Source organism: Podarcis pityusensis (genome assembly GCF_964106645.2).
Source record: "Podarcis pityusensis genome assembly, chromosome: 16".
NCBI classification, from domain to species: domain Eukaryota; kingdom Metazoa; phylum Chordata; class Lepidosauria; order Squamata; family Lacertidae; genus Podarcis; species Podarcis pityusensis.
In genome coordinates this window covers 9442253-9569306 of record NC_138041.1, presented here as the reverse complement: position 1 = coordinate 9569306, position 127054 = coordinate 9442253, and the positions used below count along the sequence as shown (strand labels likewise).

Genomic DNA, 127054 nt, shown 5'->3' with positions numbered 1-127054 from the left:
TCATCCGCAGACCTGAGCAAGCAGTAATGTTCAGGTTGCAGTCCTTGTTCATTTTCTGCACATCCGGCTGTTGTTGAAAGCCACCAGAGCAGCCCAGTCTGGTTTCCCCTCTGCCATTTGGCAACCCATCGGACAATGCAGGCATGCAGGAGGATCAGCTCCCCAGTCACCTGCAACCCAAAGCCAGTGAGCCAGTGTGGTGTAGTGGTTCAGAGCGGTGGACTCGTAATCTGGTGAACCGGGTTCGATTCCCCATTCTTCCACATGCAGCTGCTGGGTGACCTTGGGCCAGTCACACTTCTCTGAAGTCTCTCAGCCCCACTCACCTCACAGAGTGTTTGTTGTGGGGGAGGAAGGGAAAGGAGAATGTTAGCAGCTTTGAGACTCCTTAGGGTAGTGATAAAGCGGGATATTCTTAAAAAGTAGAGACATCACCTTGCCAACAAAGGTCCGTATAGTAAAAGCTATGGTTTTCCCAGTAGTGATGTATGGAAGTGAGAGCTGGACCATAAAGAAGGCTGATCGCCAAAGAATTGATGCTTTTGAATTCTGGTGCTGGAGGAGACTCTTGAGAGTCCCATGGACTGCAAGAAGATCAGACCTCTCCATTGTTAAGGAAATCAGCCCTGAGTGCTCACTGGAAGGACAGATCCTGAAGCTGAGGCTCCAATACTTCGGCCACCTCATGAGAAGAGAAGACTCCCTGGAAAAGACCCTGATGTTGGGAAAGATTGAGGGCACAAGGAGAAGGGGACGACAGAGGACGAGATGGTTGGATAGTGTTCTCGAAGCTACCAGCATGAGTTTGACCAAACTGTGGGAGGCAGTGGAAGACAGAAGTGCCTGGCATGCTTTGGTCCATGGGGTCACGAAGAGTCGGACATGACTAAACAACTAAACGACAACAACAACAATGCGGGATATCAAATCCAAACTCTTCTTCTTCTTCAAAGGGCACCACAGGTACGTCTCCTGACATTCAGCCCCCAAGATCCTAACTTCTCCCTCTGTTACCTCTCTCCCTCCCCAGTGAATTTAAACCGAGGGTGGGGAATCTCAGGTGTCCAGGGACCACATGTGGCCCTCTGGGTCTTTCCATCTGGCCCTCGGCCCTCTCCCCCAGGCCACGCCCCTTGCTGGTCTTGCTTTGCACCTCCACACCACTAGGAGCTCATGCATGCAGAGCAGACACCTGATCGCTCAGCTTCGCCCCTTCCCCAAACAGAAAGCTGTCTTGGATGCAGTCAGGCCACTTGCCCATCTAGCGGTGTGTTGTCTGCACTGACTGGCAGCCGCTCTCCAGGACTGAAACTGGGGTCTTCCACATGCCGCAGGGCAAGCGCCAGCCAGGCAGAGGGTCACTCACCCAATTGGGCCACCTGCTCCTGCGTGGCCATGGCCCTCCAAAAACATGGCCACCTTGGCCAGCTCCTTCACCTTGCCTCCTTCTCCTCCTCCCTGCTCTCTTTCAGCTCATTCCATCTAGCAATTTCGGCGGCCATGGGGAGAGCAGGCAAGGCAGGCAGGGGGGGGTGGCTGGTTCGTTCCCTCAGCAGCCGGCGGCGCCAAGGAGAAAATGAGGCAATAAATAATCGGGGGATGGGAACGGATGAGCCCTGGCGCTGCGCTACGGTAATGCTGAAATATGGCTCCGCTGGGTTCAGGGGCGGCGCTTGCAAAGACTCTGTCGCAGAAAACCGAGGCGGGAGCCCGATGCTTCGTGCTGGCAAACTGGAATTCTGGGATGGTACATAGGGTGGGGGGGATGCAACGACATCAAATCTGGCCCCAAGAGAGAGAGAGAAAGAGAGAAAGAAATTTAGGGGCCTTGACATCACCCTACAACCCCAGTTTCCTGGGTCAACCAGCAGCCGACGGCCATCGCAGCTAAAACAGAACCTCCAGGTCAGGGGCAGTCTACCACCGAACAGCCATTGCTGGGTGGGGCAAGGGCAAAGAGGCAGAGGAGGGCTGCTATGTTCGTGCTCCACTTGCCAGCTTTCCAAGTGGAATACGGTTGGCTGCTGCAGCGGACAGGGCTGCTGGGCTAGCTGGGTCACAGAGTTGGAGGGGACTCAGTGGGTCATCTAGTCCAACCCCCGCAATGCAGGAATCACAGCTTAAAAATCCCTGGCAGAGGGCCTCCCAACATCTCTTTCAAAATCTCCAATGAAGGAGAGTCCACGGCCTTCTAAGGGAGTCTGTTCCACTGGGTCTTTGGGGCTGACAAGGTCTCTGTGCTTCAACCTCTTCCTTCTCCTCCGTGGAACAAATTTCCCCTGCTGAAGAAAGGTGTCTGTAACTGTTGGGACACTAGAAAAGCCCTTTTCTGGATCAGGCCCATGACCCATCTAGTCCAGCATTTTGTTTTCACGCAGTGGCCAACCAGATGTCCCCTTAGTCACTCACAAGAGCATAAGAAGATTCCTGTAACACTTCGACCAATCCAGACATCCTGTTTCACTGTAAAATTTGCTAAAGAGAAGGAAGGAAGGAAGGAAGGAAGGAAGGAAGGAAGGAAGGAAGGAAGGGTGCACTTATGAGGACTTGTGTTCATGATGCTATCAAGGTGCTTAGACATGATCTCACATTCAATACTGTTTGCACCTGAAAAAGTTCCAGGGCAGGCAGACTGCTACCTTTCTAATCTGTGCATGCCCCATAGGTAAAGGGACCTCTGACCATTAGGTCCAGTCGTGGACGACTCTGGGGCTGTGGCGCTCATCTCGCTTTATTGGCATACCGCTTCCGGGTCATGTGGCCAGCATGACTAAGACGCTTCTGGCGAACCAGAGCAGAGCATGGAAATTTACCGTTTACCTTCCCGCTGGAGCGGTACCTATTTATCTACTTGCACTTTGTGCTTTCGAAATGCTAGGTTGGCAGGAGCTGGGATCGAGCAACGGGAGCTTACCCTGTCATGGGGATTCAAACCGCCGACCTTCTGATCAGCAAGCCCTAGGCTCTGTGGTTTAATCCACAGCGCCACCCGAAAGCCCCTAACTTCCTGCTAAAACCCTGAATCTTTCTATGCCACAAACATTACGATTTATTTTTTTTACCTTGTCGTTGTGGTGCTGGGTTAGGTACCCTTCTAGAAGGTAATAATGTCAACCAATAAAGCCAACTGATGTCTGGATGGTCTATTATCCGTCCACCGCTAATGTGGTATGATTGCATCAATGACACAGTGCAGGATTCACCCGCAGAAAAACAGAAAGCCCACCAGTCTGGAGCGGGGACCCTAAAGAACAGCAGAAGAGGCCAGGTCCTGGATCAGGCCAAAGGCCTACCTAGTCCTGCATCCTGTTCCCATAGCGACCAATCAGGTGCCTTTTGGGAATCAGGACCTGAGTAGAAAAGTACCCTCAAACTCCACAACTGCCCCATTTTAAGCGGGACATCCCAGATCATCCTGGCTTCTGTTTGGATCCTGGAATGTCCTGTTTAAGACAGGCACCTGGGCATAAGTCAGCAGGGTCATGTCCAACCGTGCTGATGAGTGCCAGATCGCTGGGACCAGAAGGCGCTCTGCTGTGACCCAGCTGACAATTCTAGGGTGGCACTTTGGGGAACGCCAAAGGGTCATGCCAAAGCACATCTGGGAGGTTGCACCTGCCAACACAGAAGGAGGAGGAGGAGATGGGTAAAGGAGGGGGGCAGTGAATGGTGAAGGGTATGTGTATCCCAATTTGCTCTCCCAAAATGTCGGTGGGTACGCACTTATGTACTCTCCCTTCCTTTGTTTTTGCAGCAACTGGTATTCAGAAACAACATCACTGCCTTCAACCAGGGAGGCGAAACATAGCCATTGTGGCTAGCAGCCACTGGTCACCTTATAACTCTCCACAATTTGGTCCAGTCCTCTTTTAAAGCCATCCATGTGAGCCACTGCCGAGTCCTGCATCTTCCCTCGAAATTATTAGCTGTGAGGATATGAGACTGTCCTTAAAACTTTTTATGTTTATTTATTTTTTAACTGTATTGGTTCCCCTCCCCCCCCCCGCTTTCTGGTTTGCATGTTGGGGGGAGGGAACGGCAGGACAGACATTTTTAGTAAATAAAGAAAAGACAGCTGGTTACTTTGGAGTAAACACAGGGAGGATGGGGCCAGTAGAGTTTCTGGAAGTCAGCATTTTAATGTCAGCATATTGCGGAATGGATGGGTGGGGGATCTGCTCCATAAATGCGTTGCTGACCCGGCCCCTTTGGGGCCTGTGAATCTGTCACTGGGATGTGTCCATCTGCCCCCCCCCCAACTCCCCAACAGCCCCCTCTAAATTATTCACACCATCGATCCCATTTCTTGCTGCTCAAGCGTCTGGCCTTGAGCTTGCCGGACCTGGCTGAGAAACGGTGTGTGTGTGTGTGCTGTTGAAAATCACAAACCTGCCAGAACTTTGCATTGCACCCCAGCCTAGCTACACTCTCAAGAGGAGGCCCACTGATATTAACAGATAACTTCAGGCAGGGCTTGGGGAGCCTTTGGTCCTCCAGACATGGCTGAACTACAGCCCCCATCATCCCTGGCTGTTGACCACACTTGCTAGGCCTGATGGGAGTTGTAGTTCTGAAACGTCTGGAGGGCTACAGCTTCCTCCAGATCTCATTTCATAGTAGCTCAGGGAAGGAACACCTGTTTAGCATGTAGAATGTCCCAGATTTAATCCTCAGCATCTCCAGGTAGGGCTGGGGGTATCCCCTGCCCTGCCTAAAACCCTGGGGAGCCACTGCTGGCCAGTGAAGACAATATTGAACTAGATGGATCAATGGCTTGATCCAGTTTGAGACAGCTTCCTATATTCCTATTTATTAAAGTAAAATTCCAGTCCTCATGAGACTAAGTAAATAGGGTAGCTTCCTAAGTTCCTATATAGTCATGTCCATGAATTTCAATGGACAAACCAATGCAGAAAGGTCTAGTGATATCTGGAGGGTCATGGGCTCTTCCACCCACTTCTGTAAGTGCATTTAATGTGTGATCCCTGATTGGCTGGGACATGTGCCTGGTAGAGGGGTGCGGGAACTGGTGGCCATCCAAATGTAGCTGGACTACAACTCCCATCATCACCCCTGACCATTCTGGCTCTTCGGCAGGTTGAAGAAGGCTGCAGCTATGGGACAAAACGCCACCCTAGCAGGCTGTTGTTCCCTGGTTGTGCTGCAGCTAAAGCAGCACCTGTTGGATTTCCGCCTCCTTAAAGGCACACAGGTGCTAGGGGAGGAGGCCCACTGCCCAAGTCAGAGACGACTTGAGGAGGCAGGCAGAAGTTGCGCCAGGGAAGGGGTTAACCCCCTGCTATCATTTGATCCAAGTAATTATTTTCCCTAATCCCCTGTGAGGCAGGCTCTGCTTTGAGGGGCTTATTCACAGATTGTCCCGGTGCCAGTGGGTAATTACCCTGCGATTACTCACCCGGTGACATGGCTGTGATTAAAGCCAATTAAACCCAGGGAAGGAGGGGTGGGGAGGAGGGGTGGGCAGGAGAGTGGGTCTCGAGAGACCCCCCTTCTTTCCTTCCTTCCTTCTTACAAGGCTTGTGAGGGGTGGGGTGGGGGTCTGTAGAAATAAAAACATTACACCAAAAAATATATGTCTGCTCTTCTTCTTCTTTCTCATTCCTTTTTACAGAAGCAGATATTTCTTTTTTATCCTTCCTGAATCATCCTAACATTTTTCTAACCTAATTATCCAACCTTGGTCCCCTGAAAGAAAAAGCCAATGCGTCTCTTAAGTGATGGGGTAGTGCATGATTGCGCAAGCACCATGCATTCAAAGCACATTTAAATCACACCAATAAAAACCCTGGGAAATGTAGTGTGTTAAGGGCGCTGGGAACTCTAGCACTCCAATTGTTCCTAGAGTTCTTTGGGGGAAGCAATGGACATAGATGTATGGTGTGTATGTGGCCTATGTTGACTAAGTAGCTGAGCTTCAAATTGGGAAGTTCTGGGTTTGAATCTCAGTCTTGGATAAACCACATTCTCCCCCCACCCCTGTCTTTCAGATTCAACTCTACAAAAGAGGAAAGGGCTGCAGAGGGGTCAAGTATAGTGTTGGCTCCAAATATTGAGGGGGGGTAGGGGCCAAATTTAACCGCACACCTTCCTAATTTGCAATTTCCAAAATAATCCAAGAACCAGAACCTCAGCCACCCTTTGGATTTCATCCCTCCTAATTCTGCCATGCAGTTGTCTAGCTAGCCAGCCAAATAATGTGTACATAAATGGATGTACTAGGACAAAGCATGAGTAACATGCATGTATTAGTGAACATAGAAATATGTGTTACATTAGGAGATTGCTTTTCAAAAACATGTATACAGGCCAAATCTGCATACAGAACTGCGTATATCAGGAGAGATTTGCATGCATATTTTGATGCGTTTTTAGGAGTGTTATTTTTAAAAGGCAAACTAGTGTGAAAATGACGACAAACTGAGGCCACATTTACACTGTACAGTGGTACCTCGGGTTACATACGCTTCAGGTTACAGACTCCGCTAACCCAGAAATAGTGCTTCAGGTTAAGAACTTTGCTTCAGGATGAGAACAGAAATCGTGCTCCGGTGGCGCGGCGGCAGCAGGAGGCCCCATTAGCTAAAGTGGTGCTTCAGGTTAAGAACAGTTTCAGTTTAAGAACAGACCTCCGGAATGAATTAAGTACTTAACCTGAGGTACCGCAGTACATGAGACCACTTAAAGCAGAAATGGCTTCCTCCAAAGAATTCTGTTAGCTGCAGTTCGTTGAGGGTGCTGAATGTTGTTAGGAGATAACACCCCCCCCCAAAAAAAAATCCCTTTACAGAGCTATAATTCTCAGAGTTCTCTGAGAGGAGGGACTGATTCTTAAGCCACTCTGGAAACTACAGCTCTGTGAGAGGAAGCAACTCTTGGCACCCTGAACGGTCATGGTTTCCCCTGAGGAATTCTGGGAGTTGTGGTTGGTTAAGGGTGCTGAGCGTTGTGAGGAGGCCCCTATTCCCCACCCAGAGCGACAACTTCTTCCACAGTGGTTCAACAAATAAACCTTATTCACGGCGGACTCTGGGAACTGTAACTCCCTTGACGCACTTAATGAACTACAGCTCCCAGAATCCTTTGGCGGAAACCGCGACTGTTCAACGTGGCTTCGCTGTATATGGCATGAATGTGGCCTGATAGACTCTGCCACCCCCATCCCTAGGGCAAGGTGCCGCTCAAAGTGCTGAGGAGAAGGTCCTGGGTTCAGGCACAGCCCTGCCAGGCTTATCAGTAATTGCCGCAGAGAGGCCCGCAGCGAAACCTTCAGGATGTACATGCTGGGCACATTAACATGGCAGGGCCCCAACCTACAGGATAGCATCGCTTCATTTCGGCAAACAAAGCCTTTCTGAGCGTGCCGTCCTCAAAGCTCTGGAACTGCCGGCTTGGAAACAGCATGAGTTTTTATCAGAGCCACTGATGAAGCTGGAACGTTTTGCCATACAAATAGGAAGGGGGGACGGGACACCTCTGTTTTGTTAATCACGGCAACATTATTTTAGCGATTAGCCAAATCCTAAAAAGGAACCCGGAGAAAGTGGCGCTTGATGCTTTTGTAATGATACGGAATCACAGAATTGTGGAGTTGGAAGGGACCCAAAGGTCATCTAGGCCAACCCCCTGCAATGCAGGAGTCTTAGAGGGTGGGTGAGGTTTTTTTGGGGGGGGGGAATTGTGACAGAAGAAAATGATGGGTATGCTTCCCCCTGTTCCCCTGGGTACAGTGGCGGAGGAACCCTCTCCGGCACCCGGGGCGGCGCAGCCCGTATGGACTGTGCATGTGTTGCATCCCGTACGGACTGAGCATATGTGGCAACCATATGTGGCCCACCCCCTCCGCCCCCCTTCCTACGCCACTGCCTGGGTAGTTCCCACATAAGCACACTAGAGAGCCAGCGGTAGCCTAGCGGTTAGAGAGTCGGGCTGGGACGTGGGTTCAAATTTCGACGCTCAGAGGTTGTGAAGTTTGCTGGGTGGTGACCTTGAAATTCTCAGCCTTGCATACCTTGCAGGTTTGTTGTCTAGGAACACAGGAAGTAGCCTTATGCTGAGTCCATCTGGCTCAGCACTGTATACGCTGACAGACCCTCCAAGTATCCCTGTTTTCCATGGACATCCCTACTTTAGAGAAGCCGTCCCGGTTTATGATGTGATCCTGGAATGTCCTGTTTTTCCTTAGGATGGCCCTACTTTCACTGGTGAAACGTTGGATGGTATGACATTATCCAACCCTTGAGCTGGCTGAAGGCAATCCTGTATAGGGAAGTTTAAAAAAAAAAAAAAAAGTTTTATGTTTTTATATATGTTGGAAGCTGCCCAGAGTGGTTGGGGCAACCCAATAAGATATGTGGGGTATAAACAATAAAATTATCATTTATGGAATGGGACGTCCCTATTTTCATCAGAGAAATGTTGGAGGGTATGCACTGACGGACAGCAGCTGTCCAGGGTTTCAGGCAGTGATCTCTTCCAGAACCTACTTGGAGATGTCATCGGAGACTGAAACTGTAATGGCCTGGGATTCGTAACCTGAGGAATCCCAGCCTGCACAGGAGTTCCCGCCTCCAGAACCAGCTGAGCCAGGGCTGGGGCCTGAGCCTGAAGGGTCCTCATCTGTGCTGGATCCTCAGGTGCAGGCACCAGCTGAGTCCGCTCTGGCTCCTGAGGTGATGGAGGACCCATTGCCTGCAGGTGCTCCACTCTCAGCCCCGTCAGGGGAGGCTGAGGTTGCCTCTGGGTCCGGTAACCCTCCAGCCTCTCCTGAGTTGCAGAGGCTCAGGGCAGAGAGGCGGAGGGAACTAAGTTCCCGCAGGAGGAGTGCTCGCCTCCAGGCCAGGAGAGGCGAGTCACCTGTGGACTGCGGCCGCCCTATGCCTCGGGGCAGATAAAAGCCAGCCAGCCCCAGTCCCAGGTTGTGGGAGCAACACTGTTGGTAGCCTGTTCCCGCCTGCACCCTGTCCTGCTCTTCTGCCAGAGTTCCTGACCTCACCCGACTCCCTGCCTTGGACCCCGCCTTGCCTTTGACGGACAGCCTCCATATCGCACCCTCGACCTCGGACTGGACTCGGACCTCGCCGCACGGTTAACCCTCGGGACCAGCACAGAAACTCGGGCAGATGCCCTATCACTGAGCTATGGGTTTTCCCCATATAAAAACATAATAAAACTGCCTGCAAGGCAGCTCATGAAGTGGAATCTCATCTGAAACACCCTTAAAAAAAAATAAAAAATCGGAAACTATATATTTTATAGTAACACAACAGCAAAATCCGCCCCCCCCCCCCAATTCCTCCTCCGCTGCTTATTCTCACCCTCCAACAATAACCTAGGGCACTTCACTTGAAGAAGAGGGAGCTATTGACTCGATCCGGTCAATATCACTGCTGCAGGCATTGTGGTTGCCGGTATTTCTTAAGTGTTGGATAGGAGTGGGATTGCTTCAGAAGCCAGGGACAGAAGAAGCCTGTGCCCTGCCTTTTGATTCAGAGCTGGTCTCTTGCACACTCCCTCTCTGGCTGCTTGGACTCTTCTGGAGAGAGGCAGAGAGAAAGGAAGTTGCCTTCCTGCTTTCCATTCCCTTTACCCCCAGCTCTGGCCCGTGGTGGCTGCCCTGGGGCGAAGTCCTTTGAAGGCGGCTTGTGGCAGCTTTCTCCTCCAGGCCACATCTGCCCTTCGCTTCCACTCTGCATCCCATCCGCCGGTGGGCTGGTCAAGGTGCGAGCCTCCGTTCGGAAAGCGGAAGCGTTGAGGAGCTGGGGACCGAGCCTCCAGGAAGACAGCGCTTGCGAGATTGCGTTAAACCCAAATCACCCATTAAAAGAGTATCGTAGCAGCTCAAGGCATTGGTGGCGTCCGAGGTGGATAGCTGCAAGGCACTCTGTTCATGCTCACTCAACCGCTTTGGGCTGTGGAACAGGCACTGCTACAGGGGCCATAGGGATAGTTGTCCCACAGCGATTCGAAATCAATCACTTTGGAACTCCCTGCCTGTTGACACCAGGCAAGAGCCTTTGCTAAACTCTCTCCAGCTCCTGCTTAAAACATTTTTTGTTCAGACAAGCCTATCCAGGCAAGTAGCATGTTGCCAAGTTTCACAGAAGCATGGAATTGTAGAGTTGGAAGGGACCTCGAGGGTCTTCCAATAAATAATAATAATAATATAATATTTATACCCCACCCATCTGGCTGGGTTTCCCCAGCCACTCTGGGCGGCTCCCAATAGAATATTAAAAACATGATAAAAGATCAAACATAAAAAACATCCCTAAACAGGGCTGCTTTCAGATGTCTTCTAAAAGTCAGGTAGTTATTTATCTCCTTGACATCTGATGGGAGGGCGTTCCTTAAGGCGGGCGCCACTACTGAGAAGGCTCTCTGCCTGGTTCCCTGTAACCTCAATTGGGTTGAATGATGGGGGTAGAGACACTCCTTCGGGTACACTGGACCGAGGCCGTTAAGGGCTTTAAAGGTCAGCACCAACACTATGAATAGTCTTTTCTGATTGATAATTTTAATACTTCTCATAAGCCGCTTAGAGGTTTAACTACAATCAAGTGGCATATACAGTTAAGCAGTTTTGTTGACTCAATAAATAAAAATAAAAATAAAATCGTTTATAGCAGTGGTGGAGGAATCTCAGGGGTTGGGACCAGTTGCGGCCTGCGATGACCCTCCTTAGGCCACACTTTCTCACCAGCGTTAAGATTCCCCGTTAAAAAAGAGTTAAAAACAGGCATTTCAAAATATTGAAAAGATGGGTTGAAATCAACAGTAGCTAAGAATCATCATCATCATTATTATTATATCATTATTATCAACATCATCATCTTTCTTTTCATCCCAAGGTCTCAGGGCAGGTTACAACAATTAAAAACACAATGCTAAAAACAGTTTGGAACAGCTTGCAATCACAGAAATAAGGCCGGTCCTAAAAATACTCATCTCAGGTATCAAAAGCCAGGATACTGCAGCACAATCGCTGACGGGAGTGAGGCCTTGTCAGCACGGAACATCTGTGCTCAGAGATGTGCCGTGGATTGCCAATTTGCTATCAGGCCAGGTTCAAGGTGCTACTCTCCGTATACAAAACCCTTTAACAACCTGGACCAGTTTCCCTGCAAAACTGTCTCGGCCCATATATCCCCACCAGACTGCTTTGATCAACAGAACTGGCGCAGTTATAGATGCCACACAACACCCATTCTGCCTTTACAAGAGATTGAGCTTTTGGTGCCTATCAGTATCAAGCAGGTGCCTTCACTGTATTATTTTCGGCGCCACCTAAAAACATTTTTGTTTAGACAAGCCTACTCAGAAGCTCGGCCAATAAAGCGAGATGAGCGCCGCAACCCCAGAGTCGGTCACGACTAGACCTAATGGTCAGGGGTCCCTTCACCTTTACCTTTACCCAGAAGCTTAGAAAGCTGGTAAGTGTTTTAATAAGTTTTTGTTGTTTTGTTGTTGTTTAGTCGTTTAGTCGTGTCCGACTCTTCATGACCCCATGGACCAGAGCACGCCAGGCACTCCTGTCTTCCACTGCCTCCCGCAGTTTGGTCAGACTCATGTTTGTAGCTTCGAGAACACTATTCAACCATCTCTGTCCAACCATCTCGTCCTCTGTCGTCCCCTTCTCCTTGTGCCCTCCATCTTTCCCAACAATAGGGTCTTTTCCAGGGACTCTTCTCTTCTCATGAGGTGGCCAAAGTATTGGAACCTCAGCTTCAGGATCTGTCCTTCCAGTGAGCACTCAGGGCTGATTTCCTTAACAATGGATAGGTTTGATCTTCTTGCAGTCCGTGGCACTCTCAAGAGTCTCCTCCAGCACCATAATTCAAAAGCATCAATTCTTCGGTGTTCAGCCTTCTTTATGGTCCAGCTCTCACTTCCATACATCACTACTGGGAAAACCATGGCTTTAACTATACGGACCTTTGTTGGCAATAAGTTTTTAGCCCATTGTTATTTTAAATTTTCGGATGTCTTAAATTATTGTTGCTAATTCTTCTTATTGTTTTATCTTTTACTTTGTAAACCGCTTTGAGGGTTTCTTTTACAATCAAGCAGTGTATACATTTTCAGAAATAAATAAAAAGCCAACATAACTTCTGTCTGTTTGGTTAGGCTTCTCTGAACAAAAGATAATGTTCTAAGAAGGTGATGTTTCATATTGTAAGATCATCAGGGCAGGGACCCTTCTCCTCCTACCCACATCTTTGTGTTATTCTGTAAAAAAAAAACCATAGTGCGTATTTACTGCACTGCCACAATCGCAACAAAGGCAGGCGCATGCCTGAGGTTTTATAAAAATTACAAATCTTCCAGAGGGAGACGTGTTTGTCCTTTCTCCAAAATGCTAGATTAGAAGTTGGGGGCGGAGGAGATCCTGGAGGAAATCAATTGACAGTAAATCCCCAGCAGACGAGAGTTATAAGGACACTGTTCATACAGTATAAAGGCAAAGCCTCACCAGCTTCGCTAGCCCCCAGGATTGATCTGCCCAGCCACCATCAGAAATCTTTCAAGATGGATCTATGCTCACACCTGAGAGATGCAGAGTTGGTTCCATAGTCAATGTTGCTGTGTAATGTATGGCAATTAGCAAGGGCTGTATCTCGGTTCCGATTACACCTACTGAAATCGATCAGCATGACAAACTGAGGTCCATTAATCTCAATGGGTCTACTCTACGTAGAATTTAGCTGGATGCCGCCCATTGTACCCCAGGGAAGAGGAAACTTCTTTTGTTTCTTTTAGCCCAAGGGTCGCATCCTATTCAAGGTAACCTTCCAAGGCCCACATGCTAATGGTGGGCGGAGCCAGAGGTTAAGTGGGTGGAGCAACAAGCAGTGAATTTTACCATTGTTACAGCAGGCTAGTTTCTGTAGACATGCCCTCTCTGTCCTCCGTTCAAGGAAGCAAGAGCCCTGGCTCAGTTGGAAGAGCATGAAACTTTTAATCTCAAATTGGATGAGATTAAAAGCATGGCAGGGGCTTGGACTAGATCAGTGGTTCCCAAAGTGGGCGGTACTACCCCCTTGGGGCAGTGGGGGGTGCTGGAAATGTAAATCACTGCCAGTCTTAGAAAAGATGGTAGTTCATCAGTTTTCCTGAGTTAGGACTCAGCTAGATTGGCAAAAGGGACGCAGGTGGCGCTGTGGGTTAAACCACAGAGCCTAGGACTTGCCAATCAGAAGGTTGGCGGTTCGAATCCCCGCGATGGGGTGAGCTCCCGTTGCTCGGTCCCTGCTCCTGCCAACCTAGCAGTTTGAAAGCACCTCAAAGTGCAAGTAGATAAATAGGTACCACTCCAGTGGGAAGGTAAACGGCGTTTCCGTGCGCTGCTCTGGTTCGCCAGAAGCGGCTTAAGTCATGCTGGCCACATGACCCGGAAGCTGTACGCCGGCTCCCTCAGCCAATAAAGCGAGATGAGCGCAACAACCCCAGAGTCGGTCACGACTGGACCTAATGGTCAGGGGTCCCTTTACCCCTTTACCTTTAGATTGGTAAAGAAAAAGAGTTTTATATGTGTTGTATATGCATTATAGCACTGTGACACCAGATGGCGCTGCGGAGCTCCATTTTTGCCAAGGCGATTTCTCATGCAAAGTTTACAACGCCTTTTCCTGAAACGCTTATTTGATGTGTCTGGATCCAGCCCTAGTTAAGTCAAATAGTTTTAATTTGATTTTGAATACATGCACAATTAATTGTTTTCATCTTAGTGTTATTGTGTTATCATCTTAGTGAGTCGTGCAAAGTGCTAATTCTGAATAAGGGGCGTTGGAGGTGAATTTATGGAACAAAGGGGGCGCCCTCCCTCCAAAAAAGTTTGGGAACCCCTGGGCTAGATGACCCTTGTGGTCCCTTCCAACTCTACAATTCTATGACATCATGGACACATTTCAGCCATGCAAAAAACCCTCAAGGAGGGCATGAAGAAGAAACAGTGAAGCTTATGGTCTGCAGAGAAGGGGTGCAGCTGGGGTGCAGTGCAAGAGAGTCCCGAGCCCCAGACAGAGAGGCTTAAAGCAAGATACAGATTTGGGTCTGAGCTTCCCCAACCCTGCTCTGTAGATCTGTTACAGTCAATAGCTGTTGGGAGATTGTCAAATAATCTCTTTGTTAAGTTGTAGGTGAACATATCAGACGACACAGCGATTCTTCAAACAGCTCTTATTTATTCACAGGCCAGAACAGAACTGAACTGAAGGGTTCAGTCAGCCTGCTTATATAGAGCTCCAGTACGGCGTTACTGTAACAACTTTCTAAAACTATCCAATCACTGAACGTCACTTTCGATCCCTTATTTGCATAACTATCTACAGTATCCCCCTGCTGGCCCAGGGTGAGAACTTCAGTACATAACATTCTTTATCAGCAACCTTACTTCTTGTGACAGCGAGGTTCCCTAGTTAACCAAAAGTACAAATTAAGGGAGGGCCTGCAGCCTTTGCAAGCAGAAGGTCCCAGGTTCAATCCCTGGCAACTCCAGGGTAGAGCTGGGAGAAAATCCAGCCAGAAACCCTGGCCAGCCGCTGCTGCCAGTCAGTGTAGACAATATTGAGCTAGGCAGACCAATGGTCTATCTAGGCATAAGGCAGCTGCTTCCTGTATTCCTATATACAGTGGTACCTCGGGTTAAGTACTTAATTCATTCTGGAGGTCCATTCTTAATCTGAAGCACCACCTTAGCTAATGGGGCCTCCAGCTGCTGCCACGTCGCCGGAGCACGATTTCTGTTCTCATCCTGAAGCAAAGTTCTTAACCCAAGGTACTATTTCTGGGTTAGCAGAGTCTGTAACCTGAAGCGTATGTAACCCAAAGTACCACTGTATTGAGTACCATGAGGACTGGAATCTTACTTTAATTTTGGGGGGAAACCATAGCTCGGTGGCGCAACACCAGCTCCTTAATGTTCCTTGCCTACAATACGTGAATTAGTTTCATGACCATCTCTCTTCCCAGGCACCCAACGCTCTCATTGGCCCAGCTGCAGTGATTCAAGAAAGGGAGCATCCAAAATTTATTTCAGGAAGAGCTGGTAGCGGAGAGAAGAGGGGTTCAGCCCGCAATAAAAACCAGGTTGGTGTAAAGTTGAAAAGCTAATGCCGGGTTTTTTTTTCTGGGCGGAGGAGGTGCGGGGGGAAGAGAGAGAAATAATAGGCCAATTTCTGCTGAATCGCCTCCCTCGCACAGACCATTTCACGCCTCTAACAAAAACTGGGAGAGAGAAAAAACTTTTGCCTACGAAAGCAGGCGCACGGCAATAAACCAGACAGCCTCGAATGCGCCGCAGAGATTTTTGTCTCCCCCTCGGGGGCAATGAAAGGGGTTTAGCATGCGAGTGGCAGAAGAAGATGCGGCTGGATGCGGCCCTGCAGCCACACTGGACAGCCCGGCACGTCCAGCCTGGCACAGCAGCAGGATTACCGTCCATCAGGCTTAGAAAACGGAGACAGGAGACAGGGGGGCTTCGGTGGGGGGAGGCCAGACAGAAACGTGCTGAGGAATCAAGGGAGCCTGCTAGACATGGCTTCAAATGCCTCGTAGGCACCAACAGGTCACCCGTTCCGCATAATACATTTTTCCTGCCCTGTCTTCACGTTTGTTCCCCCGCTAGTGGAAGAAATTCAGTAAGAGGCGACATGATTGAAGTTCATAAAACTTTTTCCACGTAGAAAAAGAACTACACAACTTTCGGAATACATCCGAAGGCAGCCCTGTGTCGGGAAGTTCTTAACGTTTGACGTTTTATTGTGGTTTTATATGGGTTGGAAGCTGCCCAGAGTGGCTGGGGGAACCCAGCCAGATGGGTGGGGTATAAATCATAAAATTATTATTGTTATAGAGCAAAGTTCTTCTTTCTCTCTCAGGACACCAGAAAGAGTGGACATTCCGGGAGGCTGAATGTTAGAAGATTCAGGACAGAGAAAAGAAACTGCTTCACGCGGCTCATAGATTTTTGGGTTTTTTTTGTTTTTTTCAGAAGTTCAAAAAGAACTTTATTGAAACTCAGAGCAAATGAACCAAGTCTGCATTTAGAAGAACGTGTTTGGTCTCTTGGTGGTGAAGCGCGGCTTACGTTGACGACGCAGAACTCTATGTGGCAGAGGGAACTTGATTTTGGAATCATGGAACTGCTTGACAGCTGGTCTGCGGCACTTGTTAGCAGCGATCTCTTCAACTTTCATGATCTGAATTGAGTGAGCACGAGCTCCCATATCGCGATAGCACTGTGTAACAGCTCCAGCAGTTGTCAAATCCCTGGACTCCCTGTACATGTTATGCGTTCCACTACGAGAATCATAGCGCAGCCAGATACCGAAATTTTTCACCTTCAACGGAGACTTCTCAAAAACCTGTCCACAGTACACAATTTCCCCAGAAGATTTCTTCATCTTCTTCAGCTGAGAGACAAAGTACCAGAAACGGGACTTTGCAACAACATGATTAGGAGCAAAGATGCGCATACGATAGAGAGGTGGTGTTGGGCACTTAGGAATGGGGAGGCATCTCCCAACCACTTTGTTTTGTTTTTTTAAAAATGATATTTATTAAAATTTCAAAGGATACAAAAGTTACACAAAAACAAAAAGTACAAAAAGTAAAAATACAAGAAAATAGAAAATACAGAAAAAAGAATAAAAAAACAAAAACAAAACAAGTTCATTATTTTCAGACCCTTAACTGTCATTACCTTCTTTCGTAGACCTCCTCCTCCTCCCTTCCTTTGTATTCTAGTTATTAATTATCCCAGCAAATCCTTTCCTTTCCATGTTTCATAAAATTCTATCATTACATTACCCTCGACTAATTTAATCCTATCTTTCTATAATAAAGTAAACCTTAAAATTTAAAACTTAAGTCTTAACCTTACCAGCTTCTTATAATCATAATATTCTTTCATAATTCTTTATGCATCTTTGCTAAAGCCAGGTAATTTCTTCCAACATTTTTCTATCATTCATCAACTTTATAAAACATTCTGATAATAAAGAAAGAGAAAAGGCAAGATATAGACAAGTCCAATCTTTATCCAACGTCCCTTCCTCCTGGTTCCGGGATTTGTCAGTCCTTATTCCCATCAGTCTAACCCGGTAACCTTATGTCCGAGGCCCTCAGGTCACTTCCATGGCCCTTCCGCAGCTCTTCTTCATATTTATAACTGTAATTTCCCTTATCTCCTCGTGGTAACTCCAGCTTGACAATGTCTCTTGCTCGTGGTAACTCCAACTTAATAATGTTTTTAACCCTTCTCGTCAGATCAGACCCTTTTCCAACTTTGTACTCCCTCAGGGTGCCCGACGCCTTCATGGTGCTGCCTCTCTCGCGGCCACCCAGAAAAGGCCACGCGGCTCATAGTTAAACTATGGAACTCTCTCCCACTGGAGGCAGCAATGGCCTCCAATGTGGATGGCTTTAAAAGAGGATTAGACAGATTCGTGGAGGAGAGAGGGCTGTCAGTGGCTACTAGCCACAATGGGCTATGCTCTGCCTGAAGCAGCAGGGCCCTTCTTATTGGCTTACCAATGTATCTTTGAATTTTGTAATGCAGTTCTCCTGCTGAGTAATTGGGTGGGGGGATGCACAGACTGGGGTAAAGCATGCATCGAAAAGCATATAAAAATGCATCATGTTAGGGGGAATAGCTGTTGCAAAAATATGTAAGGGTATATGAAAATGTTCCGATTGGGAGAAATTTGCAGTTAGAAATATGGTGAATGTTCACAAGGGCTTTAAAACTAAATACAGTGGTACCTCGGGTTGAGTACTTAATTCGTTCCAGAGGTCCATTCTTAACCTGAAACTGTTCTTAACCTGAAGCACCACTTTGGCTAATGGGGCCTCCAGCTGCCGCTGTGCAGCCGGAGCACGATTTCTGTTCTCATCCTGAAGCAAAGTTCTTAACCCGAGGTACTATTTCTGGGTTAGCGGAGTCTGTAACCTGAAGCGTCTGCAACCTGAAGCGTATGTAACCCGAGGTACCACTGTATCAAGCTGAGGTTGAAATGGGAAGAACTGGATTTAAGCCTGGAAATGTGAAAAACAGAGAAAATGAAATCGACAGGTTCATCCAGCCTTTCCACCCCCAGCCTTGTGTGCTTTAAAAATCACGTTCCGAGTCTAACATCTTTCCAGTTTAATCCTCAGTGGTTCCGAGGATGCCCAACCTACAATCGTAAGCTTCCACGTCCTCCATCTGCCTGGAAGATCCTATTCACTTCCTAGTGAATAATGGGTGAGGAAGGGGCAACAGAAAACAATTTCTTTTAAGCTTAGCCTGCCTCCTTTCCAGTAAAAAACTAAAAACAAAAACAACCCACCACTGTTCTCCACCAACACACACACATATCAGGGTCTCTGTACAACTATCAACCTCTCTTTTGTGGGTGATATGCCCTACAGGGACTTGGGTGGCGCTGTGGGTTAAACCACAGAACCTAGGACTTGCCGATTGGAAGGTCAGCGATTTGAATCCCCGCGATGGGGTGAGCTCCCGTTGCTCGGTCCCTGCTCCTGCCAACCTAGCAGTTCGAAAGCACGAAGTGCAAGTAGATAAATATGTACTGCTCCGGCGGGAAGGTAAACGGCGTTTCTGTGCGCTGCTCTGGTTTGCCAGAAGCGGCTTAGTCATGCTGGCCACATGACCCGGAAGCTGTACGCCGGCCCCCTTGGCCAGTAAAGCGAGATGAGCGCCGCAACCCCAGAGTCAGCCACGACTGGATCCCTTTACCTTTACCTATGCCCTACTAAGCCCCGTTGGCATGGCAACACAGAAGGATCCAATTCCCCAAGGAGGCTGCCCCCTTTGCCACGTGCTCTTCCCTATTGGAACTGATGGGGCTAAAGTCCGAGGCCCTCATAAGACCATGAGAAGAGTCCTGCTGGATCAGGCCAGAGGGGCTCTTCTAAGTCCAGCGGCCTGTTCTTACAGCGGCCAGCCAGACACCCCAGTGGGCAGCCCAGGGCCTGAGGGCTCCAGCAACTCTCCCCACTTGTGATTCCCTGCAACTCTTATTCAGAGGCACATTGTTACTGCCTTTGACGGCCGAGGTGGAAGACAGCCATCATGGTATATACAGCAATGGGGGGGGGGGACCCCGTCTCAAAATGCAACCTCGCTGCGTTTTAAGCCACCAATGTGTACATAGCCCATGTTCTTTCTCACACACAAACTCCGATCTCGCAACCGCCAGGGGATGCTGGTGGAGGGGGAAGGAATGGAGGAAAGGAATTCCTCGTTCCTTAATAATCCCTAAGCTCAAGTCCTCCGTCCAATTAACCCACGTTTAGAGGATTCAGCAACACACAGACTTCCTTGCAGGGGAGCCGGCACGCTACGGCAAAGTACATCCACAGGCATGTCTGCATTCTCTGTGGAGGCCTAGAAACCTGCTGCATCAAGGCATGCTTGGGGATTTGGTTCTGTCTGTTCTTTTCCCTTTATTTTATTAAGCAAACTGACCTGGTTTGCACTTCCCAGCTTGGATGGCTTTGAAAGGGGAATCAGGCAAATCCATGGAGGAGAAGGCTCTCTACGGCCACAATGGCTACATCAAAGGCGTTTGTGGGAAAACTGTAGACTTGGGTACAAACCCATCCAGATATTCAGATTAATTTGCAAAGGGTAACACTTGAGACAGGGATGCGGGTGGCGCTGTGGGTTAAACCACAGAGCCTAGGACTTGCTGATCAGAAGGTCGGCAGTTTGAATCCCCGCGACGGGGTGAGCTCCCGTTGCTCGGTCCCTGCTCCTGCCAACCTAGCAGTTCGAAAGCACGTCAAACTGCAGGTAGATAAATAGGTACCACTCCAGCGGGAAGGTAAACGGCATTTCCGTGCACTGCTCTGGTTCGCCAGAAGCGGCTTAGTCATGCTGGCCACATGACCCGGAAGCTGTACGCCAGCTCCCTCAGCCAATAAAGCGAGATGAGCGCTGCAACCCCAGAGTTGTCCGCAACTGGACCTAATGGTCAGGGGTCCCTTTACCTTTTTAACACTTGAGACACTTAGCAATTCCCAAATATTTATTTTGGAGAAAATGACCAAATCAAAAAGCCTACCTTCCTCATCCCTTCTCTTCCCACATCCTCCAGGGAAAAGAACTTTGAAATGTTATTTTGAGCTTTGAAATACCTAGCCAGCAGTTTTGTGAATTCTGCCCAAGCTTAGTGCTAGTTTCACCAAAAAAACGGAAACCAGGAGAGGTCTCTGCTGGAACAGACAGGTGCAGCTTAGAATGGTCCCTTTCGAGTTTCATATAAAACAGCAAATGATAAAGCTGGGGTAGCTCAGTCGGTAGGGCACAAGACTGTTAATCTCAGTCGTGAGTTTGAGCAAAAGATTCCTGCATTGCAGGGGGCTGGACTAGAGGACCCTCGTGGTCCCTTCCAACTCTACAGTTCAATGATTCTACGAAGGCGGCACCCCTCTGAACCCCAGTTGCTGGGAACCGCAAGAGGGGAGTGCCACGGTTTGCGGCCTTCCCGCTGAGGCCTCTGGTGAGCCACTGTGAGAACAGAGCGCTTGGCCGGATCCAGCTGGGCTCCTCTGTTCTCTCCCCCCACCCCCTGACCTTCACCTATTGAAGGCCCAGCCTTTGAGGAAGGCTTCCCCACAAAGGGGCCGAGGGTCTGCTCCCGCCAAGACCCGCTGCAGGGCTTAAGCCCCGTGTCCGTCAAGGTCGCTCTGCCACTCCGCAGCGGCCGGCAGCCTCTTGTTCGCCTGCCAGCTCCCATCTCGCGGCGTGTCGGCCAGAGAGAGGCCCCCCCGACATGCGGCATTAAGCACTCGACTGTGAGGCCTGTTCCGAGCCCGCGGGCAAAGCGCCTCAGGGGGCTGGCGGAAAATGCGCCCCGACAACCATGCCCGGCCTTGTGCAAAACACTAAAGTGTAGGGAATCTCTCTCCGCCCGCCCCCCCACTTCCCGGCAGCCTGAGAAAGAGTTGAAAAGCTGTAGAAATACAGGGGGACTTTTGTGGGTTTGGGGAGGCGGGCAGGGGAAAACGCGATTGTGAAACGACAATAATCCGTGGGACAAAAGGCCGCTCGGAAAAGAAGCGCACTGTTTCGCGCGCTTGGGTATGCGCGCGGCTTAAGAGAAGGGACCCAAACCGATCAGCCCATTGTCCGGTGCGTTGTTGCGGGAGGGAAGAAAGGAAAGCAGGCTCTGGGACAGATGAGTGACAGGGAGGAAAGTCCCCCGCACAGCTCAAAGGCACCCTCTCCCGTGGTGGCAAATTCCGAAGGGCACGGTCCCTTCGTGATGGTCACTGCCACCCCACCTCCTCACAGCCACCTCATTTCCTGAGATTATACAACTTTCTGCGATTATACAATATTCGTACAATTATACAATGATAATAATTAGGGATGCAGTGCAATGATCAATGCAGATCTCCACATGTTGCCTCTCAGCTAGATCTACTACTTTCGGTGCATGCACAAAGCATTTTGAGAGCTCCGTTATCTTAAGTTGTCTTTTCAGTGATGTTCCATTGGACGTTACAAAACTTGCACCTCAATCTCTTGAAACTGATGCAACTTGTGCTTTCAGAGTTCCTAAATGCTTAACTTTGGAGCAAAAAGAGCAAGAAGAACTCGTGAGTGTTCTTCCCGCGCACACCTTCTCCCGAGTCACCCTGGGAGCCCACCCTCAGTGGACAACTCGCCTCCTTTCACTCTGATTGCCTCCAATCAACACAAAGGCTGAAAAGTGTCCTAAAAGCTCCCCTTTCGTGCTGATTTGGTGTCTGTAGGATGCTGGAGGCAAGGAGCCTGCTGCAGAAATAGTAAGGGGTCATTGGCCCACTCCTGTGACAACGACATCACTGCTCCCATGCCTATGTGGCAGCTTTGCTTGGGATTGGACCAAAAATATCCATCTATTCTGGCATTCTGATTTTGCCAGTGTTCAGCCAGATGCCTCTGGGAAGCCCATAATTAAGCATGGAAGCCACAAGCCTCTCCCCTTTGCTGTTGGTGACCAGCAGCTATCACTGCCTGTGAGGGGTTCCAAACAGCTATTGCAACTCACAACTGTTGCTGGCATGAATTTATCTGCAATCTTATTCTCCTTTTTTTTTTTTTTAAAGCACTAAGAAGGAAGCCTCCTACCAAGGTAGATGGCCCCTGAAAATGGGAGGGGTCCTCCCACCTAGCTTCCCATACAGCTCTCCTCCTCTGCAAATTGTCCCTATCCTCTTTTAAAGCCTGTGACTGCCGTCCCATCTTATAGCAGTGTTCAGAGGTAGACTGCACCTGTTATCAGCTGTTTTCAGTTACCTGCAATGGCTGGCAGCAGTCGCCGAACTTAACACTTCATGAACTTGCCCGTGATCTTTCCTGTCTTCAAGCACTAAGGAGGCAGCCTCTGGGTCCTCACCCCCTGCTTATTCAGAAGGTAAGGTAAAGGTAAAGGGGCCCCTGACTGTTAGGTCCAGTCGTGACCGATTCTGGGGTTGCGGCGCTCATCTCGCTTTATTGGCCAAGGGAGCCGGCGTACAGCTTCCGGGTCATGTGGCCAGCATGACTAAGCCACTTCTGGAGAACTAGAGCAGCGCACGGAAATGCCGTTTACCTTCCTGCCAGAGCAGTACCTATTTATCTACTTGCACTGGTGTGCTTTTGAACTGCTAGGTTGGCAGGAGCAGGGACCGAGCAACAGGAGCTCACCCCGTCACGGGGATTCAAACCGCCGACCTTCTGATCAGCAAGCCCTAGGCTCTGTGGTTTAACCCACAGCGCCACCCGAGTCCCTATTCAGAAGGTAGGCTCCCCCTTCTACGCACACACACATTCTGCACAGGGCTCCCTTCCTCTTCCGCAAATGCCTGCCATCCCCTTTTAAAGCCTGGGGCGGTCATCTCAGCAGCGGAACAAAACAAAACCTCTCTTTATTATATCCATGTACTTTGGTTCTTATGCATGCGCCAAACTTCAATGACACTGACTTTAATTCATCCCTCTCCCTCCCTCCGTGTGCCTCCCTCCCTCACACACACCACAGGGAGCAGCGAGCCAAACGGAAGAAGAGATCTGGCTGACTCAGCACCTAAACCTAGCAGCCCCCTCACGATGTGTCAAAGCGGCCTGCTCTTTCTAGGTCAAGGCGCTGCAGCAGGGAGGTGGGCCCGGGCACCATTTGCCGCCGCAAGGTGGGGCAGGGGGTGAAGGGTCAAGCAGCAGAGGCCCGGGCCCTTGCCTGGACAGGGCCGCAGAATATAAAGCACCATCTCGGCTGCGCTTGCATGCAAGCCGACGTGGTACATTAACTCCACGCAGAGCTGAGATTTTAAAAAATACCTATGCTCTAGCCCAGGGGTCAGCAAACATTTTCAGCAAGGGCCTGGTCCACTGTCCCTCAGACCTTGTGGGGGGCCGGATGATATATTTTGGGGTAGGAGTGGGAAATGAACGAATTCCTATGCCCCACAAATAACCCAGAGATGCATTTTAAATAAAAGGACACATTCTACTCATGTAAAAACACGCTGATTCCCGGACCGTCTGCAGGCCGGATTTAGAAGGCGATTGGGCCGGATCCGGCCCCCGGGCCTTAGGTTGCCTACCCATGCTCTAGCCTTTTGCTGGCGTGGAAATATGTAGGAACGTAATGAGTGCTTGCTGGATCAGGCCCATCGTGCAGCTTCATTCAGCATCCTGTTCTCACAGTGGCCCTGCGGGAATCTCAGCTAAAGCATCCATGACAGATGGCCATCCAACCCCTGCTTAAAATCCTCCAAGGAGAGCCCACAATCTCCCGAGGGAGACCAGCTCTGATGGTCAGAAAGTTCTTCCTGATATTTAGCCATAGATTAAAGGAGGATTGGACTAATCAATAGAGGAACGGGCTACCAAGGGCTACCAGCCAGGATGGCTATGCTATGTCTCCATGGTCAGAGGCAATCATGCTTCCAGTTGATGGAAACCTAAGGAGAGGAGAGTGGTCTTGTGTTCGAATCCTGACTGAGGGTTTCCAACAAGCATCTGGGTGGCCACAGTGAGAACAGGATGGCAGTATAGATGCGGTCACTGGCCTGATCCTGCACGGCTCCTCTTGTGCTAAGTTAAAATTCAATTAGGGGAAGATTTTTTTGGGGGAGGGGTGGAATTCCCATCTTTCACTGATCACTGGCCGTGCTCCAACCACACACAGAGACAAACAGTTATAAAAACAAGATGCTGTCATCCTCACACAGTGAAGGGTACGATAGGAAGCTGCTTTTTCATTTACTGCATTTGCACCCAAATTCGCTTCCAAGGAGCTCAAGTTGGCACACATGTTATTCTTTCTCTCTGTTTGATCCACAACGGCCCTGCGAGGTGGGTGAGGCTGAGAAATTGCGGTTAGGCCAAAGTCACACTCAGTGAGCTTCATGGCTGAGCGGGGATTTGAACCCTGGTCTCCCAGATCCAGGGACACGGGTGGCACAGAGCCTAGGACTTGCCGATCAGAAGGTCGGCGGTTCGAATCCCCATGACGGGGTGAGCTCCCGTTGCTCGCTCCCTGCTCCTGCCAACCTAGCAGTTCGAAAGCACGTCAAAGTGCAAGTAGATAAATAGATACCGCTCCGGCAGGAAGGTAAATGTTTCCGTGCGCTGCTCCGGTTTACCAGAAGCGGCTTAGTCATGCTGGCCACATGACCCGGAAGCTGGCTGCGGACAAACGCCGGCTCCCTTGGCCTGTAGAGCGAGATGAGCGCCGCAACCCCAGAGTCGGTCACAACTGGACCTAATGGTCAGGGGTCCCTTTACCTTCACCTCCCAGATCCTAGTCTGACACTCTAACCACTATGCCATGTCTGGAACAGACACCAGTGAGCGGATAAAACCTGTATTTGCTGTCGTCTTTGCTTTCGGCCTACAAATGATATGCAGCTAGATTACTTCCCTCCTCACCATTTGCACTGGATTGCCTTTGCGGAATAACGTAAAGAAATGGGATTTTGCCGCAGCGGACAGCAAGGCGAGTAACTGGGTTTTTGGCAGAAGGTGAACTGCGGCAGAATGGGGGCAATGAGCACAGGGAGGAAGGGAAAACAACGCCTTCTTATATACCTACTCCATAGTGCAATGTGCAGACCTCAGGCAGGCTCTCCCTAAATTTAAAACTGTCCCCAGTACGCTGGCTCTCAGGCCCGCCTGTGGCGCCTTCTGTTTCCTTTCCTGTGAGGAAAGGGACTAAGAACTTGGACTATGGTATTATTAGCTGCCAGAAGACCCCACAAATCAGCAGAAGAGATGTGACTGTGAATTGGCGTCCTTACCATCCGCCAGCCCTCATGCACACACACACCCTACCAAGATCCACCTGCAGCTCCTTCTGGTCCCTAACAGAAATCTCTAATATTGGATTTTAATTGTTATAAGTTGCTTTGGGAACCGATCTTGGCTGCAAGGCTGGAGCCTAAGTAAAAATAAAATCAAATATTGATGGCTGAAAATCAGGAGGCCTGAAAACCATTCAAATGCAGAGCTGAAAAGGATCCTATTTAAATTTGGGGGGGGGGGGACAGAGGTGAAGCGAGGGGGGGAGGGGGAGAAAGAGAAATATTGTAAAGATGAGTGTCAAAATCTGCCCTGGGGCTGGAGGGAGGGCAAACAGCTGCTTTAGAACAGCCTCAAAATGTGGATCTGGGATTCTGGGTTTGCCAAACGAGAAATTAAAGAGGCTTGTGCAGCATAGATCTGGTCAAAATACTTCTCATCTGGCTTCGAAGTCCTAGCCCTGATCCCAGGTGTGTGAGGTTTGGCAGTGGTGATCAGTGGGGGGACGGGACCACTCTGTACATGCTCAGAGAGTAGAGGTTGGTTCCCCTAACGTTTCAGAGCAAAACGCCAGCATTGAAAACCAGTTTCCAAGACTAAGCCTCTCTTCCCATTTCACCTTCACAACACCCCTGTGAGGTTGGTCGGTCTGAAGGTGGATGACTGGCCCAAAGTCACCCAGGGAGCTCCATGGCCGAGTAAGGATTTAAACCCTGGTCTCCTGCAGGTCCTGGTCCGATGCTCTAACCACTGCACCACACTGGCCTCAACTCTCCTATGCTTGCCTTTGTCTGCCTGGTACCCAAGCCTGAGCCTCACTCTGTATTCCTCCTTGCCTCAGCACAGAGGCACCCTCCTCTCCCACTAGGGCATGAAATAATGAGGCATGATTTCATGACAGATGTAAAGTCAGAGGCTTAGTCAGGGCAGGAGGTTAAGTGAGGAGGCGGAAGGAAAGGCTGGCACAGATGCTCACTGGCCCTTGCTCCTGGAGCCTAGCACAGCAAATCACGTCTGAATAGTTATGGAGTGAGAAGAAGTAAGAAGAAAAAAGAAAACCAAGGAGGTACAAGAAAAGCCTCTTTTTTGTTATCAAACAACTTTGGGCAGGAGCAGTCTATCTGAATGGATGAGAACATTGGGACTAGGATCAAGGAGGTAAAGGGTAAAGGGACCCCTGACCATTAGGTCCAGTCGTGGCTGACTCTGGGGTTGCGGCGCTCATCTCGCTTTATTGGCCAAGGGAGCCGGCGTACAGCTTCCGGGTCATGTGGGCAGCATGACTAAGCTGCTTCTGGCGAACCAGAGCAGCACGCCGAACCGCCGTTTACCTTCTCGCTGGAGCGGTACCTATTTATCTACTTGCACTTTGATGTGCTTTCGAACTGCTAGGTTGGCAGGAGCAGGGACCGAGCAATGGGAGCTCACCCCGTCGCGGGGATTCGAACCGTCAACCTTCTGATCAGCAAGTCGTAGGCTCTGTGGTTTAACCCACAGCGCCACCCGCGTCCCCAGGACCAAGGAGACCAGGGATCAAATACCTGCTCAGTTGCAAAACCCGTTGAGTGATCTCAGGCCAATGAAGGCTTCTCCTGTTAATCTACCCCACAGGGTCGTTTGTAAGGATAGGAGAGAGCTGTTTTCACCCCCTTGAGCTCCTTGGAGAACGGTGGGGTGTAATAAATGCGAAAAAATTAAATCTGAGCACTGTGAAAGCTTGTCACGACAGGATGGATGCCCTTCTAAAACCCCTAAGCTGGACTTGAACTCAACCCAGTGGTACGACGAGGCCAGAGTCAGGAGTCTCGTCAGAATCCCAAAACCTGCCCTCTGCCCGTTGGTGTGTTTCGAATCCGCTCCCTGTTCAGAGCCCAAACAGGAGCTCCCCGCGCCACTGATTTGAGCATGATGTAGCGATTAGCCCCGGTGCGCCTCTCTAATGAGGGAGCAAAGACGGGGCAGGTTACCACAGCGCAGCCGGTCCGGGGGAAAACTCACGGCCAGCCCTAATGCCTTACAAATGTCAGAGCCTCCCAGCGGCCAGAGAAAACGAGGGAGATTAACGGAGCTGTCAGGAGCAGGGTGGAATCGAGAGGAAGGGAAGACGAGGGGGAGATGAGGCGGGCGCGCTTGCTGACACAGATATGAAAAAGGGGCCCGGCGATACGCTTGACATAAATATGCACGCAGGGTATCCGTCTGCTGGGATCGATGCAGACCAGGAGGCAAAGGGCCCTGCTTCAAATGGCTTTTTTAAAAATGCGGCGATGATGAGAGGTCTGCCCTTGAGACAACTTGGAAACGTCAATGGGTCCAAAAGGCAGAGGCTAAATTACTGGCTGGGTTTGCCATTTCCAGGGCCAGTCCAAGGAATTATGGGTGTTCTCACAACTGGGGCCTCTGAAACGACATCTCCCAGGATTCCTTGGGGTGAGCCATGGTTGTCAGTTTGTTTCCAGAGCCAATTTAAGGTGCTCCTGCTAGTATTCAAAGCCCTAGAGGACTCAGGCCCCAACTATCCGAGAGGCCGCTGCCTGCCCTATAGGAGATCAGTAGAGGGTAGTTTCTTGGTAGTTTCACCTCCCTCAGAAGCTTGGTGGGTGGTGGCAGCTCAGGACAGGGCCTTCTCTGTGGCAGCCCCTCAGTTGTGGAATTCCCTCCCCAGAGAGGTCCGCCTGGCACCATCACCATACAGCTTTCGGCACACCTCTCTTCCCTGGCCTTTGAAGCCAGAGATGTGCATTTTCAGGAAGTGTGACTGTAATCTGTTTTAACCTGCTGGTGAAAGGCAGGTAATAAATTTATTATCAATAATAATATTAAACTTAGCTGCAGAGTCTCCCTGTTCAAACGAAGTCTATCTCTGCATATCAGCTCTTGGGGGGCAAAGGAGGGGAGGGTTTACTGGGCTCATTTCCTGCTTGTGGGCTTTGCGGAGGAATCTGGACAGCCCACTGTGGGAAGCAAGGACAGCTTAATTTTATTCCCCACCTCGTGCAAGACTTTGCAGCATTCTGATGATGCGACGGTGGGGGACCTTTGGGCCATTTCCCCATTCCACTGTGGGCCAAATGACAATATTGGGTGATTGGCAGGTGGGTGGACCTCACCTACTTGCCAAAGTTGACCCATGGTGATGGAAGGAGTGTTCCAAACTGCTGGTGCGTTCCCAGAAGGGAATGAGCAAATACCTTGGTTTTCAAACACCTTGGGAGTCAAACGTTTTGGCTCCCAAATGATCGAAAACCAGAAGGTATTGTTCCGGTCTGCAAATGTTCTTTAGAACCCGAACGTCCCGACGTGACTTCCGATTGGCTGCAGCAGCTTCCTGTAGCCAATCGGAAACCGCGCCTTGGTTCCTGAACTTTTTGGAAGTTGAATGGACTTCCGGAATGGATTCTATTTGACTTCCAAGGTACCACTGTATGTCCATTTCGGTTTCTCTTGCCTCCCGTTTTCCCAGTCTTTTTTTAACAGAGTTTTGCCTGATGCAGGCTTCCTGCCCCCAAAGCAATTCCCCTAATACGCTGGCACCCTCGTGCCCACCACTGCTCTAATAAACCATATTAGAATACAGTGCTAGCAGCGCCAAGGTTGCGGGTTCAAGGGACAGCTGCAGGGGGCTGGACTAGATGATCCGCAGAATCCTTTCCAACTCTCCGATTCTACGAGAACCCTCCGTCACTGTAAACCCATTGGAACATGAGAAAAGCCCTGCAGATGGATCATGCCAAAGCAAAGGACAGGAAGGGCATAAAGAAATGCGCTCCTCTCTCATTGTTATTCATAAGAACGTTAAGAAGAGCTTCCAGGATCAGGCCCATCCAGTCCAGCTTCCTGTTCTCCCAGTGGCTGACCAGTTGCCCTGATGGGAAGCCCACAAGCAGCACCCGAGCGCAGCAATAACTCTCCACACTTCTTACTCCCCGAAACTGGTACCCAGAGGCACATCCTGCCTTATTTCCACCCATGATCTTGTCCAGTCCTCTTGAAAAGCGCATGCAAGTTGCAGCAAATTCCTAACTATACGCTGTGTGCATATTACTTAGGAAGACGCTTTTAAAGACCACACTAAATTTTGCCGTTATTTTATTTCACCTTCCCACGTCTGTTGCAAGAGAAGGGCCATAGAAATGCTATATGTACGTATCGGATGTGAAGTTTAGTTTTACATAGGAGAATTGCTCTTATATATGGAAATTGTGTGTAACTGTTTTTATCGTTGGTGTTTTTTTGTAGGGAAGGGTACCGCAAAATGACCGAGAGACATTTTACAAGGAGCAGGTCTTAAAGGTGAAATCAAATAAATAAGCTGATGTCAAAGTACATAAATAAATGCACCAACAGCTGTAAAAGGCCCAATAGCTAAACCTCCATGTATAGGGGCAGTTTATCTCCGAACAGCAGGTGAAGGGATAAATAAGTGGGGAAGAGCTGTTGCTTTTGCTCCCTGCTTGTACAGTGGTACCTCGGGTTAAGTACTTAATTCATTCCGGAGGTCCGTACTTAACCTGAAACTGTTCTTAACCTGAAGCACCACTTTAGCTAATGGGGCCTCCTGCTGCTGCCGCGCCACCGGAGCACGATTTCTGTTCTCATCCTGAAGCAAAGTTCTTAACCTGAGGTAATATTTCTGGGTTAGCGGAGTCTGTAACCTGAAGCATATGTAACCTGAAGCCTATGTAACCCGAGGTACCACTGTAACCGTCTTTCTTTCTTTCTTTCTTTCTTTCTTTCTTTCTTTCTTTCTTATACTTACTTACACACACACACACACACACAGGCTTTTTAGTTGCTGTCCCTGAATAGAGCCTCCAGAGGAAGAAGCAGTCTACCCCAGAAGTACTAGCAGAAGGAGATAAGGATGAAAAACAAGGGTCTGCCTTCGTGCCCAGAGGCTTCTGGGTGGCTGCTTCACAGCACAGGGAGCCCTTTGTCTGTGAGAGTACTCCCACCACACACACACACATATGCCACAACCGCCTTCCCCTTCTTTTCCTCCCCAACCTGCCTTCCCTTTCTGTCTCATTTACAGATTCTGGGCCAGACGTCTCCCCAGGGTGGCATTAAGAGGAAGCCCCGAGGCAGAGAGAAAAAGGCGAGACGGAGGGGAGGAAGGAGTGGGGAGCAGGGAGGGAGCATCATGGCGTAATTTACCTTTAATAGATTCAATTTGGGCGGCCGCGGGCTGGTGGGGGCAAGCAGCCATCTTCCTGATTCGGGGGCCGAAGAATTCGATTTGCCAGGAGCCGCCGTCAATTAGCTTTTATTGAGGCCATTTCTCATCCGCAGCCGATGAGGGAAGGGGAGGGGAGGGGGGAAAGAAAGAGAAAGATTCCCTACCTTTTTAAAAAAATCTCCCTAGGAATATTCCTGGCCCTTTTTAACAGTTGGGTGCCAGACAGCAATTCAACTGGTGAAGCTCACCTATCAGGGAGAGCGGTTAACTGACCTGGGGCGAGGAAGCCTTTTTTTGTGGTCCATTCCTTCACAGACAACCTTCCAGGGGCCACATGCCGGGGTGGGCAAGGCAAATCAAAAAGTGGGCAGAGCGACAGCACCACCTCTTAATCTTTGCTATAGGAAGCCATGCAAAAATCAGAGGTTTTTACATATGCACACTCCTTCCAGGTAAGCAAGAGCCATTACAGTGGTACCTCAGGTTACATACACTTCAGGTTACAGACGCTTCAGGTTACAGACTCCGCTAACCCAGAAATAGTGCTTCAGGTTAAGTACTTTGCTTAAGGATGAGAACAGAAATCACGCCGCGGTGCAACAGCAGCAGGAGGCCCCATTAGCTAAAGTAGTGCTTCAGGTTAAGAACAGTTTCAGGTTAAGAATAGACCTCTGGAACGAATTAAGTACTTAACCCGAGGTACCACTGTACTGGCTGGGTTGCCAGACCTCCAGGTCTTTCCTGAAGTCTCTAAATTTGCTGGCTTCCTCCAGCACCAGTTGGCCTGGGACTTCTGGCTTTGGACCTTTCAAGCCAAAAGGTAGTTTGGGAGCCACATTTGTACTAGGAGAATCTTGCTTCTCCAGGATGGCAAGATCAGGGAGGCATGCCCAGCATCTGAAAAGGGCACAATCCATGGCTGGCACACTGCCTGTCCGTCTCCACGAGGCCAAGAGCTGTGTGCAACCCTGCTTTCAAATCTGCACATTAAGGCAGGAATGCCACCAGTGACTCTCACCACCCAATTGATAAGATGCGACAGGGAGGATTATTCCCAAATACACACTCTTAGGTAAAGGTAAAGGGACCCCTGACCATTAGGTCCAGTCGTGGCCGACTCTGGGGTTGCGGCCCTCATCTCGCTTTAGTGGCCGAGGGAGCCGGCGTACAGCTTCCGGCTCATGTGGCCAGCATGACTAAGCCGCTTCTGGCAAACCAGAGCAGCGCATGGAAATGCCATTTACCTTCCCACCAGAGTGGTACCTATTTATCTACTTGCACTTTGACGTGCTTTCGAACTGCTAGGTGGCAGGAGCAGGGACCGAGCAACGGGAGCTCACCCCGTCACAGGGATTCGAACCGCCGACCTTCTGATCGGCAAGCCCTAGGCTCTGTGGTTTAACCCACAGCGCCACCCGTGTCTTATTGGAGACAAAAACTCTTATTGGAGACAAAAAACATTACAACAGAGCTGGATGTTGGGCAGTCAAGGATGGCCAGAGCTGAGGCCCCGAACCTCTTCTTCAATGTCAAGGTTTCAGCGTCAGGTGGGGTATTTTAGTTTAGAGAGAAGGCGAGTAAGAGGTGACATGGTGGAGGTTTCTAAAATCATGCAAGGAATGGAGAGAAAGGCTTTTTTCTTCCCTCTTTCATAACAAAACTTGTGGGCAACCAACAAAGTTGAACGCAGGAAGGTTCAGGACAGATAAACTCCCTTCACACAGTGCATAGTTAAAATGGCGGCACTCAAGTTCATGGAAGAGACAGCTATTGAAGGCTGTGCTCTGCCTCCACGGTCAGAAGCAATAATTCTTCTGAATATCAGTTTCTGGAAACCACAGGAGGGGAGAGCGCTCTTGTCCTCAGGTTCTGTTTGTCAATTTCCCTCAGGCATCTGGTTGTCCACTGTGAGAACAGGAGATTGGACTAAGTTGGCCGTTGGTCTAATCTGGCTGGCTCTTACATTCTTGAGTTTGCCTCCCAAACCAGGTTTTAATTTATGCACCTCGGGATCTTGCTGAGGGTCTTCTGAACATGGGCAGAGTGCTCTTTGTTGGGCAACCCAGTCAGATGGGTGCATTTAAATAAAATTATTATTATTATTATTCAGCTTTGGGACACACGTACAATTGCTATACACTGGTACCTCGGGTTACAAACACCTCGCATTACAAACACTTCGGTTACAGACTCCACTAACCCAGAAATAGTACCTTGGGTTAAGAACTTTACCTCAGGAGGCCCCAATAGCTAAAGTGGTACCTCAGGTTAAGAATGGTTTCAGGTTAAGAACAGACCTCCGGAACGAATTAAGTTCGTAACCAGAGGTACCACTGTATATCCAGGGGTTACAACCAACCGGAAGAAATTCTTAGCTAAGCCTGAGCCCTTGGTTGCCATATTTTAGACATGATGCTCTCTGGCACAGGTGGGGAACCTCAAATGTGGCTCTCCGAGCCTTTCAACCTGGCCCCTGGGACTCTCCCCCAGGCCTTCCCCTTCACCAGCCCCGCTTCACAGCTTCTCTGAGTGTTTCTGCCTGGATGGACTGTGCCCTTGAACTATGATCATACTTCTTATTTGCCTGGATGGAGATCAGAGAGGGACGTGCATTTATAGAAACTAGCTCACTGAAGGTAAGATTTACACCCGTTGCCATGCCCACTTTCCCCTCTGCCCCTATGTGGCCCCCCTAGAAGAAAATGCAGCCCTCAGGCCGGAAAAGATTATCCACACCTGCTCCCCTGCTCCTGAAAAAATAAATAAATCTGGATTTACTATTTCCCTATCTTAAAACCCTGTGCCGGTTCCTGAAATTGAGTCTCTTTTGCCTTACAGTATACGGTGGCTGGCGAGTTTCACCTGGCAAAAAAGGAAAAAATCCGGCCAGGCAGCAACCTTGCATAGGAGGCTCGGGGGAAGAGCAAGGAGGAGGTGCTGCTGCTGCTGCTGCTGGGGCCTACGTCAGCCCGGCTGTGCAGCTTGCAGGCAAAACCATAAAAACTCTCCTCGGACGTGACTCTCGCTCGCTGCAGCGGAAGGCAGAAGTGGCAGGCAACAGTGCCAGCAGCGGTGGCTCAGAGCTCTGGGGAGAGGAAACCAGGCATCCAGGCACAAACATGCCAAGATGGGAACAACCTGGGAAGCCGCCTTCTGGTGAGTCAGTCCGCCCAGCTCAGTGTTGTCTGCATTGACTGGCAGCGTCTCTCCAGGGTTTCAAATGGGGGAGTCATTCCCACAGCCCTATCTAGAGGCCAAGGATTGAACCTGGCGCCGTCAGCACGCGAAGCAAATGCTCTAGCACTGAGCTATGGTCTTCCCCTTAAAACCAAGTAAGAGGCTAGTCCTCAAGGTTATGATTTAAATAGGAAGCTGCCTTGGTCCATCTTGTTCTGTACAGTGGTACCTCAGGTTACATACGCTTCAGGTTACAGACTCCGCTAACCCAGAAATATTACCTCAGGTTAAGAACTTTGCTTCAGGATGAGAACAGAAATTGCGTGGCGGCGGCGCGGTGGCAGCGGGAGGCCCCATTAGCTAAAGTGGTGCTTCAGGTTAAGAACTGTTTCAGGTTAAGAACGGACCTCCGGAACGAATTAAGTACTTAACCAGAGGTACCACTGTATTGTCTGTGCTGACGGGCAGCAGCTCTCCCAGGTTTCAGACGAGGAGTCTGAAGGACACAAAGGACTGAACCTGGGACTTTCTGCATGCAAAGCAGGTGTTCTGCCAGTGGGCGACAGGCCTACAGCTCTTTCCATAGAAATAGACATGGGGATGCAGGTGGCGCTAAACCCTGAGCCTCTTGGGCTTGCCGATCAGAAGGCTGGTGGTTCAAATCCCTGCGACAGTGGTGAGCTCCCGTTACTCTGTTCCAGCTCCTGCCAACCTAGCAGTTCGAAAGCACACCAGTGCAAGTAGATAAATGAGTACTGCTGTGGCGGGAAGACGAACGGCGTTTCCGTGCGCTCTGGTTTCCGTCACGGTGTTCCATTGCGCCTGAAGCGGTTTAATCATGTTGGCCACACGACCCAGAAAGCTGTCTGTGGACAAACGCCGGCTCCCTCGGCCTGAAGTGAGATGAGCACCGCAACCCCATAGTTGCCTTTGACTGGACTTAACCGTCCAAAGGTCCTTTACCTTTTTCACGGCCTAGGACCCTCGTACCTACGGGACCGCCTCTCCCGGTATGCCCCACAGAGAGCCTCAAGATCCATAAATAGCAAAACCCTAGAGGTCCCGGGCCCTAAGGAAGTTAGATTAGCCTCAACCAGAGACAGGGCCTTTTCAACACTGGCTCCGGCCTGGTGGAACGCTCTGTCTCAGGATCTGATTTCTTTCCACAGGGCCTGTAAGACAGAGTTGTTCCACCTGGCCTTTGGCTTGGAGCCAATTTGATTCCCTCCCTCTCTTTCTTTTTTCTTTTCCTTTCTCCTCCTGCGATGAGGTTTCAATATTTAAATGTTGTATTTTAATTTTGTTTTTAAGTTGTATTCATTCAATTTGTTTTTATTATTGCTTGTTAGCCGCCCTGAGCCCAGCCTTGGCTGGGGAGGGCGGGGTATAAATAAAAATTATTATTATTAATTGAAATATGAACCTAGAAAGCTGATTTAGTTAAACCAGTGTCCACAGTAACAGAGGAAGTTGCCTTATACAGTCAGACCATCCAGTCCAGAAATTCCCTAAATGTACTAAGGCTACTGCTGCCTTCCTCTACCCACCAGCTCTGGGACTGATGGTTTTATGAGGGGTGGTGGGTGAAGGGGGTCTTTAAAGCCGCACTCACACCATATATTTAAAGAACTAAATGTAGCACCACTGCTATTTTTCTAGAAAAAGAGGTGCCGGAACTCACCATGAACTCTTCTTGTTCTCTTAGACTGGCAATAGTGCCCACCTGAGGTGTGCCGGAACTGAGTTCCAGCTGAAAAAAAGGCCTGGCACCACATCTTAACCATCAAACGGTACGTAAATTTTATGAAATAAGCAAAGTAAATTTTTAAACAGTTATGGCTCCCCCCCAAATAAGGGAAATGTAGTTAGTTAAGAGTGCTGAAACTTGTTACGAGACGCAAACACACACACACAATTCCCCTTGTGGAGCCACAATTCCCACAGTTCCCTGGAAGAGGGATTGATTGTTAAACCCTTCTGGTTTCAGCGGGTTTACTCTGAGTGAGACATGATGCCACCCATAATGAATTTTGCAACATCCTTAAAAACAAAACAAAAAAGCACTTACCTAGAAATGTGGCGAACTGAAGACTGAGAAAGTGAGAGCCGCCCAAACTGACAAATTTATGCATCCCTGCTAGAATTGCCATATGTACTCTTTTTCCAGGACACGGCCTCTTTTCCATGGGTATGTAAAATGAGTCTCGTCGTAGTGACCCACAGTTAAAAGCAGAAGTCGGCAAAAGTGTCCTCTTTTTCTGCTCTTCAAAATATAGCAACCCAAGCTACCTGTTGCTTGCTTTGAAACAGTTCGCTAGGAGCTCCGCCCTCGGGTCTTTCAGGCTCCACCCCTTTCGCAACCAAGCTCCTCCCCTGCCACAGGCTCCGCCCTCCTGGACAGTCTCAGGTTTTGCCAGTTGCACTGGCAAGTGTCCCAGACTTGAGCAAAATCAGGTTCCAACCATTGGAGGAAAAGCAAAGAGCAGAGAGTAAGGCAATTCCAGTAAGGCTAAAAGGATATCGCAGGCCAGGGTAGGCCGAGAGGAAGTTTAACAGAGACCCACTCTGAGAGACCCTCATAACAACCTCCTCCAAACACCAAAGCACCCTGAACTGAGGTGAGCAACAAGCCCTGGAACTTTATAGCAGTCCGTGGCATGGGATTGGCCACCCTTGGTCACCTGACCCCTAGGAACCAGGGGATTCTGGGCTGTGATGCCGGCACTTCCTTCTCAAGCCACCTGCAGTTCCCTTTGCTGACCAGCGGCAGCACTAAGGAGCGGAAATCTGTGGCTGGATTGGGAGTGCTGCCTGTTCAAAGCCTCCCAGAACACCTTGATGGAAAGGTTGTACCATATCTGAGATGCTGGAATCCCTCTAGAACAGGGGTCAGCAAACTTTTTCAGCAGGGGGCCGGTCCACTGTCCCTCAGACCTTGTGGGGGGCCGGGCTATATGTTGGGGAAAGAAAAAAAGAACAAATTCCTATGCCCCACAAATAATCCAGAGGTGCATTTTAAATAAAAGGACACATTCTACTCATATAAAAAGATGCTGATTCCCGGAACATCCAAGGGCCGGATTTAGAAGGCAATTGGGCCAGATCCGGCCCCCGGGCCTTAGTGTGCCTACCCATGCTCTAGAATAAATCTGAGTGTTGTAAGCCAAGCTACTCTGGGTTTGGCACAGTTGGAAGAGATGCCTTAAAAAAACCCAAAAACCAGCCCGCCCCACCCCCGCTACTGCATATTTAAAGGTCACATGCACACCATACATTTAAAATGCTATGGCTTCCTCCCCCCAAAGAATTCTGGGAGATGTAGTTTGTTAAGGATGCTTAGAGATCCCTATCCCCCTCAGAGAGAGCTACAATTCAGAGTCCCCTGTGAAGAGGGACTGACTGTTAAACTGCCCCGGGAAGAGAATACAGTGGTACCTCGGGTTACATACGCTTCAGGTTACATATGCTTCAGGTTACATACTCCATTAACCCAGAAATATTGCTTCAGGTTAAGAACTTTGCTTCAGGATGAGAACAGAAATTGTGCTCCGGTGGTGCGGCAGCAGCAGGAGGCCCCATTAGCTAAAGTGGTGCTTCAGGTTAAGAACAGTTTCAGGTTAAGTACCGACCTCCGGAACGAATTAAGTACTTAACCCGAGGTACCACTGTAGGGGTCTCCCGGCAGCTCTCAACACCCTCAACAAACTACAATTCCCAGGATTCTTTGGGCCGAGGCCATGATTGTCTAAAGTGGTATCAATAATTCTGTGCATATATCGTGTGAATGTGGCCTAAGAACAATTTGATACACAGGAACTGGAAAATTATCCTGGTTAACAACTTCACCTGCTAATGATCACAGCATGTAAGCAGTCCTGATAAAAAGAGATACCGCCTGCCTCAGGGTATTATTTGGTCCTTGTATGGGGTGGCAATGGGCTGTTGAATTTCCAAAGTACTTGGAATATGTGTCACTCTTACCTTTCAGGGCAGGGATATTCAAATATGATCATCTTTTTTCCTTTTCTTTAAAGAGCACACCAAGTGAGAACAGAAATCTGGAAGCGTAGCATTGGCTGGGCCCTATAGGAAGAGCACAGGGCAGGGTGAGTTGCACCCAATAATTTATGCCCTCGGTCAGAGCCTTGCAGCATCCACAGATGGGCAACTTAGGACCCAAGGGCCTCAGCCTAATGTGAGATGCTGTACTAAGGATCTGACAAAGACCTGAGTTCAAATTCCTCCCTCCTCTTCAGATATGAAGCTTGCTGTGTGAACTTGGGCCAGTCACCTGGTCGCTCGGCCTAAACTACTTCACAAGGTTCTTGTGAGAGCAGGGAAAAAATGGCGAGAGAATCATATACTGTACAGTGGTACCTTGGTTCTCGAATGTCTCTGTTGACGAACATTTCAGAACCTGAACACCGAAAACCCGGAAGTAAATGCTTCCATTTTCAAATGCGCCTCGGAAGTCGAATGGTTTCCGCTGTGTGTTTTTTCAATTTTCTCAACAGAATTTGCAGACAGCCCTTTGCGTCTCAGTTTTCGAACGTTTCGGAACTCGAACGGTCTTCCGGAACGGATTACGTTCGAGAACTGAGGTACTACTGTATGTCGCATGGCGCTCGTCAGAGTAAAGGTGGGGGTATCAATGCAATAATTTAATAATTTCACGTCGACGGGAAGTGAGACACAAAACCAGTGGGGTGGTGGAAGGAAGAGGGGGCTCTTCTGCAAGTGATCAGCTCTAACCTTTTGGTGGAAGCCCAGGGGGGTGAGAGAGAAAAGGTGAATGTGTGTGAGAGAAAGGAAAGGGTGTCAGAAAGAAGGTGAATGGAAGGGGGGCAGAGAGACAGAGAGAGGAAGACCCCCAGGCACCACTCCCAGCTCCCCAACAATTACCCCCAAGGAAATGCAGCCCTTGGCAGGAAAAGTTCCCCCACCCTTGACTCCTGGCAAGTCTAGTTTATTACAGGCATGGGGGAACCTCTGGATGTTGCTGGCTTCTAGCTCCCTTCACCCTCAGCCAGCATGCCCAATGGTCACAGACGGCGAAAGCTGTAGCCCAACAACACTGTGGAGGGTGGGTTGTGCAGGGGGAATACGGTCTTCATCCCTGCCATATTGCACAGTGGGGAAATGAAATGGGGAGGAACTTTTGGGCCAGGAGGAAAACCCAGGGGGCCACATAAGCACCCCTAGGCTTTATATCCTCCTGGCCAAGTGCCCATCTCGTCCAGCATCCTGTTCCCACAGTGGCCAAGCAGACAGCTCCTCAGAGAATCCCACAAGATCCTGGCCAGGGCCAAATTTAGGTCTGATGAGGCCCTAAGTTACTGAAGGTAATGGGGCCCTTTATATGTCCAGCTGTCCTTTGTCAACAACAAATTGTCACTGTTTTTTGTGTTGAATATATGCTATATAGTAATTTATGGACCTAATAGGTATCTAAAGCCATTTGCACATAACAAAATATGTGTTTTATCAAAGTAATTGTTTTTTATCTTATATTTTAGAAACGTACATCCAGTTTTTTTTCCCCTTTAATTTTTTGGGGGGCCCCCAAGAGAGTGGGGCCCTGAGCTATAGCTTGTCTAGCTTATACGTAAATCTGGCACCGATCCCGGCCCAAGAGCCCTCTCGCAATTGCTCTCTTATCCTCCACGTGGCCCAGCTGTGGAGATGGGACTTTCCTTGTGCTTCTTTGATTGGCAGGTGTTTGCCGGAGACCTGACGGGCCAGATCCTGGCCTGGCGTCACCTGTTGCATCTTCGGCGGGGTGGGCAGCTGGGAACGGGGACGACTTGCGGCGGCAGCCAAGCTCCTCCAAAGCCGCTTGGAGCGGGATCAGAGGAAACGGAGCCGCATTTGTACATAAAGGTCCGTGAAATCAACATGCCGTGGCAGGCCTTGGCTGCTGCAGCCGCACAACACTCAACAACGCAACCCCCCTTCTCCTGCGCCCCCGGAGCACGCATCCGATGCTTAGGCTGCCACGCTCCACTGCAGGCAGAACCGATACGGGGGGGGGGGGGAGAGGGAAAGTGTGGCAGGGTCCAACACAACAGGAAGACAGGATTGAGTCAGATCATTGTCAATACTGTCTGCACTGGCTGCCAGCGTCTCTCCAAAGCTTCCAGGGAGCAGCCAGGAGATGCCATTGGGCATTGAACCCACAGGCTAGATAAGCTACGTCCAATCTTACCAAGAGAGCCGCCAGGAAACACCGAAATTCTCTTGCCCAGGGCTCCATTGGACTGAATGGGGCTGCCATCATTTACTGGGAGTCATTTTGGACTCACAGCTGTCCATGGAGGCGCAGGTCAATTCTGTGTCCAGGGCAGCTGTCTACCAGCTCCACCTGGTACGCAGGCTGAGACCCTACCTGCCCGCGGACTGTCTTACCAGAGTGGTGCATGCTCTGGTTATCTCTTGCTTGGACTACTGCAATGCGCTCTATGTGGGGCTACCTTTGAAGGTGACCCAGAAACTACAACTAATCCAGAACGTGGCAGCTAGACTGGTGACAGGGGCGGCCGCCGAGACCACATAACACCGGTCCTGAAAGACCTACATTGGCTCCCAGTACGTTTCCAAGCACAATTCAAAGTGTTGGTGCTGACCTTGAAAGCCCTAAACGGCCTCGGCCCAGTATACCTGAAGGAGCGTCTCCACCCCCATCGTTCTGCCCGGACACTGAGGTCCAGCACCAAGGGCCTTCTGGCGGTTCCCTCATTGCGAGAAGCAAAGCTACAGTGAACCAGGCAGAGGGCCTTCTCGGTAGTGGCGCCCGTCCTGTGGAACGCCCTCCCATCAGATGTCAAAGAGATAAACAACTACCTGACATTTAGAAGACATCTGAAGGCAGCCCTGTTCAGGGAAGTTTTTAATGTGTGACATCTGTGTATTTTTGGAATTTGTGGAAGCCACCCAGAGTGGTTGGGGAAACCCAGCCAGATGGGCGGGGTACAAATAAATTATTATTATTATTATTATTATTATTATTATTATTATTATTATTATTACCCCAGCGCCCCCTAGAGGACAAGGACGTTGCAGTCCTTATTCCTCTCCCGCTGACCTTTTTCCCTACGAAGCAGGTTTATGGGGGATCTGGTTTTCTAATCAGGGGGCAGTAAAAAAAGAAAAAGGAAGGAAAAGCCACACACACAAATCTGTCCCCGCGCCCACATTTGTGCGACGCAGGCCCCCTCGTTGATTTGCAGGCTTCTGCCGGCAATTGCCCGGGCTCCTAGCGATGCCACCTGCCGCCGTTTTACGGCCGACACTAATTCTGCAGCCTTGATTTGTGGCGGGGGTTCTAATTGCCTCGTTTAGGCGTGGCGTTGGTGCAGGGGCCGTTAACGTCAGCCAGAGTTATACCGCGCTGCGCCGAAGGCGCCGGGGGAGGGGGGGCGAGGAGGGATAAATCCTACAAGCGTGCGAGCCGGGGAGGGTGGGGGCACGGCTGTCTGCGGCGAGAAGGGGGAGGCGAATGCGGCTGGCGGCTGGCCGCTTTTGTGCCGTGCGTGGGCGCAAACGGCCTCTCCAGCCCCCTCCCCAATCCAATTGAGGATCAGCAGGCAAGAAGCGCTCGGGAAATCGATCCCCGTTAAAAAATCAGGGGAAGCTTCCTGGCGGGGAGAGCTGATCAGGAAATAGAATTAATGCGCTATTGGGGAAGCGGTAAAATCACCTGCGTTACAGGTTGGCGGGATGGATATCGGCTCCGAGATGCGTGTTCACAGGATTAAGTAAATTATTAACGTTTGACCGAGGGGTGGGAGGGGTTCGAATTCTGCGGAAAGAAAGGGAAAATGGATTATGCAACCTGCGTACAGGAACAGGAAGCTGCCTGTTCAGGAAGAAGTCAGGCCACCAGGACACATCTGGCTTAGTACTGTCAGCACTGACTGGCAGCAGTGCTCCAGGGCTTCAGGCAGGGGAGAGACCCCACACCTACCTGGAGATGCTGGGGATCAAAATTGGGGCCTTCAGCATGCAAGACATGTGCTCTACAGCTGACCTATGGCCCTTTTCTTAAATACAATGGTTAAGAGTCTAGTCCTCATGGTTTTGAATAAAAAGGGCTGATTTAAATAGAAAGTTGCCTCATAATCAGACCATTGCGAATGAAGCCTTCGGCAGAAGCTCCACCAGAGAGTTACGGCCCTTCCCCATGGGCTAAACACCACACCCCAGAGCAGACATAGGGCACACCATGCAGATGGGAACCTAATTTCCTACTAATTTCACTCACCATTCATGGAAGAGGGGGCTTCACAGGTCACAGAAGCCCCTGAAACTCAACAGGGCCCAGTGTTGCTGATAAATGGCATTTTTATGTTGTGAACCGCCCTGAGATCTACCGCGGTATTCAACTTTAATAAATAATAATAAAATAATGAACTTGAAAGCTTGCTCAGCTTTGGAGGGTTAAGCTAAGTTCTGTCCAAAAGCAATTCTTTGCAACAATATGGTAGTGCTCATAAAAGAAAAAGATGCAGAATACCAGCATATGCATAATGGCACATGTTCACGTCAACTGGGATTTGCGCAGGAGATCTTCCTGGTGGATGGGGCCCCATGGGTCAGATCTGCCTGGCTTCCACTCTTAGTTCACATTCGAAATCTGCCACCGCAGGTGGGCTGCCTCGTTGCGTCTGACCAGTGGGCAACCCAGAGTCCTTCGCCCCCCAAAAGTGGGCTTTCCATTGTCCCCCAGAAGCTGGGACCTCCCCACTGCCCCTGCGAGGCGGCACACGAAACCGATTGGCATGGGCTGGGTCACCCGTTGCCACGGTGCCGGCGCCGTTCCCCCACTGGGCCCGGCTCGCCGCGGCATCTACACTAATTGCTGGCAGGCGGTCCGTAATTAAAACTTCCATCGTGACATTTCCTGACATCTCAATATCAAACACTGCAATTAATCCCACCCGCCTGTAAGGTCGCGGTACCGAGCGGCTGGGGGAGAAGAGGCGGAAGAGAACAAAAGGGAGCCAACGAAGCAGAGAGACGTCAGAGACCTCTTTTTTCTGCCCTGCACAGAGTTCTGGGCCTGATTTCAGAAGTTGGCATCGTTGGTGCCTGCCTTAAAGGAGGGGGCGTCTTCTCGCAAGACCCCCTGCAATCGCTGCTGGGACAGAGGCATGCACCAGCCTTCGCACCACCGCCAACTGGTACTCCATAAACTGCTGAACTACAACTCCCGTAATCTCTGAAACACCAGCCGTGCTGGCTAGGGCTGATGGTAGTCGTAGAATTGCAGAATTGTAAACTTGGAAGGGATCCCCTAAGGCCATCCAGTTCAACCCCCTGCAATTCAAGAGTTGTAGTTCGGCACCTTCAGATGTGGCTGGACTCCAGCACCCACCACTCTTGGCCACTGGCTGATGGAAGCCGAAGTCCAGCAATGTTTCAGGGTCCCCATTCCAGCAGAGAACCACCTGCAATCGCCGCTGCCACTGATACCGAGCTAAACCATTGGGTCTAGCTCGATAAGCCTGCATCGACCAGCAGCGGCCTCCAGGGTTTCAGACAGTAGGGACCGGGGCCGGCTCAAGACATTTTGCTGCCTGGGGCGAAAAACAAAATGGCGCCCTCCCCCAAGGCACATACAGAAGCTAGTTTGATCGGGAGTTGAATCTTACTCCGACGCTGGTGAGAAGAAAGTGTCTTCCACTGCAATTGAGGGCAGTAGACCACATGGCATTTGCAGCTATGTCCCCTCCAAGCACCTCAGCACCTGCCGCCTGAGGCAGCTGCCTCAATCTGCCTCATCGTAGGGCCGGCCCTGGATTGGGGGACAATCCCAGCCTTACCTGAAGACGCTGGGGATTGAACCTGGGACCTTCTGCACACAAAGGAGATGTTCTGCGACTGAGCTATGGCCCATCCTCTTCAGGTTACAAAGAGTCCAATCCCTTCAGATGACCTCTGTTTGCTAATTCCATTTTTTTAAGGCTACTGGACAGGAGCGGGGAAGAGATCTGGCTACAACTGGAAGGAGAAAATGGTGGATTTCATGACAAAAGAGCCCTTAAGCTTCTCACTGCCACCATTCTGCGCACGCGCCAGCATCCAAGGGGGAGAAACACCCCCACCAATTTGCCCTTCCCCAGCCTAAAACCAAAGGGATGCAACTTCAGATCTCTTGCCTAATGCACCCCCTGACTTTCTGGAAGCAGCCCCTGTACAACAGGGGTGGGGAATATTTATCAGCCCTGGGGGCCGCCTTCCCTTCTAGGAAACTTGGGGGGGGGCGCATGGTGGGCGGGCCAGTGGCCAAAGAGGGTGGGGCAACAAATGCTAATTGTGCCTTTGTACGGTAGGCTGCAAGGGATGCGGGTGGTGCTGTGGGTTAGCTTCAGCTAGGCTAATAAGCGGGTGGTCTAAACCACAGAGCCTAGGACTTGCTGATCAGAAGGTCGGCAGTTTGAATCCCCACAACGGAGTGAGCCCCCATTGCTCGGTCCCTGCTCCTGCCAACCTAGCAGTTTGAAAGCACATCAAAGTGCAAGTAGATAAATAGGTACCACTCCGGCGGGATGGTAAATGGCATTTCCGTGCGCTGCTCTGGTTCGCCAGAAGTGGCTTAGTCATGCTGGCCACATGACCCAGAAGCTGTACGCCGGCTCCCTCGGTCGATAAAGGGAGATGAGCGCCGCGACCCCAGAGTCGGCCACGACTTGACCTAATGGTCAGGGGTCCCTTTACCTTCACCTTTACAGTAGGCTGCTTTTAGCACACACCGACACAAAACCTTCTCTATCCTGCAACCGAAGGGCGTGGTCAAAGTCCAAGGGACATTCAGTTCAGGCAAAAGCACCCAAAAGAGGGTGCGATGCCAGGGCACTGAGGGGCGTGGGCCGGGGAGTGTTCTGAGGGCCAGAGGGAGACGGCCCCCAAAGGGCCGCATCCAGCTCACCGGCCTGAGGTTCCCTGCCGCCCCCATACGAAATCTCAGCTGCTGCTCCTGCACCCCCAACCCAGCAGCCGAAGACTTCCACATTCCACCAGCCACACAGCTCTCTCAGCCCCGCCATCCCGATATCCTAGCCTTCCCCCAATGTTCCTTCTGACTCTTCGGTGGGGAAGGAGGAACAGAAAGAAAGGGGGCCGAGTTTCCGAAACAATTTTATCGTTTGGCTCAGTCACTGACAATTAATGGTGGGGGGGGGGGACGGACCCCAACATATTTAAAATGAAGAAGTCGTAAACCAGAAATGGGTGACGCCGAGGAAGCGTCTTCATAGAAGACAAAAGCGCAGGCGTCAACATCGTCGTTCTCGCCGAGAACACAAGGTGGGGGGGCGGGGGGGGCTGACACAGTCCAGTTTTTTGCTTCCGGGCAGGGGAGAGAGAGAAGCCGAGCTCGACAGAGACATAAAACAGGGGCAAGGTGTGGGGAGAAGTCGCTGCTCCCCTTCTTTTAAAGCAGCTTGGCTTTGAGTGTCACGGACTGCAAAGTGTCTCTCCCCATCTTTGGCATATCAACAGTCCTGGACACAAATATTGTGAGTCCTTTGCTGCGCTGCAGAAGAGATATTTCAGTCTCTCCCCCCCTCCCCCAATTCCATGCCACTTCCCCCAAAAAACCAAATCTGAGTCCTTTTGGCGAGCTGGAAAATCCCCGTTCCGACACCATCGCGGTCACCAGAAACGGTCAACCTGACCTCCGACAGGAATGTCACCACGGAGAATCAACTCCTGTACGGAAGAGAACAAGAGAGATCCTGTTAAGAGGCAGACCAGGGGGGCTCAACTACCAAGGCCTTTCCCCACAACCTGGCTTCAAACCGACCCCCCCTCCCAGAACACGTGACATGACCATTAATGCAAAGGCTGCCTTGAAGCATGTGCAGAGTTCCTTCCTCTCCCCACTGAGGAATGTACAGACATTAAGAAGGGTCTGGCTGGGTCAGACCATTCCTTCTGTTGCCTGGAAGATAGACTGCTTCTGAACATGGGTGCTCTGTTTAGCTCCCCACATTAGCACACAACCAGAGATTTGCCCCCTCAAATTCAATTTATCTGATTGTCACCAGCAGGTTGACAAAAATATGATTGCTTCCTTACACCAAGAGTCTATCTAGCTCGATACTGTCTACACTGACTGGCAGCGGCTCTCCAGGTTTCCGGGCAGGGGCCAATTCTCAGCCTCACCTGGGGACTGACCCGGGGACCTTCAGCATTCAAAGCAGCTGCTCTGTCCCTGAGCTGCGGCCGATACACAGACACTACCCATGTTTTTAGTGCCCTTTGCTGACACGAATGGTCACGCCTCCTCCCGGTCTTTCATATTGGCTTTTGACATTTTCATGGTTCTGTTATTTGATTTTGAACCGCCTCCGCAGATTATGTGATTTGTTCTGTAATTTTCTGCCTTGTCCCTTCCCTCCTAATGTCCTGTTGCCAGTAGCTCAGCAGTTCTGCGGCTGTTTGTTGTCCACTTGTTTTAATCTCGCTTTATCTCCCCCCACCCCACCCCACCTACCCACTGGCTATTTCCAAAGTTCAGAGGTTAGCGCTGGTCCCTACACACAGTCAAAACAGCACCATCGAACAAGAAGAGGGAGAGATTGCCAAGAGGCATGGGGTGGAACCTCAGTCCTTGCAGGTACAGTGGTACCTCAGGTTAAGTACTTAATTCCTTCCAGAGGTCCATACTTAACCTGAAACTGTTCTTAACCTGAAGCACCACTTTAGCTAATGGGGCCTCCTGCTGCTGCCGCGCCGCCAGAGCACGATTTCTGTTTTCATCCTGAAGCAAAGTACTTAACCTGAAGCATTATTTCTGGCTTAGCAGAGTCTGTAACCTGAAGCGTATGTAACCTGAGGTACCACTGTATACCAAAAAAATATTTAGGGAGGTTAAAGCCCCCAGGGCAGGGGAGGAGAATCGACCCGTGAAGCCATTCCCCCAAAATCCTTATATCCCTGCCCTGGTCTTTGAGGAGCCTCTGTTAGCAGGCCTCCATGGCTCATATGCACAGTTTGCATCCATCGGCAGTTGAGTGTTCTGTATCATGGACGCTAGTTCTATGGAACTCCCTCCCAGCCGAGATCAAACAGGCCTCCTTCCCCTGTTGACCTTCCTGGAGCCTCTTTAATTTCAAAAAACAAAACAAATCCCAGCAAGCATTTTAACCGAATTCTGATCTTACAGTTTTAAGCTGCCTTTTGGATAAATGTTTATCGTGTTGTTGAGTTACCTGTGCGCCACCCGAAGGCAGCTGCAATTAAGCTGTATCTAAACAGTCGAAATAAACAAGTTAAATGTCCTAACGTGTAAGAGATGTAGGACAGTCGAGGAGGCCAACTCCAGAGGCGGCGAGCTCGCTGTGATGGCCTGGGATTCGGACTCAGAGGCTGAACCTGAGGAATCCCAGCCTGCACAGGAGTCCCCCGCTCCAGAACCAGCTGAGCCAGGGCTGGGGCCTGAGCCTGAAGGGTCCTCACCTGTGATGGATCCTCAGGTGCAGGCACCAGCTGAGTCTGCTCTGGTGCTCCATTCTCAGCCCCGTCAGGGGAAGAGGAGGTTGCCTCTGGGTCTGGTAACCCTCCAGCCTCTCCTGAGCTGCAGAGGCTCAGGGCAGAGAGGCGGAGGGAACTACCGTATTTTTCGCCCTAAAGGACGCACTTTTTCCCCTCCAAAAATGAAGGGGAAATGTGTGTGCGTCCTATGGGGCGAATGCAGGCTTTCGCTGAAGCCTGGAGAGCGAGATGGGTCAGTGCGCACCGACCCCTCTCGCTCTCCAGGCTTCGGGCAGCTCTCCGCAAGCCTTTGGAGCTCGGCGCGACTTCCCGCCGGGCTCCCAAGGCTTGCGGATAGCAGCCTGTTCTGGGAGCTGGGGTCGGGGGAAGCTCGGGCTTCAACCGCCCCAGCCCTGCGCTTGGGGGGGGGGGGGAAATAAATTTTTTTTCTTTATTTCCCCCCAAAAAAGCTAGGTGCGCCCTATGGGCCGGTGCGCCCTATAGGGCGAAAAATACGGTAAGTTCCTGCAGGAGGAGTGCTCGCCTCCAGGCCAGGAGAGGCGAGTCACCTGTGGACTGGGGCCGCCCTATGCCTCGGGGCAGATAAAAGCCAGTCAGCCCCAGTCCCAGGTTGCGGGAGCAACATTGTTGGTAGCCTGTTCCTGCCTGCACCCTGTCCTGCTCTTCTGCCAGAGTTCCTGATCTCGCCCGACTCCCTGCCTTGGACCCTGCTTCAGCTTTGACGGACAGCCTCCATACCGGACCCTGACCTCGGACTGGACTTGGACCTTGCCTCTCGGTTAGCCCCCGAGACCAGCACACTCGCCTTCCCTGGATTTATTTAAGCAGAGGGTGGGTGGACGGCCGTCAAGGATGCTGAACATTGTGAGATCCCTGCGCCAAGCATGAGGTCAGGAGAGATGGCCTCTCCAGACCTCTCCAAACTCTAAAATCCAACTCTTTTCATTCACCTCTTAAGGCACTCTGTACAGTCATACCTCGGGTTATAGACGCTTCAGGTTGTGCGATTTTGGGTTGCGCACCGTGCCGAACCCAGAAGTACCAGAACAGGTTACTTCCAGCTTTCGGCACTTGCACATGTGCAGAAGCGCTAAATCGTGCTTTGCGCATAAGCGCCAATCGCAACCCATGCATGTGCATGCGCAGTGCTGCGGGTTGCGAACGTGCTTCCCGCAAAGATCATGTTCGCAACCCGAGAGTCCACTGTATATCAAGGACGGGCAACCTGTGGCCCTCCCAGAGATTGCTGGACTCCAACTCCCATCAGCCCTAGCCAGCATGGCCATTGGTCAAGGATGGTGGACTGCCCAGCTCAATACTGTCTGCTCTGACTGGCAGCAACCCTCCAGGGTTTCAGGCAGGCGTCTCTACCCAGAAACCCTGCAAAGCAAATGCACTGAGCTACCTCAATTCCTCCAGAAAAGAAGTAAGATTCCAGTCCTCATGGTTCCAACTCAAGTGTGGGGGAACCTTTGGTCTACCCTGAGGTTGCTGGGCTCCCAACATCCCTGCCGATTGGCTATGCTGGAACTGCTGGGAGCCAGAGTCCAACATCCTCTGGGAAGGCTGCAGGATCTCCCATCCTTGCTGTAGCTGTAGCCTGCATTGTAGATCCTGCATTAATGAGGGGGCCAGAGTCAATATCCTTCATGGTCCTACTGTTATGGCTTTATTTAAACTCTTATTTCTTTATATGATTTCTCTCCTACCCTTCCTCCCAAAGGAGCCCAGGGCGGTAAGCAGCAAGGGATAAAACAAAACAAAACAAAAATATTGTAAACAATCCCAATACAGATGCAGGCTAAGATCTTTATATTTGTAACAGGAAGGTCTTCAGAAGGTGCCGATAAGAAAACAGTGCCTGGCACCTGCCTAATATTCACTGGGAGAGAATTCCAGAGAGTTGGGAAAAGACCTGCTAATAAGATGATAACTACAGGTGGCCTTCACCTGGAAAGCACAGTGATCCATTGGTTATATAGGGGCAAGACGATCTTCCAGGCATCCTGGTCCCATGCTATAGAGGACTTTCTGAACCAGAACCAGCACATTGAATTTAGCCTCATCACCAATTGGTAGCCAGGGTAGTTCTTTCAACAGTGGGGTAATGTGTTGCCAATATCCTTCCCCAGCGAGCAGCTGAGCCGCCGCATATCGCACCAGTTGCAGCTTCTGGACCAACATCAAGGGCAGCCCCACACAGAGAGCATTGTAGTAGTCTAGCCAAAAGGTTTCCCCCTTGGCCCACCACCACCTTGCCTGCTCCAAGCCTTACCTCCAGGCCAAAGGTCTTCCTCTTGCCTCAGCGGATCCAAACGGAGAAGGGGGTGGGCCTACTGAGACTTATGGGGGTGTCCTGGCCCCTTTCGGCTGGGTTGACGCAGCATCTGGGAGTTCAGCTCGTCTCTGGGGAGCAAGGGGTCCGGCTGTGAAGGAGGCCCACCAGTACACCGCCTCTGAGTTCTAAAGTGCCAAGTGAGGAATCCAGCATCCTTGCGAGTGGGGGACGAGGATGACCAAGCGCCGCCCTCGCTCCTCACCCCGGCCTGGAGCCTCTTAAGAGTCCCCGGCCCTGGGGGTGGGGGTGGGGTCAGAGCCACAGGAAGGGTAAGAGAGCCAGCCCCAAGCAGGCCCCGCTGGACCAGGAAGGGGCAGAGCTATGTCCGGGGGCTACAGCGGCATCTGTGTGGGGAGAACAGAGAAAAAAATGGGGAGTTGTTGTTGTTGTTGTTGTTGTGTGTTATGACCATTTGACTGGGTTGCCTGAACCACTCTTGGCAGCTCCCAGCAAAATATTAAGAACAAAATAAAACATCAAACATTAAAAACTTCCCTATACAGAGTTGCCTTTAAACGTCTTCTAAAAGTCAGATACAGTCATACCTTGGGTTACAGCCGCTTCAGGTTGTGTTTTTTTGGGTTACGGACCACCAAAACCCTGAAGTACTGGAACAGGTTACTTCCGGGTTTCAGCGGTTGCGAATGCGCAGAAGCGCTAAATCGTGCTTTGCGCAGAAGCACCGAATCACAACCCACGCGTGCGCAGATGCGGGTTGCGAACGTGCAACCCGCACGGATCACGTTTGGAACCCGAGCATCCAGTGTACAGTGCAACCTCAGTTGTCAAACGTAATCCGTTCCGGAAGACCATTCGACTTCCAAAATGTTTGACAACCGAGGTGCAATTGCCGGTTGGCAAATTCCTTTTTAAAAAATGGAGAAACATGCCTCGGAAGCCATTTGACTTCCGAGGTGCGTACGAAAATGGAAGCATTCACTTCTGGGTTGTTGGCGTTTGGGTTCTGAATCGTTCGGCTTCCAAAGCGTTCGACAACCGAGGTTCCACTGCACAGTGGTACCTGTAGATACGAACGGGATCTGTTCCGGAGCCCTGTTCGCATCTAGAGGTAAACGTATCTAGCGATGGCACGTCTGCACGCACACACACGCGCGTCGCTTTTCGCTGCTTCTGCGCATGACGTCATTTTGAGCTTCTGCGCATGCGCAAGTGGCGAAACCCGGAAGTAACGCGCTCTGCTACTTCCGGGTTGCCACGGAGCGCAACTTGAAGCAAATTTAACCCAAGGTATGACTGTAGTTGTTTGTTTCCTTGACATCTGATGGGAGAGCATTCCACAGGGTGGGCGCCACCACCGAGAAGGCCCTCTGCCTGGTTTCCTGTGGCTTCACTTTTCACAGTGAGGGAACTGCCAGAAGGCCCTTGGCTGGATGATGGGAGGTACCAGTAGGTACCAAATAGGCAGAGATGTGGAGAACCTTCGGCCCATCCAACGGCCCAACCAATCAGGGACCATATTAAATGCACTTACAAAGGTATAAAGCGGGAACTCATGAACCCCCAGATGCCCATGAACCCCCAGATGTTTTCAGATGCCAACTCCCACCATCCCCAGCTGCAATTGACTGATGCTCAGGGATGATGAGAGTCCCTCGCTACCCCTTATCCCTGCAATTCCATCCTCAAAGTCCCGCCTAGTTCTAATTTCCTTTTCCTTTCTCCCCCCGTTTTCTTAAAATGAACTCTAATAACAAACAGGTTTCAAGAAATGAAGAAACATTAGTTGTTTAAAAAAAGGTACATTGTCACAATTGCCAATAAAAAAGCATAGCATACAGCAGTGTGATTTACTGCGTCAATAATAACACATGCCAAGAGGAAAAGGGTGTGCGGCCTATAATTGCAAAAGGCTCCGTGGTCTGAATCAAAACAGGTACATGTTTTTATTTCAAAAAGGGAGATAAAGAATAACTTCAGACAGCGGTAGATCGAGACAATCGCATAGACCTGAGGTTACCTGGAGCCTTGGTGATTGCATATAAAATAAAATTGGATCAAATGCCAAGGAGGCCACCTCAAGCCTTTTTGGCCCCTGAAAACCTCCAGCTTGTGCAATATTTTATTTCCCAAAAAGGTGATTTGCCAAATCTTGGAATACCAATAATTGGTGCTAATCTTCTCTCTCTCTCTCCGTCTTCCCCACCACCCTCCTTCCTCAAGACTGTCTTCCGCGTGTGTGAACTCTTTGGCAAAACACCTGAGTGGGTTGCCAACTTTCCTGTAAGTTTTAACAACACCTATTAACACCAGCTTGAGCCACGCTGCACACACTTTTAGCCTGAGGGGAGATAAGCTCCCGCTCTGTGTTCCCGGTGTGGTGTAAAAGTCAAGAGTGTTTGCCTAGGACCTCGGAGGCCAGGGTTCGAATCCCCAACCAACCATGCTTGCCTCTCAGCCTAACCTACCTCACAGGGCTGCTGTGAGGATAAAATGGGGAAGGGGAAGATTCATAAATATGCCACCTTGAGCTCCTTGGGGGGAAAGGTGAGATATAAATGAAACGAATAACAATAATAAATAAAAGCTTCGCTGGCCAGTTGGAGCTCCCCCCATTTTGCTCAAGGCACAAGAGCGGTTAGGCTGGTTTTTAAGGGTCAGTTGGCAACCTTTTCGCTGTCATCGCTGACTGGATTGAAGCCTAAGAACGCATCAGCTAGATCTACTCAGTCAGTGTACATTTCAGCTGCCTTCCCATCACCTCCTCAGTCTTTGTCATGGACAGAGAAATGTGTGATTGTAAGCTCTTTGGAGAAGAGAACTTTCCTCTGTTTGTCATATTCCTCAGTAAAGCACAAGGCACACTGAGGATGCCTTTTTAAAATCATGCGCTTTAAATGCAACAAACTGCCTTGCTGCTACCCCCTTGCGCGAGCCCCACTCACCCTCGGAGCTGCCTCTCCCACGTGGTTGAGATTTGGGACCCTCCGTCACAGGCTCTACGGCTAGAATAAAAACGAACGGGTCAGTTCAGAAGGCGCAGACAGGACCAAACGTCCTCTCCCGGTCCTTGACGAGTTTCCCCCTCAATATATACACATTTAAGGAAAGCAGATCTAGCTAAAGTGGAACACCCATTATCTAAATCAGGGGCAGGGAAACTTGCAGAGATGGAGGGCCACATTCCGTTCTGGACAAGCTTCCGGGGGCCGCACACCAGTAGTGGGCAGGGCCACAGGGAAAAGGAGGCGGGGGGCAATAAATGCAATTTTTACCTTGGTACGCTAGACTAGTTTCTACACACAGAGATCAAGGGCATATTCCAGCCAGGCAAAAACATTCAGGGAGGGTTGGGCCAGTGAAGGGGTGTGGCTTAGGGAGAGTCTTAGGGGCCAGAGAGTGAGGTCTCGAGGGCCACATTTGGCTTGAGGTTTTCCTATCCCTGATCTCCAGGTTGGCTTTTCAGAATTTTCTCCTGCTCCTTATCGGAGAAGCGATTGCTGAACAATTCAGGTGTACATAGGTCAGTTTATTTCTCTGAGTGGATTATTTACTTGGTTCTCTGTACCGGGGGGGGGGGGGGGGATCCCTGCAGATGCCTATTATTCCCCCCATCCCTGCCTGAACAAGACGGACAGACAATAGACGGACTCACTGGTTGTCTTGCAGCAAACTGAAACCCGCAGTTTCAAGCAGCGTCCGGGACTCTCTGCAGTGGGGATAGCTATGGGGAGGGAAAAGACCCAGAGATAAGAGAGAGGGCGGTTAGAATGCAAGAAAGTCAAACCTCCCAGCACCAAACTACAGCCCCCATAACCCTTTGGGGGAAGCACATGGTTAAACGACGGAAGCAGCCCCCACAGAAGGCAATGATGGCCACCAATTTGGATAGTTTTACAAGAGGACTGGACAAATTCACGGAGGAGAAAGCTGTCAATGGTTAATGGCTGCGATGGCTGAGCTCTGTCTCTGCAGTTGGAGGCTTCTGAATACCATTTGCTGGAAACCACAAGACGGGAGAGGGCTTCTGTGTGCGAATCCTGCTTGCAGGTTCCCCAGAGGCATCTGGTTGGACAGGATGCTGGCCTATAGATGGGCCATTGGCCTGATCCAGCTCTTGTTATGTTCTTCCAAGGAGCTCAAGGAAGGGAACAAGGTGTCGCTGCCCCCTCCTCCATTTAATCCTTGCAACGACCCAGTGGGGCAGAGAGAGAAATGGCCTCAGAGCCACTCAATGAGTTTGTGACCAAGTGAAGGTTTGAACCCAGGGTCTCCCAGGCCCCAGTCTGGCCCTCTAACCACTACACCACATAGGCGGTCAAGGGCAGGGTTAGGGCTCAGTCACAGATGCCATAACAATGAATGGGTGAGGTTAAGTTCACAGATTACCAGAAAGGGTTCAGAGGAGCACCCAAAACTTAGCCACTGTCCAAACAGGGCTATTATTTCTGAATACTGGTGCCACCTTGAGCTCCCTGGAGAAAAAGGTGGGATATAAATGCCACAGATAAACACACCATATCCTAAACCCTCTATGTGGCCTTTGGATCAACAGCGTGATATAAATTTATTAAATCAAGAAATACATTTGAATACAAATAAATACATTTTTAAACCCCCCCCCCCAAAAATTGACACACACACAGAAATGTAACAGAGAAAGTGCTGCTTAACCCCATCTCAAAACTTGTAAATTAAAACTTTGCCGAAATGGCAAAAGTAACTGGGAAGCTCAGGGACCAAGAAGACAAGATCTTTTTTAAACACAGTTGTAATGTAACAGTATGTATGGATCATTTAGAAAGATTTAAAAATGTGATATGCAGTTGAAAATAGGATCGATAGGGCCCATGGAAGGGATTTGGGTGGGAGCGGGGAGTCAGGAGATTCAGAGTAATTTTGACATTCGGATTTGGAATGGGTTTTTATATAGATTATTGAAAATCAAATAAAAAATTATTTTTTAAAAAAAAGTTTGGTGCAGAACTAAATCCCATTCATAACTCTCTCTCAGAGAAAACCTTGTACAATTTGGCCCTCAAGTCGACTCGGAACCATCCCATCCATGCCTGCCAAAGGCCCAACTCACAGATATAGTAGTAGTCATGGCCCAACTGAAACTCAAAGCCCAGCGAGAAAGGGGTGAACCTCTGGATTTTCTCTGAGAAGCGGACCGGCCCGTAAGGAGCGTAGGGCCGGTTGCATTCCCAGCGTTTGAAGGCTCCCGGCGTCTCGTAGCAGCCCCGGTAGCCCTCAATGTCCACCATGAGCAAAGTGAAGGATTCTGGGCTCCCCGCTGCCAGAGGCTGCTCGTAGTGCGGGCAGTAGATATCCAGGTAATCGTTGATGGAGACCTGGACGGCATAGTCTTCTTCGAGGAATCTGCGAATGGGGAGAAGCAAATCAGTCAGCTGCCAAAGCGATCAGGGGATAGGGAGGAGTTTTGAGCCAGAGGGCCACATTCCTTGCAGGGCAACTTTCTGGGGGCAGTGTGGCAGGGTTGGGCGGGACCATGCTCAAAAGCCGAAGGAGCAACGGCGGTAAACCTTTGGGCAATAGGCTGGTGAGTTGCTACGAACAGACTTGCCCATGCCCCTCTGTTTCCTACATCCTGGCAAGGAAGAGGCATGACCAGGGTTCGAGGACACATTCCAGCCAGGCAAAAGCTCTAAAGAGTGGCCAAAACAAAGTCAATGAGAGATGAGGCCTGGGTAGAGTCTTAAGGGCAAGATGGAGAGAATATGTATTTTTTCGGCATATCAGTTATGATTAAATGGGCACAAGATGTTGGACATAACATAAGGATGGCTGACTGGGAACAGTTATGGACCACAGGTATGAAATTTACGGCATGTAATGCCCTAAGAGAAAATTTAATGAAAATGATTTATAGGTGGTACATGACACCAGTCAAGCTTGCAAAAAATTATCATTTGCCCGACAATAAATGTTGGAAATGTAATGAGACTGAAGGTACATTCTTTCACCTTTGGTGGACATGCCCAAAGATTAAGACATTCTGGGAGATGATCTATAACGAAATGAAAAAGGTACTCAAATATACCTTTCTGAAGAAACCAGAGGCCTTTCTCCTGGGCATGGTTGGCCAATTGGTGTCAAAGAAGGATAGAATTTTTTTTTATGTATGCAACAACAGCAGCAAGAATACTCATCGCGAAGTATTGGAAGACACAAGATTTACCCACCCGGGAAGAATGGCAGATGAAGTTGATGGACTATATGGAATTGGCGGAAATGACTGGCAGAATCCGAGACCAGGGAGAAGAGTCGGTGGAAGAAGACTGGAAAAAGTTTAAAGACTATTTACAGAAATACTGTAAAATTAATGAATGTTAGGAAACTGTTGGAATGAAGTTATATGGCTTTAGTAGAAATGTTATAAGGAATTAAGTATAAATAGACTAATAGAGTATTAAAGGGAAAAATAAGGTTAGAATGTGTTAAGATAATTAAAGGATAGAAAGCAGAGGAAGATGGAAAGGAATTGCTGAAACAATTAATAGAAGTGGAATACGAAAAGGGAGGTGTGAGGAGGTCATTGAAATAAGCGAATGAAAGATAAGATATTGAAACTGTTTGATGTGTTTTAAACTGTTTTTGTTTTGTTTTGTTAGTTTAATGTGTTAGTGTTAGGTATTGTTTTTGTATTGTATTGTTTATTTCCTTTTCTGTAGTGTTTAAATTGTTGGAAAAGTAATAAATATTTTTTTTTTTAAAAAAAGAGAGAATATGTATTTTTTCTGTGCCCCTTCCTAGATGGGGCACTTTCTGGAAGGAGAAGAACCCGGATTAAAACGAGCCTGGCATCTAAAAAACAGCAATGACAACAGAAAAGGTAAAAGGTTGCTTTTGATTAAGTGACCCAGTGTAGTATTGGGTGCAAAAGGAAGATCCCTAAGAATGAGCTTTCTTTAAAAACAAAGCACCACCCAACAGCAATTACGTTTCTAGTTCTCATGGGCAAAATAGGCCAAAAGCATGCAGTGAACAGAAGCCGGGGGAGCTGCAGAAGACGGAGAAGATTATCAGAGAGTTCTTTGGAGACACGTCAGAAATTCCATCGGTTGGAGAACACCACGACTCTCCTTTGAGCTAAGACCGGATGCTGAGAACACGAATGCCAAGCCTTTCCTAATCCGCGTTGGCATCCAGTTTGCTCCCAGGCCCTTATTTAAGGTGTGGCCGATGACTCCTCAAGTTTCCACATCAAAGGCCGGCAACCTGAACTACAACTCCCACTGCCCCTGACCACTGGGCCATTCTGGCTGTGGGACTGATGGGAGTCGGAAGACAACAGCAGTGTTGCCTTAGGTCTGCAGCAGGCATGGGAATCTGTCTCTCTCCTGGCGTTGCTGGACTACAACTCCCATCATCCCCCACTGTTGGCCATGCTGGCTGGGGCTGATAGGAGTCGGAGTGCAACAACAACCGGGGGGGCCACAGGCTCCCCACCCCTGCTCTAGGCACAGAGGAGCCTCTTGGATTGGAGGCCCAATGGTCAAGGATGATGGGCGTTGTAGTTCAACACTGTTCCCTCCACTCCTGCCTTACATAAATGTCTTCAGACGGCGCACTCTGAGCATTGCAAAAAAAGCATTTTGCCCGTTCCGAAAAAGAAAGCATTTCACAGGTTTGCTGTGGTTTACAAGTTCGAAAAGTCCCTGAGGGAAAATGATGGGATTTTCCCAAAGTTAATTAAATATAATTCACAGCTCCCATGAGGCAGAAAACACCCACTCGTGGAAAGAAGGTGCCTGTAATCTCCCCCCCCACACACACACACCTCCTTCAACAGGTTTACCTCTCATCCAACACCGAAATGTGGTAGAATTACTCCATCGCTTTAGCAGTGCCTGAGTGAAAGCAGCCAAAAAGCATAGCGGGCACTCGTGCAGAGGGGCAACCAGCACCCTCCTCCGAGGGCAAGTACTTTATAGCAGCATTGGGCATGACTAAACAAGCCAGACACATCTGATTTCAGCACTGAGAAAGCGTTGCCTGCCTCAGAAGGATCTTAGGCTAGAGCAGGGAGTCACACAGGGGGGCAGCGGGCACCCTCATTCTGCAAAATGGTGCTATCACTCTCAGGGGAGTTGTGAGGGATTTCTGGACTACAGTATATTGCTGCAAGTTCTTTCTGAGCTTGCCTTACAGATTTTATGCAGCTAGACGCTCTTAATCCTGTGGTTTATTTTAAAGGTAAAGGGACCCCTGACCATTAGGTCCAGTCGTGACCGACTCTGGGGTTGCGGCGCTCATCTCGCTTTATTGGCCGAGGGAGCTGGCGTACAGCTTCCGGGTCATGCGGCCAGCATGACTAAGCCGCTTTTGGTGAACCAGGGCAGCGCATGGAAATGCCATTTAACTTCCCACCAGAGCGGTACCTATTTATCTACTTGCACTTTGACGTGCTTTCGAACTGCTAGGTTGGCAGGAGCAGGGACCGAGCAACGGGAGCTCACCCCGTCGCGGGGATTCGAACCGCCGACCTTCTGATCGGCAAGTCCTAGGCTCTGTGGTTTAACCCCCAGCGCCACCCGCGTCCCGTGGTTTATTTTACCTCCCTTTTTTTCAATCACAGCAGTATCATCCTGTTTCTTTCGCATTCTTGACCAAAACCATTTGTCTGTAGAAGACTCTTCACAACAGAAACCTGCACCTAGCAATCCTGAAGAAGTTTCTATCTTAACACACAAATCCATCCCTCACGGACTTCTCTTTATCCTAGTATAAAGCCCAAGGTTTGATGATGTACAGGAAAGGACTCTCTCCAAAAGCGCCCCCCCCAAAAGTGAGGAAGCACAGACTTTGCAGGCGCCCCCCACCCACTGCTTCGATCCAGCTGCCCAGCTCTGCTAAACAAGCAGATGTCAGCTCCGATTAATTCACGTGACTGGAAGCAAAAAGGGTCAGCGGGGAGCCCCCAGGGCAATGGGCCGACAGCCCAGCCCCAAGACAAAGGACCCCCGACTAGGAGTGATGCATCGTCGTGGAATGTGGCAGCCAAAACCCACGCATGGGCGCATGACCCCCTTGCAATGCGCCACCAGGAAGTAACGGGCATGTTTGGCGGGAATGGCTTCGGTATGTCAAAAAAAAACAAAAAAAAAAACCGTTCACAGGCAGCCTCAGGAACATAGGAATCAGAACTTTGGTCCGTCTAGCTCTGGCTGGCAGCTGCCCTCCAGGGTTTGTGGCAGGAGTTTCCACGGCTCTAGCTGGAGACACCAGGATTTGAACCTGGGACCTTTACAGTATGCAAGGCAGATGCTCTGCACTTGAGCTATGGTCCATCCGAATGAAACAAAGCAAGATTCTAGTCCTCATGGTGCTAAACAAAGGGCTGATTTTTAAAAGCAACAGGTGAAGCTGTCTTATACCAGCTCAACATTGTCTACACGGACCGGCAGCAGCTGTTGAGGACATTCCCAGCCCTGGAGATGCCAGGTATTAAACCCTGGGTGCCTGGGTGCTCTGTCAGTGACCACAAAGCATCTTTCCCTAAAGGAAAAGTTGCTACATTTCATGTTTGCCCGAAGGAACTCAAAGTGTCAGAACTCGAACTCGAGGCATGAACCCAAAGTGTCAGAACTCGAACTCAAGGCATGAACCCAAAGTGTCAGAACTCGAACTTAAGGCATGGACCAAACTGAGGGGTATGAAGGGATGCTCAAGTCAAGAGCGCTTCAGCACTCCCAATCTGCACCCAAAAAGCACATGGCCGCCTGTGGCAAGGAAACCACAGCAGGCCAGAACCTCCCGGCCTCTCCGAGAAAAGCTCCTCAGCCCTGGCACCAGCACACAACACTTTTGGTCATTTGCCAGAGCTGCCTGCTAAGGCCTGCCCTAGTTGCCCCTTAAAAAGAAAGGTTTCACCGACAAAAGAAGAATGGCAGACAAAATTAATGGACTACGCAGAATTGGATAAAATGACAGGAAGGACTCGAAACCTGCGGGACCAGAGATTCAAAGAAGACTGGAAGAAATATACGAACTATTTGAAGAGCAACTGTAATCAACAAATTATGCTAGTAGGACTACAAGAAGTTTTGTAAGGAGAAACATATGAAATATTGCAAAGAAGAGAGATATTAGTTATGAGATTTAAACGCAATAGTGAAAGTAAGAAATGTATATTAAGTGAAAAGATTGGAAAATTTTCAGATGTGATTGATGGAAGTCAAAAAATTGTATAAGATATAAAAGTATGTTTAATAATTGTTGAAAATGACATGTTAAAAAACAAATAATTTATTTATTTTTTAAAAAAAGAAAGGTTTCAAGCACACCTTGGGTGACACCATTTTAAATTTCCCACAATGCCTCAGGGTGACAATGCCATGGCCACTTGGTGAAGAAACCAAAACAATACCAGGAGCCACAACCAGAGCTCCTCCTGGCTCCCATCCGTTCTTGAACTGCTCCTTTTTGCCCGCTCTCCTCAGCCCAACACTACAAGGCGGGATAGGCTGAGACACCATGATGGGTCTGCGGTCACCCAGCGCGCTTCACGGCGGAGGCCGGGGTTCAAATCCCCCACACTGTCACGAAGCTCACTGGGCGCGAGGATTCATCACTGCCTCTGAGCCTAGCCTACCCCACAGGGCTGCTGCGAGGGTAAAATGGGGAAAGCCACGTATGCAGCTCCTTGGAGGGCGTGATAAAATAAAGAATAATGGAATTGGCGGAAATGACTGGCAGAATCCGAGACCAGGGAGAAGAGTCGGTGAAAGAAGACTGGAAGAAATTTAAAGACTATTTACAGAAATATTGTAAAATTAAGGAATTTTAGAAGGATGTTGGATAGAAACTAAGTGGTTTCCAGCTGTAATGCTTTAAGAGATACGAAAAAAGGTTTTATAAATGGGTAAAAGCTTAATGGTAAGGACTTGCTGAACTAACAAACTGAACTGGAATACAAAAAAGGGAGGTACGAGGAGGTCCGGGGAAATAAGTGAAAGGAGGATATGTTATGGAAAACTAGCGATGTGTTTTTAATTGTTTTTATTTTGTATGTTTCCTTTTATTTTTATTTTTTTTGCTATATCTTAAAAACTTTATCCTTTTTTCTGTATTTTGTATTTTCTTCTATTTTTATTTTCTGTTTTTGTATTTTTTGAAACTTTAATAAATATCATTTAAAAAAAAAAAAGATAAAATAAAGAATAAATCCTCAGGCAGGTGGGAGGCTGTCTCGCCCGCCCTGTTTCAAACCACATGCCTGCGATGCCCCTCCAGATGTTGCTGGACTACAACTCCCATCACCCCCAGGTCCTGAGCCACTGGTTTCCTGGAATATCCTAACCAAAGTCCTGTGGTCTTTTGAGACAGGGCTGTGGGCTTCCAGTGGCTGGACTACAACTCCTATCACCTCCTGGGGCTATTCCATCATGGTGGCTGGGTCCCATGGAAGCTGTCCAGCCACTCAAAAGACCACCACCTAATAATAATAATAGTAATAATAATAATAATAATAATAATAATAATAATAATAATTTATTTATATCCCGCCCTCGCCAGTCGAAGCCGGGCCCAGAGCGGCTAACAACAGTTCCAGCAAGCCAGCGACTCAGGCCCTGTAGCAAACTTTGCTCCTGTTTTGAAACAGATAAACGGCGTTTTTAAAAACACATTAAACAACAACGTTCCCAGTTTTATCATTTGGATTGACCTGTTTTGTCAAGCTCTTATTACATTTGAGTTTGGGCTTCTTTGGGCGGTGGATGCTTTTGACAGGAGTTGATTTCGTTTCCTCAGGTTTGACTCCCCGTTTTAATATCCTGCCACATAAAGGCCTCCCGTTATTACAGCACCGCACAGCCAAACAGATTAATCTGAAACTAATATGCAAACGCCTGAAACAAACAAAAACAGGAAGAAGACATGTCTCTTCAACGTGACAGGCCTTATTCACCAGTACATCGTCTGGAACCGGTTTGAGGGCCACGTCAATGGCGCCTTCACCTGGCGGTAAATCGCAGGTGGGCCTTGCCTTCCTCCCTGCGCCAGGAGCTGGTGGCGGCAGCGGTTGCACCTCGGTGCCTCACAAATGCTCCTTCCCTTTCAACACCACGATGCAACGCTCTATCGCCATGGTGATACATCGTGATGTTGGAAAGCAGGTATCGCCCAGCCGTAGACAGAACGTAGACATCGTGGCTAATAGCCTTTGATAGCATTTTCCTCTGTGAATTTTGCCCAGTCCCCTTTTAAAGCCATCGAAATCAGTCGCCGTCACAGCCTCTTGTGGGAGTGAGTTCCATAGTTCATGCGCTTCATGAAGAGGATTCTGTCCTGAAACTTCCTCCATTCAGTTTGGGTGGATTTCCACAAGGCCTACTGTTTTAGCCATTTTTGAGATATTTTTTTACAGAAATCGGCAAGAACGATTTCTGCCCAGACAACCCTTCCGACTACAGTATTCCAGGAATGTCCGGGAAATTCCAGACGTATGGCAACCCTAAGATTATCCTTTTTGAGGTAAGGTGATCAGAACAGTACACAGTATTCCAAAATATGGTTGCGCCACAGATGTCACTCTTCACAACCTTTAACAACAACAAAAAACACAAGTGGAGTCTATTCAGGAATACAGTGGTACCTCGGGTTACATACGCTTCAGGTTACAGACTCCGCTCACCCAGAAATATTACCTTGGGTTAAGAACTTTGCTTCGGGATGAGAACAGAAATCGTGCTCTGGCGGCGCGGCAGCAGCAGGAGGCCCCATTAGCTAAAGTGGTGCTTCAGGTTAAGAACAGTTTCAGGTTAAGAACAGACCTCTGGAACGAATTAAGTACTTAACCCGAGGTACCACTGTAGCTTCCAACTTTCCCCTACTGTTAAGTACAGGCCCGGGCACATAGCAAATCATTACTGACAGCGGATATGACATCTGAATGGGCTTGGAATGGCATTTAACCCCACCCCTGCGTCCAAAATATTGCAGGCTGGCCGTGTGGCGAACGAGGAATCCCCACAAGAAAACCACGACTCCTTGATGCGTGGGGAGTGCGCTGCTGCCGTTGTGCACCGATTGCGCAAAAAACCGGACGGATCGGAAATGGCCAGGGTGGAGATCCTGGAAAAGGCAAGGATCACCGCTCATTAATTAGGAGCACCAATGACCTATTTTACTGTTGTGAAGATCGATGAGATTAGATACTGCTTGCTGTCCTGGAGGAATTAAGGGCTCGAGTGGGCGAGTTGCGGGAAAACACGCGGGTTGTCTCTTGGCAGCTTCTGTTTTCGCTTTATTGCTGAAGTTTCTGAACTGGATTCTTAACGCAGCAAAGAGTTAAAACTGATGGTCAACAACTTGAATAGCCAAACTGGTTTGAAGTCCATAAAATGATACTGCTTTCATAATTTTTCACCCGGCAATATATCGCGAATCGCGATGTTTGCTTGTGTGTGTGCTATGCAAAAATCACAACATGGGAAGAACCGTGAAGCTAGCTAATTATTATTGTATTTGTTGTTTTTAAATCATTTATTTTTTTAGAAAAAATAATATTTATTAGTAGTTTCAAAGTTATAAAGAAAAGAAATGTTTTTAAATCATTTATAACTCACCCATCTAACTGGGTTGCCCCAGCCACTCTGGTTGGCTTCCAACATCTATAAAATCACAATTAAACATTAAAAGACTTCCCTATTCTCATATCAGACATTGTGATAAATCAGTTTATCATAACGTTTAGCTGGTGATATATCACAAAGTTGAAAACCAGCTCCATCTTTATTGTGATATATCGACACAGCACAATGTTTAGCTGTTGATATATTGTGATGTTGAAAACCAGGTACAGTCAAGCCTTGGTTCTCGAACGGCTCTGTTTTCGAACGTTTCGGCTCCTGAACGCTGAAAACCGGGAAGTAAATGGTCCAGTTTTCAAACGTTTTTCAGAACCCGAACGTCTTCCGTTTTGAGTTTCCCTTTTAAATTGAGGCTTCCACTTTCAGTTTTCGGTTTTCAAATGTTTCGGAAGTCGAACGATGTTCTGGAACGTATTACATTCGGAAACTGAGGTTCCACTGTATTAGGCAGCCCTAGATACAGCTATCAATGGCTACCAGCCTATTTTCTGATGCCTCCATGGATCGAAGCAGGTATGTTTCTGAACACCGGTTGCTGGAAAGCACAGGAGCTCAGAGGACTCTTGTGCCCGGGTCCCGTTTAGAATCACAAAACTGTAGACTTGGAAGGGATCCAGCCCTCTACAATGCAGGAATCCTGCTCACAGCCATCCCTGGGTGGACTCGAACCACCAACCTTCTGGTTAACAGCCAAATGCACTGATCCACTGTGCAACAGGATGCTGGCCTAGATGTGCTGTTGGCCCGATCCACCGGGTCCTTCTTATGATTGGAGGAACGGACCCAGTGGGAGGAGGTGTTAACAATTTCCCAGCTTTTTTGGAGGGGGGATAATCACCCCCTTTGCTTTTCTCCCACTATAGGGAAAAGATAGAGGACACCAGTATCTTTTCCCCAACAGATGGAAAAGCAACTGGGGGATGGCGGAGCTTCAACAAAAAGGACTCCGTCCTATCACCGCAACTCTGATTAAATTTGGATCTGGTAGCAGCATTAGAGAAAAACACACACACACCCCACAACGGAACAGCCCGCATCTCGTTTGACTCAACCGTGAACTGCTAAGTAAGCAGGGTGTGGAGAGGACAAACTTCACACAGAGTCAAATATTTATATAACCAGATTTATTTATTTTTAAAGTCTACACAACCTTGATTTTCACCAATTAGCCAAGAGCACCCGCAGACATTCAAAACAAGCTAGGTCTGTGTTACTTGTTTCCATTATTGGAAATTTAGTCACCCAACTGTCCCCACATCCCAGGAGGATCCTAATATCCAGGGTGGATCCTATCAAGGGTGTGGTTTCGGAAGTTGGCTGTCCGCTTTACACTCGGAAACCTCTTACGAGAGCGGAACCAAGTTTTGCACAGTGGTCTTTGAGATCCAGAACTAAGTTTTCTATGTTTGGATACAGTTGGGCACCATTTTGAATCAAGATGGCAGGAGGACTCTTCCCAAACTGCACTGATATCTTAGGGTTTCTTATCACTCCCAAGCAACTCAGGTCTACGACTGCCGGTGTATTTTAACTTGGAGGAAAGTCCCACTAACTGCAATGGGACTTACTCCCATGTAAGCCAAGGATAGCATTGCAAAAACCATCCACATGTAAAATGTTCTATCTAAAAAGCATGGATGGGCAACCGGTGGGTCTGGAGCTAATTCCAAAAGACCTTTGGGAAGCAACGAGTTCTCTAGGTTTGCTTTGCACCAAAGTTTCTCCGTGTTAAACCCCAGTGGAAAGTCTCCTGTTTGAAACCCAGGAAGGCAGCTGCTGCCGGTCAGTGTAGATGGCACAGAGCTAGATAGATCAGCGGTTTGACTTTCAGTAGAAGGCAACTTCTTTTTACCATATTTTTTGCTCTATAAGACTCACTTTTTCCCTCCTAAAGTAAAGGGAAATGTGTGTGCATCTTATGGAGCGAATGCAGGCTGCACAGCTATCCCAGAAGCCAGAACAGCAAGAGGGATTGCTGCTTTCACTGTGTCGCGATCCCTCTTGCTGTTCTGGCTTCTGAGATTCAGAATATTTTTTTTCTTGTTTTCCTCCTCCAAAAACTAGGTGCGCCTTGTGGTCTCGTGCATCTTATAGAGAGAAAAATACGGTATATTCCTAAGAACTGTCGGTTTCAAACTCTGCCGGACAAAGAGGAGGAGAGGGAGGAGGTGGTCACACCCTCCCCCATCCAAGAATCATGGGAACTGTAGTTTACCCCCTAACAGAGCTACAGTTCCTGGCACCCTTTAAAAACCACCATTCCCAGGATTCTTTGGGGAGCAGCTATGTGCTTTAACTGGATTGAGGCAAAAACAGAGAAAGGAGGAACAGAAACAGAGGGAAAGGGAACCCCAATTTGGGGTCTGAGCCTCCCCCACTGACTTCAGGCCTGCCTGCTGCTGGCACGGGTCCACCACGCCACAGAGACAACCCGCAAGGGAATGTAGTTCGACAGCAAAAAGCTTGCCCCACTGCCCTGCAGCCCAAAAAGTCTGGCTAGGATTCGCAGCTACTAATGTTTGGCGAGATGCAAGACAGCCGAGGTGTCAAATTCTCAGATACGGGAAACTTTTCCCCAAATCTCAGCCGTCTGAGGCTTGGGGGCAGCCTTGGTTTCAAGAGCCAAGGAAACACACTTCCCAGAGAACCTTGTCTAGTATTTCTTCCAGAGTTCTGCAGTTTTAGAGCCAGGGTTTTTGTTTGTTGGGGGGGGGGAGGCAGAGTTATGCCTTCGCCCTCGCCAGGTTAACGGCACCTCTGGAGTTGTTGTCTTACCTGCATGAGAAGCTTTGTAAAACAACAACAGCAGCCACCTCACAATGACTAAACAGAAGAGCGCTCCAAGCCCAGATTAAGAGCGTAGCCAAGGCTGCGAGGGTTTTGCAAGAGAGGGTACAAAGTTCGGAAGCGGGCAAATAATAGGCCCCTTTTAAAACAGACGTGAGAACCGAGTTTGCAAAACAGGACGTGCTGTTAGTTTCTTATCCAGAGTCCTCAACCTAGATGTTGGTGGGGTGAGGGAACACAAGGAGGGGAGGGTTGCCACATTCACTCACCCCATAGAAACCACCAAAAATAGGCATGTACATGATTGGTGGGTGGACAGAGAAGAATGTAGGTGAGAAAGTGTGTTTGTTTGTGCGTACGAAGAGAAGTGTGTAAGAGTGTGCGTGTTTGCTTCAAAGAGCATGGGTGCGCGCATACAAGCGCATGGCTGCTGTGAATTCTTCAAAGCACCAGGGTCTGCACAGGTATGCAAGTGGGCATGGTGCCCACCAGACATTGTTTGTCTACTCCAAACCCTATCACCCTTGATCATTGGCCTTGCTGTTTGGACCGTCTAGCATGGGCAAACTAGGGCCCAGGGGCCAGATCCGGCCAATCGCCTGCAGACGGTCCGGGAATCAGCATGTTTTTACATGAGTAGAATGTGCCCTTTTATTTTAAATGCACCTCTGGGTTATTTGTGGGGCCTGCCTGGGTTTTTTCACACGAGTAGAATGTGTGCTTTTCTTTAAAATGCATCTCTGGGCTATTTGTGGGCCATAGGAATTCGTTCATTTCCCCCAAAAAATGTAGTCACAAGGTTTGAGGGACAGGGGACCGGCCCCCTGCTGAAAAAGTTTGCTGATCCCTAGTCTAGAGGGGTTGGGAGCTGGGGGCACTGTTATACAGTGGTTCTGCTCCTTCCTTCTGGGCCGTGTTCAGAAAGTGGTGTTGGGGGGATGAGTGTTCAGACCCCTGGGCTCTCACTTGTGGGGTGCCTCAGGGTTGCGTCCTCTCCCCCATGCTTTTTAACATCTATATGAAGCTGCTGGGAGAGATAATCAGGGGGTTTGGGCTTGGTGTTCATCAGTATGCGGATGATACCCAGCTCTACCTCTCTTTCAAGTCGAAACCAGTGAAGGCGGTGAAGTGTCCGGAGGCGGCTGGAGGATGGATGGCGGCTAACATATTGAGGTTGAATCCTGATAAGACAGAAGTACTGTTTTGGGGGGCCAGGGGGCGGGCGGGTGTGGAGGACTCCCTGGCCCAGAACAGGGTAACTGTGCCCCTGAAAGATCAGGTGCACAGCCTGGGAGTCATTCTGGACTCACAGCTGTCCATGGAAGTGCAGGTCAATTCTGTGTCCAGGGCAGCTGTCTACCAGCTCCACCTGGTACGCAGGCTGAGACCCTACCTGCCCGCGGACTGTCTTGCCAGAATGGTGCGGGTTATCTCCCGCTTGGACAACTGCAATGTGCTTTATGTGGGGCTACCTTTGAAGGTGACCCGGAAACTACAACTAATCCAGAATGCGGCAGCTAGACTGGTGACTGGGAGTGGCCGCCGAGAACACATAACACTGGTCCTGACAGACCTACATTGGCTCCCAGTACGTTTCCGAGCACAATTCAAAGTGTTGGTGCTGACCTTGAAAGCCCTAAACGGCCCCGGTCCTGTATACCTGAAAGAGCGTCTCCACCCCCATCGTTCAGCCCAGACACTGAGATCCAGCGCTGAGGGCCTTCTGGTGGTTCCCTCAGTGCGAGAAGCAAAGTTACAGGGAACCAGGCGTAGGGCCTTCTCGGTAGTGGCACCCACCCTGTGGAACGCCCACCCATCAGATGTCAAGGAAATAAACAACTGTCTGACTTTTAGAAGACATCTGAAGGCAGCCCTGTTTAGGGACGTTTTTAATGTTTGATGCTTTATTGTATTTTAAATATTTTGTTGGAACCGCCCAGAGCGGCTGGGGAAACCCAGCCAGATGGGTCGGGTATAAATAATAAAAATTTAGTAGTAGTAGTTTGGAGGGGACCAGGGTCTGAGGCTGTGTTTCAGAGAGGGTGCACGTGAGAGTTGAAAGGGATTTTCTTTGTGGCAGGGGGAGAGGCAGTGAGAAAGGGCAGATAAGTTTTTCGGAAGAGACCCAGAACGCAACTACTTTTGGTCCTCCAGACCATTGGCATAGCTGGCCAGAGCGGCATTCTTGAAGGCAGCAACATGTACCGTCTCTCGCAGAAGTGAGCTGTATTTTTAGCACACACAAACACAATCTCAACCGAAGGGTTCTTCAACATTAAAGCCTCACAAGCAAATAGCTGGCTGTTTTGAAAGATGAAGATGTATCAACAGGGGCAATGGAGACTGAAGTGGAGTAAAAAGGCACGAGAAACAGCGGGAATTTTCTTTTGGAATTCCCCCTGTGCAAATCTGCTTGCAAAAAACCACCACAAATTTATATATTGTCTCTCCTACCTTTTCATTCAAAGCTTAAAAAGGAAACCTACACCCGTAAAAAGAATAAAAAAAATGTATATATATCAATATTGCACTTTCACACACACCCCAAAAAAACCCCAAATGTTCAAGTTTTCTACAAAAATATTCTGGATGATCCCTTCCACTTCTTAGCTCTGCTCAGAACTAAATCTCACTGAGTTTAATGGGTCTTACTCCCAAGTAAGTGTGAACAGGACTGCAGCCCAACCACACCACCTCAGCTGGGATCATTGGGTTGGATGCGACCAAATTCAAGCCTAGAATAAGCCCATCCAGAGGTAGCATGCATAGAGCCCTCCAGATATTTGCTGGACCACAACTTGATAATTTCTATAATTATGTTCGGAACAGGGAAAGTGAAGAGCTTTTCTCCCTCTCTCCCAACACTAGAACTCATGGACCTCCAAAGCTTTGGGACAGATAAAAGAAACGACTTTTTTACATGGTACATAGTTAAACTGTGGAACTCACTGCCACATGAGTTGAAGTCCGACTATATCAGAAGGGCACCACTCTGGCTACCCTTGCGATAGAACTTCAGTTAGTCCCAATGGATCTGCTCTAAGGATAATTAAATCTCGAGGCAATCCACAGTTTGCAGATTTATATTCTTTTCTTAAGAATAAAAAAATAGTTTTTTTAAACACACACAATCTCCAACAATGAATTCTCAAAGCCTCTGCCTAGGGCCCAAATGAATATAGTGAGTCTAAAACTGAAATAGGTTGCGGGTTGCAGCCCAAGAATTCTTGGTTTGAAGGAGTAATTCTGGAGTAAGTCCCACTGAATTCAACAGGACTTACTCCCAAGTAAGCATGGGTCCCAAGGAAACGTGCACAGAATCTCAGCAAAGCAAGGAATCTCCTGGAATGTCAATGGATCAGCAAATTTTAGTCGCTGCTTTCTTAGGCAGGCAGGCAAATGTTAACATCCAAAACTCCAAATGCGAAAGAAACACAAGGAGACTCCATCCAATGCCAGCAATTTCAATCCCAAAAGCAGCCAACCAGAGGCTTTCAGAAAGCTTCTAGAGGTAGTAAAGGTAAAGGGACCCCTGACCATTAGGTCCAGTCGTGGCTGACTCTGGGGTTGTGGCGCTCATCTCGCTTTACTGGCCAAGGGAGCTGGCGTACAGCTTCAGGGTCATGTGGCCAGCAAGACTAAGCCGCTTCTGGCGAACCAGAGCAGCGCATGGAAACGCTGTTTACCTTCCCGCCGGAGCGGTACCTATTTATCTACTTGCACTGGTGTGCTTTCGTACTGCTAGGTTGGCAGGAGCAGGGACCGAGCAACGGGAGCTCACCCCGTCGCGGGGATTCGAACCACCAACCTTCTGATCGGCAAGTCCTAGGCTCTGTGGTTTAACCCAACGCGCCACCCCTACTCCAAAACAAGTAGGCTCCACTGAGGCAAAAAACCAGTCAAATTAGCTTCGCCCAAACTTCAAACCTGCACATTACAAATTTACATCCCAGAGTTTCGAGCTGTACCTGTTAGAACAGTTACTCAGAAGGAAGTTCAGCGAGTTTGGTGGGGCTTATCTCCAGGTAAGTGGGTGATGGTCTGGGATAGGAGCAGTGCCATTTCAGGCTGGGAAGGTGGGATGTGCGTCTGCTTCCACATTCTTAGGTACAAAACTATCCCGGTACAGTCCTTAGAAAGCTAGCATCTCAGGGGAAAGGGCAGTATTGGAACTTTCTGCCTGACACACTACATTTCTAAGTGCAAGGGGTTAAAATATTACACATCCCTAAGTCCACATTCACTCCACACACTTAAAGCGCTACCATACCATTTGTAAAAAAAAGTCATGGTTCTCCTACCTGCGAAAAATAAAAATTTTAAAAAATCATGGGTACTGTATTTTGTTAAGGTTCATTATGAGAGTTCTTAGGAAACACTATTCGTTTCCCTGAGCTACTACTCCCAGAGCTCCTTGACGGCGAAAGCTCTCCGGGAATTGTAGCTCTGGTAATATAGTAGATAGATAGATAATTTATTACGGTCAGAGACCAGCTTATAAAACACACCTGGGGGTACAGCCCCAGAAGGAAAACAAACAATCAAAACATTGTACAACAATAAATTTAAAATTTGTAAACGCGATAAGCGTATAGACACTTAAAACTTTAAGATAAACTACCGCAGAGAGATGAGATGGTAAATATAGTACAGTGGTACCTCAGGTTAAGTACTTAATTCGTCCTGGAGGTCTGTTCTTAACCTGAAACTGTTCTTAACCTGAAGCACCACTTTAGCTAATGGGGCCTCCTACTGCTGCCACGCCGCTGAAGCACAATTTCTGTTCTCATCCTGAAGCAAAGTTCTTAACCTGAAGCACTATTTCTGGGTTAGCGGAGTCTGTAACCTGAAGCATATGTAACCTGAGGTACCACTGTAGCTCCTCTCAGCACCCTGAACAAATTACAGCTCCCAGAATCCTTTGCAGGAAGCCATGACTGGCGCCACAGGGCTTCAAATGGACGGTGACCTAACTGAGGTCCAGTCGTTTCCAATGGCTCTACTCTCAAAGAGTACAATTTAGTTTTAATACAAGCTGTGGATAATATATACATCTACATCTGGGCGGGAGAGAGAGGGCAGAGATAGATTCTGGACAGACGAAAGGAAATGCTGCTTCTTCGCGTGGCTCAGAGTTAAGCTACGGCATTAGCTATCCCAAGATGTGGTGAAAGCCACCAACTTAGAGGGCTTTAAAAGGGGATTAGACAAAATCCTCGGAGGAGAAGTCTATATCGATGGCTACGAGACAGCATGGCTGAGAACCAGCCCCAGGATCAGAGACAGGGTGCCTCTCAATACTCACTTCCAACAAGCAAGGAGGCTTTCTGCCCCATTCAAGTTCGTTTTTGCCCCCCCCCCCCCGGGCTTCCCAGAGACATCACTGCAGAAACAAGGATGCTGAACCAGCCAGGAAGCTGCCACACAGAGTCAGAACACTGACTAGCTCCATACTGTCTACACTGACTGGCAGCAGCTCTGCAGGATTTCATAGAATCAGAAGGGACCAGAAGGGTCATCCAGTTCCCAAGCAATGCAGGAATCTCTGACACAACATGGTGCTTGAACCCATGGCCATGAGATTTAGAGCCTCACGCTCTACTGCAGCAAACTTTTTCAGCAGGGGGCCGGTCCACTGTCCCTCAGACCTTGTGGGGGGCCGGACTATATTTTCAAAAAATAATAATAATGAACGAATTCGTATGCCCCACCAATAACCCAGAGATGCATTTGAAATAAAAGCACACATTCTACTCATGTAAAAACACGCTGATTCCCGGACCATCCGTGGGCCAGATTGAGAAGGCGATTGGGCCGGATCTGGCCCCCGGGCCTTAGGTTGCCTCCCCATGCTCTACTGACTTGAGCTATCAGTTCAGGCACGGCTCTCTCTCGCAGCGCTACCTGGAGATGCCAGGGATCAAGCTTGGGCCTTCATTTCTTCTAAAATTTACTCAAGATTCTAGTCCTCATGGTTCGGTGTTAAAGGCTCAAAAGTCAAGACTGGTTAGAAAGTGGCCTCATCCTGAGTCAGAGCATTAGGTCCACCCAGTTCAGTACTGTCTACAACAGGGTTTCTTCAAACTTGGGTCTCTGGCTGTTTTTTTGGACTACAGTTCCCACCATCCCTGACCACTGGTCCTGATAGCTGGGGATGATGGGAGTTGTAGTTGGAAAAAACAGCTGGAAACTGAAGTTTGGGAAACCCTGGTGTACCCTGGCCAGAGGCAGTTTTCCAGGGTTTCAGACAAGGATTTCTGGGTGCCAAGCTGGCGACCAAGTTTAAAAGCCTCTGCCTTAGTCTATAGCTAATTCCGTTTCCCATTTGCCTTTCTCCTCCTTGCACACTGGGACCAGCGAAGCATCGCAAGGGCAAGCAATGTAGTTGAGGTCACAGAATCGTAGCGTTGGAAGGGATCCCACGGGTCATCTAGCCCAACCCCCCGGCAAACAGACGTCCCGTTATGGCAACCGCAACCTGGGTTGAAGGTGGCGTCTAGCGTACGAACCCGAGTTTCTAGCACTGGTTCACAGCCTGCCCGTGGGCCTCTGAACGACCACTGGGAGGACAGGATGCAGGCCTAGATGGGCCTGATCCTGCAGGGCTCCCCTTAGAAGTACCAGGGAGGGAGGAATGCTGCCTCCAGTCTTCTCATCTGGCTGGCCAATGTGGGAACAGGATGCTGGGTGAGATAAGGCCTTCGGCCTGATCCAGCAAAGGGGGCGGGGCAGCCTTCTGGTATTCGTAATACTCTAGTAATACAGGCCAGACTTAGGTTGATGATGATGATGATAATAATAATAATAATAATAATAATAATAATAATAATTTATTATTTATACCCCGCCCATCTGGCTGGGCTTCCCCAGCCACTCTGGGCGGCTTCCAACAAAATATTAAAATACCGTAATACATCAAACATTAAAAGCTTCCCTAAACAGGGCTGCCTTCAGATGTCTTCTAAAGGTCTGGTAGTTGTTGTTCTCTTTGACATCTGATGGGAGGGCGTTCCACAGGGCGAGTGCCACTACCGAGAAGGCCCTCTGTCTGGTTCCCTGTAACTTGGCTTCTCACAGGGAGGGAACCACCAGAAGGCTCTCGGAGCTGGACTTCAGTGTCCGGGCAGAACGATGGGGGTGGAGACGCTCCTTCAGGTATACAGGACCGAGGCCGTTTAGGGCTTTAAAGGTCAGCACCAACACTTTGAATTGTGACCCTCATTCTTGCGAAAATGAGTGATATGGTGGGGGGAGGAATAAAAGTACAGATTGAGATTGCACAAGATGGCACGGTCCGGGGATGTGTGTGCCTTTCCCAGCCTCCCAAACTGCGTTCGGAGCTCCCTCTCACCCTGCCATCCTTCCGCGGGATTTATAATTCTGATTGGGCCGGCAGCCAGCTCCCCCCTCCATGGCACTCCCAAGGCCGCTCTGGCTAGGCCCGAGACCCAAGCGCCAACTAACCTGACTCTCCCACGCCAGGGAAAACAAAACAAGCAGGAATGTTCCCGTGTAACTCTGAGCTCCCACCCTCCTTCTCCGTGTCCCGTCCCCCCCACCAGCCAGACTCGCCCCGACTCGCCCCCTCCGCCTCCCCGGGTGGGCCCCACCGAGGAAGGAAAAAGGAGGATAAGCTTGACAACAGTAAAAGGGAGAGAGAGAGAGAAAAGGAGATTAGTGCCAGGGCCTGGGCACTGCCACACAACACAGAGTGCTTAAAATTGTGCTGAGCTGAGGCGCCCCATTCACAAGGCCCAAGCTCAACCCTGGGATCAATGGCAGGCGGGCAGAAATGGCTCCTGTGCATGTGCAGAGTGCACAGCAGAAAAGCAAAAGGGAGGCCTTCCAGAAAGAGTTAGCATTGTTCTGGAGAGGGAACTCAAATGCGTTGAAAATCCGTATTTGAAAGTGAGCAGGCCTTTTCCAATCTCAGTTTTTATTTACAGTGGTACCTCAGGATACATACGCTTCAGGCTACAGACTCCCCTAACCCAGAAATAGTACCTTAGGTTAAGAATCTTGCTTCAGGATGAGAACAGAAATCATGCTCCGGCGGCACGGCGGCAGCAGGAGGCCCCATTAGTTAAAGTGGTATCTCAGGTTAAGAACAGTTTCAGGTTAAGAACGGACCTTCGGAATGAATTAAGTACTTAACCCGAGGTACCACTGTATTTGTTTTTTTCAATTTGTTGGTTCTCTCTTTCTCAAGGAAAAATGTGACATGGGTACCATTCCTTAGAGACATCCAGAGTTGGCTCTTCTTTCTCATTCGTGGGATTGTAAGAAGTTGGTCCATCTAGGTCAGTATTGTCCACACTGGCTGGCAGTGGTTTTCCAGGGTTTCCGCCAAGGGATATTCCCAGCCTGAAGATACTGGGAATTGAATCTGGCACCTTCTGAATGCCAACCAGATGCTTTGCGCTAGACTCCAGGCCTACAAGCCCTTGCCATAAAATAAAGATCCCAGTCCTCAAGGTTTTAAACAAGAACATAGGAAACAGCCTTCTATGAAGTCAGGCCATTGTTGTACTTAGCTCAGTATTGCCTGCACTGACTGGCAGAGGCTCACCAGGGTTTAGGGCAAGGGTGCCTTTTCCCAGCCCTACCTGGAGATGCTGAGGATTGAACCTGAGAACCTTTGCAGGCAAAGCACGGGCTCCAAGACAGAGCTCTGGCCCGTCCCCTAAAAATAAATCAAGATTCCAGCCCTCATTGTTCCAAATAAAGTGCTGATTTACAGAGGAGCATAGGAAGCAACATTACTCCAAGTCGGACCCTTGTTCCATCTGGGCAATACTGGCAGCAGCTCTCTATGGTTTCAGGCAGCAGGGAGGGTGTTCGCAGAATCATAGAACTGTAGAGCTGTAAGGGACCCGAGGGTCATCTAGTCCAACCCTCTGCAATGAAGGAATCCTTTGCCCAACATGGGGCCCGAACCCACACAACCCTATGAGTCTCACGCTCTCCTGACTTAGCTAAGAGCCTTAAACTACTCTAGGCTGGGGAAAAGAGGCGGAATGAACCTATAGCATGGCAGAGCCCCCCAGATAGTGAATGGCTGTTAGGGGTCACTTTTGCCACTGGGACCCCAGGAAGCTCTCCCCCCAAGCAACTGTCGGCAGGAGCAAGGGCAAACATCACCCACAAGAGAGGCCCAACAAGCAAGGACAGGCACCCAAGCCTCCGGGCACCTGTAGGGCACAAGACCGGGCAAGACTCTCTGGGGAGAGAGAGAAAACAGAGGCCAAGGCAGCAGCCAGGCCTAAAGAGGTTCCGCCAGCCCAGCCAAACTCTGCCACCAATGCCACGCCAACCTAAGAAAATGTCCTTTTTTAATAGCCTGGCAAGACTCTCCTGCCAGGTAGTTCAAAGGGGAGACACCCCCTTCCTCCCCGCATTAACTGGATGAGCAACACCCCCTCCAACGGCCAGCTTGGGGGGGGGGCGGGGAAGAGAAGAAGGGGGGCAGAGGCGAATTTTTCATGGAGGGAGATGGGGGAAAGGGGGGCGGCACCTGGGAGGCCGCCAGACAAAGAGATGCTGAGCGCGCAACACGAAGCCAGCTCGGAAAGGGGAGGTGGGAGAGGAGAGGCAAGCCCCTCACCCCTCTCTCTCCCCCCCCCCACGTCCCACCCCACCGGCCTCTTTAACCAAATCCTGCCCGGGGGAGAACGAGTTTAAGAAGGGCCGGCGAAGCCTTGCAGGACCTGAACCCCATTTATTTTGGGGAGGGGGTGTAAGAGGCAAGAAGGAACCAAGTGGGGAATCTGCCCCTCTCCAGTCGAACAACAGAAAAAAGAGTCCCGTCCAACAAACCGCAAGCGAAGATCCAGAAAACTTGAAGATTTGTGGGAGAGGGGGCGCACGGCGGCAATGGCCCCCGAGGGTCGCAGGGGCCGGGAGGTGGGGCAGGCGGGTGCGTTTCTGGGAGGGATCGGGGCGCAGGTGAGGCCTAAACGGGGATCGACCCAGATCCTCGACCCAGATCCACTGGATCCCTCCCTCCCCATCTTTCTTTTTTCTTTTTCAAATACTTTCGGTGCGGCGGCGTTACCTGTGGTTGCTGGCGTTCCAGTAGACGCTGTGGCGGAGGCCCCGCACCTGCCGGCCCAGCAGGGACCCCCAAAGCACCAGCAGCAGCCCCCAGGGCAGCGCCCCCGCCGGGCGCATCGCTCCGCCGCCGCCGCCGCCCCTGCCGAGCCCCCCGTCGGGGCAACTGGACGGACTGAGCGCGCTCGATCGGCCGGAGGGAAGCCGAGCGAGGGGAGGGGAGGCGAGCGGGGGAGAAAGTGCTGCCGCCGCGGCCACGCCCCCAATCGCGGCTAGCTCTAACTTTCCACCAATCAGCGGCCGGGGCTCGGCGCGGATAGTAGCAACTCGGACTAAAGGAAGAATGAAAAGAAGAAAGAACGGCGAGGGGGGCGGGGGAGGAGAGGGAAGTTCGGAGTTAACCCCTCGAGGCCCGCGGCGCTCCGAGAAAAAGCCCCTTTTTTCCTCTATCTCTCGCTTCATTCACCCGGCGGAAGTCTGGATGGATGGATGAATGGGTGGGAGGGGTTGCCAACGTCGCCGGCTCGCCCCTGCTCCGGTGCTTTCGTGGTCGACGGGCAGATATTCACGAGCATGGCACTCCTTTTTTGGGGTGGGTGTATGGTTGCGGGGGGGGGGAGAACGCGATTTCGGGACATCACCCCCCTCACACAAATATGCAGGGGTGCCAACTTGGAAAAACTAAATGGCGGGCCAGGTAATCGATCACAAAAACGTGGCACACGAGACCATTTCTATGGCAACGCCCATCAACTTGGGGGCCCCCGGACCCCTCAAATATTTTAGGGGGGGCGAAAGGGTCTCTTTCCCTAGGAGTTTGGCTCCTACGCCCAGAAGGCGGCGCAGGATGAGGATCTGTGGTGTGCTCCCTCTGGCAACCTCAGAAGCCAGGACCACTCCGAAAACGGGGATTATTTATGCATTTGTTGCTACACTTGTTGTTGTTTAGTGGTTTAGTCGTGTCCGCCTCTTCGTGACCCCCTGGACCAGAGCACGCCAGGCACTCCTGTCTTCCACTGCCTCCCGCAGTTTGGTCAAACTCATGCTGGTAGCTTCGAGAACACTGTCCAACCATCTCGTCCTCTGTCGTCCCCTTCTCCTTGTGCCCTCCATCTTTCCCAACATCAGGGTTTTTTCCAGAGAGTCTTCTCTTCTCATGAGGTGGCCACAGTATTGGAGCCTCAGCTTCAGAATCTCTCCTTCCAGTGAGCACTCAGGGCTGATTTCCTTAAGAATGGAGAGGTTTGACCTTCTTGCAGTCCATGGGACTCTCAAGAGTCTCCTCCAGCACCATAATTCAAAAGCATCCATTCTTCGGCGATCAGCCTTCTTTATGGTCCAGCTCTCACTTCCATAAATCACTGCTGGGAAAACCATAGCCTTAACTGTACGGACCTTGAGGATGAGGATGAGGATCTGTGGTGTGCTCCAAAACCCTCTGGCAACCTCAGAAGCCAGGACCACTCCGAAAACAAAGGGTTGTGAGAACAGGACACTGGACGAGGTGGGCTATTGGCCTGATCCAATTGGGGTCCTTCTTATTCCTCCATCCCTTACTTAAATCGTAATACATCTATCTCACCTGGGCAGATGGGGCTCGTTGACCTGGGAAGGGACCCCATCAAGGAGGAGAAGGAAAATTCTGGTCCTAAACTTTTGCTGCCTTTGTGGCTATACGGATTCATGAGTAAGGCTTTGGGAGTAAACCCCGGGGGGGGGGAATCCATACCTGCTCCCTTGTAGGATATCTCTGGAGAATAAAAGGTTGGGGAGTAACACAAATCTAGAGTGCAGCCCCTTAGACGGTTGGATGGCGCCTTGTAGGCCTCCTTCCTGCAACTCTCGCAGCCAAGCTGGTGCCAAACGTCTTGCTCTGCTTTCCGTCGGGGCCACATCAGTGACACTGAGATGGGGTCTTGTCGTCTGGGCAGCCCAGGACCTTCAGACACATAAACCATGTGCATAAACTTCCATAAACCAGGCCGCAGGGACACCTTTCCACGCCTCCCCCCAACTCAATTGTCCTCCTCATCAAATCATCATTTTATCATCATTGGCTCACATGCGTAATTAATCCTCCAGGCCAAGCAGAAAATTTGGAGTGGTTTTGAGACGGGTCCTGAGCACAACATATTGAAGTGTTTAGTGTGATTAAAGTTTCTTTTCTCTTCCACAGGCCCAAATTCTCAGCAATAATACAGTCGTGTGTGTGTGTGTGTGTGTGTGTGTGTGTGTCTGCTCTTTTCCCTTCTTCCTCGACTCCTTTATAGGATGCAGTAACCCCATATTCTCTTACTGGGGCAGCCGGGCTGGGGTCTCCTTCCTCCCATAAGAAAGTAAGAAGAGCCTACTGGATGAGGCCCAAAGCCCATCTAACCCAGCATGCCATTCTCGCAGGAAGCTCACAAGCTGGTCCTGAGCTCAGCAGCAAATGTCTACGCTTGCAATCACCAGGCATCATTTTATAAACGTTGATCGTGTTGTGACTTATTTGCCTTTTGTCTCAATTAAAAAGTCTCGAATGCTGCAACTTTTTCTAATAGGGAAGGAGTTGCTCCTTGAATGAATTGATTTTAGAATGTATTTCAATTAATAGATTGTGATTTTATGTAAACTGTGTTACTTTTACTGTTGTTAGCCACTCTGAGCCTGGCTTCGGCTGGGGAGGGCGGGATATAAATAAAATTGTATTATTATTATTATTATTATTATTGATCATTTTACTCCCCTTTTTCTGAACCTCTCCCTGCAACGCATAACTCATGCCCCCCCCCGTCTTATATATAGGTAACTCACTGATTTTGCCCACGCGATTCAGGTTTGCATGGGTGGCGGGAAATAAATAAGGAAATGGGGAGCGAAAATAAATAAAAAAGGAAGGGAATTCACCACTCTCCATTTATTTATTCCCACCTACCCATGTGGGGTTTCCTTGAGGGGATCAGCTGTTCCAAGGGATTCCTGGCTTTATGAGTTTTTGCACTTAGGTGTGGACCCCCGGAACAGAAGCCCTGCATAAGAGGAGAGTTATCTGTATTCACAAAGCAAGAAATATACTCTCATTAGGAGAGGCTGGTAGAGCACGAACCTCTTCATCGCAGGGTTGTGGGTTCGAGCCCCATGCTGGGCAAAAAGATTCCTGCCTTATAGGGGCTTTGACTCATAGGAAAATAATTTCTTTTGGCAGTTCAAAGTTGGGATCGATTATGATCAGCACGTCCCGCAGGACCTGGAACACAGCCCGGCGGCCCATAGAAATTCCAGATGTTGGAGGATGCCCTGTCATTAAAAACCCCCGCTTTTGATAGTTTTCCCAGGTGGAGATCACGTAAGGAGGCTAAGGAGCCGGGTGTGAAACGCGGCGTGCTCCATTACCAACACACATACACACAAGCCTTTTTTGATGGGCAAGCTTTCCCTCCCTCCATCCCCCAAATATACCCAAACCCAGAGGCTTCAGCAGTGCCTTTCCAGTGCCAGCTGTGCTTCCTTCCCAAGCTAGCCAGCACATGATGTGGACTGGCAGCCGGGGGCTCCTGTTGAGAGTCACGTACCTGGAGAAATTACAGGGTTGGGAAGCCCCATAAACATGGATCCGCGTGGCTGGGCAGGACAAGGGAACCTTTGTTCTCACGGGGGGGGGGGGCGAGAGAAGGTGCTTGAACCGTGGGACACACACAACACACACACAGAACTTGTGCCAAAGTGCAAGGTCAGCACGCAGTTGGAGTGCGGGCGACAGGCCCCGATCCCCAGCGATTTCAGTTTCAGCCGAAGCTCACGCAGGGGTTGCGTGGCGGAGCGACCCCCCTTGCCAAGCCTCCTTCCGAAACTCTTGCACGTCCCGTGACTCAACCTCCACGTTTCGCCACAGGATGTGTCCTGGGAGGTGAAACTCAGCGGCGATGGCAGCCAGGAAGACGCCACCTCCAACAGCAGCAGCCTAAGACAAGGGTGAGGGAGCCTCAGGCCCTCCAGGGCTCTCTGTCCGGCCCTTGGAACTCTCCCCAGGCCACGCCCCTTTCCCCTCAAGCCACACCCCTTTGTGGCTCTGCCTTGCTCCCTCTCCTTTAGTGACCATGGTTGCCTGGGGCCTGGTTGGAGGATAGAGGGGGGTGGGAGCTAGCTCACGGACGCAACTCCCCTGCAAGGTAGGGTGGCAACCCTTGGGAGCTCTCGAGTTTAGAGAAAAAGCAGGGAAGAGGTGGCATGGCAGAAATTTATAAAAACAGGGCCTAGTTAAACTGCGGAACTCACTGCCACAGTGATGGCCACCAACTTAGATGTCTTTTAAAGAGGATATGGGGCACCTATCTATGTGAAGCACTTATATACTAAGTAAAGAAAGAAGGTTTACTGTCTTCCTCACCACCCCTCTTCTTCTTCTTCTTATATCTATTTTCTCCTCCCTCTCCCCCCCTCAATGCCTACAACAAAAATGTCTGAGAACGACTGTAATTGGCCTGTATTCTATGATTCGAAAACAGACACTTGTTGTACCTTGATTATTTATGGAAAGTCTGTTAATACAAATGTGTTTCTTTTTTAATTAAAAATAGATTAGGCAATTTTGTGGAGGATGATATGCACCGTGTTGGCTATGTCCTCACCCCTTTTCTCTCCCCAAGCAAAGAACTCAGTGTTACCATCAAAGCTTACGTACACATTACGCCCAACAGAGGTCCTTGCAACAGAAGCCTCTGCTACTACTTGCACTGCCCAGTCTCGAAATCTCTAGGAACAAACTAGGCAACTGTATTTAGAAGTTTAGCTGGGGGGTGATGGACTCCTAGGCTGGGCTGCCACCTAGTGGCATAGCAAAGCAACCACAACTTGCTTGCCAAAAAGTGGAGGACACAGAATTAGGGACAAAGAATTATCCAAGGTAAAACAGAGATGGCCATTCTGAGATGGGGGGGGGGGAGAGAGATTGGGGGGGGGGTCTGGATCCAACTTTGTGCCTCCTTCAGGCATTTGCAGGACTCAGACTCCTTATCAACCCCTGCCAGCATGCACAATGGTCAGGGATGATAGGAGTCAGGGGTCCAAAATATCTACGGATGGATTAATCTGTCGGTTTCACGTTCTCCAGCTCTTGTTTTCTGGCTGTCTATGGCAAAAACAGACACTGGACTTAATGGGCCCGTGGTCTGACCCAGCAGCCAAAAGGTTCTAATGCTCTATAGATAGATAGCTGGTATTTTGGTAAATTTTACATCAACTGGCTTTTGTTGTTTGGTTTTCATCTGACTCTTTTAACTTTTCCTTTACATAAACTCCTCAAGATGATTTCATTGATCGGGCAATATGCAAATCTTAGAATCACAGAATTGTAAAATAAATGTCTAAATCTTGTTAAATGAATGAATAATAATAAACAAGATCAGACCTTAAGAGTCCCTCTTTCCTATCAAGACAATTGAGTCTTATCAAACTCCACCGCTGCGTATCTCACAATCAACTCAAATCTGGGAACATTTTATCTAAACATGAGCGGCCTCGCCTTGCCATGGGACCACAGCATGCCTAAATATGATCACATACACCTGATTCAGAGCAGAGCTCTTTCACTTTCTCTCCCCAAAGGCCTCACCTTTACCAGAAACGCATCAATAACACCGGCATCACCTGGAGACATGCGGGAAGGAGACCCTGGGGAGAAATTCCACCTGGACTTCATCAACTTCCCCCCTGCTCCATCCACCTGTGCCTGGGTCCTGAGTCCACAAAACAGGTTGCTTTCTTGACAACACCACGGAGCTATGGGGTGGGCACATAAAGTTTGGTGGCACCAGCTCATGCACACTGTTTAATTCAAGACTGGATTGCTGCAATGCACCCTATGCGGGGCTTCCCTTGCTCTTGATCCGGAAGCAGCAGCTAGCGCAGAATGCTGCAGCACGATTGCTGACGGGGACCGCTATCAGCATATAACTCCTGTGCTCAAGAGATCTGCACCGGCTGCTGATTTGCTACTGGGCCGAATTCAACATGTTCCTATCAGTATAAAAAGCCCTTACCAGCTTGGAACCAGTTAACTCCCTTACACCATCTACGCCACTTCTATCTGCGGAACTGGCCCTGCTACAGGCCCATTCTGCATTTGTAAGCAACTGATCTTTCAGTGTGGCACCAGTTAACTTTGGAACTCCCCGCTGATTGATATCATGCAGGCATCTTCCCTGTACAGTGGTACGTCGGAAGCCATTCCGGAAGTCCGTTCGACTTCCAAAACATTTGGAAATCAAGGCACAGCTTCTGATTGGCTGCAGGAAGCCCCGTCAGACATTCAGGTTCCAAAGAACATCTGCAAACTGGAACACTCACTTCCGGGTTTGCAGTATTCAGGAGCCAAAACATTCAACTCCCAAGGCGTTTGGCTTCCAAGGTACGACTGTACCCTTTTTGGCGCATGCTGAAATATTTTTTGTTCAGACAAGCCAAGACTTGGCATATGTTTTAACCCGGGTTTTAGCTTATTGCTGATTTTAATTATTTTTTTGTACATTCAGAACAGTTGCTTTCTATTGTTTCTTATTGACAATTTCATCGCTTTCTTTTCATAAACTGCTCTGAAGGTTCCACTTCCCCCACCCCCATTGTGGTGTAAAATTTTACAAAATGAATAAATAAATATAATTTGGCACTTCATACCAGAAATTCACAGATACTATGTGTTATGTCCAAGCTAGACCACCCAAAGCTCTGGCCCGCAAAGTGAGACCCACAATTCCTATTTGAACAAGGCTCTTAGGTTCCAGAAAAGCACAATGCCTTGTGCCAAGACAAACGCAACCATGAGGCAAGATCCACAAATACGAAAATATACTAATGTACTCCAAAGAAACAAACATAATACGAAAGGACAATGGGCGACGAAAACTGCAGAACAATCGGTTACAGATCCGTTTCTGCTCTTAAGCCTTTTGCAAATATGTACCAATTAGTCCTTGGGAAAGGTTTTTTAAACAATATTATTTGGGGAACATGTCCAAATGATTCCTCATGTGCATCAGCAGATGGCAAGAAGCGTCTTTCAGCTACCCAGGACAAAAGGAGAGTCTTGGTGAATGACCAATTTTTTGTCAAAAGGGGGGGGGGACCCCAACCTGCCTCTCAGAGAACAGCCTCACTGCAAGAAGAAAATGGTTCACCAAAACAGGCTTACGATTAATCAGCCGCTTGATGTGCAAGAATAATTATTTGAACACATTCCCCCAAAGAAAACTGAACGCAAAATGAATTCTGAATGCAAAATAAAATTTCTCACTACAGCTACATATAAAGCAGGCGGGTCGCCAACGCTGCGCCAACGGCAATGAGGAAAGGTTACGGCATTTGGGAATTTTTCGTGGCACGTAACAGGTGACATGATAGAAGTTTATACAATTATGCATTTCACGGAGAAAGTGGATTGAAAAAAAATGCTTTCCTCCCTCTCTCATAGCACCAGAACTTCTGGGCCTCCAACGTTCAGTTCCACTGGAAGATACCGTATTTTTTGCTCTATAAGACTCACTTTTTCCCTCCTAAAAAGTAAGGGGAAATGTGTGTGCGTCTTATGGAGCGAATGCAGGCTGCGCAGCTATCCCAGAAGCCAGAACAGCAAGAGGGATTGCTGCTTTCACTGCGCAGCGATCCCTCTTGCTGTTCTGGCTTCTGAGATTCAGAATAAGTTTTTCTTGTTTTCCTCCTCCAAAAACTAGGTGCGTCTTGTGGTCTGATGCGTCTTATAGAGCGAAAAATACGGTACTTCTTTATGTAGCAACCAGTTTAACTGTGGAACTCCCTGCCACAAGAGGCAGTGATGGCCACCATCTTGAATGGCTTTAGAAGAGGATTAGACCAATTAATGGTGGAGGACAAGGCTATGGATGGCTACGCTTTGCCTCTACAGTCCTGCTCGGGTCCTGCTTGCCAGCTTCCCACTGAAGCATCGGTTGGCCACTGCAAGAACAGGATGCTGGACTAGGTGGGCCATTGGTCTGATCCAGTATGGCTCTTCTTATGTTCTTAAGTACAGTCATACCTCGGGTTGAATATGCTTCAGGTTGAGCGTTTTCAGGTTACGCTCCGCGGAGACCTGGAAGTAACAGAACGCGTTACTTCCGGGTTTTGCCGCTCGCGCATGCACAGACGAATCAAAATGACGTCACACGCATGTGTGGAAGCGGCGAATCGCGACCCGCGCAGACGCAGGTTGCATTTGCTTCTGGATGCGAACGGGGCTCCAGAGGTACCACTGTAAGACAACAGCGACCAGGGATGCAGAGGCGTTTTTTAGGAGATGGGACTCTGGGACTCAGGCTCTCTTCTGCTGGGGCAACCAGATCTCCTACCACTTCCCAAACACCCCCTTGAAAAAACCCAACACCACTTTTTTTCTTTGCTTACATGGACACCGGGCACAGTGCGAGAAAGACTCTGGCTGTTCGGCATCCTAACACAAACTGGTGATTTGTGGCCCAAGTACCCAACACGACAGCTGCTCCGATGGAACGGGAAAGGGTAGCAACTTCCCTGCCCTGCGGGTACATTTGCTAAAAGATGGCGGCACCTTCAGATGGAGCCTGAGACAGGCCTTCCCTGGTGGTCAGTCCCAGCTTGGATAAAGAGGCGCTGAAAGAAATAAGTGGAACCAGTCCGTTTTTATTACGAAGAAAAGAAACGGGCGATTTCCAGGCAAGATTCGTGAGGGGAGGATTCCCTTAGGGAATGACATCCCTCATAAACACACACACACAAAAGTCCTCTCTCTCGCACACATACACACACCTTCGCCCTCCTTTTTCACCAGTGCAAAGACTTGTTCCCTTTCCCCCCCCGAGTTCCTTGTGTCCAGGTTCCGAAACCAAAAGCAGGGACTTTGGAGCCAAAATGGCGGAGGTTTCCAGCCAAGCTAGGAGTGCGACTTCTGGGCAAAGGGGGGGAAACAAAACAAAACACATCCCTGCCTTCGCAAGGGTACAAAGCCGCCCTCCCGTAAATCCGAAGCAGCCAGCGAAGCGAGTGCCAGGAAGGGGCTGGGGTTGTCGTCCTCATCGCCCGTTTCGGCCAGAGAGGGGCGCCGCAGGAAGAGTCCGTGGGCCTGGCCTGGCCCGGGTTAGATATTGTGGATGTGTAATGACGGGCCGGACACCATGGGAGGAGGAGGAGGAGCTGGCCTGCGTGGGAAGCAGAAAATGAAGGAAAGGTTTGCGCTGAGGTGTACATGTCGGAACAAGTTCTTTTTTAATTAACTTCACTAGAGCAGGGCTAAGGAGCCTTCCAGATGTCGCCGGACTACAACTCCCATCATCCCTGACCATTGCCCATGATGACTGGGGGCTGATGGGAGCCGGAATCCAATAACGTTAAGTTACAACATCCCTGACCGCTGGCCAGCACATACAATTGGACGCCATTTTGAATCGCTGCACCATTCAAAATTGCACTGCATTGGGGTGGGATGGTTATTTTTGTGTGTGTTTCTAACTATTTATTTGTGCTTTTATCTTGTATTTTTATTTTGTGAACTGTCCTGAGATCTTTCATTGAAGGGTGGTATATGAATCCTAATAATAATAATAATAATAATAATAATAATAATAATAATAGAATTCCCAAGCAACATTGGGTATGAGGCGACTATGAAATGAACCATTATTGCCGCATTTACGCAAATCTAATGCGCCATCAGGGATGCGGGTGGCGCTGTGGGTTAAACCACAGAGCCTAGGACGAATCCCCGCGATGGGGTGAGCTCCCGTTGTTTGGTCCCAGCTCCTGCCAACCTAGCAGTTCGAAAGCACAAAGTGCAAGTAGATAAATAGGTACCACTCCAGCGGGAAAGTAAATGGAGTCTCTGTGCGCTGCTCTGGTTTGCCAGAAGCGGCTTAGTCATGCTGGCCACATGACCTGGAAGCTGTCTGAGGACAAACGCCGGCTCTCTCGGCCAATAAAGCGAGATGAGCGCCGCAACCCCAGAGTCGGTCACGACTGGACCTAATGGTCAGGGATCCCTTTACCTTTACATTTAATGCACCATCAAATCTAATGCTCACCCCAATTTTCGCAACGTAATTTGGCCAAAAAAGTGCACATTACATTCGAGTAAATATGGCATTGAGAACATCTAAAACCACCCGCAGCACCGTTGAAAGGCAGGGCTTCGCCAAACGTGGATCTCCAGCTGTTGTTGGACTACAACCCCCATCACCCCTAGCTAGCAGGACTGGTGGTCAGGGATGATGGGAACTGTAGTCCAAAACCAGCTGGAGACCCAAGTTTGGGAAGCCCTGGTTTAAGCAGCTTGTCTTGCCCACCACCCCTCTCCTCCAATTCCCCGCAGCTGGAAAAGAAGCAGCCACCTCCCTCTCGGCCTCTCCCACCCCAGCCGCCTCCCGTTCTTCCACTCACCTCGATGGCAGCATCTGGACCCGAGGGTCATAGTTGGGAACAGCGCAGAGTTCGGCCCGGGGGGGATCCGAAGGGAGCGGTTTCTGGGGTGGTGGAGGCTTGGCAGGGGGCTGAGAGGAAAACAGAGGGAGCCTGAATTAGGGGAGGCGGGTTGCGATGCGTGCTGAAACGCTTGCGCACCGCCTCACGCAAGCAAGGGAGGGGAGGCCAGAGAGGTGCAGAACATTTATTTTTAGACTCTTCATTAAGTGTGTGGGTGCGACACCACACACACACACAATGCAAAAATAACACGTGTGTATAAGCAATTTTCCCTGACATCTTTGTGAGGGGGCTGCCGCTCAATTCAATTAACCTTACAAAATGGCCAGGGGTTCTCTCATTTTTCTGCTTGCTTTGATGTCAACTTAAGTATGTAAGAAGACTGGATCCGGCCCACGGCCAATCCAGCCCAGCATCCTCTCCCCACAGTAGCCAGCCAGATGCCCCTTAAACGAATATTATCTATATTTCCATGGCTGGTGTCAAGCTAAATTATGCTCAGAGAGTGGAACCACGTAAATGAGTTACAAGTTTCACTTCTTTCCCCTGGGAAAAGGGATTGTTACCCCACTCTGGGCGGGGAATAAAAGGGCCTGCTAGCAACTCTCAGCACCCTTGACAAGAAAACAGCTCCCAGAATTCTTTGGGAAAAGCCATGGCTGTCCTTTCTTAAAAAAAAGTTTTATTCATTTTTCTTTTTCATTCATTACATACATCTCAAATTCTTAACGTTTACTATATATTCCTCCCTCCATCCCCTCCAAGACCTGCTCCACAACTTGCGTTCCTGGTTTGTTTCTATTTTTATCCACTTTGCTATCTCTCAACAGAAAAGGTTATTAATAACATAACATCAAACCTATAAAAATAAAATTAACGACATCATCTTATTTCACTGTCTTCTAAACATTTTCTGGTACTAATAAAGTGAATGTTTATTTAAATCCTGCCATCAAGTCTATTGCCTTTCTTTGTTTCTGCAAATATAATATGAAGGGTTCCCAATCTTTTTCAAAGTCTCTGTTGTCTTTTTCTCTTAGTCTTTCTGTCGTTTTTCTCTTGGTCTTTCTGTCATGACAGAATGACAATGACAGCCGTGGCTGTTCAAAGTGGTACACTGGGTTTTAAACACCACCGACTGGTTGCTGTGTCCCGTGCCTAAAATTTGCCTCAGGCTACATTGGCACCATACATTCCCCCCCCCCCAAATAATATTAATTATTTTCAGTAGATAAACATAGTAAAAAAAAAAAGATTAACAATAATAAAAACAAACAAAAAATAGGAGAAAAAGAGAAAAAAGATACATACAACATATTACCACTTAATTAATTAAAATTAAGTACCATCCATCTTCATAGACATAGTATTTGACTTCCTCGAATCTCTTCCATCCGAATTTCTTAGTAATTATATGTAGCAGTTTCCAATATCAGAGTTTCAAAAAACCATATCACAGTCCTAATCATATTACATAGCTTTCCTTATCGTACATTTTCTTATTTATAAATTTAATTCCATTTTAATCCTAGGCCTAATTGTTTCTTTCAAGTGGTTACATATCTTTAATATGCACCATACATTTAAAGCACGGGGATAGCCCATTAAACAGCCATGGCTTCTCTCAAAGAATTCTGGGAGCTGTAGTTTGTTATGGGTGCTGAGAGCGGTTAAGTGACCTCCCCATTTGCTCACAGAGCTATACAATTCTGCGGGTGGTTTAACAATTAATCCCTCTTCCTAGGGAAACTCTGGGAATTGTAGCTCTGTGAGCGGAACAGCTTTCCTCTCCATCCATCTGTCTAATCCTCTTTCAAAGCCACCCATGTCGGTGGCCCTCTCTGCCTCCTGTGGGAGTGAGTTCCACAGTCTTTCCTTTTGTCTGCTCCAAACCTCTCGACATTCGGCGTCCCTGGATGGCCGCAAGGTTCCAGTATCGCATGAGATGCTAAAGAAGGTTGCATCCCACTTACAGCAACGCTAGGCTCTCTTGGGAGCTTCCCATCGGCCGCACTTCCCAGAATAAGTTGGAGTTCTTGTTATTAAATATACCAAGAAAAAGGCACACCACGAACTCAGGCCACTATAAGTTTCAATAGTGGGAGTGGTCCCTATTCGCAAATCAATAGTCAATTGTAACCTTAGAGTTTTTAATTTGATTCAACACATGTAACTATTATTAATATTGATTATTTTCAGCTGTTATCCTTGAGAAACGTAGAAAATAACAGGATATATTTATCCAAAAGTCTTCAAACTTACACGACCCTTTAAAAATTAGGTAAGGAATTGTTTTAATAATATAATACTGTTTTATAAATTATAATTTATGATAATTGAGAATTTAAACGTACTTTCATGTAATATTTGATACTTCCAGCTGATGAAGGTGAATACATCGAAATAGGGCCCTGTCCTGGTTTCTGATCCATAACTGACTTCTGCTCAAGGATTGAAACTAAGACCTCCACGATGAATCTGGACTAACATGAACTTATCTCTACTCATAAACTCTTATCTCTAATTCTGTAATGAATTATTGTGTTGCACATATTTTTATGAGCTTGAGTTTGTCATCTCTGTTAGAGTTTGTAAACTCTATTTGAGTTTGTAACCCTTGTCAGAATACATACTTTTGAATGGATTAGTTTTTGTTACTATTGACTATTGATTTGTGAGTAGGGACACTCCCACTATTGAAACTTACATTGGCCTGAGTTCTTGGTGTGTTTTTTTCTTGGCACTTCCCAGAATGCCTTGGTTATGACATCACACTGCTCTGCTCCAAGAAGCGCAAGCAGCACAAAAAAGCACCAGGACCCTCTCCAGGATGAGAGCCAGGTAAGGTGAAAATTATGGGATAAAAATTCTTCCCCATCGGACGGGGAGGAATAGGGCTGGCATACGCCTGGAATTTCCTGGACAACTGGGATTCGTCCTTGGAAATGGATTTTGGGTGGAATTTATCGATATTCGGATAAAATGTCCGGGGAAACCCAGGAGTATGGAGAAGAGGGATCGCTCCCTGTTTTTGGAGGGGAACTGGGGGAGGGACCTTCCCATTAACACCCACAGCTGTTCCCATCCACCTTCCACCCTGCCCAAACAGACCACCCTCCTCCCTTTCCAAAAACCACACACACCACCACCAGGAATGGCATCATGCTGCCAGTTACCTGAGCATCTTTAGGAATGGGGTCAGCAGGCAATGGGCGCGTTGGGGGCGCTGGCCTGTCCTGGACCGAGGCCTGGGCAGAAAGAGGAGGTACAGCAACAGACAAGACATGCTCGGGTGAAGAAGAAGAAGAAGAAGAAAAAGATTGGGGGGTGTTGTATGTTGGGGGAGCAGCTCTGGAAGAAGCATGGGAGGGCCTTGCTGTTTACTAAGGGAAGGCAGATCTGGATTAAGGGGGTCCCAGGTCCAATCCCCAGAATCCTCAAGCAGGGCTGGATAAAGACCCTCAGGAGCCACCGCTGGGTGGAAACGATGGCCTTACTCAGCAGCAGGCAGCTTCCTATGTTTGTATTTGCTCAGAACCATGAGGACCGGAACCTTACATGTTTTTAAGGTTTGGCCGCGACTCAGAAACAGAGCATGCAGAAGGACTCCGTTTCAGCCTCCGGCATCTCAAGGTAGGGCTGGAAAAGGCTCTCTTGTCTGAAAACCTGGAGGGGCCCCACCAGTCAGCTTAGACCAGGGATGAGGGAACCTGTGGTTGGATTTTGCTGGATTCTAGTCCTCATGGTACTTTTCTAGTTTAAATTATTCTTTTTATTACAGATTTTCTTGTGCTACAAAACAAACGAACATGGAAAAGTACATATAGTACCTCCACTTTCTAATTATTATTATTGTTAGAATTTATATACCGCCCTATACCCAAAGGTCTTAGGGTGGTTCACAGAATTCATAGGGACCTTTTCACGGTTTGTTGACATTCAGTATGAGACACTGTTGTCGGACATTGTGCAGATGGGGGAAAAGAGAGGGGGGAGAGAGAGAAATAGGGAGAATAATGACCTTTCGTTCTATTGCAGTGTTTGGGCAGGGATTTTGTGCCAGCGTCACACGAGTAGGTCTATCTATCTATTTATTTTCATTGGCACTGCGAGAGACTGGAGGGCCCAGAGCTTGGTTGCAGTGTCGTTTGTTGGTGAAGGGAGCTGCGTTGATGGGTCAAATTAGTCATATTGATTCGTATGCTTGGGTTAGGTCACTGTCTTGTGCTGTGCATGTAATAAAGGGGAGTCACACTGGGGAGGGGGGAGGCATCCTCCTTTGCTTGTCCTCCCCATGCTAGGTTAAGTTTATTGACTAACTTTTTTAGTAGGGTGGTTAGTCCTCATGGTTCTACATAAAGCTCCAATTGAAAGAGGAAGCCAGGAAGTGGTTGTTTTTTTAAATACCAAAGTTAGTCCATTGTGTCTCTCTAGCTCAGCACTGTCCGCACGGACTGGCAGCCTCTCTCCTGGGTTTCAGGCAACACTTAGCTGGAAATGCCATCAGGGATTGAATCTGGGACACCTGCACAAAACACCGAGGCCCTGCCATTGACCGACGACTTTTCCTCCCGTCGCAGAAGACCATGCAATGGGGTCAAGGGACAAGCTGCCCCTGCCCCCTCCTTCCTCCCGCTCCATTACCTGTTGACCCTTTGGGATCGGGTCAGGCGGAAGAGGCTTGGATGGTGGGTCAGGTCGAGAAGCATCGGGGGCAGCAGGCTGCAGAGAGACGGAAGGCAGCGCCACAAGGAAACCAGAGAGCAGATTGGAAGAGATAGAGATAGAGAGAAAGAGAGAGAGAGAGAGAGAGAGAGAGAGAAGAGAGAGAGGGTGTTATCGTTCCGGCCTGTGGCATGCATGGCTAGGGGTACATGAGAGGCACACACATTCATGCAAATGCAACCATGCAAGGAGAAGAGAGAGACAGACAGAGAGAGAAACAGGCACCCCAAAAAATTCTCGTCCATTTAGGAATTTAATTCTGAGTCTTAGATCGGTCCCAGAACATGTTGCAGAGGCTCTGCCGCTAACACCTCGTGCGAGTAAGAAGAAAGGGGTGTCCCAGAGCACGTACAGAGTGCCTTGAGCTCCACTGGGTTAAACTGCCATCAGCCAGCCTGAGCCTGGTGTGGGAGGCTTAGGAAGGAGAAACTAAAGGGCGTTCCAAAATTAAGGAAGGGGGTCTTCTCCTAGTCGCATTTTAAAGAATCCCACTGAGCCTCAGGAATTAAAAAAATAAGCATTTAGAGGTCATATCCAGCCATGTTCTACTCAGAACAAACCCACTCAAATTAATGAACCTAGTTGAGTCACATCTATTCTGGCTTAGAACCAGGTTTCTACAAATCTGGCACAGCGTTTTGGTGAATTATAGAGCATTTAAGCCTAGTAACAGCAGGGCTGGGGAAGCTGCGGCCCTCCAGATGTGGATGGACTACAACTCCCATCATCACTGGATGCCGGCGCTGATGGGAGTCAGAGTCCCACCTTTGCAGTAAGCCTAAGGAGGCAGTACAAGCTGTCATAACACCCTCCAGCCACTTGAGGGTGCTGTGGGACTTTCTCCTTAGCCAGTCCTATGTACACTTCTACCTGCTCTTTCACAATACCATATAGTCTCACAGGGCAACACCTCCCCCTTTTTCTGGGGAAATTGTTCCATTCTGAAGGTTTGCCTTTTATTCAGGGCTGTGTTTACAGGGAGAGAGGGGCCTGTGGGAGATTCAGCTCCCTTATGGACGCGCCGGGCCCCCTCTTCCGACTTAAAAATTAAACAAAGGGGTTGCGCAGCAGCAAAAATGTTGCAGCGCATCCCCAGCTCCTAAGAAAGAGCGCTCCTGTTCAGGGCTCCCAGCCAGCCAGCCACACCTCTGCTTCTGGGACACTCCATTCCACGCCCTCTACCAGCATACTCCATTGCAAAGCCCCCCCCCCAACTTTTTTTTCTCATTTTTTAACTCTACTCAGCATTTGGAGGGTAGGCCTGGAAAATTAAGCCCTTCAAACTGAGATGGCACTTCATGATTAAAATTAGTCTGCAGTGTATGCAGCTGAGTTTATATTAAAATATTACAGTTAGCATCAAATGCTTCCGGGCCAGCGGGGTGGAAGGGAACTTATCTCTTTTGGTGCAAAGGGTAATTGCTTCTCTTTTCCCACTAAACCCCCCCCCCCCGCAAAAAAAAACACCCAAACCAACAAAAAACCAAGGTAACACTCTTAGGATGTAACAGGATTGAAGGACCTGTAAGCCCCGCCTCCCAAGAGTAACTGACCACTCCCACAGCCAGTCATAGCAACAGTTTCTAAGCCCCGCCACCTGTCAGCAACAATTCAGCCAATCACCCGTGGCAACAGCCCAACAGCCCACCACCATCAATGACCAATAGCAGCAGCCTAGGAGACAGGCCCCAAGCCTATAGTTACCATGGCAACCAACACACAAACGGACCGATTATAATCAGTGAAAACTTCAGAGCAACCTGTAACTGATCTAGACAGATATAGATATCTATCTGTATAGATGTAAACATGCACACACACGGTACACAAATTTACTAAACGTTTTATCTGCAACCTTGGAATTAAAAGTTTGCAATGTCCGTAAGGCTGAAAAGTACAACTTAACAAGTTATCACCAGGAAACAAAATTTGACAGCTGGGTGTGTGGAGATGGTGCGTAAAAGAAGTTCATGAGATTCTGGTTTTCTTCAGACTCTGCACAACTACCCACTCCCCAGTTTGGATCCATCGTATTTAATAAGTTAATTTTTAAAGAAACAAAATGTAATAAATATAATAAAGAAGAACTGGGAGAGGTAATTTTTGTTAATGCTAAAATAAAATAAAATTGTTGCTATTGGGGAGGAAGGGAGAGAGTGCTTCAGTTCAGTAATTTGAAAACCTACCTCCTGTAAATATATTTTTTTTGGGGAGGAGGGAATTGTTGCTAAAACACACACTAAAATTTACCCTATTCTTTCCTTTTGCAGCACTAAAACAGCTTCCTCTCATCCAACAAAATGCAATTATCATATAACTACATCATACACACGTAGCCGAGAGCCTGCATGGTGTGGTGGTTGTAAGCTGTGTGTTGGACTAGGCCCCGAGTTCAAATCCCTGTGACCCTGGGCCAGCCACTGCCTCTCAGCCTAGCCTACCTCACAGGGTTATGGTGGGGATTAAATGATGAAGGGTGAGAATCATGTACTCCACACCCTGGGCTCCTTGAAGAAAAAGGTGGAGGTATAAATGCAACAAATAAATTAAATATCCCACCCTAGCCCTGAAGATGGAAGTTTAGGCCTTACATCCAAAATAACATCCAAAGAACATATGTTCCTACCCATTAGTATGGAGGGTGATACGCAGTTTGCGTTAACCACAAGGTTTTATAGTGTTAGGGGAGCCCTCTATTCATTTTTAGCCATGTGCATAAAAAGGAGGTGTATTGATTCGTGGCAAAAAGGTCTTTGTGCTTCAAACCTTGGGCCAAGTTTAGTTAGTCAATTCCACCCCCCTGCCAAAAAAGCCCCAAGTGCTTATTTGCCAGACTTTATTGTACCACTTTGTCAAAGCAGCACCCCTCCAAATTCTTCTGGTATCTCATTATTACAAGTACATACCCTCCAACATTTCTCCGATGAAAATAGGGACGTCCCATTCCATAATGATATAATTTTACTATTTATAGCCTGCCCACCTGACTGGGTTGCCCCAGCCACTCTGGCCAGCTTCCCAACATATATAAAAACATAACACAACATTAAACATTTTTTTTAAAAAACTTCCCTTTACAGGATTACCTTCAGACAGCTTGGAGCATGGGTAGGCAACCTAAGGCCCGGGGGCCAGATCTGGCCCAATCGCCTTCTAAGTCTGGCCCATGGATGGTCCAGGAATCAGCATGTTTTCACAAGAGTAGAATGTGACCTTTTATTTAAAATGCATCTCTGGGTTATTTGTGGGGCCTGCCTGGTGTTTTTACATGAGTAGAATGTGTGCATTTATTTAAAATGCATCTCTGGGATATTTGCGGGGCATAGGAATTCGTTCATTTTTTCTTCAGAATATAGTCTGGGCCCACACAATGTCTGAGGGACAGTGGACCAGCCCCCTGCTGAAAAAGTTTGCTGACCCCTGGCTTGGAGGGTCAGATAACTCCATACCCGCCAACATTTCACCGATGAAAATAGGGACGTCCTAAGGAAAAGTGGGACATTCCGGGATCGAATCAGAAACCGGGACGGCTTCTCCAAATCAGGAACGTCCCTGAAAAAATAGGGACCCTTGCAGGGGCTGTGAGTAAGGGGTCTGAACCGTAAGATGATATTGTAATAATCTAACAAATTAGTAAATGAAAGAAATGCAGCGATCACAGGTGGCACAGCCAGGCGCCATCCACATACGAAGGTGGGAACCCATCACTTACCTTGGAAGTCGGCATGAGCTGGAGCTCAGTGTTCTGCCTGAACTGTGGGGGGCGGGGGCGCCCTGGTGGGGCTTGGCTGTAAGTCCGAGGCTCAGGGTGCGTGATCCTGATGGGGAGAACAGGAAGGCTGAGGCCTCGGTCTTACGGGACATATTACAGGCCAACACACACATATACACAACACAGAGAGAGACCAACACACTTTTGCCTCTTGCTCCGCCCAGCGCTGCAATGCAGCCCCCAATAGGTCATCCAGAAGGGAATGCGGCCCTCGAGATGCAAAAGGTTCTAGAGTCCACAAGCAGCCCTCAGGGACTTGGATTTCGCCCCAAAGGAGAGAAGAGTGCACGCAAGAGAAATAACGTATTTTTCGCCCCATAGGGCGCACCGTTTGGGGGGGGGGGAATAAATTTATTTCCCCCCCAGAACAGGCTGCTATCTGCAAGCCTAGGGAGCCAGGCGGGAAGTCGCGCTGGGCTCCCACGGCTTGCGGAGAGCTGCCCAAAGCCCGGAGCATGCTTCTTAGCGCGCCCTGGGCTTTGAGATGCAGGCAGCTCTCTGCAAACCTTGGGAGACCGGCGGGAACTCCCGCGGGGTCCCAAGGATTGCGGATAGCTTCCTGAAGCCTGGAGAGCGAGAGGGGTCGGTGCGCACCGACCCCTCTCGCTCTCCAGGCTTCAGCGAAAGCCTGCATTCGCCCCATAGGACGCACACACATTTCCCCTTCATTTTTGGAGGGGAAAAAGTGCGTCCTATAGGGCGAAAAATACGGTATATTTGTATAGAAGCACCAAACCCAGGCAAAGCACCAAACCAGCACCAGATAGGAAGGGGGGGAGCCTCCACCGTTTCATTCACACCCAAAAATGACATCAAAGCTCAGCTGTTGCAGGATCAGCCGTATTACCCTCTTTGTTCAGCTGGGCGGATGAATCGCACCCGGGACTCTGTCTCAGTGCTGCAGGGTGAGGGGAGCAGAGTTAGGGTTCCACAGCAGTGTGTGACATTGGGGAGAGGGGAGGACAGAGGTCCCTTTGTGGGGCACGGAATGGGCGCGTGGGGAGAGAAATAGCCAGGTGTCCACACAGTGTGAGGAATCAGATGGAGGTTAGGGCAGGAATTATCATTACTGGATGGCATCCAATTGCGCTCTGCTTAGAGTAAGCCCACTGAAATTAATGGACCTAAGTTAGTCATGTTGGTTAAGGAGCCTGCGGTCGTGTAGTGGTTAGAGTATTGGACGAAGAGCTGGGAGATCATGTTTATGTTTAGCCTGGAGAAGAGGAGGTTAAGGGGTGATATGATAGCCATGTTCAAATATATAAAAGGATGTCATATAGAGGAGGGAGAAAGGTTGTTTTCTGCTGCTCCAGAGAAGCAGACACGGAGCAATGGATCCAAACTACAAGAAAGAAGATTCCACCTAAACATTAGGAAGAACTTCCTGACAGTAAGAGCTGTTCGACAGTGGAATTTGCTGCCAAGGAGTGTGGTGGAGTCTCCTTCTTTGGAGGTCTTTAAGCAGAGGCTTGACAACCATATGTCAGGAGTGCTCTGATGGTGTTTCCTGCTTGGCAGGGGGTTGGACTCGATGGCCCTTGTGGTCTATTCCAACTCTATGATTCTATGATTCTATGATTCTAGGGTTCAAATCCTCCACCCAGTCGTGAAGCTCACTGGGTGACCTTGGGCCAGACACTGTCTCTCAGTTTAAGCTCCCTCGCAGGGTTGTTGCAAGGATAAAATGGGGAGAAGGAGGAACTGTGCATGCCACCATGAGCCGCTTGGAGGAAAGGTGGGATAAAAACATAATAAACAAATAATTTCAGTGGGTCTACTCCGACTAGGGCTGAAACGGGATACAACCCATCTCCACAGTTATTTGACTTCTCCATTGCTTGCTGCAGACAAGTCTCCAAGCAACATTAAAAAGAACAAATCATAAAAATAATACATTCCGATAGAGCCATTGCAGATAGCTCATAAAGAAACCCACTAAAAACATTTCTGCAGCAAGGTTATATTCCCACCATGTAGGCCACCGGCCAACAGATCACACTCCACTAAGAGACCTGGAAGGAGAGGAGAGTTTCAGCCTGGTGCCAATAAAAGCGGAACGATGGCAGCAGGCAGACCTTAGCTGGAAAGAGGACTCCGCAGACAACTGAAAAGGCCCTGTTCCTTGACCACCACCCTCCAAAACTCCTTCAGAGTGAGGAGACCTGGAAAAACGACTCAGATGAACACCAAGGTGGAAGAGGGGGCGGAATCCAGATAGGGTCATATCAGGAGAGGTGCTATGAAAGGTATTGTGGTCCTGAAGTTAAAACCAGCATCGGAAAGGAGATCCTGGCATGACGGCTTTGACCCGCCTGGGTGGCACATTTTGGCCTTTAATGGGACAGAGGGAGGGAGGAAGGAAGGTTCACACCTTTGCTAGGGCAGCCATTTGGAGGGGATGTTGGAGGAAAAGTGGGGGACACCGGTGGAAAGCGGGGCAGGGAACAAAGGGCAAGGAGGGCGTGCCGTCCATTACCTGTACTGACAGCTGGTGCCCTTGCCGATCTGCCAGAGGCGCTTGTGGACCCGCTTGGTGCAGCAGATCCCGAGGCAGAGGACCAAGACGAGCAAGAGTGCCGTCAGCACTAAGGCGGTCGAGGTGGCGCTGCCCCCTGGGAAGGAGAGGGTGGGGGGAAGAAGAGACAGTGTGTTATTCAGTGCCAGGCAGACGCACGGTCCACAATGCCACATGCCAGGCTGTATATTCCCCCGCTGCCTTCCCATTAACAAAAGAGACCTTGTTCCCAACTCAGTCACCAGCTCTGAACGCCCTACGCTGTTATATACAATACGGAGCTATCCACCCAGAAGGAGAGGGGCTGGGGGTTTAATCCTCTCTTCCCAACAGGCTTGAAGCAACTCTCCTGCAGCGTTTGGGACTCCCTTAAGCTGAGAGAAAAGACGTGACACGATGGGAATCTAGAAAATTATGCGTGGGTGGGGACAGTTGTTCTCCCCCTCTCAACATATGAGAGCTGGGTCCATGGGTGCTGAATGTTGGACGATTCGGGACAGATCAGCAGAAAGTCTTTCTTCACGCAGTTAAACTATGGAACTCTCTGCCACATGAGGCGGGGATGGCCACTGACTTGGGTGGCTTTGAAAGAGGATTAGATGAATTTGTGGAGGGCAAAGCTGTTGGTGGCTATGCATGGCTGCCTGCCACAAGGGCTATTGCTCTGTCTCTGCTATCAGAGGCTGGATGTCCCTCTGAATACTGGGAGTTCCTAGGAGTCGCAAATGGAGAGAGCTGCTCTCGCACTCGGGTCCTGCTCGCAGGCTTCCCACAGGCATTTGGTCGGCCACTGTGAGGGCAAGATGCTGGATCAGATGGCTCTCCTTTGGCCTGATCCGGCTGCATGGCTGTTCTTAAGTTCCTACGAGCAACAGTGGGCTTTTTCCTTTACTCCCTGCCTGTGGTCTTCCTGCAGGCATCCAATTGGCCACTGTGAGAACAGGATACTGGACTAGATAGGCCCCTGGCCTCATCCACGCTTCCTAGGATCTTCTGGCTGTTCTCTTTCCCTAGAATCTAGCCTGGATACTGATCTCCTCTTGCAATGATGCACTAGGGCAGCCTTTCTCAACCTGTGGATCCCCATATGTTGTTGAACTACAACTCCCATCACCCCTAGCTAGCAAGGCCAGAGCTCAGGGATGATAGGAGTTGTAGTCCAACAACATCTGGGGACCCACAGGTTGAGAACCGCTGCACTAGGGGGTTCCTCCAGACTGGGGTTTGCATCCAGTGCTAGTCCCGAGAGTAAACCCACAACGCGACCAATTTGGACAGAGTTATTCAAAGGGGTCTGCTCTCTGTAGGACTTTGCTCGGGACAACCCGGGGCTGCTGTACTTTGCAGCTGTGTTCTGCAAAGTTAAGAACGCGAGACGAGCCTGCTTGGATCTCCTTAGGTTCGTCTCATCGATGAAAAAAGCACGCATTCATGGCGGATTTTTAACCGTCCCCACGCCATCCTGCTTTTACGAGCAGTTCTGCAATGCTTCCCCAATGTTATCAACATTATTGCCGCCTGGAGGGGGGAGTCTCGCACTATTAGAACATAACAAAAGCGGGACAGAAAAGAGAAGCAAAGGGTATCAAGAGCAGGATCGCATACAAAACCATCCTGATGCCATCAGGAGCACAAATTGTCAGGAATGCAAGATAAAAAGGATGTCTGGAAGGGATGCTAGGGAGATATAACAACTATGTGGCTGGTTTGTATATGCATGAGTGTCCTTCAAGGCTGTGTGACCTTTCACTGGGACCTGCTTTCTGGGTCTAAGAGTTATGTGCACCTTCAAGTTTTTTAATTTGGAAGAGAAAAGGAAAAAAGCCAGCCTCAGGCTACAGCACTTTTGGGAAATCACTGTTGTAAAAGAAAGCAGAAGAGCAATTGTCTGCCTCCTTTTATGGTATTTTCCATTGCTGTTACTGATCGTTTTATTTTCAAAATTGTCTTGCCTCGCAACGTTTACGGCTTCCAGAAGAGGCTTTGAAAACATGCGTTTCAACACATGAATATGATTTAAATAATGATGATTAGGTAGATAATAAATAGTAAGTAATAAAATAAAATAGAAGTAAGTAATAGAAATAAGACTCCTGGCTAACCATGCCTTTCTTGAGCCAACTGAGTTGTTAACAGGCCCAGAACGGGTGTCAGATAGGAACATAAAAACAGCATGGCTGCTGGATCAGGCCAAAGGGTCACCTGCTTCAGGATCCTGTTCTCCCAGTGGTCAACTGGATTCCCCATGGGGAAGCCCGAAAGCAAGACCTGAAAGCAGGTTATCAATGGCAGCAATGGAAGCTAACGGCTAGAAAAATAGCTGAAGGCCTTTTCAAAGGTTTTGATGCGAGAAGTTTGTCGAGTCGCATTTAAATAATAATAATAATAATAATAATAATAATTTTTTATTTATACCCCGCCCTCCCCAGCCAAGCCCGGGCTCAGGGCGGCTAACAAGCAATAATAAAAACAAGTTGAATGATTACAACTTAAAACAAAATTAAAATTCAACATTAAAATACCAAAACATTAAAATATTAAAATGCCTCATTAAAATGCCTCATCGCAGGAGGAGAAGGAAAAGAAAAAAGAAAGAGAGGGAGGGAATCAAATTGGCTCCAAGCCAAAGGCCAGGCGGAACAACTCTGTCTTACAGGCCCTGCGGAAAGAAATCAGATCCTGCAGGGCCCTGGTCTCATGAGACAGAGAGTTCCACCAAGCCGGGGCCAGAGCTGAAAAGGCCCTGCCTCTGGTTGAAGCTAATCTAACTTCTTTAGGGCCCAGGACCACTAGGGTGTTGCTATTTATGGACCTTGAGGCTCTCCGTGGGGCAGACCGGAAGAGGCGGTCCCGTAGGTATGAGGGTCCTAGGCCCTGTGATGCCACTTGAAACAGTCATGGCTTCTCCCAAAGATCCCTGGGACTCGGGGTTTGATAAGGGTGACGAGAGCTGTTAGGAGCAACCCCTATTCCCCCCAGAAAGCTACAATTGACCGTTCAGCCTCTTTGAGAATTGCAGCACTTATCCCAGCCCACTGGGCCCCACGGCTACTTACTTGACTCCATAGCAGCCGACCCGCTGTCTATGCTGCCCCCCGACCCACTGCTCAGGCAGTTCGGAGGGGCCCAGCCAGACTGACAATGGCAGTGTCCTTTGCTGTTACATACCTGCAAACAGGGAAGAAGGACCCACAGAAGGAGGTGACTTGGCAGAATCGGAAAAGGCCAGAGCACTTTCTTTTTTCCCTTCACTTTCCCCACATCGTGGCCCATCAAGGGGTTACCCTCGGAGGCCCCAATCTGCCTCTATAGGAGACGGGACTGCTGAAACTCAGCCTCCATCCATGCAAAACAGTTAAATCAGTATCATACCACTTTAAATGGGTCACGGATTCCCTCAAAGCACCTTGAAAACTGTAGTTTGTTAAGGGGACTGAGAGTTGTTAGGCAACAGCCCCCCCCCCATTCCCCTCACAGAGCTACAATTCCCAGAGGGGTTTAGCAATCTGTCATCACAAGGAACTCTGGGAATTGTAGTTCTGTGAGGGGAATGGGGAGGAGATTCCTGGCTTCTAACTCCCCTCCTCCCATACAGTAGAGTAGTGGCAGGTTCAGAGGTGCCTTCACAATAATCACTGCCACACCCTTTACCAAGGTTGTACAATAATCTTAGAATTCTACTCTGGGTGGTTTCCAACAGAGTAAGAACACAGCAAAACATCAAACACTATAAACTTCCCGATGCAGGGCTGCCTTCAGATGTCTTCTGAAAGTCATATAGTTATTTATCTACTTGGCATCTTATGGGAGGGCGTTCCACGGGGCGGGCGCCACTGCCAAGAAGGCCCTCTGCCTGCTTCCCTGTAGCTTCACTTCTCACAGTGAGGGAACCGCCAAAAGACCCTTGGAGCTGGACTTCAGTGTCCAGGCTGAACGATGAGGATGGAGATGCTCCTACAGGTATACAGTCGTACCTTGGAAGTCAAACGGAATCCGTTCCGGAAGTCCGTTCAACTCCCAAAACATTCAAAAACCAAAGTGCAGCTTCTGATTGGCTGCAGGAAGCCGCGGAAGCCCCGACTGACGTTTGGCTTCCAAAAATAGTTTGCAAACCAGAACAGTCACTTCTGGGTTTGTGATGTTCAGGAGCCAAAACGTTCGAGAACTAAGCTGTTTGAATACCAAGGTACGACTGTACTGGGCCGAGACATTGCAACATTCAATGAAAACCTCCCTGTGTGGCCTTTCAGCCAGATCTACTATTTTCTGTGCATATTCATGGGCAAATAATTTGGAGTGCTCCGATATCTTCTTTCAGAATAACAAGTTGCGTTTTCCCTGAAAGTCCCACTGTCCACAACAGAATTTAAACACTGTTCTCTCGAAACAGAAGCGCCTTGTGATTTCAGTGTGTTCCTAAATGCTTAGCTTTGGAGCATATACAGAACAAACTCCCCCTCGGTTCTGTTCCTGAGCACCTTTTCCCCAGAGTGACCCTGGGAGCCCATCCTCAGAGGCCGACTCCCCTCCCTTCACTCCGATTGGCTCCAGTCAGCACAAAGGGTGAGAAGACTTCTTGGTGACTAAAAAGTTCTCCTTTCATGCTGATTGGCTGGCTCTAGCACGCTGGAGGCGGGGACTGGGCTGCAGAAATCGTAATGGGTCTTCGACAGACCCACGCAAACCCTGCAACCCCAGACCACTACGGCTCTGCCCCCCAGTCCTTCGACTTACCCCATGGCTGTTGCACTGGCATGCTGGCAGCTTGAGCAAGGAGAGATCTCGACACCGTTGGTCAACACACACCTGCAACCAGAGAAGGAACAATTTTTTTTCAAAAAAATAGTTTTTATTAAGAATTTCAACATAACAAATTATCAAAACATATCCTCTTCATCCCCCCCCTATTTTCCCCCTCCCTCCCTCCCCCCAAGACTTCCCCTCAGCTCCTCTCTCTGATTTTTCAACACATGTTATTCTCTTCATATTGTAAAACTGTAAAGATCCTTAAATTATCTGTCTATTATGTTAACAATCAATAAATTTGTGTATGTTTATTCAAAACCTGCCAAGGAGTCCAATTCATTTTGTTGTTTTTTTAAGTAGTTTGTAAAAAGTTCCCATTCTTCTTTAAAGTCACAGTTGTCCTTGTCTTGCAGTTTGCATGTCAATTTCGCCAGTTCTGCACAATCCATCAATTTCTCTTGCCACTGTTCTTTTGTCAGGATTTCCCCATTCTTCCATCCTTGTGCTATTAAGACTCTTGCCGCCGTTGTCGCATACATAAATAAATTCTTTATTTTCCTTGGCAGGTCTTTCCTACAATCCCTAACAAAAATGCTTCTGGGTTTTTTTTACAAATGTTAATTTAAACATTTTCTTCAACTCATTATATATCATTTCCCAATTTTTTTTAATTTCTCTACATTCCCACCACGTATGGTAAAAAGTCCCTTCTTTTTCCTTTACACTTCCAGCATACGTTTGACCCAGTTTTGTACATTCTTGCAATCTGTACTGGTGTTATATACCATCTATACATCATTTTCATATACTTTTCTTTCAAAAGAGAACAGTCTGTAAATTTTAAATCTATTCTCCACAATTTCCCCCAATCTTCAAATTGTATGTTATGTCCTATATGTCCTAGAAGGAACAAACTGACCATCTCAGAGGAGGATTGTGTTCCAAGCAGCAGCTCGCAGAGGGGGGACCTAACAAGATACACCCCCTGCGCCCGCACGATGCCCACTCACCTTGCCAGCCCCACAGCCTGTGCCGGGCAACACCATGGCCAGATCCAGAATGTCATCAACAGGAGTCGGGGTGTGATGTGGGCATTCGGGAGCCCTGGTCGTTCTGTTCTGTTTTCCAGCATTGGTGCTGCTGGGTTGGCACTGCAGCCGCCCACACAAGGCGTCCCTGCCAGAAAGGGATTGCAAGTATTTGAAGAAGAGTTTGGATTTGATATCCCCCTTTATCACTACCCGAAGGAATCTCAAAGCGGCTAACATTCTCCTTTCCCTTCCTCCCCCACAACAAACACTCTGTGAGGTGAGTGGGGCTGAGAGACTTCAGAGAAGTGTGACTGGCCCAAGGTCACCCAGCAGCTGCATGTGGAGGAGCGGGGAATCGAACCCGGTTCCCCAGATTACGAGACTACCGCTCTTAACCACTACACCACACTGGCTCTCTTTGACACACTGGTTGGTCTTTACTCTCTCCACGTTAAGTCTCCAGCCCTCAAGTTTTTTCAAGGAAATAAAGCAAGACTTCTAGTGTCACCGCGGTACAATAATACGGAGGCTTCGGCCATTGCAGGGAAAATAACTCCTATATCCCATGTGTTTCTATGGGTAAGGAAGGCTCGGGATATTTCTACGCCGTTCAGATGGGATTTCATTTATTACCTATCAAACTCAGATGTAAGAAAACTCTCCCTTGCATGGAAAGCTTCCATAATGTCTTTTGTTGCTTTTACAGTGGTACCTCAGGTTAAGAACCTAATTCATTCTGGAGGTCCGTTCTTAACCTGAAACTGTTCTTAACCTGAAGGACCACTTTAGCTAATGGGGCCTCCTGCTGCCACCGCGCCGCCGGAGCACGATTTCTGTTCTCATCCTGAAGCAAAGTTCTTAACCCGAGGTACTATTTCTGGGTTAGAGGAGTCTGTAACCTGAAGCGTATGTAACCTGAGGTACCACTGTATTTTTATTATCTCCTCTCTATTTGGAAAATACAACCTCTGTACTGCTCCCATGTTTGGTAACTTCAGTTCTGATTTTGTTTGTCTATACCTTTGAGCTTACATTATTACTACAATTTTTTTAAAAGGGCTTTGGGTTTGACCTGCAGCATTTCCAGGTAGAACTAGGAAAGAGAAACCTGCCTAAAACCAGGGAAGCTAGTCTTGTCTGCCTGTGCAAGGGGTGGTGAGCCTCAGGCCTGGGAGACAGAATCTGCCCCCCCCCCCCGACAGCTTGATCTGGTCCTTGGAACTCTTATCAGGCCACGCCCCTTCCAAATAGGCCACACCCCCTCACTGGCCCCCATCCGTACAGGGAAAGCACTCACTTCTCTGAACACGGCAAATAGGAACCATCAGCTTGCTGACCACAGTGCCCTTCCAGGTCCCCTCTGCCATTCAAAGAGGCCACACAGGCATCTGAGACAGGGACTGAACCTGCCAGGGGAGAGAGAGACCGAGAGAGAGAGAGAGAGAGAGAGAGAGAGAGAGAGTCAGGACAGCCAATGACAGCAGCAGCATGCTGCCATTTTGATAGTCATGGCTTGAGAATAAATGGAAAAATTAACAGGCAAAAGAACCATATAAATCTTTGTCAGCAACTACGAGGGAACGTTCACTAAAAATTGTGTATGTGTGGTTATTTAACACTGAGGAACCTATCGTATAGCTAGATAGCTCAGCTGGTTGGAGCTTGGTGCTGGCAATGCCGAGGTTGCAGGTTTGATTCCCATATGGGACACAGTCCTGCACTAGGCTGGGCTAGATGACCCTCAGGGTGCCTTCCAAATCTATGATCCTGTGAGAATAATGAGGGAAGCGGAACAGAAGTGCGCAGAGGTAGATAGAGAACACTTGGGAAACTTTGGGGAGAGGAGGAGCCTTGGAAAGGGCAGAAGGCAGGGACCTCCAGTCCTGGCAACTGCTCCACGGGGGGGGGGGGGGAGGCCTACTGGGAAGGGTTGAAGAGTTGGACGTTTGTTTCCTTGGATAAAAAGTTAACTTCACTGACCACTGGCTCTGCTTCTTTGTGCTGACCTGCATCTGACTCCAGAACTGAAAAATGGGAGAGAGCTTGTGTGCTCGAATCCTGCCTGCAGTTTCCCCAGTTGATCACTGTGAGAACAGGATACCGGCTATTAGATGGGCCGTTGGCCTCATCCGGGAGGCCCCTCTTATGTTCTAAAGTGTTCTGAATTATGGATTTTAAAGTGGTGTAAGCGTGCTTTGAATGCATGGTGCGGATGAGGCCAGGAAGCAGACCAGGCCTTCTTGGGAGCTCGCCCCAACCCATCCTTGAAAAAAACCTCCCCCCTGCACAGAGCCCCAAATGCCAACTCACCAGGGCCCCAAAGTTCTTGGCACTGGCTCAAGTAATTGGGGCAGACCCCGCCATAGCAGACGGCCTTCTCGTCCCCACACGGCGTCCCATCTTGCTTGTGGACGTTGGCCCGGCAACGCGGGGAGGTACCGTCGCAGTATTCGGGGAGGTCGCATTCGTTCTGGGCTTCCCGGCAGAGAAATCCTGTGCTGCGGAGCTGCCGAAGGACAAATAATAATAATAAAATTTTATTTTTATCCCGCCCTCCCCAGCTGAAGCCGGGCTCAGAGCGGCTAACACAGTAAAAATAACACAGTTTACATAAAATCGCAATCAATTAATTGAAATACAGTGGTACCTCGGGTTAAGTACTTAATTTGTTCCGGAGGTCCATTCTTAACCTGAAACTGTTCTTAACCTGAAGCACTACTTTAGCTAATGGAGCCTCCTTCTGCTGCCACGCCACCGGAGCACGATTTCTGTTCTCATCCTGAAGCAAAGTTCTTAACCTGAAGCACTATTTCTGGGTTAGCGGAGTCTGTAACCTGAAGCATCTGTAACCTGAAGCGTCTGTAACCCGAGGTACTACTGTATATTCTAAAATTCATTCTAAAATCAAATCAAAATCAAATTAATGGCAACCATTAGGCTAAAGTTCTATGAGAATTACTGAAGGAGGGCGTCAGACTGCACCTTGGCCAAAGGCCTGGTGGAACAGCTCTGTCTTGCAGGCCCTGTGGAAAGATGTCAAGTCCTGCAGGGCCCTAGTCTCTTGCGACAGAGTGTTCCACCAGATCGGGGCCACAGCCGAAAAAGCCCTGGCTCTGGTCCAGGCCAGCCTAACCTCCCTGTGGCCTGGGACCTCCAAGATGTTTTTGTTTGAAGACCGTAAGGTCCTCTGTGGGACATACCAGGAGAGGCGGTCCCATAGTTATGAGGGCCCTAGGCTGTATAGGTCAAAGACGGTAGGAAGAGGGACACAGGCGTTGGCAGAGCCTGCAAGGGAAGAGGAGGTTCACCACGCCTCTGGCCCCAGCTGCACCCAACATTTAAAGCGCTACGAATCGTCATGGTTTCCACCCAAAGAATTAGTTAAGGGGGCTGAGAGGTGTCAGGAGACCCCCGTCATCCCTCTCCCAGAGCAATTTAACAATCAATCCCCCTCACAGGGAACTCTGGGAATTGTAGCTCTGTGAGGAGAATCAGAGTTATGTGGTGAACTGCCCTGAGATCTGTGGATGAAGGGCGGTATACAATTAATTATTATTATTATTATTTGAATGTTATTTATTTATTAAAGTTCTTATGCTACATCGGTAAACATTATCATATAACATCACAAGGCTTATTATACTATAATTTTCAGCATGTATACAAAGTTTATATACTAAAAGGAAAAAAACAAACAAAAAACTATTCCAAAATCATATATATACCAACACTTTGGACTGCCTGTCTATTCCGTTGTCTATTCCTTTTTTCAAATGAATGTACTCTTATTATTGTATATTTATATACATTTTAATTTATTATTATTATTATTATTATTATTAAGCTAGGAACACAAAAATGCTATTTCTCATTGTAACTGATTTTAATACTTGCAAACTGCTTGGAAGCCTATTGCAACGTTAAGCAGTATAATAAATTAGTGCAATAAATCAAGTTTCTGGCCATCAAGGAGGTGTCATAAAATCATAAAAATGCCTATTAGGAGTTGTGTGCTGCAAACACACCCCTAAATTATTGTAGTTCATAAAAATTATTTGCCACAAAAAAGCAACTCAAACAGCATACAACATCAATCAAATAATATTCACATCAAAACCGTCACACAAAAGAGAAAAATCTGGAACACATTGACATTTTTAAAAGGCAGGGTTGGAACACCACATGCACACAAAGAGGCTACTGAGAATTAAAAGCTGAAGGCCTGGCGGAAAATAAATGTTTTTGTCTGGGGTCTAAATGTATGTATTGATGGCACCAGACAGGCCTCTCTGGGGAGAACATTCTGCAAGCGGGGAGCCACCACTGAAAAGGCCCTGCTCTCGTGTTGCCACCCATGGGACCGCTCAGGGATGGGGCACCCAGAGAAGGGCCTCAGATAACTATTGCAAAATCAGAGTTGGGGGCTCAAAAGGGGGCCCAAGAGAGACTTGGGGCCAACTTGCCTTGTCAGTCACAGGCCAGCAGGTCTCCTGCACAGGTCAATGACATATACAAATCTTTAGGTGGAACATGCAACTGTGCCCTTTCACTTAAAAGCCAAATTATCAGAGGGCTTGTGTGAATGAGAACGCAACACCCCTTCGAGGCAGGGCTGAGAAACCACCGGCGGATGTTCCCTCCCCACTCCTCTGCTCCGACAACTTACCTTGCACTCGTGGCAACAGGCTCCCCCCGTGGCGCACTGGGCTCCGGGCATCAGCTTGCATGAGCTCGCATTGCAACATGGGTCTGTACACTCCTGAAAAAGGAGAAAGGCATAAGTTCAGTGAAAAACCCACTGGGCTGCTCCAGATCCTCGCTTAGGCTTAACGTGCACAACTATACCAGGCCGCAGTGAGATGAGCAAAGCCAAAGCAGGCTCTCAGCAAAACGTAGAGGATGCATCCTTCACACAAACTCCAGCTTTCTCCGTTAATTGCACAGGAGAACTCTCTACTTCAAGGGGACCCTTTTCAGCCTAGGCTTCTGTGCTGAAGCCTCTATATGGAGGAGTCATACCTGAGAGGACTTAACCTCAACCCTCTCATAAATGGAGCAACCCAGTCAGATAGATGGGGTATAAATAATAAAACTATTATTTATTTATTATTTATTATTATTATTACTACACACCAAGGGCATCTGGAAGCTACACGGGGCAAAAGTGCTGACCTTTAAAGCCCTAAACAGCCTCGGCCCGGTATACCTGAAGGAGCGTCTCAAACCCCATCATTCAGCCCAGACACTGAGGTCCAGCTCCGAGGGCCTTCTGGCGGCTCCCTCACTGCAATAAGTGAGGTTACAGAGAACCAGGCAGAGGGCCTTCTCGGTAGTGGCACCCGCCATGTGGAACGCCCTCCCATCATATGCCAAGGAAATAAACAACTACCTGACGTTTAGAAGACATCTGAAGGAAGCCCTGTTTAGGGAAGTTTTTAATGTTTGATTATTTATTGCTTGATGATGATGATGATAATGATGATGGTGATGATGGGAGCCGCCCAGAGTGGTGGGGAAACCTAGCCAGATGGGCGGGGTATAAATTAATTAAATAAATAAATAAGGTGAGGAGGAAGATGGGGAGAGAGGTGCCCTTCGTACCACCAGGAGGCCGCAATCGCACTCCTCCTTGTCCTCCACAAGGAAGTTCCCGCAGCGAGAATCCACCAGGCGCCCCGGATCCGGCACGTCGAGGAGGCACCACACTCGGTCGCTCTGCAGGATCTGCTGGAGCTTCCGGTGGCTGCAGCTGCTGAAGGTTAAACCAGGCATGATGCTGGCAGAGAAGAGGGAAACGGTCAGAGGCGGGGTGTCCTCAAACCCCCTGCATTTCCGCAGTCCACCCAGCCACCCGGGGGGGGGGACCCCACGTGAATGCAGAGGCTCACCCCGTCAGTGGCTCCATGATGCAGCTGCGACCAGGGGGAAAGTTAGGGCCAGAGCCGTCACAGCTGCAGCCAGCGCCATCGTGGTCAAGGCCCAGGTTGTGGCCTAGTTGGTGCGAAAGAGTCGAGGCGATCATCAAGGGGCTGACCGAGTGGTCCTGGAAGAGGAGAAAAGACAGCTGGTTCGCATTTTTGAGCAAGCCAACCTAATTCACACTCCTCCTTTTGTTGTTGTTTAGTCGTTTAGTTGTGTCCGACTCTTCGTGACCTGGAGGTGCTGGAGGAGACTCTTGAGAGTCCCATGGACTGCAAGAAGATCAAACCTCTCCATTCTGAAGGAAATCAGCCCTGAGTGCTCACTGGAAGGACAGATGGTGAAGCTGAGACTCCGATACTTTGGCCACCTCATGAGAAGAGAAGACTCCCTGGAAAAGACCCTGATGTTGGGAAAGAGGGAGGGTACAAGGAGAAGGGGACGACAGAGGACAAGATGGTTGGACAGTGTTCTCGAAGCTACCAGCATGAGTTTGACCAAACTGTGGGAGGCAGTGGAAGACAGGAGTGCCTGGCGTGCTCTGGTCCAGGGGGTCACAAGGAGTCGGACACGACTAAACGACTAAACAACAACTCCTCCTTTATTCATTCATAAAAACACTTGCATATACAGTATACCGCTAACTCATAAAGAATAAAGATCCTTAGTTAAGGGCCGCAAAAAACCCTGTGGGAAAGGAAATGCAAGGACACAGATTCACCATCTCTTCAGGAATGTGTGGAGGTGGCAGTGATGGATAAAACGACAGACATAATCCAGAAAAAGAGAAAACACATGAGATGGGATATATAATCCATGGGGAGAGATGGAACTGTTTTGTGGTCTATTGGAAAGAGCATTGCATGGAGAGACTAGAAAGAGATTTGTTCATCTCGATTATGTACTTGTTTTTCTCCCCACTCTCTCTTCCCTTTCTGTAGTTCAATGAACAAGTAAAAAAAAAAATTTAATGTGCAAACTATGGAAGGTTACCTTATATATGTAAAACAACATAAAAAGCATACAATAAAATAGAATCAGATAAATGTTGTGGAAAGGTGTCTTGTCAAGCATAAGCTTGATGAAAGAGAAAAGTTTTCAGCAGGCATTTAAAAGCTGAATACCTATTTATATTTTTAAAAATTATATACTTCATTTATTCTTTGTTTTTCCTTTAATACTATTCTTCCCAGAATACTACTTCTGCTAAGCAGATCAGGACTGTGAACTTTTCTGTTTTGTTCCACTTCTCCATGATTCACCCCAAAATCCAAAAGCGTATCCATCCATCAATCAATTTATTACGGTCAATAGGCCAAAAGAAACACACCATACGAAACAATCTCGGAGCAAAACAGATTGTGAAGTACTGCATGATGTAAGAACCATCATATACAGCTACAATAGTCCCTGAAAAAAGGCCCTTACAGTTTCAGGTGGCAAGATGTTCTCTTGCTCCCAGTGTTACTGGCAGAAATGTAACCACTGCAAGTGATACCTTGGGGTTTTTCTTCCATTAAATATCTAACATAAAACTGAACTGACCTTCCCGGAAGTTTGGCCAGCAAAAGGCCAATTGTCACCTGCTGAGCTCCAGCCTCTAAGTCACTTAAAAAGGACAGCTGTCTACAGATCCCAGCTCCTGATTATTACAGACCATAATACCCTTAAGGAAAGAGGAGTGCCAGCATCGTTGCCCCAAAGCACTTGGGTCGGGAGGATTTAAATCTGGCTGGAACAAAAAGCTCTGCAACATTTAACAACACAAATGAACATAAAGACGCAAACTCTAGGTCAAACGTCTACACAAATGCAGAACCCTGACACTCCTGGTGGGTCAGTCTCCCCCCAAAATATCAGAAGCGTAGCTCCACAGCAACTCCAAGCGAGGCTTTCAATGAGGCTGCCCTGGTTCCGTGGAACAGATAGTAATGCAACAGGCACCTGCTTACCTGGGCTTTCCAGAAACATGCCACTACCCTGGTCTCTGAGAAAGCAAGGGGCACAAGTACTCACCATGCTGACCCCGCCGGAGCGATGGGAGCAAATCGAACCCTGCGTGGCCGTTCCTATTGAGCCCCCGGTGAATGGAGATCCCCTATGGGACAGGGCAGGAGAAAGAAGTGCGAGAGAAGATCACCAAAACAGTGCATAGCAGGGGTGGAAAAGAGATAAGGTTTTACACAAGACAGATCCAAGTACACATTGGGAATCCTGCCACAGCTGAGCGGGCAGGCACAAAGCGGGCAGGCTGTGGGATAGCCCCGCCCATCATATTTCCAGGCCCCGCCCACAGGCCTGGTTAGTGTCAATCCCTGCCCATAAAAAGTGCAGGCCCCGCCTACAGCCTTGGTTGGTGTCAATTCCTGCCCGTCAAAGGTGCAGGCCCTGCCCACAGGCCTGGTTAGTGTCAATCCCTGCCCATCAAAGGTGCAGGCCCCGCCTACAGCCCTGGTTGGTGTTAATCCCTGCCCATCAATAGTGAAGGCCCCGCCCACAGGCCTGGTTAGTGTCAATCCCTGCCCATCAAAAGTGTAGGCCCCGCCCACAGCCCTGGTTAGTGTCAATTCCTGCCCATCGAAAGTGCAGGCCACACCCCCTGCCTGGCCAAACACACAGCACCCATAACCCAGGCCAAGCACCTGCCACTCCTCCTGGTCAGCCCCCCCTACACTCCCCCTCTAGGGATTCTCTGAAGCCCTTCCTAATAAATAATAATAATAATAATAATAATAATAATAATAATAATAAACTTTTATTTGTATTCCGCCCTCCCCGGCCAAGACTGGACTCATGGTGGCTAACCCTCAGGCTCCTTACATGATAAGCTGGACGCTGTCGTGTGGGATCCGAGGAAGCAGCTCCTCCTGCCTCCACCGCAGGAGCCGCTCCAGAACCGCCCGGGGGGAACCGTCGACAGAAACGCGGTTCCCCTTGTTCCAGACTTCCAGGCCGACGAGAGCCACCCGCAGACCCACCGTCCGGTAAAACTGGGCAGAGGAGGGGAAGAAAATGGGAGAGAGCGCGTTTTTAAAAGAAAAAAAGGAAAGGAAAGGAAAAGGCAGAGGGCAAGAGAGAAAAAAGGAGTGAGTGCTTTTATTCATTCATTCATTTAAATAATTATAAATTTTGCAAGGCAGTATACAGACTAAAAAGAACAAGATTGTCATAAAAGTGTCAAGCACATTAGTCAAAGCTGCTTGGCAAAGAATTGCACATTCGAAAGACCCTGTCTGAATAATCCAGGATGTTTCTTTTTTAGAAGACATCCAAATACCAAGCAGGGATTATTCCTGTCGAAACTCTAGGTAAAGGTAAAGGGACCCCTGACCATTAGGAGCAATCGTGACCGACTCTGGGGTTGCGGCGCTCATCTCGCTTTATTGGCCGAGGGAGCCGGCGTACAGCTTCCGGGTCATGTGGCCAGCATGACTAAGCCGCTTCTGGCGAACCAGAGCAGCGCATGGAAATGCCATTTACCTTCCCGCCGGAGTGGTACCTATTTATCTACTTGCACTTTGAGGTGCTTTCGAACTGCTAGGTTGGCAGGAGCAGGGACCGAGCAACGGGAGCTCACCCCGTCGTGGGGATTCGAACCGCCGACCTTCTGATCGGCAAGTCCTAGGCTCTGTGGTTTAACCCACAGCGCCACCTGCGTCCCTTGTCGAAACTCTAGTGGAAGGGATTTCCATAGGTCAGGACCCTGCCATACAAAAGGCTCTGCCCTAGCAAAGTCCAGCGGCCCTCTGGAGCGTCGGCCATCAAAGTGTCCCCTCAGAAGACCTCAGCCCAGAAGGCAGAGCTGAAGGAATCAGCAACCCTTAAGGTTCTTGGGTCCTAAATAGCGAATTTCCTGCCGAGCTCTCCCCAAAATTACTCTCCGTGCAAGGTAAACACTGAAGTATTTGGAGAAATGTCTTTTGAAAGGCAAAAGCAAAGACAGTTCCCCAATATATATGAAGCTGCCTGGCGTCAGGGGAGACCATTGGCCAACCCAACACAGAATTGCCTAGCCAACCTCCCCTAACCTGGAATAATAATAATAATAATAATAATAATAATAATAATAATTTATTACTTATACCCCGCCCATCTGGCTGAGTTTCCCCAGCCACTCTGGGCGGCTTCCAATCAAGTGTTAAAAACAATACAGCATTAAATATTAAAAACTACCCTAAACAGGGCTGCCTCCAGATGTCTTTTAAAAAGAAGATAGCGGCTTATTTCCTTCACATCTGAAGGGAGGGTGTTCCACAGGGTGGGCGCCACTACCAAGAAGGCCCTCTGTCTGCTTCTCTGTAACCTCACTTCTCGCAATGAGGGAACCGCCAGAAGGCCCTCGGTGCTGGATCTCAGTGTCCGGGCTGAACAATGGGGGTGGAGACGTTCCTTCAGGTATACAGAAGAGATTTGGACTACAACTCCCATCATCCCTGGCAATCAACCATGCTGGCTGGGGGGGCCTGATGGGAGCTGGAGTCCAAGGACGTCATCAAACTACAATTCCCATGTGCACCACCCACATCCGCCTAGGGCAGCCACTCACCCCATCCATGTGGCTGGCGATCTCCAGCATCCGTGTTTGCGTCCAGTTAAGGTCGGGGTTCAGCTCGAACTGAAAAGGAAACAGAAGCAGAGGTGGTGGGAAGGGACTTGAGACACTGGGGGCCAAGCTCAGCTCTCTGCATCTCTCTGCCTGGCCCTCGGAACTCTCCCCAGGCCACGCCCCTCCTCCTCCTCCAGGCCACGCCCCTCCTCAAACACTTCTGCCTGGCAGCAAGGTGTGCATGAACTCTGATCATGCCTCCTGCTTCTCTGGACAGAAGGTGGGAAGTGTGAAAGTACAAAGAAAAACCTCAGATTTCCTGCACGACAAAGTTAAGGCCCTGTCCTGTACCACATGTTTAAAGCCTGGATGCCTGAACAGGTTTGGGTTCGCTATTGAATTCCTGTACAGTGGTTAAGTACTTAACCAGGTTAAGTACTTAATTCTTTCCAGAGGTCCGTACTTAACCTGAAAATGTTCTTAACCTGAAGCACTACTTTAGCTAGTGGGGCCTCCTGCTGCTGCCGCGCCGCTGGAGCACGATTTCTGTTCTTATCCTGAAGCAAAGTTCTTAACCTGAACCACTATTTCTGGGTTAGCAGAGGCTGTAACCTGAAGCGTATGTAACCTGAAGCGTATGTAACCCGAGGTACCATTGTATTTATCTACAGTGGTAACTTGGTTGTTCAATGGCTTGGCTCCTGAACGCCGCAAACCCGGAAGTAAGAGTTCAGGTTTGCAAACATTTTTAGCAGCCAAACGTCTAGCATGGCTTCCGCTTGAGCGCAGGAGGCTCCTGCAGCCAATTGGAAGCCACACCTTGATTTTTGAACGGTTCTGGAAGACAAACAGACTCCTGGATAGGATTAAGTTCGAGAACCTAGATACCAATGTATACATATTTTAAGTTTTTCAAACATTTTCACAATAACCTTCAAATCAAATAATTACATTCCTTCGTAAGTTGACTTTCTGACCCTCACCTACACAGTGTTTTTTACTCGAACCTTTTCTACTTTACTTTTTATCTCCATTGGAATTCTTGTATTTTTATTTATTTTCTAAGATTTACACACTGCTCGGTTTAAAAACAAAACAAACAAACTACAACAACCCACCTCAAAGCGGTTTACGGAGAGAATAAAACGAAGGAATCATCAGCATAAATGGTTAAAAACGACGATTTGAAGCACAGAAATAAAACCTGCAATAAACAGACTAAAACATACATTAAAAAAAACTCTAGGTGTCTGGGTAGGCATGCCTAAGCAGAAATGTTTTTAGCAGGCACTGAGAAGAGTCCAGCCAAAGCGTCTGCCTGATGTCAAGAGGCAGGGAGTTCCAAAGTCGCTGGTGCTGCCGCAGGAAAAGATCCATTTCTTACGAATATGGAGCAGGTATTATGTGACACTTGTAGCCGTGCCAGTTACACAGCTTGGTCAAGTAGGCATGTCTGGGGCAACGCGATCTCACAGGTAAACTGGCCCCAGTTGTTAAGGGCTTTATAGCTTGAATTTGAGCTGGTAGCAAATTGACAACCAGTCCAGTTCTCCGAGGACATGTGTTTTATATGGTGACAAGGCCGCACTCCTGCAATTGTACCAATTTCTCCCTTCAGGAGCTACTTGTGGATGAGCAGATTATGTACCGAAGCTTTACTTTCTTCCTACTTCCTCTCCATGTTTAGCCAGTGTTGAGTTAGCATGTGCTTGTGTCAACTTCTTAGCTCCATTCTAGCCACACGTAAAAAACTATACAGTCGTACCTTGGTTTTCGAACAGCTTAGTTCTTGGACGTTTTGGCTCCTGAACATTGCAAACCCGGAAGTAATTGTTCCAGTTTGCAAACTATTTTTGGAAGCCAAATGTCTGATGGGAATTCCGTGGCTTCGGATTGGCTGTAGGAGCTTCCTGCAGCCAATCAGAAGCAGCGCTTTGGTTTCTGAACATTTTGGAAGTCAAACGGACTTCCGGAACTGATTCTGTTCAACTTCCAAGGTCTGACTATACTTAGAGGAGCTCTGTATGCCACGACTTAAAGACCTAAAGATTTCTTTACCCTTTCAACCAGTCATCTTACCAGACTTACTCATTTCTACGGACCACGGCTGCAATAGATTTACCAAACAGCAACAGATTTAACCACTGGAAACATTCAGTGCAGATTTCCGATTTGGTTTCCGATGGGGACAGTGAGGGAACGAGGAGAAACAGGGAAACCTCTCCTCGTTGAGATCTGGCAACTTGAGGAATCGGCCCATTGAGAAATGTCCCTCACTAGGTAAAACTGCACATTTGCGATCTGTTTTAGAAGAGACGCCATTGCGCTTTCTTTTGGGGAAGCTACAAGGAATCTGTTAAGGGCTTTGCCATGAAGGGCTGGGGGGGGGGGTAGGAGCATTGTCTCACCTCTGCCTGGTCGGCCACCATCACCAGCTCCACAAATCCACGTTCAGGCTCCGCCTCTCGCTTTGCCTGGGAGACGGGGCAAAAAACACTGTTAAGCACCTGGATTGCTACTGCCAGTCAGAATAAGCAGCACAGGGCCGGCTGGGCCAATGCTCTGGCCCAGATGTTCAAAACGTACCCTTTGTAGCCAGCTGCGCTCAGGCTGTGGCCGTGGGCGGAACTGTCCCCGGGACAGAGAGACCAGCACGCATTCCCCCGTCTCTTGCCTGACCGACTCAAGTCTGTAGGCCCTCGTACCCTGATCCTCTTCTGCTCCGGACTCCAGGCTGTAGCTCCTGTCCCTGGACACAACCAGCAGACCACTGCCAGGGCAGAAAGAAAAAAAACAGTCAACCACATTTTTGCCCACAGAAAACCGCAAGAGGGAAAGGAATCTGCTCAGGGGTGAACCCTCTGTCCTCCCACAGAGCTTCGCCTTGTCCAGCCTCTCCTCATACCTTAAGCCAGAGCAAACGCAGACATTGGCCCAGGAGTCTCGGTAGCCCTGGATCTTGCCTCGATAGCAGCAATTGCCCTGGAAGACGGAGAAAGCAGGGAGAATAAGCACAGCCTCCCAGGTTTGGCATTATAACCCTGCCCCCTGCTTTTCTCACAGGAGATTTGCCCCACCCCCTTGACCACTGTGGCCACATGACCCGGGATAGCTCAGTCAGTACAGCAAGAGATTCTTCATCTCAGGGCCGTGGGTTCAAGCCCTGCGTCGAGTAAAGGATTCCTGCACTGCCAGGAGTTAGACCCGATGACCTGTGTGGTCTCTTCCAAGTCTATAAACATCTACACAATACATTGTAAAGCACTGTGATGCCGTTCTATGGCTTCCACCGAAGAATTCTGGGAGCTGGAGTTTGCTAAGGGTGCTGAGCGTTGTCAGGCGGCCGCCCTACTCCCCTGAAGGAGCTGCAATTCCTGGAGTGGTTTAACAACCATTCCCTCTTCTTCATAGGAAACTCTGGGAACTGTAGTTTTCTGTAAGGGAATCAGGGGTCTCCTAACAACTCTCATCGCCCTTCACAAAATACAGCTCCCAGAATTCTTTGGGGGAAGCATGGCAGCTTAAAGTGCTTTAAATATAACCCTTAACTTAACCCTTCCCAGCTCCACAATAACCTTTTTGAGAATACAGTGGTACCTCGGGTTAAGAACTTAATTTGTTCTGGAGGTCCGTTCTTAACCTGAAACTGTTCTTAACCTGAGGTACCACTTTAGCTAACGGGGCCTCCCGCTACCACCACACGATTTCTGTTCTCATCCTGAGGTAAAGTTCTTAACTCGACGTACTATTTCTGGGTTAGCGGAGTTTGTAACCTGAAGCATCTATAACCTGAAGCATCTGAGGTACCACTGTACAACAACCAGAATGGTACACCGTGTGGTTGTACTATGAAAGGCCTGAGGCAGCTGCCTTTTCCCCAACGTGAAATCCACCATTTTCAGAGTTTTCGCCCACAGGCTGGACCTTTTTCCTGTGAACCCTCTGCTGCCATGACCCCAGTCTCTCTTTCCTGGCCAATCGCTGCCCGCTCAGATCCCAGCCTGCTTCTCCAGCCCTGGAGCTGGCACCTCCGCTGAAACTTCTGCATCGTGGCAGAGTCCCAGCTGGCAGAGGAGGTGGGCCCAGGAATAAACATTCCCCAGGCCCTGGATCTCGGCAGGGATGGGTGCCAGCAGAGGAATGGGCTGCGCAGAGCCAGAGAAACAGATGCCCACCTCTGTGCTCGTCGGATGCGTCGCCCTCTCCCCGTTGGAAAGGTAATAGACGAGTCCTTGGGTGCCTGCCAGCAGCTCCCTACGATGGAAGACATACAAATCAGAAGGGACAGACTGTGGACTTGGAGGACGCAGGAAGGTTGCAGGGAAAAGATGGCAGCAAAGCTCCTTTTTTAAATTCGCCCCTTGAATCAGAACCACGAGGACTGGAAGCTTAATTGATTTTTAGGCGAGGGACCCTAGCAGAGAACCTGCCTTGCATGCGGAAGGTCTTGGGTTTAACCCCTAACAGCATCTTCAGACAGAGCTGGGAATATCCCTTTCTCTGAAACCCTGGAGCCCCACAGGCAGATCAGACTGCGCTTAGATGGCCCTTTGGCCTGATCCTGCAGGGATCTTGGGTTACTGCGGCTCTCAAACTCTTTTCTCTAGGCCACACTTTCAGAATAAACATTTGCTCGTGCCACACTGGACTTTTCAACGGTAAGAAATGCAATGGAAAACAAAAAGATCGCAAATGGGATTGTCCTCAACATTGCTTGATACTCTTTGCTCTCAGTTTGAGAAGATATCGAGCCACATTCTGCAAATAATTTTTTGAAAATACTATACAGGCAATGGCCATTTTGCACAGGGGTTACGTTCCTGACCCTTGCACGTGTTGACGGAGCATACAAAAGCCCATCCTTCTCCCGCCCAAGCCCCTTTTCCCTGCCACTTCTGGGTTTGTTGCGATGTGTGGATGTGCAGTCACACACATATTGGACCAGCAAAAATAGCCGTCGCCTGTACTACACTGAAATGCTTAAACGTTTCTCTGATTCTCCTCGCATCTCCCTGCCACACTTGCCATCCTCTGCGCGACACCCTTGGAGAACCACTGGATTACACTAGGATTCAGGGAGGGGGTGAGGATAAAATGGTGGACATGGCCCCCTGCTTTATTTCCTGTGGGTTGTTTTAATAATGTAATGGTGGCTGCGGAGTATCGAAGCAGGAGCCAAAATACAGTGGTACCTCTGGTGGCATACTTAATTCATTACAGAGGTCCGTTCTTAACCTGAAGCACCACTTTAGCTAATGGGGCCTCCCGCTGCCGCCGTGCCAATGGAGCACGATTTCTGTTTTCATCCTGAAGCAAAGTTCTTAACCCGAGGTACTATTTCTGGGTTAGCGGAGTCTGTAACCTGAAGCGTATGTAACCTGAAGCCTATGTAACCCGAGGTATCACTGTAATTCCAGGGGCAAAGCTAGAGATTTCTCGTTAGAAGGCGCTCGCCACTTCTGCCCATGATGCAAACCCAAACTCACCGATTCTGTACCAAGTCCAGGAGGAGGCGATCTCCCTCGACCTCCAGCACAACCCTCAGCCCAGCCGGGAAGCCCTGAGACCCCTGAAAAGGAGAGAGGTGATGGCTGGCAGAAGGCGACAGAGAACCCATCATGTTTTCTGTGTGGACAGATCCCACCTGCCCCTACTTAGTAAGAAGGGGTATCACTGTGAGCCAGAGCAAGAGGCTGAGACCACCCTCTGGGGCCAGATCTCTGCATGCAAGCTAAACTCTTTCCAAAAGTGCCCCCTTCACCAAGGCCAAACCTAGGGCAGGGGGAAAAAAGCTTCCTTCGTCCCCTTGATGGCAGGAAGCACCTCGCCCAGCTTAGCTCATTGTCCTCCTGCAGGCGTGAAGGGGACCGGGGGTTGTGTGTGACCGAGCATGTTGCACAGGGGTGTCTGCTTCTCTCCCCCCACCCCGGCCATCCCCACCCAGCATTTCCTGCCCAGGAGTAATACCCGGAAATGCTTCAAGGCTCCCAGCATCCGTGGGTCAGGCATAGGACTGGGAGGGCAGGCTGAAGGCTTGGGGAGAGGGGGAGGCGAGTGGCACCGGTTGCAGAGCACGATGAGCTCATTTGGCCAGCTCAGCTCGAGGTCACGGCGTCACCACAGCTGCTCCACTGCCCCCTTTCCGACCGCCTCCAGCTTTCTCCCGGTTAACAGATCTCTCTCCAGCTGGAAAGCCGGCAGGGAAACTCACCAACGCCGCCTCCTTCAGGCTGACGGGCTGCCCGCCCCGCAGGATCGTTGGTGAGACGGGCCACGAACAGGTCCTGTCATCCCATGGCCGCTGGGTCCCAACATCTGAAATTGGGAATGGGCAAGGGGTTGCTCTCAATTCCGTGTTTTCCTGCAATCTTAAATTTGGCTCACGGCTCCAATCTACGCTTAGTTTTTTTTTCTCAAACCCTCGTGGAAATTCACCAGCTTTTCAGCGTCAATTTCTCCCCCCCCCCCCAGGTTTTGTTTCACTATATAACGCATATAAAACCACAGGGACTTAACAACAGGTGAAAAACGAAACTACAAAATAGGCACGTAGAATGAATCCAATAGCACATGGGTTAAGAGGATCAGCGTTATCAGATTAGCAAGTCCAGTTCCAGATTTGCCAGGCATGAAAATTATGGTTTCACTGCATACATGATAAAAGGGTGCCATATCACATTAAAAGTGCTTGGAGGTTCTCATTCTTGTTGATTTTAGTGCTAATTTCTCATGCCCATTTTTTGGAATGCAATTTCAACTATTATTTTTGCAAAATAACCTTTTCCTAGACACAATGCACTGCTGCATGGCTTTTTGACTAATGCATGCATTTTGACGCACACAGTGTCCTGGTCTATGTATTTGAAGACCCCTCACTCAGCTGGAGGACGGAACTGCAAAATCTGGAGAACTGCACATTTCAAAGGAGGGCGTTCTGGTTTGCAGATTGTTCCGGGAAGTGCAGATATAACAAGTTCCCCTTTAAATGCAAACGGAAACAGATTTCTTCTCCAGCGCAACACGGAATGCCAAAAAAACAAAGCATTCGCCGCCTCCCTTCCCTCTCTGCTCCATCCAGTTGAAAGCCCTTTCCCCCCCACCAGCTTTTATGCCCAGCCATGTATTAAATCGGTATCTTGGAAAGTCTGGATTCCCCATGGAGAAAGCTTGCTATGCCGTCACCTCAATGAATAATGCAAATGGACACTGTTATAAACAGTTGCAAGGCCTAATTGGTTCAGCTTCTGAAAGGCATGGAAACAGTCGTGGACAGAACCTCGGCCCTCCAGATATTGCTGGGCTCCCCAACTCCCAGCATCTCTAACCACTAGTCATACTGGCTGGGAGGCTGATGGGAGGCCGAGCCCTATACAGCACCTTGAGTGCTGGCGGTCCAACCTTTGGAGGGGGCCACAGGTCCCCTAGATCTGCCCTACCTTCTGAGTCCCTCTCCAGACTTTGAAGATCTTATGGACTAGAAACCTGTGTGGTGTTGTGCACAGGTTTTTTTAGTATTATTATTATTCTTTTGCACGAGCAGAATTCAGCCTTAGAGCTGAAATACAAGCAAGATTATGCCACAATACACTTCTCCCCCTCCCCTCCTTCCAAGGAACTAAAGAAAGGACTTCCTTTCTTTGTGGGGTTCTGCTGAATCACTCGACACAGTGCATTGAGATGCGCAGCAAATGAGCCTTTGCTGAAACAGGCTTAAGGGCTTAAATGGTGCTGGAAAGGGAGGGTGGAGAGCTGAAAGCAGGGAGTGGGGGGGTGCAGAAAAGGTGACTAACACTACAAGCCCATGCATGTTTATTCAGAACCATCCCCTGCCTCTGTTCGATGGGGCTCATTTCCTGGTAAAGGTGTATCTAGCTGCTGTTTGACCTGACATGTACGTCCACAGATAAAGGGAAACGTCTTTCTAAATCAATCTTTGGTCCATCGACATCAGGATTGATCACACTGGCCTGCAGCAGCATTCCAGGAATTTGGGTGGACTAAGCTCCTTCCTACCATCTATGAAGCTGCCTTATGCAGATTCAGCCCATCAAGTGCAGTGTTGTCTACACTGGCTGGCAGCAGCTCTCTGGGATTTCAGACAAGAGTCGCTTCTAGATCCCGGGAGCTGAACCCTGTAATTCTGCATGCACTCTGCCACCGAGTTCTGGGCCTCCCCCTAGAAATAACGCAAGACTCCAGCCCCCATCATTCCAAAACGTAGGGCTGATTGGAACAGGAACCTTGGAAGCCACCTTCTGCAGAGTCAGAACGTTGGTCCTTCTAGCCGAGTATTGCATGCACGGGCTGGCAGCAGCTCAACAGGGATTACAGACAAGTGCCTCATCCCACCCTACCTGGAGATCCTGGGAACAGAACCTGGCACCTTCTGAATGCAAAGCAAGCGCTCTACCAATGAGCTACTGCCTGTTTGCTGCACCATTTAAGAACTGCGAAGACTGTCTGAGTGAAGGTTAATAAAATAGTTCAGTTGGTGAGAGCATAGCGCTGACAACGCCAAGGCTGCAGGTTCGATCCCGGTAAGGGACAGGTGCATATTCCTGCACTGCAGGGGGGTTGGACTAGATGACCCTCAGGGTTACCTTCCAACCCTGCGGTTCCATGAAAAGCACAACAGAAGGGCCCAGCTGGATCAGGCTAAAGGCCCACATCCTGTTCTCACAGGGGCTGCTAGCCAGATGGAAGCCCGTATTCCTCTGCTCACTTTCACATCTGGCCCCCAGAAGGTTGCTTGAAAGACAATGCAGCCCAGGAGCTCAAGAAGGGCAAAGCCAAAATCCATTGTGGAGGTACCAGTTTAAAAATTTAGCAGGTGGCCAAGGAGAAACCACATGGATTTCTGTGCAGCACTTAGGATAAGTTGAAAGCCAGAGTGAGGATCCTCTTGGAAGACTGCATCCGATCAAGGAGTACACAGTAACGTAAACAGAGCGTTGTTATTGGAGAGGGACTAGAAGCTGAGGGTGCGGACATACAATGCCCCCATCACTTCCAGAGGGTTGAGTAGATTTTAAGGAGTACAGTAAAAACCTCTACCAGCTCCCCCTGATTTCTTAGCTGCCCAAACCATAGGTGTTGGTTGGACTCCAACTCCCATCAGCCAGTGCAGCCAACGGTCAGGGATGATGGGAGTTGCAGTCCAACACCTTTAAGAGGGTCTCTGGTTCCCTGCCTTTGTCCTTCACACGTCCCAACCAATTGGGGATCACAGGTTAACTGCACTTAACAGAGGTGTGAAGCAGGGATGGGGAATCCACAGCCTTCCTGACGTTGCTGGACTCCAGCTCCCATCAGCCCCAGCCAGCAATGGCCCACGGGTCAGGGAAGATGGGAGGTGGAGTTCAGCACCATCCGGAAGACTGCAGTTTCTCCAGCTCTGCTTTTTAGGCTCCTAGGAAGCTGCCTTAATCCAGATCAATCTCAGAATCGCTTATCCTGGCTTGGCAGCAGCTCTCTCACACAGGAAAGGGCCGTGCTACTGCCTTCGTTTTTGGAGTTTTCCAGAGGACTCTGACTGGCCACTGTTGGGAGAACAGAAAGATAATGGTCTAGAGATGGGAGTTTTGCTCTGATCCCACAAAATCCCCTTTATATCCCTAGGCATAAATTCTGAAAAGCAGCCTTTAACCTCCCTTCATCCTAAACTTCTCGATCCCCCACTGTTTTGGAAGCGGAGGACCAGGGTTGCCAACTCTCAAACAGGTAACTATAACGAGGATAGCAGATAACGGAGCCTCCAGGTTCAGAGGCAGTCTACCTGCCAACAGAGCAGCCACACCCAACCTTGGTCCCCAGATGTTGCTGGGACTACAACCCTCATCATTCCCAGCCATTGTTGCCCATGGTCAGAGGATGGGAGTTGTAGTCCCAACTGTGTCTGAAGTAACCAAGGACGGGCTAGAGAGATTAACGGTGAGGAGAGAGCTCTTGGCTTCATAAACCTGTTGGAAAACAAACTCATGGATGTTTGGTCTAGCGTTGCCAACTTCTGCAGCTACGCCTTTAACAGCAATTTGACCTGCAGCAGTGAACAGGTGATCGTATTCCTTTCCATGTCATGGAAAGTACACCTGCTGATTTCATCTCAAACCACTGTTAAAAAATGGAGGTAAAGGTAAAGGGACCCCTGACCATTAGGTCCAGTCGTGACCGACTCTGGGGTTGCGGCCCTCATCTCGCTTTACTGGCCGAGGGAGCCGGCATACAGCCTCCGGGTCATATGGCCAGCATGACTAAGCCACTTCTGGCAAACCAGAGCAGCGCACAGAAACGCCGTTTACCTTCCCGCTGGAGCAGTACCTATTTATCTACTTGCACTTTGACGTGCTTTTGAACTGCTAGGTCGGCAGGAGCAGGGACCGAGCAATGGGAGCTCACCCCGTGGCGGGGATTCGAACCGCCGACCTTCTGATTGGCAAGTCCTAGGCTCTGCGGTTTAACCCACAGCACCACCAGCGTCCCTTCCACCCCCCAAATCCTCCTCACCTGCCTTCTCCGGCTATCAGCAACCTCCACCCAAGATGGGGAGAGAACCTAGGAATATAGGCAGCTGCCTTCTTCCGAGTCAGGCCCATCAAAGCTCAGTACTGTCTACACTGACTGGCAGCAGCTCTGCAGGGTTTTCAGAGAGGGAGTCTCTCGCAGCCCTACCTGGAGATGCCAGGGATGAAACCTGAGACCTCCTGTGTGCAATGCACTTGCTCCGTCACTGAACTAGGGCAAAAACTGGCTCTTTCGGCTGCTGATTCAGAGGAGTAGACCAAACACCATACAGGAAGCCCAGACTCTCACAACCAAGGCTGCAGTCAGAAAACAGTGCCAACCCCGGCTTTCTAGATGAGCAAGACACGTTTTCAAAGAGGCACCTGTCTAGAGCGTTCACTTCAGTTATTTTCCAGGGCAGGGCAGTTAAGGGCTGCAATCTTATTGTCATACTTACTTGAGAGCAATCCCATTGAACGCGATGAAAACATGCCTAAATGACTCAGTGCTTAATTTGTAAAAAGGGGGGGGTTTTTTAAATCTTTTAGCAGCAACTCCCCTCCCCTTCCATTTTGGAAATTTCCCCTCTAATATTTGATATGGGTCTATTTACTGTGTGACAATGCAAATGCCAGGGACGCGGATGGCGCTGTGGGTTAAACCACAGAGCCTAGGACTTGCTGATCAGAAGGTTGGCGGTTTGAATCCCCGCGACGGGGTGAGCTCCCGTTGCTCGATCCCTGCTCCTGCCAACCTAGCAGTTCAAAAGCACGTCAAAGTGCAAGTAGATAAATAGGTACTGCTCCAGCGGGAAGGTAAACGGCGTTTCTGTGCGCTGCTCTGGTTTGCCAGAAGTGGCTTAGTCATGCTGGCCATATGACCCGGAGGCTGTACGCCGGCTCCCTCGGCCAATAAAGCGAGATGAGCGCCGCAACCCCAGAGTGGGCCACAACTGGACCTAATGGTCAGGGGTCCCTTTACCTTGACCTTTTAATGCAAATGCCCTCTGAACATGCTTAGAGGCACCTTCATCTTGCCTGACAATCACATACTCCAATGAAGAGGGTTGGCCAATGGCTCCATGGTGGGATAAACTAAACCACAGGCAGAGATGGGGAAATTGTCACACTCCAGATGTTGTCTGGCTCACATCAGTCCCAGCCAGTTTGGCCAACGGTCAGGGGCATAGGTGCCAACTCCCTGGGGCACTGGGTGCCCGAGCACCCTCAAAATTTCCTATGAAGGGGCTGGGCATGCCAGGGTCATGCACACTGCATGGCACCCACGATCAGGGATGATGGGAGCTGTAGTCCAGCAACATCTGCAGGTCTACAGGTTTTCCACTCCTGTCCTGGACCAATCATGTCCTAACCAATCAGGGATCACATAAAAATGCATTTACAGAGGTCCAAAGGATGTGGCCCATGATGTCAGACTCCAGCTCCCATCAGCTCCAGCCAGCATGGGATGATGGGACCTGGAGTCTGCAAACATTTGGCGAGAGAAATACACAGGTTTCCCCACCCTGGTATAACAGCTTAGAAGAGAGAGGCTGCAATTCTAACGCCACTTACCATCGAATCCAACGGGAATGACTTCTTTGCAGATATGAATAGAACTGCAACTTGAGTCATCAGGAAATTCCGCTCCACCTCACTACAGACAAGCTGCTGTTTTCTCTGCAACACGCAATAATGCTGGCCTGATTTATTATTGTGAGCACCTGCTCTGCATGCAAACGGCTCCAAGTTAAATCCCCAGTATCTCCAGGTAAGCTTGGCAATAAAAGCACCTTTACTGAGAGCTGCTGCTGCTAGGCAGCCAGTGTGGATATATAGAAGATGGACCAGTGAACTGACTTGAAATAAGGAAGCTTCACAACAACCCACCTACCTTGCAGGGTTGTTGTAGCAGATCAAAACAAGCCAAGCTATGCTTCCATTTTTTTTAATGCTGCAAATCTTCATGCGTGTTTACTTGGGATTCCCAACGCCGCCGCGGCTTTCCCGGGTCAGCCTGCGTGGTAGCTGACTGCAAACGGACCCGCGCTTGGGAAGAAGTAACGTGTGAAGGCGGCCCCAAGGCGCGGCGGGGAAAGGGGTAAACGGCATACGCCTCTCTGACTCACCGTCCTTCCGTGCTCTCGAAGTGCCTTCGCGTCGCTCCGGCGTCGCTCCGGGGAGAAAGCCGCCAACCCCGATGGGAGCGCAGGAAGCCAGAAGTACGCCGAACCTCCAAAGCAGCGCCATGCGCCTCTCGCAGCCGCCGGGGAGCAGCGGGAAGAGGCGCCCCGACGGTGCGCCCTAGCGCGCAACAACCGCCGGCTCCTTGGAGAGGTCCGTGCGCCCTTGGCGGCGCTTTCAGGGCGCTCGCTTGGAGAGCAGCCGGAGATCGGGGCGGCCGGGAAGGGGAGCAGCTTGGCTCCGGAGCAGCAGCCAGGGCAGCAGCCAAGGCTCCGGCTAAATCCCTCCCCGGGGCCGGGCTGCAACGGATCAGGGGCCGCCTCCTCCTCGGCCCCGCCGCCGCCTCCGCCCGCCCTCCCGCCTCGCATTGCAGCGCAGCTGCTGGGCCCGCCCGAGAACGGGAACTTCCTGCCCAAGCGACCTTCAGCCTCCGCCCGGCTGCGCATTGCCAAAGCCCGGCCCGAGAAGCCGCGGCGCGCCCGCCCTGCGCAGCGCGCCCTCCTACCCGGCTGGCGCAGTGCCGGGACGCGCCCAGGGAGGGCGCACCGGGCGGGCGAGGCGCCAGCTTCTCCGCTCGGCCGAAGAAGAGGCTCCGAGGCTGGGAAGCGGCGCTGCTTCCGAAAAGGTATTGGCACCGAGCAGCAGCGGGGAAGGGGGGCAGTGGAGAGCTTCGGGATTTCCCTGCCCCAGAGGGAAGGGCGAGGCATGGCATTTTTGGACCTGACAGGAGTTGCCAAACAGAATAATAACAATAACAACAACAATAAAAAATATCATC

At 49.3% G+C, this 127054-nt stretch overlaps 3 protein-coding genes across 8 annotated transcripts; all 3 read right to left on the bottom strand.

Moving 5' to 3' along the window:
* Nucleotides 1-16012: 16012 nt before the first annotated feature.
* On the bottom strand, nucleotides 16013-17371 carry LOC308465067 (large ribosomal subunit protein eL20-like). The gene is made up of 2 exons (XM_080984891.1): nucleotides 17294-17371; nucleotides 16013-16536 (listed from the first exon to the last, which is right to left on the bottom strand). Exons 1-2 carry the CDS (start codon nucleotides 17335-17337, stop codon nucleotides 16062-16064), a joined length of 519 nt encoding a protein of 172 aa, XP_080841017.1. The 5' UTR covers nucleotides 17338-17371; the 3' UTR covers nucleotides 16013-16061.
* A 27402-nt stretch (nucleotides 17372-44773) lies between these two features.
* On the bottom strand, nucleotides 44774-76066 carry EFNA4 (ephrin A4). Of its 2 annotated transcripts, none has more exons than XM_080984866.1 (6): nucleotides 75904-76066; nucleotides 54533-54825; nucleotides 53099-53167; nucleotides 52389-52448; nucleotides 49423-49829; nucleotides 44774-45359 (listed from the first exon to the last, which is right to left on the bottom strand). In XM_080984866.1, exons 1-5 carry the CDS (start codon nucleotides 76017-76019, stop codon nucleotides 49738-49740), a joined length of 630 nt encoding a protein of 209 aa, XP_080840992.1. In that variant the 5' UTR covers nucleotides 76020-76066; the 3' UTR covers nucleotides 44774-45359; nucleotides 49423-49737. The 2 variants fall into 2 exon arrangements, with proteins under 2 accessions (XP_080840992.1, XP_080840991.1); XM_080984865.1 differs by lacking the exon at nucleotides 75904-76066 and adding an exon at nucleotides 61429-61658.
* An 8462-nt stretch (nucleotides 76067-84528) lies between these two features.
* ADAM15 (ADAM metallopeptidase domain 15) lies at nucleotides 84529-126667 on the bottom strand. Of its 5 annotated transcripts, XM_080984568.1 has the most exons (25): nucleotides 126222-126665; nucleotides 119805-119908; nucleotides 119080-119162; nucleotides 117769-117847; nucleotides 116499-116575; nucleotides 116180-116363; nucleotides 116002-116067; nucleotides 113594-113662; nucleotides 111868-112037; nucleotides 111064-111145; nucleotides 109017-109171; nucleotides 108730-108904; nucleotides 107795-107887; nucleotides 105439-105634; nucleotides 104426-104534; nucleotides 103108-103273; nucleotides 102086-102157; nucleotides 100408-100519; nucleotides 97313-97448; nucleotides 95684-95734; nucleotides 94777-94882; nucleotides 90984-91061; nucleotides 89516-89587; nucleotides 86298-86407; nucleotides 84529-85063 (listed from the first exon to the last, which is right to left on the bottom strand). In XM_080984568.1, the coding sequence occupies exons 1-25, from the start codon at nucleotides 126340-126342 to the stop codon at nucleotides 85003-85005; spliced, it is 2727 nt and encodes a 908-aa protein (XP_080840694.1). In that variant the 5' UTR covers nucleotides 126343-126665; the 3' UTR covers nucleotides 84529-85002. The 5 variants fall into 5 exon arrangements, with proteins under 5 accessions (XP_080840694.1, XP_080840696.1, XP_080840695.1 ...); XM_080984570.1 differs by lacking the exon at nucleotides 90984-91061 and having other exon boundaries at nucleotides 126222-126667; XM_080984569.1 differs by lacking the exon at nucleotides 95684-95734 and having other exon boundaries at nucleotides 126222-126664.
* Between the last annotated feature and the right edge of the window lie 387 nt (nucleotides 126668-127054).

Coding starts and splice junctions, on each gene's coding strand:
- LOC308465067 (XM_080984891.1), bottom strand. CDS start 17,337: ATGAAGGCGTCGGGCACCCTGAGGGAGTACAAAGTTGGAAAAGG. Junction 16,537..17,293: donor GAGTACAAAGTTGGAAAAGG/GTCTGATCTGAC, acceptor AGTGGTTGGGAG/ATGCCTCCCCATTCCTAAGT.
- EFNA4 (XM_080984865.1), bottom strand. CDS start 61,643: ATGCTATCAAAGGCTATTAGCCACGATGTCTACGTTCTGTCTACGGCT. Junction 54,826..61,428: donor CACCTGCGATTTACCGCCAG/GTGAAGGCGCCA, acceptor CCCCATTCGCAG/ATTCCTCGAAGAAGACTATG. Junction 49,830..52,388: donor TGGGAGAGGCAGCTCCGAGG/GTGAGTGGGGCT, acceptor CTCCCCACACAG/ATGCCGCTGTAGCCCCCGGA.
- ADAM15 (XM_080984568.1), bottom strand. CDS start 126,342: ATGGCGCTGCTTTGGAGGTTCGGCGTACTTCTGGCTTCCTGCGCTCCC. Junction 116,068..116,179: donor AGCGCAGCTGGCTACAAAGG/GTACGTTTTGAA, acceptor CCCGTCTCCCAG/GCAAAGCGAGAGGCGGAGCC. Junction 94,883..95,683: donor CGCCCAGCTGAACAAAGAGG/GTAATACGGCTG, acceptor TCTCCCCATCAG/GATCACGCACCCTGAGCCTC.